Source organism: Bombyx mandarina, chromosome 09 (assembly GCF_030267445.1).
Source record: "Bombyx mandarina strain Sakado chromosome 09, ASM3026744v2".
Lineage (NCBI taxonomy): Eukaryota > Metazoa > Arthropoda > Insecta > Lepidoptera > Bombycidae > Bombyx > Bombyx mandarina.
Window position 1 is genome coordinate 14,193,586 of NC_143216.1, and position 111,307 is coordinate 14,304,892.

Genomic DNA, 111,307 nt, shown 5'->3' on the forward strand with positions numbered 1-111,307 from the left:
CAAGTGTCAACCATCCCGCAGTGCAATGAAGCAGCCTCACCCTGTGGAAACCGCCTGCATAATCACGGTATCCCTACGCCAGGTAAGTATGATTTAGCTTTTTTTTTTCCTACCTAAGCTGATAGCCTTGAGAGCTATTTCAGCGGAACCTTAAATAGTAGGTGAACTCACGGGCCTCAAACCTGACGACGTTGCTAACACGAACCCTAGCAAGAGCCGTGCTTCGCAGAATCTACCACCGGAATGGAAACGCGACCCACTGAGAAGATCCGGCGAGAAACTCAATGGGCTGTGTCTGAGGGTTAATTTACTCGACGAGCCCTTCGTCACAAGCGACGGGTTCAACGAGAACGGTGACCGGTGCTTGAGGTACCTAAAAGCACCGTTAGTGGATCGGGAGGATCCGAAATGACGTGTTTGGGGTGATGTCGACTGCTTTCCATTCTTTTGATTTAGCAAGAGAAATACGAGAACGTCTATCAACTGTGTGACATCTCATCACCGCGATACAGGAATTGTTGAATTTACGTGCAGGGACATTTGCTGATAACAAACGGATGGTTACAATCAATTCTGTCACCCCGTTTCGGCTAGATGTTGAGTTCTGGGACACCCTGTATATGACACAAACTTCTATAGACTATACATAAACCATAAACATTTTTTGTACTCCTCCTGTCCTACCTGAAGTCTCAGTAAATTCTTACCATTATAATAGCACATTACAAGATTTCTCCTCATGTCATCTGATTTTAATGGAATTAAATTATTTTATTTCATAAAATTTCATCCCTTTTGATTACCATTTACAGATGAAACAACTTCTTTTAGTCCGCTTCATTTCATTCTTCATAAAAAAAGTTAAATGTGTTACGTTAAAATTGCAGACTATTTATACTCGACGCCAGTAATAATGGTATCGAAAACGTCCTTACGCATCTAACAGATACATTGACAGAATGCTAGAGCATTAAGCCCCTTCAATTCTAATTAGCACTGGGAGCAGCTTAGCTGCTTAAGTGCTCTGTTAACCGGACTGGTCAAACTCGGCAGAGAGTTCGGCGTGCAACCCAACCGCCCCAGCCCGCTCAGTTTCTCGTCGTGTCTTCTCAGCGAGCCGCGATTTCAATCTGGTAGTAGATTCATTCGCGAAGTAGTTGTCTTTGATTTGTTAGGTCTCCTCCGGAGGCGCTCGGGCACCTGTTAGCAAATCCCATCATTCTTGGTTAAGTCTGTGGTCACCCACATGTCTTGGTAAAACTGGAAACGCCTCCGGGCCACCAGTAATACTTCCTTCCCAAAAAAGGCATCGCAAGAAGGCGATTGCCTTACGGAAAAAATATAGCTGACGAGAGTAGTAATCTGTGTGAGTGAGACAAGATACAATTGTAGTGGTAACTTTTTGGCGGGAACGCAAGGAGTGAAGTTGTGTGAATTGTTTTATTTTCTTTATTTAGTGTTTCTTTAGGTTTATATATGTAATAATGATATGAAATGAAATTAATGAAAATGAAATAAAGCCGCTGGAGGTAACTTCTCGGGATCCTCCAAAAAGTCCACTGAAATAATTTCAGTAAATGACCACCATTTTACTGAGATTATATTGCATCCCATATCATCTCGTCTCATTTCATTTAATTTCATCCCAGTTAATTAATGTCTCAAGTTAGTCATCTTGATTTCCTTTCACTCCATATTATCATTTTTCATATGTAAAATTAAGAATATAAATTAAAATAAGACATGACCTAAAGTTCTTAGTTACCAGGTCATAAAATCCCTTAAAAATAATCTATGTTAAACAGTCTGTTGTGGTCATAGATTATACACTTAATATGTTGTGGTCTGACCATAGATTATACACTTGGTCTGACACTCCCTAATTTTAATTTAATGAGAGATTTTTTACGTCCAACATAGATAGTTTGAATACAGTGTACACAGAAACATGTGTATTAGTTGACTTCTAGATAAAGTGACTCGCTACATTATTAGCAAGGTACGGCTCGCGCGGTTATTAACATAAAACATTATCTGGTCTTGTTAGATATCTTGACTTAGTAAATCATGATCTCACATCATTGATCATCTTCTCGAATGAATACAGCAACAATTTTTTATTCCCCTTTGAACGGAAATCCTAAGTTGTGTAATTCTAATAGATAGGAAATAACATTATTGTATTATCATTATCTTTCATAGTTGTGAATCCGCCTACTTTTTTATTGCAGAAATATGTCCACATTATCAAGATCCCTGAATATTAGTCAGCAAAAATTAGCTGAGAAGCTAATTATACTGAATGACAGAGGTATTGGTATTTTAACAAGAGTTTACAATATTAAGAAAGCCTGTGGAGATGCCAAATCGAAACCAGCATTTCTATCTGATAAAGCATTGGAGTCATCAATTAAGCACATAGTTAGGAGATTTCCCAACATTGACGTTAAAGGACTCCAAGCAATTACACCAATACGGAATGAAGTAATCAAATCATTGTCGCTATACTATTACACATTTGTAGATTTGTTAGATTTTAAAGACAATGTTTGTGAACTTCTTAACATCATAGATGCATGTCAGGTTACTTTAGACTTGACATTGAATTTTGAATTGACAAAAAACTATCTTGACTTGGTTTTAACATATGTTACACTAATGATATTGTTGTCTCGAGTTGAAGATAGAAAAGCAGTGTTAGGTTTATTTAATGCTGCATATGAATTGCTACAGAATCAAATTGAGAATAGTTTTCCTCGTTTGGGACAGTTGATTGTTGATTATGATGCTCCATTGAAGAAATTGTCTGAAGAATTTGTGCCACATCAAAAAGTACTAGCAAGTGCATTAAATTCTCTATGGCATGTGTATCCAGCTAGAAATCTTTCTGCTGAACATTGGAGATCAGAGCAAAAGCTAAGCTTAGTAAGTAATCCAGCTCAGCTACTGAAACCATCAGAAACAAACACAATGTCTTGTGAATATGTATCATTGGAGTCTTTGGAGAGGTGGGTCATATTTGGTTTTGCACTCTGTCATCAGATGCTCCAGCAGGACCATGCTAATAAAATGTGGGTCAATGCACTAGAGTCAGGATGGGTTGTGGCATTATTTAGAGATGAAGTGATTTACATTCACAGCTATATACAAGGTTTCTTTGACAGCATAAAAGGCTATGGCAAAAGAATATCTGAAGTAAAAGATTGTTACCATCATGCAGTACAGAAAGCAGGATACAAACACAGAGAGAGGAGAAAATTCTTAAGAACAGCTTTGAAAGAACTGGGTCTAATATTGACTGATCAACCAGGATTATTGGGCCCAAAAGCTCTTTTGATTTTCATTGGCCTCTGCTATGCAAGAGATGAAGTATTTTGGCTGTTGCGACATAATGATAACCCACCACAAAAAGTAAAGGGAAAATCTGCAGAAGATTTGGTAGACCGTCAACTTCCTGAACTTTTGTTCCACATGGAAGAATTAAGAGCATTGGTTCGTAAATATAGTCAAGTAATGCAGAGATACTATGTGCAATACCTTTCAGGCTTTGATGCTGTAGCATTGAACATGATGATTCAGAACTTGAAGGTATGTCCTGAAGACGAAAGTATAATATTATCATCTTTATGTACTACTGCAGCAAATTTGAGCGTCAAACAGGTTGAAGAGAATGAGCCATTTGATTTTCGATCATTCCGTTTAGATTGGTTCAGACTTCAAGCATATACATCTGTTGTCAAAACCCCCTTGAGTCTTGTTGATCAAAGGGAACTGGCTCAGTTTATAGACAAAATGGTATTCCATACTAAAATGGTAGATAACCTTGATGAAATAATGGTTGAAACATCTGATCTGTCAATATTTTGCTTTTACAACAAAATATTTGAAAATCAGTTCCATATGTGTCTTGAGTTCCCTGCACAAAATCGGTATATTATAGCATTCCCGCTTATTTGTAGTCATTTCCAAAATTGTACTCATGAACTATGCCCTGAAGAGAGGCATCACATTCTAGAGAGAAGTTTATCAGTAGTCAACATATTCTTGGATGAAATGGCAAAAGAAGCAAAAAACATTATCACCACTATATGTGATGAACAGTGTACTATGAGTGACAAATTACTACCCAAACATTGTGCACAAACTATAGCTCATTTAGCTAACAGAAAAAAGAAGGATAAAAATAAGAAAAACACAATTGAAATTGTTAAGCCTGGAGCAGAAAGTTACAGAAAAACCAGAGAAGAATTGACAACCATGGACAAACTTCACATGGCTTTGACAGAATTATGCTATGCTATAAATTATTGTTCCACTGTAAATGTTTGGGAGTACACTTTTGCACCACGAGAGTACTTGCACCAACATTTGGAAACTAGATTCTCTAAGGCCTTGGTTGGCATGGTAATGTTTAACCAAGACACAAGTGAAATTGCTAAGCCTTCTGAGTTGCTTGTTAGTGTTCGTGCATACATGAATGTGCTTCAAACTGTTGAAAATTACGTTCATATTGATATTACACGAGTTTTCAATAATTGTCTTTTACAACAAACTCAAAATATGGATAGTCATAAAGAAAAAACCATTGCATCATTGTATACACAGTGGTACTCTGAGATTTTACTGAGACGGGTCAGTGCTGGTAGTATTTGTTTTTCAATGAGTCAAAAAGCATTTGTTAGTTTGACAGCCGAAGGTGCTATACCCTTCAATGCTGAGGAATATTCTGATATTAATGAGTTAAGGGCATTAGCTGAATTAATTGGGCCCTATGGTATGAAACTGTTAAGTGAAACACTAATGTGGCAAATTGCAAGTCAAGTACAGGAATTGAAGAAACTGGTTGTACAAAATAAAGAGGTGTTGCAGATGCTCAGGACAAATTTTGATAAACCAGAAATTATGAGAGAGCAGTTCAAAAGATTGCAAAATGTGGATAATGTACTACAACGGATGACCATTATTGGAGTCATATTGAGTTTCAGACAAATAGCTCAAGAGTCATTACTAGATGTTTTAGAAAGGCGTATTCCGTTTTTGATAAGTTCCATAAAAGACTTCCAGCAACAGCTGCCGAGTGGTGATCCAATGCGTGTCATTTCAGAAATGTGTTCTGCTGCTGGCCTACCGTGCAAAGTGGATCCAACATTGGCATCAGCTTTACGTCAGCAAAAATCAGAAGTTGAGGAGGAAGAGCATTTAATTGTATGCTTGCTAATGGTGTTTGTTGCTGTATCTTTGCCTAGACTAGCTCGGAGTGAAGTATCTTTCTATCGACCTTCCCTGGAAGGTCATGCTAACAATATACACTGTATAGCTCCAGCTATCAACCACATATTCGGAGCTCTATTTACTATATGCGGCCAGGGCGATATCGAGGATCGAATGAAAGAATTCTTAGCTTTAGCGTCATCATCTTTGCTTCGTTTAGGGCAAGAAACTGATAAAGAAGCTACTAAGAATAGGGAATCAGTTTACCTTCTATTAGACTTGATAGTGCAGGAGTCACCCTTTCTTACAATGGATTTGTTGGAGTCATGTTTTCCATATGTATTGATACGTAATGCTTATCATGAAGTGTATAAACAAGAGCAGATGCTTCTGCATATGTAATTCCATTGTATTTAAAGACAAATTAAGTTTTAGCATTAAGTATTACTGTAATTAGGTTTAAAGATATACTATTAAAATTCAGGGTGTAAGGGATCAGTTTCTTAAGCAAAAAGGGCAAAAAACTAGTACCTTAATGGAAATTGAAAACAATAATTATCCACTAAAAACTTAATATAAAGTAAACATCCTGACAAAAGTGCTGGTCGATTTTGACAGATCTATATGTAAAGGTGAATGTCACAAGAAACACTGTTCCCTTCCATCAGTTTATTTGACTGAAATAGCAGTAAAGGAATAAATGTTTGGATTTTGCACCAGCCTTCGTTTTTGGGAAAGATTCCATACACCCTGTATAAATACAAGCACGTATGCACTTTGAGATTATTGATAAGTACTATTATCCGGTTTTGATTGTGCTTCAGCCTAATTATTTTCACGAAAATCACTTGACATTTAAGACTGGAAAATATTCCTTGTATTGAAAGCTAACATATTTAGAGAATATTTTATTTATTAGCCTTAGGAAGCTAGATATCGATCAGCGAATATTCCACTTATGTTATTAATTTAAGTACCGTTAACTTCTCATGTAAAATTTTCATAAATTTTTAATAATATGTTTATGTAGCGGTAGTTGCAATGTATTGAATAATTGTAAGAATATTCAGCAAGTCGATATGAGAGGAAAAAATAGTAATGAAGTATATTTGTAAATACATAACAAACTAAACACAAACAGGTCATAGGACTCTAGTAGACATGTCTTTTAAGTCTATGGACTGGTGTAAAATAAAATATCAATTCTTGTCTATTCCTTTAAGTACATAGCAAAATTTTCATGACAAAGTTTGTTTTATATGGTCAAGAACATGCTTTCTGCCGAATATTAAAAGTAAAATACATAATTATCCTTTTTGATCTCTTCAAGATACACAGAAACTTCCATGATTGCGTCGCATGGATAGGCATTAGTCTGTCTATATGTCGACTATTTTACATAAGTCTTGGGAAGCGATGTGGCTAGTCAGGAAATTCAGAAATGCAGGAATTTTGGTACATGATTGAGACTTGAATGAAATATTTTCTTCAGCTTTCCTGGTTTATTATATATTCTATGCAAGATTACTACTAGTAGGCCTAGGTAATCGACACTCTTGTTTAGTCCTTATAAATTCTAAGTTGATTTATTTTATTCCATAGCAACACAATGGCGATAAGCATTTATAGTATCAAAGAAATTGAACTTGTTGCTTGCAAAAAAAATTAGGAAGCTCGACTGTAGCCATTGTAGTAATTTTTTTAGTTTTAACTTTTAATAGATATATACCTACCTAATGTTTTTGTACTTTTTATCATAAAATTGTTTTATCTTATTTTTATTCATTGTAATTTACCAAAGTAAAAAAGGCAATTCTAATGTAATGTCAAATGAAATAGTTGAAGATTTAGTTATATAATTGAGCATTCTTTTAGACTTCCTTCAGAATATAAATTATTATCAGAGTAGTAGTACAAAAAGGAAATATGTAAACCCACTGAAACAGAAATTGTTGACGTTCGATTTTTGTAATATCGTTGATACTTTTGTACCTTATATTTCAATTTATTATTATACTATATAAAAATAAAATATACCGCATATACAAAATAGTTTTATTTCAAATAATTTGTCAAGTATTTTCTTGATCAATAAAGTGAGTTTTGTGCAATTGATCAAAAATTTTATTTACCCATATGTAGGTAATTAAAAACTTTATACTAATATATTTTAAAGATAATAATTACTATGTAACATCTTAATAAATGTGGTTTCAGATTATTTATGTATTCGTGTAAATTCATCTTGATGAATTATTCGATACCTAGGGTTTTCTTCAAATTATTTAAGGTTCTTCCAAGATTAAATTCACGCATTCTATAATCACAAATATTCAATAGTTTGCGAAACAAATTTAGCCTCTAGCTATAAATTGTTCTTAACTAAACATTAGGACTCTGTAGTCGGTTTGCAAATTATTTATTTAATAAATTTTACGCTTCTAAATGTATTCATTTTTATTTACAATACATTGATTTTTTTTTTAAATATCTACTAGTTTCAAATCTGATGGGTATTCTTTAAATGGAGATGACAATATGTATGTGTTTAGTAAGACTATTGTGTATGGTCTAGTTTCTGGCAAAACCTTAATATTACACAGTCCGCCAAAATCATGCGTCATATAGGTACATGTGTTGTGTTAATGAAGCTTTTTAATGTAAAAAAGTAACTCATGAATACATGTACTCATGAGTATATGTATTCATGAGTTACTTTTGAAATTGACATTGAAATTTACTTTGGAACATAGTGTAGTTAATAAAATATTTGAAAATTTCACAAGTTTAAAGAAAACAGCATATTTAATGTAAAATTTATTGTTTTTTTTTTCATGTTATATTGAAATCACGTTGTAACATTCATTTTGTTTAATTCAAAACAATTTATTCTATGTATACTACTAGATAAACTCTATACAATTATTGCTTCAGTCATTGTACACAATAACAGGGTTGGAACTGAATTCATATCCTAAAGTATTCAAACAAATAAAAATGAAATCCTACTTTTTCAGTTTCATTGTACATTGAGGATATTTCCTAAACAAATTTTTTTATGGCCCAAACAATGACTGTTCTATTACAGAGATCGATTTTAAATTTATATCGAACAATAAAACTTTTAAAGCAATTCAAGTTACTTAGTGTAAAACAAATCAATATTATTAAATAATAATTGTTTGCTGCATAAATTTTGTTTATTTCTAAAGTTAAAGAAATAAAGTGAAGGATAACACTAGCAAAACCGATAATTTTTTTATATCTAAATTTACTAACTACAAGATATTTCATAAAGTAAAGAACACCGATTTATCGACACAAAGAGATAAAATGTTTTAATTATTGTTTAGCATCACGAGTATTGCAATTCAAATCTTTCAAAACCCTTAAATATATGTATCTTAGTTGTAAACATTTTTTTTTTAAATTATCTGGCAATACCAACATTTTGAATCTTGAAAATTGTCTCCAGTTATAATATTAATTACAAAGAAAGAAACATTTTTAATGACAGATTTTGAATAAGAATGAAATTATCTATAAAATACAATTAACAGCCACTCTTAAGGCTTTCTTCATGAGTGTTTTGAAATATTTATGCAAGTAGTATACACAGATTTCATCGATTAAAAATATTCACATTGTTATTTAGATATCCTAGTGAAGTATTCTAGCTTATAACTAAGGAGAAATAATGCCATTGAGTATAGTACTACTTTATATACTGATGGAACTTTATCCACATATACGATTGGTCAGGTCATTTTACGACAGAAACGTTTCGCATTTTATCTTACAATACAAATATACAGTGTTATGTACAATTACAAGAACTTGCATATTTCGAGCTTCTAATAAAATGGCATTAATACGGTATACTTAAAGACAGTTTTCTTATAATTAAAAATGTATAGAAATTATATAAAATACATCATGCTCTTTGGCTTGCACGACGGAAAGTATTTCTATACAAGATCCATAAACACATTCTCGAACTATTAAAGAGATCAATTCAAATGTTATGAAAAAATAAATCGGCGGCTTTATTACAAAATATAGTCGAATGTGATATGCAAATTTATTATCGTAAAGGTAACACGAGTCGTGCACGTCTTTTTGAGCTTTGTAACGCATCGAGCGCGCACTTTCAAAAATAATAACGTTAAATGCTGGAAGTTCATCAGTCTAATCAATATTTGATCATTTGGCAATACTGTTTTTTAGTTTTACGGACCAGCCGGTGCTCAAAGTTGGAGCATCGTGCGATCCGCCAGTTGTCGTACGTGAGTTCCTTTTCATCGTATAAAAATAATTTCAAGTGTCCGTCCGTGTTTTGTGTGTCGCACGTCAGCAGCTAAGCTCAGCGGAACATGGATCGATATCTATAATCCGTATTGAGCAAACAATTTTCTCTTTATATAGATTAAGAAAGAAACGTTTGTCGCCGGAACGCAATCGAACTCGAATCGAAGAACCGTCATCTGTAATGCTATTCGAGGAAAATTCGAGAACGTTTTTTTTTTTAATTTTTTTTATTGCTTAGATGGGTGGACGAGCTCACAGCCCACCTGGTGTTAAGTGGTTACTGGAGCCCATAGACGTCTACAACGTAAATGCGCCACCCACCTTGAGATATAAGTTCGAAGGTCTCAAGTATAGTTACAACGGCTGCCCCACCCTTCAAACCGAAACGCATTACTGCTTCACGGCAGAAATAAGCAGGGTGGTGGTACCTACCCGCGTGGACTCTCAAGAGGTCCTACCACCAGTAAAAAATAAACATTAAACATATCGTACATTGACCGGCTGCTATTGCATAATGCGTACGGGTCATCACAACAATGAGACACGAGGTCAGTCTCATTCAGCTTTTCGAACAGCAAGGTTGTTCGCCGATATAGGCGGTCGCCCTACCCGTAGTTACGGAACATCGAAGAGAACAAAAATATTGCTTTACAAAGACGGTTTTGCTCGTGAGGAGGCCCGCTGCATCGGATGCGGTGTCGGCTCAGGTGCGGTACACGTAGCCGAGCACCAGCAGCTCGGGCCCGCAGTACTCGTACTGTCAGACCTTGTGCACGGGCCGCATCTCGTACGCCGCGGGGTACGCGTTGGCGTACGGCTCGCCCCGCCGCCCGCTGGGCCCCGCCGGCGCCGTCGCTGTACGTGACAATAACAACCATATTAATATGGTAGTCGAAATTCGACTATAATTAATCTATACTAATATATAAATCTACAGTGGTTTTTACGGATGTTTCGTTATAACTACTTAACCATGCATCCGATTAACTTGAAACTTGGTATCCATGTAGAAAATACATGTGCTTAATGGATAGGCTAATATTTATATGAGTGTTGGGCTCGCTAATAATAATGACAATAAATAATAAAAAAAATTAAATGCCCAGCGAAGCGGGCGAGTACGGCTAGTTGAAATTATAAGTTTGTACACTATTGTGATTGTATTGTCAAAGACTATTATACTTCTATAATCACAGATTTCGCCAAGACAACACTTTAGACAAATATAATTAAAGAAAAACAATATTTAATCTTTTTTTTAAGAGATTTTATGACCTGGTAACTGAGACCTTTAAGTCATGTCTTATTTTAATTTATATTATTCATATTTTTATGAAAAATGATATTATGGAGTGAAATGAAATGAAGATGATTAATTTGAGACACTAATCAACTGGGATGAAATTTAATGAAATGAATTGAGATGATATGGGATGAAATATAATCTCAGTAAAATGGTGGTCATTTACTAAAATTTTTTCAGTGGACTTTTTGGAGGATCCCGAGAAGTTACGTCCAGTGGCTTTGTTTCATTTTCCCACATTTGTGCACTTTCACAGATATTAAACAGTTAATAAACCACCATTATTACACATTTAAACCCGAAGAAACACTAAATAGATAAAATAAAACAAATCGCACAACTTCACTCTTCGCGTTCCCGCTAAAAAGTCCCAATATTTAAACTTTTTTTTTTAATGGATTTTATGACCTGGTAACTAAGACCTTTAAGTCATATCTTATTTTAATTTATATTCTTATTTTTATGAAAAATGATAAAATGGAAGTAAATGAAATGAAATGAAATTAATTTGGGACATTAATCAACTGGGATGAAATTAAATGAAATGGGATGATATGGGTGAAATATAATCGCAGTCAAATGGTGATCATTTACTGAGATTTTTTCAGTGGACTTTTTGGAGGAACCTGAGAAGTTACGTCCAGCAGCTTTGTTTCATTTTCCCACATTTGTGCACTTTCACAGATATTAATCAGTTAATAAACCACCATTATTACACATTTAAACCTGAAGAAACACGAAATAGACAAAATAAAACAAATTACACAACTTCACTCCTCGCGTTCCTGCCAAAAAGTCCAATATTTAATCTATTCTCAATTTGACCACAGACTATAAGCAATAAGAAAAGGTTGACAGTAAATAAATAGTATACATGCGTGTGTGTGTCAAATACATGGTAGTGTGTGTGTTTTTTTTATTGATTTAATGTACATATTTTATGCATAACTAGCGACCCGCCCTCGCTTCGCTTCGTAAACTGTAATCTATTATTGATTTCTCCACAATTTAATGGATGTTATTATACATATAAACCTTCCTCTTCAATCATTCTATCTATTAAAAAAAAAACCGCATCAAAATCCGTTGCGTAGTTTTAAAGATTTAAGCATACATAGGGACAGACAGACTTTGTTTTATACTATGTAGTGATAAAAAAAATTGCATTCTACACTCCTTCTCTATGTTCTCTATAAGTGTGGAACATTTCGTACTCGTCCGTAATATATAGATATGCTGAGAACTTGGGCTGTGAGCTTATGTGTCATAACAAGAGTGTGTACGTACGCAGGTCTCGATGCGCGTACGTGTGTGGCGGCGCGTAGCCCTTGTGCGTGCGGGCGCGGCGTTGCGGGTGCCGAGCCGGAGTCCCGCGTGGTCCGCGCATGCGCCGTAGCGTGTTCATGGGGCCGCGCAGCGTCTCCGAGAGCCGTCTGTAGGAACAACATACATTCACTCACAAATATTCTTGGACCCATAGCACTTATCGGCCTGTAGTAGAACAATAATGTTCGACGTGTGGAACAATGTACCTTATTATATAGATTAACCTGTACAGTGTGTGCAAAAACTATTATCTAAGCAATTATTGATTTTTAATAACTCGTAAAGTTGCACCATACATTACGGATAATCATGGCAAACAGTTGAAAATGTTTACTGAAATAGACTTACTAACTTAGCAAGCTCTAAAGACGTATTCACATTGTGTCTTAAACGGCAACGTGACGTAGGCAGCACCACGCTCCGATGGCACGGTCCAGAGTAAAATCTCACCTGGCTGGCGGCCGTTTCGGATTCGATGAGGGCGTATGCACGGCACAGCACTTGACGAATGCTCCCATGCACACGACGAGCGCCACGCCGGCCAGCAGCACCGCCCACCACATCTCCGTGACCCAGGCCTGCACCGACTGCAGCGTGGCGCGGTTCAGCAGGAGGTTCTTCAGCCGCACCAGCGGACCCTCAGCGTCCACGGCGCGGCACTTCAGGAACACGTCGCAGTAGCCCTGGATACATATTTTATGATGCTGTAGAGACGAGCCGATACGATTGAATGAATACCGCAGTAGTTATTGGTTACGGTGACATTTAATATTAAATTAGTATGAGACTTGGTGTCGACGTCTCACAGTGAGTGAGATGACCAGCGTCGCAGTGGTCTTGGATTCAAACAGCTGCATGGTCGTTCTCTTTGTTATTATAAGGAATTATTTTTAGTATTGTTACGTGCTGGGATTCGGGATAAATAAAAATGTTCCACCAAAGTACAACATAAGACTGTATTCAACACTTAGAACACTTTAAACACCCAACACACATTTTAAAACTCTCAATTCGTTTCTTCCGCTTCGCTTCAGGTGATCCGTTCGTTGTTTCGCTTCGAGTAGTTCCGATTACTGACGAACTGAGTGCCATCCCTGCAACGCTTTTATAGTCGATACCTCATCCCTAGAATTATCGAGAATATTCCACACATCTCTAGTATTGTGTTTCCGTTATCTGACGATAGATGGCGTTGCACTTCTAGAGCGTTCTAGGTGCTACTAGATCCTTCGATATTCGTTCGACTATTCGGCGATAGATAGCGTTACTCTTACCGGCGTAACAGTATGATGTTGTATGTTCTTTACCTGGAAGTTGTCGCAGGGCGAGCCGGGCAGGAGGCTGATCCCGCCGGTGGGCAGGCCGACCTCGCTGGCGAAGTCCGCGGTGCTGCGGCACGAGTCGGGGTCGGAGCCCTGCTGGCACGCGAGCTGGCACAGCGCGCGGCGGTTGGGCTGCGCCGTGACGCCGGCGCCGCGGGCCGCGCTGGCCGACAGGTAGCACACCGACATGTTCCACGCGCGACATATCGACTCGCTGCACTCGCCGTCCTTGCACAGTTGCGTGCCTGCACGGGGTCATACGTGCAATATTAAATGCGACATATTCATACTTTTTGCAATTTTCGGAGCACAGTTTTATAATGACGACAAAATTGAAAGGAAACAACTACAAAAATACGAAAAACGGTCACTTCTAATTAGCTTAAATCATACTTTCAGTGTGACTTCTTTATAGCTAATTCAAATATGATTATATGTACTTAAATTAGCAAAATAACGGTAAGAATAAAAACGGTGTCATTTCTTTTAAAATCTTATCTTTACTTTGTAAATGTTTGAGGTGTCAGTTTATATACACATAATACACATAATGACTACTTTAAATTACATTATAGAGTTACCAATGTTATAGAGGCGGCAGATAAATTTTAATTGTTTGAGCTCTTGATTGTTACATCGCTTTGTTGCGTACTAACCGTTGTTACATTTGGTGTGATTGGGCATGGCACTGGGCTCGGGGCAGTCGGCGGAGTCCCCGGAGCAGACGGCCGCGTGGCTGCACTCGGCCGCCTCGCGACACGTCTGGTTGCGCGCCGCCACCACGAACCGGCACGTCTGCGCGTTGCAGCACGGGCCCTGGGACGGACTGTGGACGAAGTTTTAAAACGAATTACACGAAGCTCAAGCGATAGCGTCTCTGGATTCGTCACTAAGCACGTCATTTCGGATTCTCCCGATCCAATAACGGAGCTTTTAGGTAACTCAAGCCTGGTCACCGTTCTAACCCACAAACACAGCCCACTGAGTTTCTCGCCGGATTTTCTGAGTGGGTCGCGTTTCCGATTTAGTTGTAGATTCGGCAAAGTACTGCTCTTGCTAAAGTTAGTGTTAGCAACGCCCCCAAATCTAAGCCCCGAACGCTCACCTACTCGTTGGGTTACGCTGGCATAGCCTCTCAAGGTGACCAGCTTAGAATTTTTAGCGGGAACGCGAGGAGTGAAGTTGTGTGATTCGTTTTATTTTGTCTATTTAGTGTTTCAGTAAATGACCACAATTTTACTGAGATTATATTTCATACCATATCATCTCATCTCACTTCATTTAATTTCATCACAATTGATAATGTCTCAAATTAATCATTTTCATTTCATTTCACTCCATATTATCATTGTTCATTTAAATAAGACATGACCTAAAGGTCTTAGTTACCAGGTCATAAAATCCCTTAAAAAAAGCTACCAGCTTAGGTAGAAAAAAAAAGCCTGGACCTCGGACTAATGCAATAATTTTATAGGTCTGTAAGCTTTACGTCCGTATCGAAACAAACGTCGGCTCCCTCCCTACCTGCACTCTGTGTCGGCGCGTCTGGTGCAGCCCTTGGCGGTGGCGTTCCTCTCGCGGTCGTAGGCGCCGACCTGGCGCGGGTAGCAGCACCGGTCCGTGCACTCAATGTCGTCGTAGCCTGAGGGGCGGTGAGGGGTTGGGGGGTGTCGTAAGCGAACATTTTACTATACATCCAACACGAGAACGAACAGGCATTTGTATTTTATATGAAAATTCAAATTGTTCAAGTGCTATACTTCTATAGTAGTCTCGACTGGTAGGTATAACTATTTCTGCCTGGGACTAGTTCGAATATGTGCATATACAATCGAAAATTCGATCTCAAGTTGACGTCATTTAAGTCGTTATGTCTACGGGCTCCGAAAAATCACAACACCAGACGCCCATCGTTGACCCATCTATGTATATGATAATCACTACATAGTATAAAACAAAGTCGCTTTCTCTGTCCCTATATCCCTATGTATGCTTAAATCTTTAAAACTACGCAAGCATTTTGATGTGGTTTTTTTTAATAGATAGAGTGATGAAGAGGAAGGTTTATGTTTTATTTTTTTTATTGCTAAGATGGGTGGACGAGCTCACAGCCCACCTGGTGTTGAGTGATTACTGGAGCCCATAGACATCTACAACGTAAATGCGCCACCCACCTTGAGATATAAGTTGTAAAAGGTTACGTAAAAGTTACAACGGCTGTCCCACCCTTCAAACTGAAACGCATTACTGCTTCACGGCAGAAATAGGCAGGGCGGTGGTACCTACCCACGCGGACTCACAACAGGTCCTACCACCAATAAATGTATAATAACATCCATTAAATATTGGATAAATCAATAATAAATTACAGGGTCCGAAACGAAACGAGGGCGGGTCGCTAATAGAAAAATAATTGTCCCTATACGTGACTTCGAAACGGTAATATAATTCAATTAGTCTACGTGTCTCACCGCAGTCGCACTCCTCGCCGTGCTCGACGATCTTGTTCCCGCAGAAGGCGCCGGCGCTGGCGGTGAGGCAGTTCCGCTTGCGCCCGTCCCTGACGGCGTCCAGCACGGCGCTGATGTTGCCGGTGCTGCACGACGAGAACCGGCTGTTGTTGGGCCGGTCGCCGGACGTCGCCGACGCGAACATTATGTAGTTGCCCTGCTGGCCCCCCGGCCGGCACTCCGAGGGGTAGTCGTGCTGACAACAAACACCGGCAGGGTAAGACGTGGTCCAGGCTAAAGACAATCAGCGCGGACGAACTCGTGATGATTACTACACCATGTAAAAGCGGTGGTAAGACCCACGGTGTTGAGTGGTTACTGGAGCCCATAGACATCTACAACGTAAATGCGCCACCCACCTTGAGATATAAGTTCTAAGATCTCAGTATAGTTACAGCGGCTGCTCTACCCTTCAGACCGAAACACATTACTGCTCCACGGCAGAAATACGTAAGGCGGTGGTACCTAAGGCGCGGGTGCGCGGACTCACAAGGGGTCCTACCACCAGTAAAAATCTTATACCTTTAAGCGAGCAATTCTTGTAGATATATATATTAATATATTATATAAAATCTGAATCTCGGAAACGGCTCCAACCATTTTCATAAAATTTAGTATACAGGGGATTTCGGGGGCGATAAATCGATCTAGCTACGATTTATTTTCAGAAAATGTTGTTTTATTCGTGTTTTCAATTATCAACTCTTTCCGACATCTACAGGCGAATAATAATACTATTTTTCTTAATTGAGGGCAACTAACCGCTTTAAAGACACAACAAGATGGCGTTATCAAAAAAAAAACCGAGTAAAGCTCGGTCATCGTTTAGTGTTAATGAGGCGCGCATACATACCGGCGAGCCGAAGTTGTGCCCGATCTCGTGCGCCAGCGTGAGCTGACTGACCTTGGGCGGCACCCTGCTGTTGTAGTTGACGAACGTGATGATGCCCGTGTTGAGCGAGCGCTTGGTGCTCTGGTACATGCCGCCGATGGTCTCCGTGTACGTCTTGTACTTCTCGCAGATGCCGCCCGACGCGCCGCTCGCGCTCGCCACCCACGCCAGACCTGCCACATACAATATATATCTTTCTGTTTTGTGTCCTATGCTGATAGCTTTGAGAGGCTATTTCAGCATCACCCTAACGTGTGTAGGTGAGCTCACGGGGCTCAAACCGGAGTGTTGCTAACACGGACCCTAGCAAGTGCAGTGCTTCGCAGAATCTACCACCGAATCGGAAACGCGACCCACTCAGAAGATCCGGTGAGAACTCAGTGGGCTGTGTCTATGGGTTAATTCGCTTATCGAGGCCTTCATCGCAAGAGACGGGTTCGACAAGGACGGTGACCGGTGCTTGTGGTGCCTAAAAACACCGTTAATGGATCGGAGGATCCGTAATGACGTGCTTTGGGCGACGTCGAATATATATCTATATATTAATACGTGAAGCAAAAACTTTTAACCCCTTTTTACGAAAATTGCGCGGACAGAGTAGTATGAAATTTCCCACAGTTATAGAGAATATAGAGGAGTACAGAATATAATTTTTTTAATTATGCATAAACAATATATTAAAACAATAAAAAAAACATTATACACACTACCATGTTTTTTTATTTATTTTTTTATTGCTCCTGTAGGCAGACGACCATACGGCCCACCTGATGGTGAGTGGTTACCGTCGCCCATGGACTTCAGCAATGCCAGGGGCAGAACCAAGCCGCTGCCTACCGTTGTGTATTTGACACACACACGTATGCATACTATTTGTTTATTGTCAAACTTTTCTTATTGATTATAGTCTGTGGTCAAATTGAAAAAAGATTAAAACATATTGTTTGTCTTTATTAATATTTGTCTAAAGTGTAGTCTTGGCGAAATCTGGGATTATATAATAGAAGTTTATTAATCTTTGACAATAGTATCATAATAGTGTACAAACTTATAATTTCAATTAATTATAGTCATATTTCGACTTACGGGGGACAACTAGTACAATATATATACGAGTATATGTAATGAAAAAACCTTTATTGACTAAAGCTCTAGTTTTTAAAGAGGATTTTTCTTCACAGTCATCGAGTCATTGAGTGAAATCTGTCATTCAGTTCATAAGAAAGTTCAGATTTGTATAACATAATATGTAATTATACTGCTTAAAATATTAATTTTAAAAAAGGTTAAGGACTCTAAATGTTTTTTTTTCTTATTCTATCACAGAAAACGCAACCAAGTCTTTTATTGTTTATTCATTGTGAAGTATTTATTACATATCATTAAGTGAATTATTGTGTCAGTTTTATAGATCGTGGATAACAACAATGCCAATAGCTCTAACTAGAGTTAGATACTGTAAAGACTTAGATAGAAAAAATACTATAGAAGGTTATAGATGGCCAGTATTTATTCATTGAAAATTTAATGAAACTTATTTGAATTATTAATTCTTACTTTACATATAAACATGTTATTTCATTTATCTGTTAAGAGATAAAATAAATGAAAACCGACAACACAGCATCCCCAATTAAAATATCATCTTCAACGTGTAATCTTGTATATTGCCATTATATAAAAACTGCGTCTTACCTAGGGTCCCCCCGGTGAAGTCTCTGTACGTGAACACGTAGGCCAGACAGAAGTCCTCGTGGTTGCCGAGCGAGTGGAGATTCAGGAAATTCGAAACGTCAACGTTCGTTAAACAGAACTGATTCATTTCGTTCGGATAACGATTGTTACACAGCGAGTTGTCGTCGATCTGTCGAGCACAAATATCAACCTTAAAGCAAACATCTAAAGTTCTTAATCGAAAATTCTTATTTAATTAACCCTTTGAACGCGAACCGTCGATAGAACGACTCTCTATTAATGCGTATAAAATGTGGAGCGTCGGAATACCGACGATTGCGCAGTTTGATTACGGGTATTAGGTATCAACCTGTACGGACGTGTCTTAGCGCGCGCATGTATAACGTTTCTAATAAGTTAATAATCCCTCTCTCTCTTCCCAGCTATTTATCCCACATGGTGGTGGGGTGGGCTGCCCCACCCTTCAAACCGAAACGCATTACTGCTTCACGGCGGAAATAAGCAGGGTGGTGGTACAAGTGATTCGAAGAGACTGTTTATTATTTTTACCTTTATCCTCTGAACTTCAAATTTGATGTCCCTGTGGTCGAATCTGCCGTCGAACTTGGCCCTGCCGTAGATGTAGTTGACGGCGGTCACGTGGTGCGATATGAGAGACAGGATCTCTTCGCGGGTCTTCGTGTCGACTTCGTTCTTTTTACTTGGCACATTATGCTGAAATTTCATTGAAACCAATCATTAAGTCGGGTCATATAGATAATGATCTTATATGACGTAAGGTGCTGATAGACGTCCGGCTGAAAATTTACGGAAGCCTAGTGAAGTGAGTAACTTAGGGTTGCCACATTTTTTTTTTGGCGTTGGTGAGTGGTCCCATCGGTTGAGCAATCGATGTCGCTTAACGAAAAATATATATGACTGAACTTTTCAAAATCCCAAAGAAACGAAAATATGCCAAATAAAGTATTTTCTTGTACTTTCTTGTTCAGATAAACTATAGAGTACAATTACCTGAAATAACGTACAATACTTTATTATACAGTACGGGTGGCAACCCTATGTGACAAATGTCCCACAATTTTTTATACTTATAACGAATAAAGAATGACCGAATAAGTGAATACGGACGTGTTACGTTGCCACACAATCAGGAATCATTTGAATAAAAAAGAACTTAACGACCATTCGCTTGATAATAAATAACCTTTAAACTATTATACAGTTAAGATCTATTTTATTGCTTAGTAGTTGACACTTTAGCTCTTTTGTATTAATTAGGACGAAAATATTTGTAGATGGTTTTAAACAAATACTTACGTCTGGAAATCCCTCACGAATATGCTTCCATATTAAGGGATCTGTTTGTATGAACAGCGAGCACGTGTTGCGGTTGTCGTAGGGCGCTGCTCGACGCGAACGCGCGTGCTCGCCCGTGTTCGCGGACCGCGAATATTTATTGTGAAAATGTGAATCCCAATGTCTATTAAAACACAAAAATACACAAATATTTATATATATAGGTATAATAGGAAATTAGCAAATCTTAATTTAAACGGAACACAATTCGACAGTTGAAAGACTATTTTTTTTTGTTTAAGCGACATTTCGCTTAATACGCAACATTTATCTTTATAATTAAAGGTGCGTTTTATTTGGTATTAGAATTAATAGTTCGATCTTTTTAATTAAGTTTACTCCATTCAAATAGATGAAGAAGTTTTTTTGTTATGATGTTTTTTCAAAATTTTAAACATTAAATATCTCCTTGTAAAGTTGCAAAAATGTTGCTTAAATCTAATAGCCTTTGACCGATCGAACTTATTTTGCTAAGTAGAAATAAGTTGTCACTTTAAGACATTTCCTTCGCTTTTCACATTTACTTCTCTTTATCACTACATAGTATAAAACAAAGTCGCTTTCTCTGTCCCTATATCCCTATGTACGCTTAAATCTTTAAAACTACGCAACGGATTTTGATGCGGTTTTTTTAATAGATACAGATTGAAGAGGAAGGTTTATATGTATAATAAGATCCATTAAATATTGGAGCAATACTGTTATTTTTGAGGTTTCTAATGTGATGTCGTAAATAATCAATAATAAAATTTCATGTTTCCAAAGCGAAGCGAGGGCGGGTCGCTAGTATGCTTATAAAACAAGAACAAAATCGTTAATAAATTCTTTTAAAGTTTTCATATCAGCTATCACTGGCACCACATCTCTAAGAGTAGCCATAAAAGCAATACATTTTTCTGTATATAAATTTCAAATTATATCGTTTCAATTAATCGCTAGTCGGAGGATCGTGGAACGAATTTAAAATTTTCTTTACTGATACCTTAAATAAACATATATTCATGACTCGATTCGGCTTAGACGAAAAAAAAATAAAAAAACACGCTGTTTATAAATGGTTCACATTGCAATAGCAGACAGCAATGTTAAGTGGCAGCATTACAAGGTTCTAGGTTAATGTGACCATCAGTCATTCAGTCTACCAAGACAATTTTTTTTTCTGGTGTTAAGTGGTTACTGGAACCCATAGACACATCTACGACGTAAATGCGCCACCCACCTTGAGATATAAGTTCTAAGGTCTCAGTATAGTTACAACGGCTGCCCACCCTTCAAACCGAAACGCATTACTGCTTTACGGCAGAAATAGGCGGGGTGTTGGTGCCTACCTGCGCGAACTCACAAGAGGTCCTACTACCAGTAAGTACGCAAAATTTGCGGCTTTAATTTTGTTAACACAAAAACAGTGAAGCTATAATTTTTTGTATAGATATAATATTTTTATACCTTGGCATATCATCTCTTAAGCTATTGGGATGAGGCGAGGGCGAGCCGGAGGTGTGAGTGTGTGGTGGAGTTGCGACAGTAGGTGTGGACTGTGAAGATGCCGGCGACGTGGGAGATTCATCGTCAACTCCAGAGTTCTGAATGCGTTCCATCCATTGGACCACTTCATCGGTTATACCGCATCCGCCGACGTGACCTAGAATATTTATGTCGATAAATAATATAAGCAAACTGACAAATATGGCAATTAAAAAATAATGTACATATCCAGTATTGAAACTAGATTATGTTTTTAGGGATCCGTGAACAATTACAAAAATACGGAACTCATGCAATTTTGTCATTTACTATATATTCTCCGGTTCGTAATTTCAATTCGTATGTAATAAACAGTTTGCTCGATTACTATTGGCATTCTATCGTACATACAAATCACATACTAAAGCCCCATTTTTAATGCTTCCCAGAGCAGATGGGCCCACGAGCCGCCTAGTTACCCTTAGCCGCATTCATGACATCAGCAAAGCCAGCCAGCAAAGAAAACCAGCCTGCTATCTACCGCTGATTTTCAAACCTCATTTCGTATGGACATGTCACAGGAGGAATTAATTCGTGTGGTGAATAGTAATCCAAAATAATCTTTCGAAACGTAATAAGATTGAAGGCAGTTGTTGTGGTTATAATAAATGAGCTCTGTTCCATTGGCCGGTAGATTAGTGGCTAAACCTTACAAATTATATTGTATATGGTAGTTTTGGATATGTGGAATATCTTCTATGCACGCTGCTTATGTTTAAACAGTAAAAATATTATTAAATGTATTAGTTTCTTCAAACGTGAACGCTCCAACCAACTACGGAACCCTTCGCGCTTATTTCTCCGAAACGGGCTTGCTGCTTTTTTCTTAATTCCCTTTAAGAAGCGTTGGCACTGTTTAGGATCGTTCGAAAGGCGTGTCGATGAGAGAAAATCTCTTCAAACAAGGAATTACTGTACGACCGTGTCATATTACAATAGCAAATAGACACGGCACCGTACGTACGTACGTGTCTCGACTACAACAAGACGAATTACCGAGATTTATAATCCGGATCAGTTCGTGGCGTTCGAGCGAAGAAATTAATTCCACGTATCGCTTCTGTTAAAACGTACAATAAAATGTATAATAATAATAATAATAACTGTATAATAATAATAATAATAATAATAATAATATCCAGCTGGGTTAAGGGCCTAATACAGAAAGCAGTTATCCTCGATACTGCACGCATTGTGAGGACGTTTCTCACTCTGGAGTCCTAACCACTGGTGGCTTGTGTCGTAGACACCGCCATCAGCGGCAATCTATTTTTATATAGTGTTTTTTAAAAATTGTATTTTTAATATCTTTTTAAAAAATATTATGTAATTAATAAGATTTTAAATAAATATAAATAAATAATAATAATAATAATAAACAAAACATTTATTATGAGCATCCCTTTTTCGAATAAATTATACAAGGTTTGAAAATAGTCTCTGAAGTGTAATCAGGATGATATTTTAAATTATTCATGATAAATTACAAGTTTGCGGCACGAGTTACTGACTGGGGGAGGTTCGAAAGAAAAACACAACACGATCCTATCCGTGAGCGTTTCAATGTAAATACACAAAGGCTGACGACACAAGCTCTTTGCTATACGGCTGTGATGTGATTTATCAAGCTAGTTCCGTTAGATATATAACTCGAATATACATTAATCTGTATTTGTTTGTTTTTATACGTCTTTCATTCCTGTAATCGAAATCGATGTAATACAGATTGAATTATTGAAGTGGGCGTGGTTTGATTACCCTTGTAAATACGGAGGCTAGTACGAAGTGCGTAAACGAAACCTTTGGTTTGTTTAATGAGAAATTCAATGCATCGTGCTATTAAATTTTACAACATAAATTACTATCCATTGCTTTTGTGAAAACCGCAGTCCCTATCGAATGCATCGTGCGACAATAATGTTCAAATACCACAAGTGTGTAAATAATATTTTAATAACGCAAATAAATAAAAAATATATATAAAATGAGTGCGAAGAGTTTCTCAATACCGTTGAATTTTTTATGTTTGTTACCCCAAAACTGCTTCATTAATCACACTGCATTAGGAAAATTATTATTTTTTGAAGAATCGATTCAGTAGTTAGGTTTTTAAATCAATATAACCGGATAAAATATATCGTTCTAGTTGAACGCGAGTTTGTACATTTTTTTTATCATATTGTCGACCTTTTTTCAAGCGCCATTTTTAATTCACGAATAAGCATATCGAAAATAAAAATATTCGTGAAATTTTGTTTTATGCTAGGCCAGGTCTTACTTAGACTACGCTTGTAGGCGTGTTCTCCATTCAAGAACCTTTATACTCTAATAGATCCACAGCGGAAGTATGCAACCAATGTTTCCGTGGCTCTGCATTATTCCCCATAGTTGGACATCTTTGCTGACCGAATGTACTGGTATGTAGCTATTACTGGGACACGAGTTTAAATTGTTTGTTGCATTGTTTAAAGAATTTTCACGTCCTTACGAATCCATCAGATCCAATAACCCTTGCATTATACACCTTCAACTCTTAACACTAGGAGCCGGCCTAGGGAACCCTGTAACCATTCTCATTGAACTCGGCAAAGATTCGTCGTGCAATCCAACCCATGCATTAGCAAGCTGAGTTTCTTGCCGGATCTTCTCCGCGGGTCGCGATTCCGATCCGGTAGTAGATTCATTCGCGAAGCAGCTGCTCTCGAGTTGTTAGGTCTCCTTCGGAGGCGCTCGGGCAGCTGTTAACTAATCCCACCACTCCTGGCTGAGCCTTTGCTCGCCCACCTGTCCTGGTGAAACTGAAAAGGCCTCAGGGCCACCAGTAATCCTTCAATTATAAAAAAAAAAACAAGAATTTTAAACAATAAATATTAATAAAAAAGTTTTAACAGTGCATTATCTCCAGAGGTTTGATGTTAAAAAAAAGGACTAAATTGGGTATTTCGTTTTAGTCCTAGGTATGTCGCATAAGCGCGTATTGGCATTTTGCATCCGGCGAGTTGAATTTTAACGAAGCACCGTGGTCGGGGAGGCTAGACGGTCTGATCACGGAAATTACCGCCCCCCGGGTGCACAGAGCTCAGTGCATTAATTCTTAGTACACATTTTTTTTCAACTCACATTATCTTTTCATCAATGCAGTTGCGATGCAAACAAATAAAAACCGTGAGTTGATAATAGCATCAAAAAAGGTAAAAGAAAAACAATAACTTACATTGATTAAAGCACTTACATAACTGTGTTTATAATTGCGATTGTTTACGAAACACGTGTGTTTTGATTAATGAACGGAAAATTAATTAAGGTCGCATTGATTGGAATCACTAACATTACCATCGTTATCGAGCACTAATTCTAATCTTAATAATTCTATATGACCGTTAAAGTACTCACATCAGAAATTACGTATTACGGAATTCAAGTAACCAGTAAACATAGTGACACGTGACCAGTCATGAACCACGGACCCAACTTTATGATGTAGGCATATTTTAAGTCGTCGTGGCCTAAAGGATAAGACGTCCGGTGCATTCGTGTTCAAGCGATGCACCGGTGTTCGAATCGGAGGCGGGTACCAATTTTTCTAATGAAATACGTACTCAAAAAATGTTCACGATTAGCTTCCACGGTGAAGGAATAACATCGTGTAATAAAATCAAACCCGCAAAATTATAATTTGCGTAATTACTGGTGGTAGGGCCTCTTGTGAGTCCGCGCGGGTGGGTACCACCACCCTGCCTATTTCTGCCGTGAAGCAGTAATGCGTTTCGGCTTGAAGGGTTGGGCAGCCGTTGTAACTATACTTGAGACCTTAGAACTTATATCTCAAGATGGGTGGCGCATTTACGTTGTAGATGTCTATGGGCTCCAGTAACCACTTAACACCAGGTGGGCTGTGAGCTCGTCCACACATCTAAGCAATAAAAAAAAGGCAGGCCGATTTCATTGCCTTTCCTCAGTCAGCTAGTTCGATTGTAGGGACTTCAAACCGACACGTGGGATCGGACGGAATTGAACCGAAATTAAACTTAACAACGCTACAATAGCGCTCGTTTATTGAAAGTCCCTTCAGGTAAACTTAGTTAAATGCGAAGGGATAGGGCCGGGAAAGTGAACGACAAGTTTTAACAAGGGCCCGTGAAGCATCGTTTTAATTACTGGCCCTACATCGCCCTTCCCACTCATAATGCTACTGAAAGCGTTACTTTAATATCGAAGTTGCTTCATCTATTTAAATATTGTTCGAGCGGAAAATGAATGAACAATTTCGATTTTTTTTAAATACATATATAAATAATAACTCGAGATTTAAACGCAATGGACCAATCTCGTCCTTAAATAACAGCGAATTTTTTTTGGAACTTTACAGATGTAAGTAAGGAAAGAATATCATAACAAAAACTCTTATTCAGCTATTTGAATGGAGTAAACTTACTGGTGGTAGGACCTCTTGTGAGTCCGCACGGGTAGGTACCACCACCCTGCTTATTTCTACCGTGAAGCAGTAATGCGTTTCGGTTTGAAGGGTGGGGCAGCCGCTGTAACTATACTGAGAACTTACAACTTATATCTCAAGGTGGGTGGCGCATTTACATTGTAGATGTCTATGGGCTCCAGTAACCACTTAACACCAGGTGGGCTGTGAGCTCGTCCAACCATCTAAGCAATAAAAAAAAGTTCAATTAAAACATCGAGCCGTTGATGTTGATACCGAATAAAACGCATCTTTTATTCCAAAGATAAAAGTCGCGTATTAAGCGAAATGTCGCTTGAATCAACCCTAGCCTTTCACCCCTCGATATAAACAGCACGTCTAAACTAAATTAATGTTACTAAAATTCGTTCAATGTGAAGTTTAATAAAAAAATATCATCATTATGTACAGACGAAAATGAATTGGTTCATTACGTTTCAATCTCGAATTCGTATCGAATTGAATAAATTACGGTGTATATAATGATAGAACATAATTCGAGAAATAAATTCGAGCTATTGATAATAACAGAAAAGAAAAAAAATTACGATACAGCACACAATTTTGTAATGCAAATGTTTTTTCTGCAATACGCGACACCCTTATCCGGAGGGGACAACATTCAAATATTACTTCGAGAGTAGGGGGGTGTATACGAATGAGCACTTGGCTGCAGACTGTTCGTTTTACAAAGGACGTATAGATGTAATCGGGGATGAGGTATCACAATGCAGACGCTCCACTAGGAAAGCAATGCGTAACAAGATCGTTTTGTTTACATGTATTTCGAACCAACTCATCGGATGTCTCAAGTGATCGATAAATCGTGTCTTTTTTCATCATCTTACACAAGATTGTGAAATTTCGGATGTCCTCGGAAGGACTGAAATGAGATTGTACACAACATCAGCTGTTTATGTAACAAGACGGGAAACTCGGGAATTGTAGATAATTATATTAAACGTGCCCCGCTTACAACCAAATATCCGATATTATTCGGTGTATATTCTTCACATCGTAAATAAAGTATTTAGAACTGAAATCATTCGATCCACTTTAGGAGATATTGCCAAGCTTACACAAACAAATCAATGCCTATAGAAGCATTTAATGTGATATAGTTTGTTTTTAGAACACCCCCTTTCTGTAGCTGACATGTAATCCTGTTTCCTTCTTTATGACAAAAAAAAGGCTTTTTATTTAGACGATTGTAGTCTTTCATATTTAAATAAAAGCTCCACGGGGAGCGGGTATCGAGGAGCACCCCCTCGGTGCTGCTGTTCAATAACTCGTAATGAAAAAAAAAGTAGCTACAAGCGCGACCCTTCCTGTTTATTCAATACCTACGCATTTATTTCCCGATCGAATGTAATTTTCACAAAGGAAAGAACACGTTGAAATGCTCCGCGCTATAGAGATTCCGTATAACACAATTGTAGTCAGTATGTAGTTTTCTTTTTATATTATTATATTATAGTAGTAACTATACTTGAGACCTTTTAGAACTTATGTCTTAAGGTGGGTGGCGCATTTACGCCGTAGATGTCTATGGGCTCCAGTAACCACTTAATATCAAGTGGGCTGTGAGCTCGTCCACCCATCTAAGCAATAAAAAAAAAAAGAAAATAAACGTCGTGTGAGATATTCCAAATTAACCATTTTAACGATCCAAAATATAATATCTTTTTTTTTTTTTTTTGGTCAGGAGGAAATCGCCGGACTTCCGCCCTCCACTGGGGATAGAGGGCAGAGCATGTCAGAGTCGAACTGACTAAAACCTCCTGTCGCTCAACAACCAACGTCCAAACCTCGCATGAGACAGAACTCATGAAGAGGAAAAGGGGGGAAAATGAAGCGTTTAGTGCGGAGCGTGGGTCGAGGATAACCGGCCTTCCATCACCCGGATGCTCTTGCGTAAAACGCGTGCAGAGCAGCTTGCACGTCATCTTCTTAGGCCCCCCTCGCCGGTCCCCAGACCGACATGTGAGGGGGGACCGGAAACACTTAGAGGGCCAGGGCTTGGGCGAGATCCGCCTCCCTGGCCCCCGCTCGACGGCGGTGGGCCTGTGCGTCTCTCAAGCGCCCCGCCGCCTCCTTCTGCGAGATGGTGCACTCGCAGAAGTCGAGCATCGCCTTCCACGACTCGTCGTCGCTGAGCATCGATGCCACAACACTCGGCAACGACAAGTCGTTTCCTATTTTTGCGACGAGGACACGGCGCCACCCCTCCCATGCGGGGCAGGCGACGAGCGTATGCTCTGCCGTGTCCAAGTCGCAATCACAATGGTGGCACTCTGCCGTCGGCTCGGCTCTGATCCGGTGCAGGAACTCAACCAACCATGCCCAGTGAACACCTGCGTGAGCTAGCCCGTCACTGATAGTCAGCGGCGAGCGCCTCCGCTTCCAGAACCCAAGGCGGCGTCCCAGCCAGTACACACGCCGCCTCAAAGGAGATGGTGCGATAACCACGGATGACCCTGACCGCGATGGTGCGTTGCGGCCGTTGCAGCAGCTTCGCCACCCCCGCGGCCAGGGACTGGCCCCACACAGGCGCCCCGTATAGGGCCACTGATCGCACCACCCCCGTATAGAGACGGCGCGTCACCTGGTCAGGCCCCCCGACGTTGGGCAGAAGCCGGCTTAACGCACCGGCCACCCCCAACATTCGAGGGAACAAGTGCTGAAAGTGAGCACGGAAGGTCCAACGACTGTCCAGAATGAGGCCGAGGTACTTCAACTGCACCCCGACCCCAATACGGACGCCTCCAACCACGATATGGGCATCGACAGGTGGCACTCTCCGGGGCCTGTGGAACCACATGGCCTCGAATTTACTGAGCGCCACGTCGAGGCCCAATCTCCTGATTTTGCCGACGACATGCGCCACCCCAGCGGTAGCAAGACGGGCAGACTCAGCAAAACTCCCCCCCCGGGCCACGACCAACGTGTCATCTGCGTAACAGATTACGCTTAGGCCCGGGAGGAGGGCACCCCTCAGTACCCAGTCATACCCGATATTCCACCCCTGTGAAACACCGCGCACGACCGGGAACCAGTGCACGATCCCACCGTGTCCGGTACACGTGACCGATCTGTCCTCCAAGTAGGAACCCACCAGCCGGCGAAGGTAAGGGGGCACTCCGTGTCGTTCTAGCGCCCCCCCTATCACGGACCAGGGCAGGGTGTTAAACGCATTGGCGATGTCGAGAGACACCGCCAAAGCCACCCCACCCCTGGAGACGGCCTCCTCCCAGAGGGCCCGCACGCGAAGGATCGCGTCTACCGTTGAGCGGCCCTCTTGGAAGCCATACTGCTCCGCCGACAGATCGGGTCCCACCCTGATCAGATGCTGGATGATGCGGGCCGCCAGAATGCGTTCCAGCAGCTTGCCCACCTCATCCAGCAACACTATGGGACGGTACCCGGCGGCAGTATCCGCCGGGCGCCCCTCTTTTCTTAACAGCACGAGTCTGCCCGTCCTCCACGATGAAGGAAACCAGTTGTAATATCTAGGATCTATCTATTCTAGTATCTATTCCAGGATCATTGAATGAGGATTTGAAACATACAAGAAAAACAATCCAGGTTGATATTTATTGATAAACTAAAGTAAAAAGTTTGTGAAGTTATGTCAAAGTGAAGGTAGGAAAATCTAAAAATCAAATTAGCCAACACCAAGCCCCTTGTTGTTGGCTGTTTCACCTTTAAATTTCAAAAGAAAAAAACATTGTAAAAAAAAGCACTGTATTTATTTAAGGTTCAGTAGCGGTGCATATTCAAATGAATCATCGTTCGTAGGAACATTGGAAATTGCATCTACAACAGGGTTGAATACGACAAAAATGCAAACTCGGCGGGCGGAGCGATGTTGTTGACGCTCAATTACCATACCGGTGCGGCCTACGGACGAATGAATATGTAACGCGAATTTCGGGCTGGCTCGGCGACAATGCGAATCGAATTGTATTTTAGGTCAACGTTCGTTAAATCTTATCTTATACCTTTAAACGAGCAATTTTTGTATATACTTAGTCTGGCCATAAATACTGTTACCATTAAAAATAAACAAAATACATATTACATTTGAATTTGGAATCTGTCATTTTTATATAATTGCTCATTGAGTTTTCTCATTTTGGCGCCAATACATTGTACAATATTTTGCGATATTAAAATGGAGTGGGGTGATAAAGAGAACCGAATCGCTGTGATTGCATTACACAAAGTAGGTATGGAGAAAAATGCAGTTTTTTAAACTCTCCATACGCTTGGTATTAGTAAAATGTTTGTGTACCGGGCTATTAATAGGTGCAATGAGACCTCCTCTGTTTGTGACAGAAAAAGATCTGGCCGTCCACGTAGTGTTCGTACGAAAAAGGTAGTCAAAGCAGTAAGGGAAATAATTCGAAGAAATCCTGTCCGAAAGCAAAAGATTTTATCTCGGGAGATGAAGATAGCACCTAGAACCATGTCAGGTATTTCAAAAGATAACTTAGGACTTGCAGCCTATAAGAGACGTACTGGTCATTTCTTAACTGATAATTTAAAAGATAATAGGGTGGTAAAATCGAAACAACTACTGAAGCGGTACGCAAAGGGAGGTCATAGAAATTTTTTGTTTACGGATGAGAAATTTTTTACAATTGAGCAACATTTTAACAAACAAAATAACCGTATTTATACTCAAAGCTTTAAGGAAGCTTCCCAATTAGTCGACAGAGTGCATTATCCGACTTCAGTGATGGTTTGGTGGGGTATTAGCTATGAAAGAGTGACTGAGCCATACTTTTGTGAAAAAAGTATCAAAACATTAGTGAAGCCCCTTAATAACACCATGTTTAATAATCAAGAACGGTCCTTCCAGCAAGACTCGGCGCCAGGTCATAAAGCTCTGTCTACGCAGTCTTGGTTGGAAACGAACGTTTCGGACTTCATCAGCGCTGAAGACTGGCCGTCGTCTAGTCCCGATCTTAATCCGCTGGATTATGATTTATGGTCAGTTTTAGAGAGTACGGCTTGCTCTAAACGCCATGATAATTTGGAGTCCCTAAAACAATCCGTACGATTGGCAGTGAAAATTTTTCACATGGAAAGAGTGCGTGCTTCTATTGATAACTGGCCTCAACGTTTAAAGGACGGTATTGCAGCCAATGGAGACCACTTCGAATAAGCTTTTTATACTTTAAATTGTTTTATATTTATGTATTAAACTAACACACTGTAAAAGTAATAAATGTTATTTGCAATAGATTTTTTTAAATTTTTAATTGTAACAGTATTTATGGCCAGACTAAGTATATATAATCTGAATCCCAGAAACGGCTCTAACGATTTTTATAAAATTTAGTATACACGGGATTTCGGGGGCGATAAATCGATCTAGTTACGATTTATTTTCAGAAAATGTTGTTTTAGTCGTGTTTTCAATAATCAACTTTATCGATAATCAACTTTATGACTCTTCCCGACATCTATTGGCGAATAATAATACTATTTATTATAATTGAGAGCAACTAACTTAAAGCCTTAAAGACACAATAACACTAAAGCTATTTCAGCAGATGGCGTGGTTAAGACACCCGAAAAGCACAATTTATAAAAAAAAACCGAGCAAGGCTCGGTCTTCGTATTAGACATTATTGAAGTGTACGAAGTTGGTTGCTAAACAAATATTCGATTCAAGAGGATCGAATGCAGATTACAAACTCCTAATCCGCTATAAATTAGTGTAAAGTTTTCGACGCACACACGGTGTTGCAATCAAGCGGTGACAAGCACACGGAGTGAACCGGATTAAAGTTTGTTAAACGAGATGTTGCATTTGCAATCCATTTGCTGCGCGACTGCCGGTGGTGAAACTTGTACACGGATCGAATTCCCTTTTGCAAGTTCCATTCGGGTCAGAACTACGTCTAATGTAAATTTTAATGGTTAATCTTGTAGCGTAGATAGTTTCGGATAACATGCGCCATTATTGGATTTATCGCAAATTGTTACAATGAGATTAATATGGATTTCACACGAATCGATATGAATTCAAAGCTGATTCATAATTTCATGTTACCAATCGAGTTCACTCCAAAATCAAGTCCTATATCCTTTTTTTATTAAAGAAGAAATATATATTTTTGAAGACTATCACATATAGTTAGCATCCACTCCTGAATTCTTAACTTTTAGACGACTTGATTACCACTCCTGAATCAGTCTTAATTGTACAGTCAGAGCGTATTCATTCATATTCGTTTTCAACCTTTATTTAACAACATATGATGAATTTCGTTCTATAATCTTAGTATATGAAACTGTTTTTAGCACTCCAAGGTATGCATATTTGTTCTATTGATTAAATTAATCAGAATAAATCATAAATTAAATAAGCGGGCTCCGACAACAAGATAGCATCAAGTAGACTAAGCTCGTCCACGTGTCTACGGAAATTCATTCTCATGTTGCTCTTAGTTTTGGCAATTTTTTTTTTGACTGGCCGCCTGCCTAATGTCAACCCCACTTGGGAATGCTTTTGTTGACCTTGGGCTTAGGTTGTGTTGGCTTTAGTGCGGCTATGATTCTTAGTCACCTTCTACGACACCCATGAGCTAAGTTTGGGTTGGGGGTATTCTTAGGCGCCCACCACGCAAAACGAACAAATAATGTTTATTTGAAAAGTAACAAAGCCACAGCCACGTGTCTATGGAAAACAATATTAAAATACTACATGGTTTATTTAGTTTGATTTAACGTTAATATCGTATAAATAACAATGAAATATATCCGATGTATTAAATTTTTCACTAAGAATATTAAAACTATACTTGCATATTCATACCAAAATATGTTTCATCTCGTCAGATGAAACAGTATACTCCTATTCTAACCTACCTGGCGTACACGTGCAATATTAATTTAATAGTATTTCCACTCACCGTGCCTTTTGTTAGCAAACGGATCAATGACGTCACTGTCTTTGTAAATAACGGAGTGGCCTCGTGTCTTCGTGTTGTTAGGTGGGAAGTATCTTCTTGCGTGTTCCACGTAGTAAGAGCCGTCTTTGGCGATTATCTTCCCCTCGAAGACACCTTCCGTCACCGATCCGAAAACAGCCGAGTCTGGGTCGCCTAAAAAAAAAACAAGGAAATAACATAATTTTAACTTGAGTAGTTACTGTAAGAATATTTTACATTTAAAGTTTGTTTAATTTAATTTCGTCAAAGTAATCAAGATTTGAAGATAATTTCCCTGATGTTGGGTTGCCGTTGCTTTTTCGGGCACCCTGTATAATATATGTATAAATTGAATATTATTATTATATTATATAATATGTACGACGTTGTATGTTATGTGTGTGCATCATAGATGATGTATACTGTGTGTGTGTTTATATATGTATATATATATTTCTTTTCCTCAAAAAGAATGCACTTTCAACAAGACTTTCTACACCACTTTTGGTTGTCTGGTAGATAATGCCTTAAGCATTAAGTCCACCCTTCCACCCTTGTGCATAAAGTTGAATCAATATGTAAATAAATAATTTATCTATGAATCCATTTCTTGATTGATGTCATATCTAGTAGTAAGTCAGAAAGCTTCCATGGTATGCAAGCAACAATTGTATCAAGCATCATCACAATGAGCAGAAGGGTTCAGGAACGAATGTAGTACAAACATATAATGAAATATATTTCTCTATAACAAAAACAACAAATAAAATATAAACTTTCAATCCTAATTAAGGTCTTAGGGATAAAATTCGGAAAACACCGATACACGCCTACACATTTATTTCTAATCCGAAGCAGGTATATGAAATTCTTTCCTTTGTACAACCAATTTTACCCCCTTAGGGTTGAAATAAGAGGTGAACCAAAAATCCTTAGTATCCACTAAGAAAGGATTATATTAAGCATCGAGCTTACAACATAAAAGAGATCAAATGCTAATATTTCAAGTTTCAAGCACCAGGGGATTAAGCTCTGCTTTGTCGAATCGGTCAGAATAAGTAGCCTATATTTAAAATATATTATATATTTACCTATATTGAAATGTGAAGATACCTGATGGAACTCGCTCTTGGATATCAGTTAAACATAAGCTCGTCTATTTTAGTGTTCATAAATACTCAATGCTGTTTCAAATGTACACGGGACAAAGTTTTTCTGCATTACAAACTGTAAGTGCGTTTGTTATATGAATAGATAAAACACATCCGCGATTTAAATCCGGAACCGACGGAGTTCGCCCGATACCACACTCAATTTATTATATTCATATCAATCAAATGACAACTATACTAATGTAGCTATGGAATAAAATAGTGTACCATTAGTATTGTATTAGCTTACTGGTGGTAGGAACTCTTGTGAGTCCGCACGGGTAGGTACCACCACCCTGCCTATTTCAGCCGTGAAGCAGTAATGCGTTTTGGTTTTAAGCGTGGGGCAGCCGTTGTAACTATACTTGAGACCTTAGAACTTATATCTCAAGGTGGGTGGCGCATTGACGTCCTAGATGTCTATGGGCTCCAGTAACTACCATGTAACCTCTAAGCAATAAAAACTTATGGCCACCGCCTGTTAATATGTACAACTGTAGGCTTCGAGAGATTCAAACCAACAAAAATAATGTTTCCACCCGTTCGAACGAAGGGACAGGTTGACTCCAAGTCGAGACGATCCAAAACCATCTTATCGAGAGTAAAAAGCTTGAGGGGCTCCTTCCCGTGTTCCGATTTGAAGAGTGAGAAAAACGTTATCCAGTACATTTTCAAACTTTGACCTCATGCCTCAAAGTTTACCTAGCGATGTCTATAGACAACGGTAAACACTTAAAACCAGGCCATTTTTTTCATTTTTACATTGCACGAGTGCGTAACTAGATTGATTTTTAACCAGTAAATTTTACTAGTGTTCGACCAATGATGATATTGACCACAATTACTGATGATTCCCGATCCTGCGGACAGAATGGAAAGCAGTCGGCGTCGCCCAAAACACGTCATCTCGGATCCTCCCGATCCACTAACGGTGCTTCTAGGTACTTCAAGCACCGGTCACCGTTCTCGTCGAACCCGTCGCTTGCGACGAAGGGCTCGACGAGTAAATTAACTCTCAGACACAACCTACTGAGTTTCTCACCGGATCTTCTCAGTGGGTCGCGATTCCGACCCGGTAGTAGATTCTGCGAAGCACGACTCCTGCTAGGGTTCGTGTTAGCATCGTCGTCAGGTTAGAGCCCCGTGAGCTCACCTACTAGTTACGGTTACGCTGGAATAGCCGCTCCAGGGTACCAGCTTAGGTAGGAAAAAAAAAAACTGATGATAACTCAAAATTTAGATAAACTTTGTTTTTTATTTTATTTAGTCTTTAACTTCCTATGTCCAATTTTTATTATTGACAACATTAAAGCTCGTCAACTGTTACCAAACAAAAAAGTAAAACGATCAACATACAGAGAAAACTGTAGTTAGCTGTTTTGTCTGTTTACGTGTAGATTTCCGTGAAGTTTGTTACCAAGTAAAACTTTTTATTATCATCATAGTTTCCAGAGATATCCTAATATCTTTTATTTTAACACAAGTTTCTTATAGGTATTTGGTATACGAAATACCGCAAACAAATTGTCGCATAAAGCCAATTCCGAAACTGCGAAAACAAACATATTTTCTTATATTCTCGGTTTTCACTGGAATCACGCTATTTACATTTCTGAGATGAACGCGCGGCCGGTTTGAACTGTAATTACATTTATTGGATTTCGATATTAACGACCCATATTCGTGACGTTGTAGGTACGATGATTACGTTATTCGAGGAATACTAACCGAAACGGACAATTTCAATTTGGGTTGATCGGGTTTTCGAAGCTGTTTGCGATGGATCCGACCGAGACTGCTTGGGTTATCCCTGTAACGGACTGGTAGGCAGAAGATTCATTATTCTTGTTTTTTTTTCTTTTACACAATTAAACAATAATAATTAAACTTATGCAATTGTCGTTTAGTATAGTCAATTTTTATGTTTTTTTATTTTATTTTTATTAACCAAAATACGCACCCACGCAGCGCAGTAAGATATTTTCAATGCCCTTCTTAAAGAAATCATTTGCATGGGAGCCAACAAACTCTTCAAAGGGATTTTGTAGGCAAGGGAGTTTACCTCGCGGTATTAAATTTTTCCATGCCAATAAGTTCAAACTTTGAGAAAAGTAGAAGTCTGTCGGTAGAAGGTCTGGTGAGTACGATGGATGACGTAACAACTCTTGTAGCTGGCTTAGAGACCATTTCTCGTGTCGTGTGCGGTGAGAGTTGTCATGTATGAGCAGCGGTGAAGAGCGATTAACCAAGGTTGGTCGGCGATTCGTGGGTTTGTCACACACACTTCATACATATCCGCAGTAATACTAGTACCATTCGTTTGGTAAGAGAAACTTGATGAATTATACCGGCAGTAGACCACCAGAGAGAGGCCAAAACTTTTTAAAGGGTAAGTTTTCGTATGGGGCGTTGCGTAAGTGCTGAACCGGGGTCTGACCAACACGATGAACGCTTACGATTGTTAAAAAGAACTCATTTTTCATGGCAAGTGACAATGCGGTTCTATGTACCTTTCTTTTGTGTCTATTAAGCGACGCTAGCAACGCCTTAACGCGTTACACTTATCAAGTTTATACGTTATCAAATTTGACGAAACGAACCAATATTGATTTGATGCTAACTCAGCGGTAGATTGAGTATTGTCAGTTTTTTTTTTTATTGCCTTTGTAGACAGACGAGCATACGGCCCACCTGATGGTGAGTGGTTACCGTTGCCCATGGACTTCAGCAATGCCCAGGGCAGAGCCAAGCCGCTGCCTACCGCTTAATACTCTCCACAAGCCTCGTTTGAAGAAGGACATGTCATAGCGCTCGGGAAACACCGTGGAGGGGAGCTCATTCCATAGCCGGATGGTACGTGGCAAAAAAGATCTCTGGAAACACACTGTGGATGACCGCAGTGGCTCCAGGTAGTATGGATGAACTCTACTCCGGTGGCGGGCGGTGCGATGGTAAAAACGAGACGTTGGTACCATCTCGAACAATTCCTCAGAGCACTCCCCATGGAACATGCGGTACAAAATACAGAGGGAACCGAAGTCCCTCCGCAGACCCAGAGGTTTCAAGGATCGTCTTTAAATAGTCGTTGTTGACTTTGATTAAGGACCAGAGAGTTCCTTATTTAAATAAAAATGTCCATACCGGAAGCTTTCAAACCATAACGATCGAACGATAATCGTGCGTTCTTTTGTAGTGTTCACTCCATATGCGTTAATAACGTTGTTAGCAGTTTGTGTGGAATTGTTGCCGCGACGGAACATGTGTTCTATAATTACACGTGCTTTTATCATAATAATATCCATATTTATGAAAGATACTAATGGAGTGAAAATAAAACACTAGTCAGTAAACAAATGACTGATTTTGAGAAAATAATTCATAATCTTTAAAAAAAAATACAATTTATTGCCAGGTTAAATTACGTTTCAAACAGCCATTTTTGTATAAGGGCAACTTCATACGTAAACCCCTATTTATTATATTTATGAGGAAGGAATAAATTTTGAATTAAGTAGAAACAAATACACACGGTATTATTAAAAAGAAAGCAAGTAGAATTGGTTTATTATGTAATAAAATAATCGAGTTAATTTTCCATTAAAATACTATAAGGATTATAAGCGTTATTACAACAATTTTTTTTTTCTGTTAACTCAAACGTTCACCGAGGAAATATACAATATTTACCTTAATATCGTAAAATGATAATGATCCTATTGTAATTATTGTCATTAATTTTTTTATGACAATTATTCATAATAAATTTTCATAGATACATGCATAAGTATGTACCTTAGTTAAATATATATAGCAGATAGTATTTGTGCCGTTTCAAATCAATTAATATTACGATTCATTAATTCCATCGTTTTTATCCCATAAATAATATTAACATTTTAATAGGTGAATTAACACCTCTAGAACATCAATACACACCACAGCCGTAATTTTAAAATCAACAATATTTTAATTACATGTTAAATTTACATATGAATATAATAATTACGACTCCTGACAGAAAAAAAAATGTTTGCCGTGATATTACATATTTACCGTCACAGTGGTGCAAAGCTTCACAAAAAAAATCTAGAGTAAAATCTTTTACAAAGCAGACATGAAAGACTAGATATTTATCAGCAACACAGAGAATACAGTAGTGTAGACTACTGTAGATCCTTCTCTTTAACTTTCCGATTCTGTGCCCGACACTACGTTGAATACAAACAAAGATAAATACGAATGCGAACAACGTGAAAAGAACTCTTTGTAACGTACAAAATCCTCCTGAATTTATTAGCAACAGAGAATATTTAATTTGGCTAAAACTTGCTTTAGCGTTAACAAAGCACAAACTAAGTCAATATGAATATTAACGATTTTGTAATAAAGAACTTTTTTAAATTAAAAGGGATGATCAGTTTTATAATAGTGGTATACGATTATAAAAGTATGGTTTTGGTTTGACATTCGTCATCGAAGCGAGATGTATTTTAATATGTAATATTTATGTTTTAACAGTATTTTTTATAATTTTTTTTATTGCTTAGATAGATGGACGAGTTCACATCCCACCTGGTGTTAAGTGGTTACTGGAGCCCATAGACATCTACAACGTAAATGCGCCACCCACCTCGAGATATAAGTTCTAAGGTCTCAGTATGTTATAACGGCTACACCACCCTTCGAACCGAAACGCATTACTGCTTCACGGCGGAAATAGGCGGGGTGGTGGTACCTACCCGTGCGGACTCCCAAGAGGTCCTACCACCAGTGATTACGCAAATTATAATTTTGCGGGTTTGATTTTTATTGCACGATGTTATTCCTTCTCCATGGAAGTCAATCGTGAACATTTGTTGAGTACGTATTTCATTAGAAAAATTGGTACCCTTTTTTTTTTCTTCCCTACCTATGCTGATAGCCTTGAGAGGCTATTTCAGCTTCGCCCTAACGTTTGTAGGTGAGCTCGCGGGGCTCAACCGGAGTGTTGCTAACACTGACCCTAGCAAGAGCAGTGCTTCGCAGAATCTACCACCGGATCGGAAACGCGACCCACTGAGAAGATCCGGCGAGAAACTCAGTGGGCTGTGTCTATGGGTTAGTTCGCTCGTCGAGCCCTTCGTCGCAAGCGACGGGTTCGACGAGGACGGTGACCGATGCTTGTGGTGCCTAAAAGCACCGTTAATGGATCAGGAGGATCCGTAATGACGTGCTTTGGGCGACGTCGACGGTTTACCATTCGGTCTACTGGGTCGGGTATGTAATTTCCAGCGGCTACGATGAGATGGTTCTCATGTCGTGCCGCCTTCTCAAAATGGCGCAGCGATGCCGACTGTAGATACTTACTAAATGAGTCGAGCTCCAGGTCATCGTGGAGATCCACGTTCCTAAGGAACCAAGGCGCTCCGACGGCTATCCTGCAGAAAATTGGTACCCACCTGCGGGATTCGAACACCGGTGCATCGCTACATACGAATGCATCGGACGTCTTAACCTTTAGGCCACGACGACTTCAAAAAATATCATCAAATTCGGTCGAATAGTTGTTGTGTAATGTTCCAGCGAATAAACATACTAACAAACAATATTTAACAATGGTGATTTGGGATCTGGTTGAAAAAATTCACACTTAACTATTATATTTCACAAATATCTAAAATTTATCAACACCGACATACACAATATATAATAATACTGAACATTAGTTATTTTATTCTCACTGAAACTGATGACTCACTGCTAGACCATTAAGTATATGTATAGATTAACAGTTAGCGTTGGTGGAACGATAACGTTCAACGTATGGATATTATGTTTCAAAATTCCTTGTATCTTGTAGTATAATATATTTATTATTATAATAAATGTGAATGGAGAATATTATGTTTTGAAAACATTTTATACATACATTATGCATTTATTCTTTACCTCATATCCAATTTAAAGGTGCGTAGGGTATTTTATTAGTTTAGGGGACATAATAACAAGGCAACAGAATTTAATTGTGTTAGCGTGTTGCGAATGCGTTATTAACTTATTACAGAAGTGAATAAATAACGTGGCTGGGTATTTTAAGTTATGATATGAGTCACATTGACCATTGGGGATAAAAATAAGATAAAGATTTTCATTCAATTTGTTGACCTAGTTACTTTATTATTATTCACACTGTAGTTAGGATAATCAGTATTTCCGAGAAAATTGAGACTTCCACCTCGAACCTTAAGTTGAGCGGAGACCTTCGTCTGTATGGGTTTTGAAGTAGTCGTGACCTAAAGAATAAGAGGCCCAGTGCATTCGTATCAAGTAATGGGGCCATGTCGATGCTCAAATCCCGCAGGCAGATATCAACTTTTCCAAGATAACAATAGCGGATGCTTATGAACGACTTTTACGGTAAAGATACACTCGTCTTTTCGTGCCCAGTCTGGTCACGCATTGGATTGCGAACTATTCCTTCCACTTTGCTAAAAATCACCAATTTAAAGGAATAATATCGCGTCAAAATCATACCAGCCCCAAAATTCTAAATTTGCGTAGTTAGTTACGGTAGGGCGTATTCAAAGCCTGCACAGCCACCGCTTTCCTACCTATTTCTGCCGCGCAGTAGTCGTCACGGTGCGGTTTGCCGGGTGGGATTAGTCGTTATACAACAACACAACTGAAACTTTGAGCTCATGTGTCAGGGTGGGTGGCGGCATTCATCTTGTGATGTCCTTTTAATAGTCACTCAATACCAGGGCCTCAGCTCGTTCTGATAACTACGTAATAGAAAGTTCTAAAAAACAGTAGAATGACAGTAGGCCAGGAATCGGTAACCTGGTACTTGCGAGCCACATGCGATTCTGACTCCTCGACTACGGGTATTCTGTGAAATGTTTAGTCCGGGCATGGAATATTACTTATTATCTTGTCTTGTAAGAAACAAAGAAATATTTTTGAAACACATGGATATGAAAATATATATTATGTTAAAAAATGGCTCTTTGAATAAATTTCAGTTGTGTGTTATCTATATTGTTTCTTTTGATTTCAAAAGTTGCGGCCGTTGCGGACCACTGCAGTAGATAATCATGTTATTTCATAAAATGTCCGGGTCTGGTCTTCCCCGAAACACACATTACATATTTACAACCTCCGTTATATATTGGAATATAGACGACCAATACAGGTTCCGTTCTTCTAGATTTATCAAGATTAAGACAATAACAATGAGGAATTGTTCGAGATGATACCAACGTCTCGTTTTTACCATCGCACCGCCCGCCACCGGAGTAGAGTTCATCCATACTACCTGGAGCCACTGCGGTCATCCACAGTGCGTTTCCAGAGATCTTTTTTGCCACGTACCATCCGGCTATGGAATGAGCTCCCCTCCACGGTGTTTCCCGAGCGCTATGACATGTCCTTCTTCAAACGAGGCTTGTGGATAGTATTAAGCGGTAGGCAGCGGCTTGGCTCTGCCCTTGGCATTGCTGAAGTCCATGGGCGACGGTAACCACTCACCATCAGGTGGGCCGTATGCTCGTCTGCCTACAAAGGCAATAAAAAAAAAAAAAAAGTAAACAACCAAAACAGTTACCATTTATGAAAACAAAAATGGTATAATCATATGTGGTATATTCTAAACGAGTATATTAATAGCTGAGCTAGCTCAACCAAATAACTACGACATATTACGTAGATTTCAGTTCAAGCGTTTCGTTACTGTTGCGGCTGGGAGCCAGGTGTGCCTATCAAATTGATTACACGCTCAATCGAGATGCGAGCATACACGTGGATACTATAATTAAACTGGACATGCTGTTTCAATTCAAAACCGTGTTTTGCTAACACACATTGAAATGGACTTGTTAGACATTTCTAGTCTTCAAAGTTCATGTGTAAATGTACTTTTAAAATGTTCAAATAAATTTTACAGGTCTCCCTATAATTGAACTCAATGATCGGGATAATAGAACCGTTTTTACGGGTGATAGGACCTCATGTGAGTCCGCACAGGTAGGTACCACCACCCCGCCTATTTTTGCTGTGAAGCAGTAATGCGTTCCGGCTTGAAGGGTGGGGCAGCCGTTGTAACTATACTGAGACCTTAGAACTTATATCTCAAGGTGAGTGGCGTATTTGCGTTGTAAATGTCTATGGGCTCCAGTAACCACTTAATACCAGGTGGGCTGTGAGCTCGTCCACCCTTCTAAGCAATAAAAAAAATAAAAAAAAATCCGTTGAATTTTGTTATTTTAATGATATGTAATTATAAAAAAATATTAACTTAACTAGTACAAACTTGTATTATACGCGATCGATTCATTAGATTGCCTTAATCTTATAACAGCTGTTTAAGGAGCCAGGTGTAACGACCGAACGATTATACATTCAATTAATCCAAGTATGGTATGTACACTGATAATGTCGTAGCTGTGTAAATAATATTTCAAACAGCACTAAAAGTATCCATTGAAATTCTCGTCAAAAATGTTTTACATCGTATAGCTCACCCTTTACAATTTCTAATGCTATGATGACAATAGCATTTATTACCGTGGACACCTTTGTAAAGATCGTTAGTGCAGCGAATTGTGAGCGTAAGGATACGAGACGATTTAGATACCTTGGACATGAGACTGACTGCACTTGGACTGAAAGTAATGATCGTTAACGGTTTTATTCTATCAGTTTTTTGGGAACTGTTATCAAGCATTTTCTTCGATCATCATTAAGGCGACAAGTCACCGACTTAAAAACTTTTTTACTTAATTGACAATGGATTAAATGGTTTTTATAAGTTATCTATGGTAAGTAAAAAAAGTTTTAACCTGTGCTATTTTTTATGAAAACAGTAAGTATGTTAAATGTGAAATGTAATAGCGTCAATAACATAATATTGATAATTAATTAAGGATAGCAGATTCGTCTCCATATATTTATGTATATATTCATAGGTAAATGTTGGAAATTAAAATTACCTACAAAAAACCGTTTTTTTATACAGAAGTAACAAATCTATAGATTTAGAGGCAATAAATAAATAAAATAAATAAATAAAATAAATAAATATTTACTAACGATCACGCCACGTTAACTGGTCCTGTGATAAGTTCGTAAAGAACTTGTGTTACAGGTACCAGATAACGGAAATAAATGTAAGATTTTTATTATACACATACATATATTTAATATACATCCATAACCCTGGAAAAGACATTTATATTTATCATACAAATATCTTCCCTTAGCGGGATTCGAACCCGCGACCTTATGTAGTGACCATGTCACTTACCACTACACCAGACGGCCGTTTGACGGCAATGACGAAGAGATGATGTCACAGCACCAAATTTAGTGAATTAAGGAAAAATGTTTTGCACAAACGGCGCCCACGTCCGTTATGCTGCTTTGAAAATGAGTAATTTCTGATAGGGCTAATTAACAGGAATTCAATGTATTAAATTTATATTTTGGGTATGATTTAGTTATTTTTTCTGTTAACCGGGCTTCTTAGTATGCTGGCGAATTACATAGTTTGTATCCATAATGAAATAAACCTCAATAAAATTTAAATGAAACAGTTTTATTTTACTGTTTCATTACGAGACCTTTTTCTATTAAATAATAAAAAAAAACAATGAGAAACTCGCTGTCCCGACATTATCCCATCCTAATTAGCAAAAAACATCACAAAACAAAGTCATATACGTATCGTACATTTTCGGAGAGTTTAAAATGATTTAAGCCATGTAAATTACGAAGGTTCGGTCGGTAAACAGTGAAGAGACGCGCTATATTTTCCGCGAGTACCGCAAACCCTCTCTCGGAATGTTTTCAGGAAATTTTAACAGCGTTTCGTCGAAATACTCTCGTAGTCTTTTCACGGAATCAACGGGGCCGCCTGGATTTTTTTTCGAGAATGATTACATTATTTCGGTTTGCCTGAAAAATCATTTCAAATTCGACTTGCATTTTAATGTTTGAAACAAAACAAACAACGATTGCGGTGTAGAACGTTTCTAATTATTTAAATGATTTTTGACTAATTACATAGTTAGTAGGACATTTATTTTACGTTAATATAAGAAAAATGTTTCGTTCTATTTCAAGTTATTTTAATATAGGGAGATATGTATTTATCTGTGTTCGATTTTCATCCTATGTTTTTTAAAATGTAAATTTCTAATAAATAATTTGCTATTAAGTGAACCTTTTGCAACTTAAAATCCCTAATAAATTGTAAGTCTATGACAGAAATAATTGAGAACTCTGGTTTTGTTTCAAAAAGCGTTTATAAAGGGAATTCCGTTTTTGAATTCCGACCGCATATTTAAATGTTTAAGTTACGAAAAGGGCGGATATTTATTTTTAGAAGAAACGAGTACTTCGTTGGAATATTTTTTTTTAGGTAAGCAGCCTACGTCACTTTCTGACTGATGTTCTGTGGTTATCTGAGACGATAAACAGCACGAAATAATCGTCATTTTTAGACATGAAGTCAAAGTTTGAACTAATAGTATCTATGGCCCTTATGACGGAGAATGCTCACCATCGTTCATGTCATGCATGCAACAGATCGGCGTACTAAAGATATAATATACTAGCGACCCGCCCTCGCTTCGCTTCGGAAACATTAAAACACACATGAAACAAAAAAAATAAATAAAAAAAAGTAGCCTATGTTCATCAGGGACAATGTCGGCTTCTAATGGAAAAAGAATTTTTCAAATCGGTCCAGTAGTTTTGGAGCCTATTCGAAACAAACAAACAAACAAATCTTTCCTATTTATAATATTAGTAGGTATAGATGTGAACTATATCTGCAACGTGTGTTTCAACGAACGAGAACATTTTTTTATATTTTTTTATTGCTTATATTAGTGGACGAGGTCACAGCCCACCTGGTGCTAAGTGGTTACTGGAGCCCATAGACTTCTACAATGTGAATGCGGCACCCACCTTGAGATATAAGTTCTAAGGTCTCAGTATAGTTACAACGGCTGCCCCACCCTTCAAACCGAAACGCATTACTGCTTCACGGCAGAAATATGCGGGGTGGTGGTACCTATCCGTGCGGACTCATAAGAGGTCCTATCACAAGTTACATACTGTAGAAACAGGCAGAGCGGTGTATACAAAACAAGTATCGGTTTTAATACGCCCTATGACAAATATATACGATAATATTGTATGTTAGAATGATATTAATCGCATTCGTAGGGTTGCCATGCAAAATGCAGGTCGCAACACGACAGTTAAGTGCATCGGAGACCGCAGTAAGTAGGGCGACGAACTACGATCGATGCTACAACGCCCTCCGCACAACTTTATCCATTTACACTGATCCAAACATTCACGATGCTCATAACAACTAGAACCCGAAGACCGGGCTCACCGCGTTTGCACACATCACTATCCCTAGTTGTTTACTAAATGAAATGTTCTGGAACACGCTTTTCTGGTTGGAATTAAATCTAACAACGACTTTTAGTGAACCGTTAGAGACGTGTCTGTAATATATACAGCGATTTTGTTCTACCCCTAGCATTGACGTCATCCCTGTGCAGCGGTAGCTACTTACGATAAGGCGGGTCTTATACTTATGCAAATTTAGTAATTAAAAAAAAAACACTCAAGTGGCTGTTGAACTTGATTAATTGAGTTATTTGAAAATGTTTTTTTAATTACCTAATGTAATTTTTGGCTGGTTATCTATTTACATTTTCTGCGGAAGGTAAGTAATACCGTAGCGGATTCCGGTTCATGAATCTCTACGCTCGTAAGTATTAAAATTTAAGTGGGCGCCGAAAGCTCCCAATTAGACGGGACTTTGACAACCTCCCGCTAGTGATTGCTAAAAGAAATTAACTTTAGTGTTCTCGACGAATTATTAAAGACGTGTGTCGAACTGGGAACATCGAACTAGTGAGTGGCCAGAGCAGTGGGAGGTTAATGTTCGCGTTCGGCTTTTGTTTGATTAAGGAGCAACACAATCGCGGTCGACACACTCCGTACAGGGACTTATTAAATTTACCCTCGGGGCGAGGGCAAACAATGGCGTCTATCTTGCGCGTATAGATAACGTCCGTGTTCTCCGTTCCCAGCACACAATGGACAAAAGTCGGTCCCGAGTTACGGCTGTCAACTCCCCGTACGCCATCTACAAACTTTGTCACTGCTTTTCATAAGTCCGAAGCGTTCAAATTTATTAAATCCTTTACTTTTACGATAAAAACTTTCACGGTCAGTTTTGTTCTGGACATAAACAAAATTATCTAAAATTAAATAGAATAATTATTAATTAATTAAATTATGAAATTAGTTTCCAAACGATTCTTTTACACCTGATGGTTGTCTGGAAGATGTCGCTCTTAGCGATAAGACCGCCAATTGTACATTTTTTTGTATTTAATGTTTCTTATTGTTTCTTTTCTTGGTGTACAATAAAGAATACTCTCTCCATCTCTCTCTAAATACTAATTAAATAATAATTAATTAATAATTATATAGAATAAAATATAATAATTATTTCAAACACAACTCACCGGCAAGTTTTCCGCTGTAAATGTGCGATGAGTCAACTTCGTGTGTTTGTCCTTGTGAGCCTTCCACCTAAAAGCAAATTAAATCATTTTTAAAACGGAACAGAGTTATCTATTATAGACATGGTTCACCTTGTTTTTTACATAAGTAAAACGCAAAAACGCCGGAACACTATACGCAGCCCACTTTGAGGCATGAATCATGATTCGATCTCGAGTCGAATTCTAGAAATAGGTATTTTCATAACAAGCTTGTACCGCTTATTTACACACCGTTTTTAGACGTAATTGTACCCAGTTTTTTTATTAAACGAACCAGGTACCTGTGTGAAGTATATTCATGAAAATTAAAATGGACATTAACTATTATGATTATTAATGTAGTTTCATTCATATTAAGCTAATTGTTATTATCAGGTACACAAAAAATGGACGATATTAAATTTATATTATTTAAACTTTCGAAATTCAGAACCCCAAATTGTAATAAATTCTTAAATGTTGTACTAGATATGTTTGGGATAATTTTTATGATAAGTTTTCATTATAGCATTGATTCCGTACAGACTAAAAAAAAAGAAATAACGCATGAAAAGTAAACAAAACATAACGAGCGACCTTTCAATGTCGAGATTTATTGTAACAGCTTGCTAGCTTATAAACTAATTGATTCATCCAATAAGACGTTACAACCTGTGATAGCAATGCTTTTGTAAAGAAACAATTAATGAACTACTCTTTATATTATTGTTTTCAATTTAAGCATTACATCAAATTAAAGGTATATGGTATGGTATATAAATCCATGGGTATAATATTCGTCAGTATATTTAATGTCTTGTCTGCCTACGTTGCTAATAGAAAGATGACTAATAAAACATTTCATATAATGTACTTACACTGTGTTGTCAACAGAAAATTGAAAGCTATTTGCTCAGACTTCAATTCCATACATAGATAGATAACTATTAATTGAACACAGGTCATTGGTCACACACAGGTCTAAAACATTGTAGAATTCCCCAGAGTCTGCGATTTGCATAATGTGAACACTAGGAACAAACATAGGCTTGCGTTGCCGGCGGCTCGAATTAAGAAAATAAGCAACTCTTTCAGGGGGCTGGGTGTACGTACAGCTTTTCAACAAGATCCCACAAAACGTTCAACTACTACCTGTTCATAGATTTAAGAAAACTGTCAAGGAACGTTTGTGCAACAAGGCATATTATAAAGTTAAGGATTTTTTACTAGAGGGCACCACGTGGGAATGAGGCGTTCGCTCCTGGCCTTTTCATTTTTCATTATTATTATTATTTATTTGAATTGTATTTTTTTGACTTGTTTTTTTGTATACTGTAAATATGTTTTCTTGTTTAAAAAAAAAAGAAAATAGTTGAGAAAATACAAAAAAAAAAAAAAGCCCCCTGAGTTTGTTTCGCCGGTTCTTCTCAGGACTGTGGCTTTTTTTGGAACCGGTGGTAGAGTTAACATTTTCTTTTACATTTTGACATTCAACAAGTGTGTTTTTGATGACATCCAAGTTGAAATAAATGATTTTGAATTTGAATTTGAATTTGAATTTGTCATATAACACCAGTTAATAATAATAAGCAGTAAAGCTTAAAATGACAACAAGAAAGTACAATTATTGGTTTTTTTTTATTGCTTAGATGGGTGGACGAGCTCACAGTCCACCTGGTGTTAAGTGGTTACTGGAGCCCATAGACATCTACGACGTAAATGCGCCACCAACCTTGAGTAATAAGTTCTAAGGTCTCAAGTATAGTTGCAACGGCTGCCCCACCCTTCAAACCGAAACGCATTACTGCTTCACGGCAGAAACAGGCGGGGTGGTGGTACCCGTGTGGACTCACAAGAGGTCCTACCACCAGTATCTTCTCTCTCTTCCAAAAAGACGGTGATTTTCAATACAAATAATTGATTTTAAATTAAGGGAGCGTGCTACTTTACCTTAAAGTCATCACTGAAAGCGGACAAGTCTCGTCGCAAGCGCAACTTGAATTTCCTGTCGTGCGCTTTGAAGTCGAGTCGCAGTTCTCGTTGAGAATCCGTGGAGCGTCGAGCTCGCAAGTGTTGATGATGCAAATCATCTGGATCGTAGTCTAGCGTTTCGAAGTGCTCGATGTATTCGTTAAGACGAACGCGAGATGCTGCAATTAAACAAAATAGTTTAGTTCCTAAATCGAGCCCGGTCACTTATAGATAGGCTACTACCAGAATCTCTTATCATGCTGCTTTTTTAGTGGTTGTAGGGCGTCTTGTGAATTCGCGCGGGTAGGTACCACCGCCCCGCCTATTTCTGCCTTGAAGCAGTAATGTGTTTCGGTTTGTAGGGCGGGGCAGCCGTTGTACTGTTAAAAGTGAGACCTTACAACTCATGTCTCAAGGTGGGTGGCGGCATTTACATTGTAGATGTCTATGGGCTCCGGTAACCACTTAAGATCAAGCGGGCCGTGAGCTTGTTCACTCATCCAAGCAATAATGCCTTATCGGTAGTAATACATTTTTTTTAGGATTGATTGATTACTGGTGCCCCTTGGGCCTTTCCAGTTTTACTAGGACAGGTGAGCGAGCAAAGGCTCAGCCATGAGGGGTGGGATTCGCAAATGAATCTACTACCGAAACGGAATTGCGACCCGCTGAGAAGATCCGGTGAGAAACTCAGCGGGCTGATGCAGGGGTTAGGTTGCACGTCGAAGCCTTTGCCGACTTCGACTAGTACGGTTACTGGGGTCCCTAACTAAGCCCTAGTGTTAGAGCTCAATGCGTCTAGTGCAACAGTTATTGAATCTGATGGAGCGATTATACGTATTCAACTAATAAGACTATTCGGTGTATGTCTGATTTTGTTACTAGAAAATGTTTTTTTCAACAGTTTAGTTTATAGCCACCATATATGCGTTGGGATTTGCGGCGTGTAGGCAAATCATCTCAATCGTTCTATTTACTACTTCTTGCAGTTATGTGGTGTTGGTAAGAGCTTAGTAAGTAATATTGTTCATCATTTAAGCCGTGTCGACTATGAGTCATACCCGATGCGATTCCAATTATATAATCCTGTTGTACCGCTTGTGAGATAGCGCTATGTCTAATCATCGCTTTCCATTGACTGACGACTTTTGTTGTAAAATATACCACACAACGCTATAATGTGAGATTTTTATTTATTTATTGCATAGATGGGTGGACAAGCTCACAGCCCACATGGTGTTAAGTGGTTATTGGAGCCTATAGACATCTAAAACGTAAATGCGCCACCCATCTTGAGGTATAAGTTCTAAGGTCTCAAGTATAGTATAGTATGGTATAATTTGTTTTTAATTTAAAACAGGCGACGCGACGTGGACTGTCTCTGTTATAGTTGTTCCTATTTTTATTTTGTTCATCTATTGTTTTTATATAAAGAACCATTTAATTTCAAGAAACAATAGTATTAAAGTCATTGTTATTCATTTATACATTAAGTATTTACCATTACACATGCAAATATGGAAAGGCACCGTATGGTTATGAGATTATTTGTTTACAAAGCAATAAAGATAATTTAATTAAAAAAATAAACTATACTCATTTTTGTGAAGCTGACCGGCATTAGATGTGGGATGTGAACAGCTCTTATAAAAAGAAAACTGTCCGGATTCAAGAAGTTTCAATGTACCTAATGACTGATTAATAACGACCAATTTTCTTTACCATCTGAATCGGTCAGCAAATTTATTATTACCCGCACACTGGAACGGCTTGCAGCCTGGATGTTTGAGTGGAATATTTACACGCTCACGTTTATTTGTTCAGACTTACAGAGCCGCGGTTTCTGCTTTAGCCGCCGTGTCACTGGGTCAGTGGGACAGGAGCACCCCTCAAATGTTCTGGATGCAATCATAAAATTGGTATAATAGGAAAACGAGTACTACATGAATTTCGGCTCAAGTACGGTTCTCGGTGTTTAAAAATATTGTTTAGTTAATTTTAGTAATCACCAAACAAAAAATATGATAGTTAATTACATTAACATTATTTAAATTAATTATTCTTGTATTAATGAAACTTCCTATGTTTATTTCAGCAGTTTCAATGAAAAAATTAACAATCTTAATGAATACAAATAACTAAACAAATAAATTCTGAAACCAAAACTTGAAATCCTACAGAAAATACTAGGCGATTACTCACAACCTGAGTTAATTCATTTAAAAAGATGTTAATCAAATGGTAAGGAGATAGAGAAATCTAATTAGTTGGCGGCAAACAGAAAGTGCTTTCGTTAACAGCACAAAACAAGATGGAGCGAAGGAATACCCAAGGGAAGGGACCAATTACTTAGCGACCGGTTACGTCGGTCGGTACACGCTTTCCAAACAAACATAAGTACATGATAGGTACAGAAGTGGATCCATTTGATACCGATTAACTTCAAGTATTTCGTCTAGCATCAGTGAATGTAGAAGTTTACATTCGTACATTACGTATTTAACCATTTTCAATTGACATCTCACATATTAAGTAGTACAAAAGATTCAGAGTAGAACAATCAATCCGGTTAGTGCATACACCGATACAGATTAAATATTAGGCTTGCTTAATTAAACAACAAGTATAAACAATGTTGGAAACCGGCTGCCGTTACAGACTAATTGATGAGCTGTGTACAGAATTGGATTCCTATAGATTCCAATGATAGCAAATAAACATCGTGCTGTTTGTTGTTTAAATATTACTGGATTATGAAAAATAAAAACGTTAATGGTGTTGTGTGATGTTAGACGTGTTTATTTAAAAACTACTCAATCATAAAGTATCTTAACTCAAGATTTTAGTACGAAATGTTTAAGGTTCCAGCTTAACTTAGTTACCATTTATTCATTACGAGGCATGTTCCACGCAAATTTCAATTGATGCTTCAGTGAAAATTTGAACCGATAATTATTGAAGTCGATTCCTCATTTAGCTTTGGCCCGTTTTCGAAAGCCTGTTTTCATACAAAGTGTGAAAGCTACATAATATTTGTGCACACGTCATTAACACAAAAGTTTGTAAAACAGTAGAGAGGTTTAGTTTCAGCGGATGAAAGACGTACTTCAGAGCTCTCTACAAGAGACGTTTCTCTGTTAAGCTAATTGCCTTAGTTGGACAATAAAAAATATTCGCGAATGAACTGAACATTGATTCATAAGAGATTGCAGCCTTAACAAAAGAAACAATATACCATAAAGACGTTTGATTGTATTGAACAAAATATGGTTCATTTTAAAGCAGTTTTAACAAAATTAAGACGTTAATAATAGTGATAGTAGATAGTCAATAATCGAAATTGGACCGTAAGTAATACCTAAGAATTACGATTGATTATAAACTTAAAAAAAGCGACTATTTACAAAATTCTTAACTATGTAATACTTAAGTTCGTCAATAGATACTAATCAACAAAATAATGAAAATTGTTGAACAAACATAGTTAAAGAAATTAATGAATGGTTTTGTCTTTGCCTGAGACTTTTGGCGGGAACGCGAGGTATTAAGTATTTTAATTTAGTGTTTTAAGCGTGTGGTGTGATGGGTTATTAACGTCATTATTATTATTATTTAGCGTCAGTGAAAATGCACAAGTGTGGGAAAATGAATTAAGACCGTTTGAAATTGATTCAAAAGTTCTTCAAAAAAGTCCACTGAACTCTGGAGTAAATTCCCACCATTTTACTGAGAGGTCATTTCATTACATCTTATTCATAAGTTATCATCATTACGATACGACCTTATCTCACCTCATTTAATTTCATAAAAAAAATCATTTCATTCTATTCAATTTCACCTTATACAGTACCCATATATCTTCAATATTTTAGGCTGTATGGGAGAATTTGAAAAAAAAAGATATCTATCTATTACTATATTGTTGTTATTATTATTACTATACTAAACTATTTAAATGTAGATTTTTGTAAAATATCCTTTACAATACGGTCGCTAGACTTTAAATAAAATGCAGCATAATATTAAACACTATCTTCATAATTAATCAAGGCCGACTTTCGAGGCAAGTAATTAGTATACTTTTTTATTGCACATAAGAGTGAACGAGCTCACGGCCCACCTGGTGTTACCGGAACCCACAGATGTCACAATGTGAACATGAATTCGTAGTTTCAACTGCACAGTATGTATAACGGCTGTCCCGCCCTTCAATCCGGTACGCATGACTGCTTCATGACAGAAATAGGCAGGTACCGATGAGGGCGTACAATACGACCTATCACCAACAAACACATTTTTTACGGGCTATTCGGAAATTTATTTTTTGTAGGTTTTGGTTTTTTATTAGATGTTATTCCTTCGGCGGGGAACTCATTCGTGAATATTTGTCAAGTGTGTAAGAAATAAATATGTACATATGACTTTCGTACAAATGTCTCGATACTTCAGGAACTCGGCATCAAGCAGCGTCTATTTGGTATAGTACAGTCTCGAATGGTGAATTTCTTCGGACACGTTTCGCGACGAGATGGCCGTTCCATAGAACGCCTCGTTGTACAGGGAAGCGTTGATGGTACAAGACCGCGCGGGAGGCCACCAATGCGGTGAACCGACCAAATTAAAACTGCAGTGGGAGGTCCCCTAAATGAGTGCAGTAGAATGGCCTCGAGCAGGGAGAGATGGCGCGACATCGTGAGACGCATCAAGTCTGCCCCTTCCAACACTACATGACGATCACGACCACTCTGTTAAGAGTGACACGACTGAGAAGAAGAAGAAAAAATGCCTGCGGGAATTTAATACTGGCATTGTCGCATTGCTGGATACGAGTAAGTACATATAACGTCTTATCTGATCTGTCTATCTAATGATTTTTCCCTCAATATCATGATAATTTCAATTAAAATGAACGCACTTTACAACATGTACATTAAAATTATCAATATTTTTTTTCTATAAGTATAATTTATAGTAGCGGTTTTCGATAAACCGAGCTCCAAACTCACTCAACTAGTAATCTATAAACACGACCGATACAAACAAATCGACAAAACATGTTTTTTATACATTGTAACATAGGTGTAGTGTTCACGTCACGTAACGTATTCTACTGACCCAATTACAACTGCACTGTTATAAAATACAAGCACATTCCAAAGCTTGAAAATTTTAAGTCTGAGTTTTTAAGACCGAAGGGATGTGTGTGCACAATTATGAGATGCTTTCATTTCTTGGGTCACGTCTTTATCAAGAGATTTTTTTGGTTTGTCAAAGTCAATTAAGTTGAAAACACAGCACAATCACTCAAACCTCCGTTACAGTTGAGAAGTGGAAACTTGTTTAACTAATCGTGGGTTTTTTCGATTTAACAGTTGTATTAGTTTTCTCATACGAGAAAATCGAGCTTCCTAACAGCTACAAAGTGCTTTGTCTCTTTACTCTAAATAACATTGTATTTAATTGTATTGTTAATTATTATGCCTTTATCGAATTATTAATGGACGTATGCCGAAATAATTCTGTAGATCTTTTTTTTATATTCATTTTATTTTGATTTATTATTTTTAGTTTTAACTACTTACCTTTTTTCTTTATATAAGTGGATAATTCTCTATCAAAAGTACTTATACGTATGGAAGGAGACAATTTAATTATTCAACATTTGCAGTGAACTATCCGGCGCGCAGACATTTGTTTATGTTTGCAGAGTGCCCAACGACGCGCCGCCCGCCTAAGCGGACGGTAGCAATACCGAGGGGTCAACGACCCATCTTTCCAACTGACAGTGGATGTTCATGTTATAAAGCAAAAGTCATGTACAGCATTCTGTTAGTTTCCAATTAGATTTTCGATGTAGCTTAGTTCAGGAAAGCACAATTACTTCATATTGTTGTTGGCTAATACGACCCAAATTTAGTACTTTATCACCCAGATTGTCGCAATTCGAACACACAATGGCCAATAACTGCTAGGTATCAATCAAATTTGGTTGACACAAAAATTGGACGAGCCGCGATTGATGAAAATTGTCAATTCAAAATGAAATATACTTCAACGAAATTAAATTGATTTTTAAATGGTTTATTTTGAAGTTCATATATTTTATATACACATACTTGTTGAATGTCCATGTCAATAAACGATCAAGTGTTGAATAATAAATAATTAATCAAATTAGGGTGATTAAGTTACGATTTATTATAAACGTAACAGGGAAACATCACCCATCACCGGTTTACATGTCTTATTCATGAAACGATACTGATTACTGGATTGACGAGTTCATTACCTTGATGAAGCTGTCAATGATTACACTGAACTGAATGTAAACAACTAAGAGCGTCGATATTTTGAAAAGCCATTCCAGTTTTTCCATACATTTTAACATTTTGTGTGTAATATTTTTAAAATTATAAACGTGTAGTTTATTACACGTTCACTTAATGTTATTGCAATTTTAAGTTTAATAACAGTTATAGTAATAAAATAAAATGAGTCTTTGAAAGAAAATTCGAGTAAATAGAACAAAAGGGTAGTTTCGTCAAGAAGTTACTAAATGTCTTCGCTACGACTTGGCAAGAAAACAGTTAAAAAATAATTAAAATTTAACAAAAAAACAAAATCATCAGTATGAGTTTTATTTGTGTTTTATTTGTGCTATAAATAAAGCTCACTGTTGTCGAGTTTAGACGGTCATGAGTCATCATTTAGTTTTGTCCCGTCAGTGATCATTCAGCTACATTCAGCTCATGTAATCTGAGTGACGTTATCCGACAGCCGACTGCGCCTCAGTAACGTCTGACCAAGCAGACACGTTGCATAGACGTAATAAAACCAGTGAAATGAAGCTTAAGACATATTTTTTTAATGGTATCGAAGAGCAGACAAACTCGCGTTTTATTTTTTGAAGGTTTCCATATAGCCATTATAACCCAACATTATAGTAGAGGCCGCATTTCGTATTTTATGTAGTTTCTAGAGCGTTCATGCGTTACGTTTAGCCTATTTTACAAATCGATGCCTCCAATGAACACTACTATAACTCAAAATTTTGAAATTTTCGTTTTTCACGCAAATCGCTTCACTATTTTAAAAGTATTACAAATTCATTATTAATGGGGTTCGAAGCATGAGTAAATCAGCTAGTTACACAAGAAAAAACCATAAAATCTTTATTATTGCAGATATATTTATCAACTTTTTTCGTTTAAACTCTCCTGTAAACCTACGAATTTGGAGTTAGTGTAGTGTTGATTGGAGGCATCGAAATCGAAACCGATGTATTACCGGTATAGTAACTAGATTTTAATATTATTTCGTGTATTCGAGAAGTCTCTCCCATAATTCTGAGTATTTTCCCTCCATTTTGATAGGTTTTATTATTAGTACTATTGCCATACCATCCTACTCTTGTTTGTAAGATACTCTTTCCTAAGAATTGAAGCTTCATCAAAACCACGAACTTTAAATTCTGCGTATTCCACACGTTATTCCTTTTTATATTACGTCTATGGAATGTTATGACTCTGTTTTACAACCGGCTCACTGCCACGACTTTACAATTAGTCGCCATTCGAGACCGTTAATAGCCCTAGATTGTTGGGCTTTTACATGCCGTGTGTATTATTAATCAATATATCCGTGATAGTTCGCTCGGACGTTTGAATTATTATGATAAAGACGCTAATCTATCATTACGTTTAAAATAAATTAACCAAGTATTTTATCATGTATTAAACCACATTACGGATGAAAGGAATGGGGTCGAATTGGGACCGGTTTGAAATAAATACGAAGTATTAAGCACCGGAGTATAATATGTAGTTCTAAATAAGTTTATAGAGTAACAGGTTACGTTTGCCAGTTCGCTTTTAAATATACATAACAAACTTATTACTACATATTTTCGATGTTAACTATTATAAAACTATTTAATTTATAGTAAAATAGTAATATATTTTCGAGTCACGATAACAACCGCATTCCTGGTTAGCTCTGTGCGCTTTTATCAATATTTAACATTACCAATCTTATGTTATTATCGACATAAATAACGCCTACGCTGGTATATAATTTTAGTGAGTTTAGATGTTGATCACAAGGATGTTGTACTGTAGCGCTTGCCAGACTTTAGAGGTTATTGAACTCGTGCCCAATAAAGTTGTATGATAAATATTATTGATTATTTTACATGATAAGCTAGCTGTCTACTGTTTCATTCATAAATTGTTTTTCTTTCTGAAAACGTTTGACCTGTATCGTTTTTACTTAAATTTAATTACCTATTTTTAAGTTAAGCTCGCTTTATTTTAATTTGGGCTACAAGAAAATATATTTTATCCTGAATTGATATTACAATTTATAAGGTTTCATAATGGATCGAAGATATCGACTGCAGACTGTGGGTCTGCCGCGTCATGCTCAACGAAGCGTGACCGACCTCCAAGGTTGAAGCACAATTTAGAACCTCACCTCACAGTTAAGCAGTTCTGCGTAACCGATTTTTTTTTTGTGGCTAATAACAGGCAAGAGCCTCGACCTAAACGGAATTACTTAGTCATTTCATTACATAGTGTAGTTTCGTGCAGAGCTGTTGAATATCTCGATCTATTGAATATTTTTATTGTCAGCTACAGACGATTACCTGACTGCATCAATTGAATTTATGCGTTCTACTACCAAATTCGAACTGTAGAGTGCTGTATAATGAGGACTACCCTCAAAATCGAAAAGTCCGACTGCAGTATGAGTTTACGACAGAATTGACGAGAACAGTAATATCTATAACTATACTTGAGACCTTAGAACTTATATCTCAAGGTGGGTGGCGCATTTACGTCGTAAATGTCTATGGGCTCCAGTAACCACTTAACACCAGGTGGGCTGTGAGCTCGTCCACTCATCTAGGAATAAAAAAATAAAAAAAAAACGAGGCGATGTTAACCATCTTTTAATCTGAGACTGGCATTTACTCATTCACATTTAACAGATTTATAATTTATAATATATTATTTATAATTTTTGTACGTGTAGATTATCTGTTCGTAACTTTTTATTGTTTTTGTGTGCATACAAGCTAAGTCTCAGACTCAACATCTCTTGTGGACATTATGCCAAGGGCACAGGGAACGCTTGGAAACTTATTCGAAATTATAATACGTGCAATATTTCATAAAAATCTTTCAATGTGATGATTACTAGTAAATATGTAATCATTAATTACTATATAATAGTGTTATTAAAGGTACATCACTGTATAATTAATATACTTGACAGTATATATTTTTTATTACACCTTATATTCGCCTACACTATTCATCTAGTCAAAGCAAAATATTATATACTAGCGACCCGCCCTCGCTTCGCTTCGGAAACATTAAAACACACACGAAACCAAAAAAATAAAATAAATTTTTTTTTAAAAAAAGTAGCCTATGTTCATCAGGGACAATGTCAGCTTCTAATGGAAAAAGAATTTTTCAAATCGGTCCAGTAGTTTCGGAGCCTATTCGAAACAAACAAACAAACAAATCTTTCCTCTTTATAATATTAGTATAGAGTATAGATATAGATATAGAAAAAGAAACGAACAAACCTAAATTCATCTACATAAGTAGCTTAAGCCTTCAGTGTAATATAAACAGAATGTAATTAAACGTATTATAATCATGCAAGCTCTTAATTTTGGTTCTGTTAACACCAACGGTATATGTTTTATCTTTGAAGAAAATATTTAATGAAGGAAAATTATTTATTCTATGAAGGTTTTCATTACCTTGGAATGCCGACGAGCACACAGCTCCCTTGATTCTGAGTAGCCACCGTAGGATAACTATGCCGTACCATACAGCTGATGACTCGTATATGTTTTAAAGGTGAAAAAAAAATCATATGACATAAGTATGGTGTAACCGCGAGCACACCTAGTAAGTACTAACACGTACTCGAAAATATTAGCTATTCACGCCAGTCACATGATTTTGCATGTCAGCAATACATAATTTAAAATAATTTGCTTTCGTATGGTTCTAGTGGAAAGTTATTGATTATTGATAATTGTTAATTTCATTCATCGATTGAAGAGCCTATTGTGAGTCCGTACTGGTAGACACCACCACCATCATACCTATTTGTACTGCGAAGTAATCACGTTGTGGTGTCTATGATCTCCGATAAGCGCTTTACTGCATTTTTTTAGTATGTCGCCTATTGAAGAAATTAGACCTGACTATCGATTAATTTCAAAGTAAATTATGTTTTGGTCCATAATAAAGTATACTTTTTTCCTACCTAATCTTTGGAAGCCTAAGTGACTGGTGAGCTCACGAACTAAACTTGTAAGTTTGCTAACATTGACGTTAGCAAGAGCAGAGCTTCGCAGAATCTATCACCGGATCGGAATCCGGATCCACTGAGAAGATCCGGCGAGAAACTCAGTGGATTATGACCATGGGTAAAGTATGCTCTACCCTACTCCGAGTAACGTAAATAAGATAGTCAATTACATTAAATGCTCGATTGAATTATGTAATATTATGTACTAGAGGTCCCGCAGTAGTCGAAATTCGACTATAATTAATTGGAATTGTAAGTTTGTACACTATTATGATTGTATTTTATACTTCTACTAGCTGACCCGGCAGACTTCGTAGTGTCTCAATCGATAAATAAAAGACCGAAACTTTTATATAGAATAAACTTAAAACAAACAAAAGGAATCCGTCCGACGGAGGACACGTCAAAGGGAAAACAAAATTGTTATTTTTATTTAATTCCGAGAATTTTCATATTTTTATACCTTTTAAACCTTCTCTGGACTTCCACAAATAATTCAAGACCAAAATTAACCAAATCGGTCAAGCCGTTTTCATGTTATGTCGTGACAACGGAAAACGGGTTTCATTTTTATATATATAGATAATCACAAATTTCACCAAACGTCAAGAACAAAAGTTTGACAATAAATAGTATGCATGCGTGTGTGCATCAAATACATGGTATGTAGTGTGTGTAATGTTTTCTTTATTGATTTACTGTATCTTTTATGCATTATTTAAAAAAAAAATTAGCTTTATGCACTTCTTCTCTGTATTCTCTAAAAGTGTGGAAAATTTCATACTCCTCCGTCCGCGCAATTTTCGTAAAAAGGGATACAAAGTTTTTGCTTCACGTATTAATATATAGATACCATACACTTTTACGAAATAATAAGTCGCCGGACAGATTTTTCAACCATCAGATTGAAGTTAAATATCGGTCAATAATTTGAACTTGACTGAAATTAAAAATGAATTGCTTGAATTTTAGTATTCATATAAATGCCATTGTTGTTCATTTGGTGACTTTGCCTTTGTCTTCTAAGTGAAAAATGAGCCCGAATTAATGCCAGGCTAATTTAAAATAAATGGAAACTGAAGGTAGTTTTTTTTTAATCAGCATAAAATGGATCGTTATTAATTATACTTTTTTTAATTGCCCTATAATATTAAAACTACATTGTGTTATCTTGACGCATAAAAATTAATGTTTAAAAAGGTAACAAGGAGATTGGTTTAATGTCATAGGTAAAATCAAGATTGTTTACGATTTTGGAATCTGCTATATAAACAAAAATTATCAGGTTAAATATTTGCTTCAGTCAAAGTAAATTCACATAAGCTTGTTGTAAATCTATAATGGAATTATTTTTATCAGACAATGGCACTGTTCTCGCTATGATACCAACATAGTTATTCTTTATTCGAAACAAAATACTATATTCTAGGGTTTTTTATGATACACCCCGTGGCAAAGCTTTCCTTGCATTTATTTCGTGATGAAAAACCATTACATAACGAATTCAGAATTCTGAAACTGACATTAGTACTTCTATTTTATTCGTGTTTAAGAGTGTACAGAGAGCAAACGCTCATGAGAATCTAAAGCGTATTGTAACGCCAGCTTCTAATTGTACTGGTATTAGGAGAGTTAATTACAAGGACATTGGGGTCAGCGAGTTTATTACAAGGTAAGACAAATTGAATAGACCTAAAGCCGTAACGACTGCTTTATTTGCATTCAGAACAAACATGCATTTTTTTATCAGATGTTCAAAAACGTGCAGTACGAGAAACAATTAAAAAAAATAGAAAAAATATATTCGCTGCACTATTTAAATTCAAAATGATCATTTCAGAAACCTTCAAGGCATTCTCTTGGTTGGACCTACGTATATTTGTAAAGGACGTTCTATTTTACGTTTGCTAACAAAGCAGCTGGCGATGACAAAAAAGTTAGTTGTACGTTAAATAGACAGATAATTCTAATTGCTGTATTATATCTAACTTCTAATTCCACTAAAAAAACCGTTGACGTCTTTGTTTCGTAAAACCCTGAAAACGACATTATAATTTTGTGTACACAGTTTCGGAGCAATCTATTAAAAACACAGCATAGCAAACACGTGTGTATGCAGGCTGGTTTTTATTGCTTTACTAAGCCGATTCAGTCAAAGAGAACAAGTCACAGAAATCCTACCTATCACTATATTTTTACGAGCTTGTTACAATCGTAACTCAACTGCAGAGATCGTTAGCTAGTTCCTGCAAATAATGATACAACTGTATTTCAATTCAGAGGATATATTTTTAGCGTCCGCATAGCACAAAAAACCCTAACTCGCCTCTTCTGTTAATGCTAATAATGGGAGTATTTATTATAAACAGTAATCTGTTACATACTTTCTTTGCCAATCATGTTGCGCTGTACAATTACATTCAATATTATTTTGATGTAACTGTTTATTATAAAAATAGGCTCTTATCGTTGATCTTTAAATATCCATAAAATCTATACAATTTGTATACTTACACCATTTCTACTAAATTAATTTTATCGATTTCATATCTAAAAAAAAACAAATGTACCATCGAATGGAGGCTTAAAACACTGGCCCGGACCAATTAATACATATTAATAATGGTAAAAATAAAATGTGTTTCTCATTTTCATAAATTGACAGGAGTCGGAAATGTATCGTGCGAATGTATAGTAGTAGCTTAATACCTACATGTAACAATTAACTAGCAACTGGTAGTTCGAAGCGACGCCGCCGCGACGGACGCGAGCGCGGACAATGTTTTAAGTGACACACACATACGTCACGTTCGTGGCCTCGGTTCAACGAACCAACTCGTCACAACTCGCTCGTTGTCCCGATGCGTCACCTCGCTGAACTCACCGTCTCGGACCGATCTCGTGGTTTGCCGTTCGACCCATTTTGAATGATTTTGATATTATGTTCTAAAATAGACGCGTTGCCTTGAGTGCATTTTCACGCTAACAAATTCATGTATTTTATAAAGAGTAGTGTTCATTTTACAGAGAATACTTGAATTTTGTATCCGAATTTGGTGTTTTCCGTAGGTACCTATGTACTGTTATTAAATCATTTCCGTTACTCATGTTCAAGATATTGGTATTTCATATGATGTGTTCTACAGATTAGAAAGGGAAATAAAATGTTTTTCGCACATAACTTCAAGTCTGACCATGACAAACAAATCACGGATATCCATAATTGTAAATAACAAGTTTGCTTACAAGACAAGGAATTAATTGTGCATTGGGTCTTAGACATTATCGGAAATTATCAATGTACTTATGCGTTTGTTAGATTTTTTTTTTCAAATTTTTTTTATTGCCCTTGTAGGCAGACGAATATGCTGCCCACCTGATGGAGAGTGGTTACCCTCGCCCATGGACTTCAGCAATGCCAGGGGCAGAGCCAAGCCGCTGCCTAACGCTTAATACTCTCCACAAGCCTCGTTTGACGAAGGACTTGTCATAGCGCTCGGGAAACACCGTGGAGGGAAGCTCATTCCAAAGCCGGATGTTACATGGCAAACAAGATCTCTGGAAACGCTGTGTGGATGACCGCGGTGGCTCCAGGTCTTATGGATGAACTCTAAATGTATCACCACAGTTAGTTTTGTGAGAATCGAAATGATTTGCTGATTTCGAATGTCTAGGTCCACCATCCATCATCACCATCAATCACACAACCTGCTGTGCACTCCGAAGATGAAACCTACCTACCGCACAGATATTAGATTTTTGTGTTTACCTCTCGAAAACATTTCGCTTTTCGTTCCGCATCACGTTACTGAGAAATCAGAAAGCTTGGCAAAATAATAATTTAAACACAAAATAACGAATAGTCATGACCGGTAACTTAACTACAGCTGATGTTTCATCTAATGTTTGTTTTTGTCTTTTGGAATATATGTATGTATGTACATTTCGCGACTTTATTGTACTATCTGTCACAAGTATACAAATATATGGAAAGAAATAAGGACTCGCAATCTGATAAAGGGTTAATCACTATAAGAGAACAAGCGAAGATAGTGGGTAAAGTAAGCAGAACTGGCAACGAGCGAGGATTTTTTGGCCGTGAAGAAATCGTATTAGCGATAATGTATTTATAAAATGCGAACTTAGCATTATGACGAAGCTGTTTCTTTATTGTAGGATTCATCACATTTATAATTCGTATATTTAGTATATTAAAAAGAAAGGCTTTAATAACTTATGAATAGAATATAAATGTATGTTTTTAGAACTGCCAATAAAGCCGTCAACACGTTACGATTTTTACTTAATGTTACATGAGTCGTTAAAATAAACATTTACAAAGAAACGCTATCCGGAATAAATTTAGCACCTTCTATATTATTATTATCTGCGTGTCTTCATAAGATTGTTCCTGAGGGTACGCAGATAGGCGTACATAAATGAACGCTATTTCCTCCCGCAATGACGAGGCCGTTAGCTTTTTTCACACGATTACAGGCGGCTCTCGCTCCGACAACGTGGGCATTGCGTAACTAGGACACGACAGGGATAAATCAAATTTACCTGAATGCAACGCCTACCAGGTCGTAAACAACGGTATTACACAGGAACTATATTATACTAGATGTAACCGGGTTGACACTTAAGTTCAATTCGTTACTAAAAACTTATTAAGCAGTTGCTATAAAACTATTCCTTAATAAGTGTTTAATCGAAATTTAAAACAAAATTAGATCATTCTCTTACAAGCCTGCCAAAAAAAAGTCTCGTTGGAAGCGATCTTACCGTTTCGAAGATTAGTTCGATCAAATTTTAAGATAAAGCATGGAAATGCATGTTTTGGTTTTATTCAACGGGAAATTTGTGATATGAATGACATTTAATGCCAACTCATAGGGGCATTTCAATTTTATTTATTTGTATCAGCTAATAAGTGCAGTGGTCGCTATAAGATATTAAGAATCCGTTCTTCTTTTCCTGTAATCACTGGCTCACTTCTCAGCATTGTCATTAACAAGACTAAGTTTTTTCCTTGATGATTTGTCGCTAACATTTAATTACATTATGCATTCATACGCACACATTTACGTTGGAGTTATACAATCGACCAGTAAATCCACAGTGGTTTCCTTTCAACTGTTGTATCATCCATTCTACATGCAATACGATTGTCGATAATGCATGAAATCAGGTTTTTATTTTTATTTATTGCTTAGATGGGTGGACGAGCTTACAGTCCACCTGATGTTAAGTGATTACTGGAGCCCATAGACATCTACAACGTAAATGCGCCAACCACCTCGAGATATAAGTTCTAAGGTCTCAGTATAGTCACAACGGCTGCCCCACCCTTCGAACCGAAACGCATTACTGCTTCACGGCAGCAATAGGCGGGGTGGTGGTACCTACCCGTACGGACTCACAAGAGGTCCTACCACCAGGTTTCAGATTTGTATTACTATTTCTAACAGTTGTTGTTTTCGTATTGTGCAATTGAACTTACAAAATAAACATGAAACGTATACAAAGATGCAGATTTTAATACGTTCCTAATAGATCTGATAATCCATGAAGAGACGCGTACATGATTTATGATAATAGTCTCATAAAATCGAGATACAGGACCGGCTTCCCGGAGTATTAATTCTATTTCGCCATCCGAATTCGCTTCTTGATCACTGATTTGTTCAGAAACCTGTCTATTTGTGTCGCAAAAGAAAATTATGCGTTCCACTTTCAAGGGTAGCGAAGCCGTTGTTCTAATGCAATTATAACTTCGACCTCACGCCGGGCATGCTCTGGGGCATTTACATCGTTACGTCTATAGGTTCCTGCTCAGAAGGGCCTATATCCTTTTGAAAAAAATATCAATTAACTTGATAAATGCAATAAAATTTTGGTTCCTGCTCAGAAGGGCCCTGAACACGTCTATTCTTTTGAACAAAAAAAAAATGTTGCTAAATGCAATTAAATATTTGTTTTTATACGTTACTAGTAAAATAGGATAATGTTTTGCTGTGCCTGCAGCTAATTTTATGAAAAACATCGATTCCATTAAACTACTCACTTCTTCAGCTATTGTAACATTAATGGTATCACAATCGGTTTAGGAGCGAACTATCTTTTACGTTACGTATTTTTAAATGAATTATGGAAGATATAGAAAACCTGAATAGGATTGCGGCGCTTAAATATTATATGTATTGAATGTATTGGCACTTGCACTCAGGGTTGCCATCTTCTTGAAACATAATAGTCAAACTATCGGCCGTTCATCATTAACGATTTCGTAAGAATCTAATTTAGATGATCCGACTTTTTTTTTCCTTACCTATGCTGATAGCCTAGCGAGGCTATTTCAGCTTCTCCTTGACGTGTAGGTGAGCTCACGGGGCTTTTTTTTTTTATTGTCCTTGTAGGCAGACGAGCATACGGCCCACCTGATGGTGAGTGGTTACCGTCGCCCATGGACTTCAGCAATGCCAGGGGCAGAGCCAAGCCGCTGCCTACCGCTTAATACTCTCCACAAGCCTCGTTTGAAGAAGGACATGTCATAGCGCTCAAACCGTAGTGTTGCTAACCCTGGCCCTAGCAAGAGTAGTGCCTTGCAGAATCTACCACCGGATCGGAAACGCGACCCATTGAGAAGATCCGGCGAGAAATTCAGTGGGCTGTGTCTATGGGTGATCCGACTGAAGGCATTTCAGGTTTACATACAGTGTCTGTGTGACGGGTGGGGGGTGATGGTGAACGCAGTGCTTCAGGTCTGAGCGGGACAACGTGCCAGAGGAGCCGTGTTATTATAATATGACTCCCGTAGCGTGATCCTGAGCAAATTAAAATTTAACAATCGTGCCGAGTCATCAAAAATCGGTCGGATCGCTATCAACGCGGAGCAATACATAATCGTGACTCATCTGATGGCCGAACAATCTTATTCTTCTACGAAATGGTAAAATTGTGACCTATAGGAGTCTCAGTATAACCATTTTCAAGGCTTCTTGGGTTTCTTTCTTAATTAATGTTGGTAATTTTGATATTCTCAACATAAATCAAGGTAAATACATAATTAGTGTCATTTGATTTTTTTTATTGTTTAATTTTTTGTGATTTCCAAACATCTTGGAAATATATTTTAATTAAAGAATCTTTATGGATCTTTTTTTGTTGATTATTTTCCAATTTTTACTTTACACTATAATATATGTACCTAGGTTATGGTGTCTTAAGTACAGTGTTTCATTCTAAGTTCAATATAATAACAAACAAACTCATATACAAAAATCAAACTTTATTTTTTACATGTATCAAATTATCATTAATAAAACCCGCAAAATTATAATTTGCGTAATTACTGGTGGTAGGACCTCTTGTGAGTCCGCACGGATATCACCACCCTGCCTATTTCTGCCGTGAAGCACTAATGCGTCCCGGTTTGAAGAGTGGGGCAGCCGTTGTAAGTAGTAACCTTAGAACTTATATCTCAAGGTGGGTGACGCATTTACGCTGTAGATATCTATGGGCTTCAGTAACCACTTAACACCAGGCGGGCTGTGAGCTCATCCACCCAACTGAGCAATAATTGAAATTAAAAATTCAATCTGAACTACTAAAATGGTATTACAGCTCATAATTTCGATTACATAGCTCTAGGAATGAATCATTACCCTTGAATGTGCAAGATATCGTATTGTACAAAATTGCGCAATTTATCCAATTTAAAACAAAAGTTTTTGATAGATGAATGAACATCAATTCCAGTGTACATTCATTGTTGCTAGACAATCAATAAGGCCACCAAATATTGTTAAGCGAATCTAGGTAACTACGAGCACAGATTTATGATAGATATTACAATCGGAACTGATTTCAGGCTTAACATGAAGAGCATTTTAGCAAGTCCTTGTATGAGAAAGTTTAGTTTTGTATATTATAATGACTGAATTCTTAGTAATTTAAAATGTATGATCTAAATCCATGAATGGTACACTCACATCAGGTAGGTTCGCCTACCAAGATCACACAATAGTTTTAACAACAGTTAAAAAACTCTTATGAAGGTGCAAAATTTTAAATTAATGTTATATTCTAACTAACTTTGAAATAAAAAATTGCTTGTCGTATTTGATGGGAAAATTTACAACCCAATCCCAAGTTTGCAGGGGTAATTGACAATTGAATTGAATTTAGTTGAAAGTAAATCACAGTAGTTATATATGTATTATCTGTAGTATTTTTCCCTAAACCTTATAATAGAGGCTTTAAAATTGATTTTCATACTTCTTCTTTCAAACGTGATAAGCTTTCTACCCACAATTCACTCATTTCAGGGATTTTATCCATTCTATTTTAAAGGTATAAGGTAAGTGTTTTTGAGAGTGTTTTGAACACAAGGCAATACTTTGAAAGACCTTAAACACTTTATAGAATTCTAAATTATTTTTTGTCTTTGTCTCTTTTTACTCACATCTCAGCTAATATCAAAGAACGAAAATACCAGAAAATATGGTTTCATAAATCAAATTCCTGTAAAGTAATATATGTAATAATTTCTTTTTTACTAATTTGTTAACATACTATTAGAGTCTAATAAAATATAAATTAATTAAAAATATAGAAAGAAGAAAGTATTTTAGTAAAAGTTAGTTGATTGTCAAGGTTTTGAAGCAATAGGCTTCAGTGTTCTCAAATCAGTATTATTGAAAACACTATGCAATGGAATGTGCTTGTTTTTTATGGGACAATTGAATATGGAACTTTTTTTGAAACAAAAAGAAATTAATAACATAGGTTTAAATAAATGTATTGTAGAAATGAATTCAACTAGATACATTGTAATAAGTATACTTGTGGCTTTTCAAAATCAGAAACTTAAATGTATATAGTCATAGTTTTATTTTATTTATATATTTTTCTAGCTTTCATTTTCTCCTCAAATAAGGTAATAATATTCTAGTAGTAGTTCATCAGTTTAATACTAAAATTATGGTAAAATTCAGAGTTGGCATTCTTTTTTTGAGAGATTTATTTGATGAGAATGATAATATTATGTGATTTTTCTGAGAAGGATTTTGAGGCATAAAATAAGATAATATTGAGTCTAAATTAAAAATCTTGGTTTTTTATTTTATATTAGTTGTAATTTTAATTACAAATGATAAATAGGAACAGATTACTACTAATGAGTTTTAGGTATGAAATTTTGTAGGTATTGAGTTGGCAATGGCCTGTTGTGGTAAATGGTCTGTACAGGAATGTAAAAAAGAATGTACTTACCACTTTCAATGTATGGTAAAGCAAGTAGAAGAAATGTAATGTATCCAATTTCACTAAACATTGTAACTTTTGAACACTTTTTGATTCGCTAACTCATTGCACATAAAATACAGCTGATTTTCAAAACCACACACAAAACCTTTGTCTGTTTTCGAGATGAACGCATGCGCGTATGAACAATATTTTTTATTTACATTACATTAAAACTTATAAACACCACTATTGTCCGTTTACTGTAACCATCGAAATCATTACACCATTGTTGAGGGGAGACAACTTCACGAAACAATAAATATCAACACAAAACGTATACTATTTGCATTTAACAGAAACAATTCAACTATTCTATATTATGTATTTAGCTAACGGATAACAATTCCACTTTTTTTTTAAAACTTAAATTTATTACATATTTATCTATTTCTGTCATTAAAATTAAAACAAATTAAAATAAATATTCGACTCCCCCGATGCCTGACATATTGGAAAATAGGCACAGAATCGCACAGATAAAATATTTGTTGAAAACAGTTTTGATTAAGATCATAGACTATTACAATTTTCACGAGAACTCTTTACTTTGACGAAGTGCCCCACAAATTAAGAATAAAAAACATTCTGAGACCTTCCTCTTGAAGTTCTTTAAGAGTGTTGCGCAATGCATGTTTATGTATTTTTTGAATACTAGAACCTTCAAAGACATGGCTTGCGGTGGGTCGCACGGGTTGCGGTGTTGTGATACTACAATAAAGAACAAAACATCCATTTATCGAACAACTGGCAATACAATCTGCGAAAGTCATTACTAGACTATGTTAATTACACGCCGAGTCGAATTCCACGTTAATGGGGTTGGCAACTGTCAAAGTGGCGCTTGTGTGCATTGTTCCCATAACATTCAATATTTGTATTGGAATTTTTGATTAAAAATTATTTTAAGCACAATGACGCGTTGTTTTGTGCCAATATGCTCAGAAATTGGAGTACATCAATTCCGAAGGTCAAGAAAATTGGAAGACTGTGGTTAAAGGCCATTTGACGGGAAAAAAGTACTCCCACAAAAAGTTCGAGGTTATGTCGTAAACACTTTGTAGAATCTGACTATGAAAACATTAGTAAATACACAGGTATGTTTCTTTCTGTCAAATATTTATAATGCATGACTAGGTGTAGCACACATCTTTGTTCTCTTATTAAAAAAATCCAATAATAATTAGTTAGGCACACTATTCGTTGCTAACATATTTTGCAAGTAGATTTATGTTCTAAGGAACCTTTTAACAAACACAAAATCAGACTGGAGGAAACGCATTCCTCATGAGCTGTTGTTCATTATCAGCTGTTACTATTGAAAGTTCTATCTAAATCGCTGCATCCATTGTAATAACAAATATTTTGAACCATGGTCAGGTGTCCTTGTGATAGTATATTTAAATGTTTTTCTTTGTGTTGTAGGTGTCAAACATTAACATAAATATCTGAAGAAAGGTGCTGTACCATCTATATTTTCATGGAATATGAAACCAGTTTCTGAAGAAACAAAAAATAGAGAACAAAGGTTACAAACTCGTACCCTTTGAAGAACACAGCAATGTGCATTTTGATTCAAATGTCTCTCAAGAAATTCTAATAGAAAATAATAACTCTAGTATAGATGAAACAATTACAAGGCATCATATTACTATTGGAACTCAAACATCCAATATATTAAGATTGTTCTCTACAGAGCTATTACTTGCAGACGATGAGACAGTGCAATACTACACCGGGTTGGAAACAGCATCTAAGTTTTCATTAGTTTTAATCACACTTATGCCAATGTCATTGATATAAGGTATCGCTGGAGTAGAGTGGTCGGCATATCAATAGAAGATCAATTTTGAATGTTACTAATTAAGCTTATTATATATTTCATATGTGTAATGTTATGTAATTTTAGAGAAGGAATTGTCAATAAAAATAATTTAAAATATTCCTGATTATTTATTTCGACAAGTGTGTATAGTTATAATACAGATATTTTTCATACAATGCTTCTTTGAAAATATTTTCATAAAAGATATCACATTTATTTATCATATTATTTATAAAATTATTGTCTTTTTCAACATAAATCACTTTGATGTCCTTGTAGGTGTAAATAACCAAGTTGCAGTATGTTTTGCCTGAGCAGTATAACTGCCCTTGGATTTGATAATAATATGTGCAGGTTTTTTTTAGAGACAATATCCCGTTACATTGTTCTAAGTAAGGCACCGTTGTTATATTTATTTCATGTTTTCTGCTAGCGTATGGACATTTCACTTCAATTATAGTTTCTTCGCCCGAAACACCATCAGGAGATGCAGCAAGATATGGGCGCTCTTGGCTAATGAAAATGCCACATGGCTCCACTAGCAAATCATATATATTAGCATATTTTGCTAGAGCTATTTTTTAATTTTGTTTCAAAATTAAAATTTTGGTCATATGGCTCTAATCTGAAAAAAATAAAATAATACATTAGTTGGTAGGTAATGTGTGTAATGTGAGCAATTCTTTTTGCACATGCTACAAGGAATAAAGTTCTTAAGGTACACAATTTAATATTATTATAATAATATCTACCGGAAACAGTTTGAGAGAAGTTTTCTAAGTTAAAATAAAACATCAACATTGTACCTTTCGACAAAATCCACTTTTTTTCCTCGTAAAGATGCACCACGTTTTCTCAACTCCTCCTTTAATTCTTTAACTATCCAGTTGGAATACATGTTGTAAAACTGTTTAGCACTACTTAGAAAGTAATAAGAACCGTATCAAAGTCACAAAATGCCGAAATATCACGAACGCAAAACACACAAAATGGCGGCTCTCTGTGACAAGGGAACAAGCTACGCTGGCGACATCTGAGAAAAGCTTTAACCGGCCAACCCCATTAGGTAGGTACGTTACTGGTGATGATGGTTGAACTGTTTATAGTCTGTACTAAAATCGACTAGGACGTCCCTAAAGGACTTTTTGGCGGGAACGCGAAGAGTGAAGTTGTGTGATTTGTTTTATTTTGTCTATTTAGTGTTTCTTCGGGTTTAAATGTGTAATAATGGTGGTTTATTAATCGTATAATATCTGTGAAAGTGCATAAATGTGGGAAAATGAAACAAAGCCGCTGGACGTAACTTCTCGGAATCCTCAAAAAAGTACACTGAAAAAATCTTAGTAAATAACCACCATTTTACTGAGATTATATATCATTCCATATCATTTCATCTCATTTCATTTAATTTCATCCCAGTTGATTAATGTCTCAAATTAATCATCTTCATTTCATTTCGTTTTACTCCATAATATCATAAATAATCATATATAAAATATAATCTTATAAATAAGAATATAAATTAAAATAAGACATGACCTAAAGGTCTTAGTTACCTGGTCATAAAATTCCTTAAAAAAAAGATGTCCCTAAGGATAATTCCATGGATAATTATTATTGCATTGCACTTATAAAGCACTTATATTATTATTGCACTTATATTACACATAATGTAATATTAGTGTATGGAGGGTAGAGGTAAGGAGAACCGTCTTATATGGTAGAAGCTTGAAAAAGTGTTTCACTTTCAGCACTAAATAACGGTTCAAAAATCCCCCAGAATGGCGCTAGCATAGGCACAGGGTATGATATGAATTGAGCAGTTGTTAACTGATTGAAGTATGCGGAGTTAGGAAATTTAATATATTTATTAATATATTATTTTTAATATATTTATATATAATTAAAGTAGTTAGTGACAGTGTAATATACAAGACCTCGCATGTTTACGTAGTCCAAACTAATTTCGCCAATATAACCTAAAAATTTTACTGTGGTAAAACGTGTAGACATCGATTGCATTTTCTTATCATCATTAAATAAAATAGTTTTTGTGATTTTGTAGTAATTTGTAGTGCTTACAGTTCTTTCGTCCTTTTTTATTTCTCTATCTTATTTTAATAACTTTTAGCGCCTTACTTTAAATTTACCCGGTTGCTACTGTAGCGCCACCTTTATTTAGCAGATTTTAACGGACACTTTTTCATACAGAGATGGTTCTCTTTACCCTACCCTCCATAAATTAATGGCACATCGTTTAAAACAATTATGTTTTAAAAAAAGATTGTAAAGGAGTTTCGCATAGTTTCTTCATATTACAGAAATTTTATTTTTTACACCTCGTTAATTTATAGCTGTTCATTGAATTTATTATTAAAAAACTAATTATTATTTTAAAAAAATCAGAGACTGTAATGAGATCGAAAATAAGGCAATGTTACAAAAATGTTCTACAGAAACATATAGGCCCTAGGACTCGGAGTTTCGTAATTAGGACTATACTTTTCACCTTCTGATTCCTCCGTTCGCAATCGTTTGGTAGCTTTTTTTCTAACTTTCTGGTTGAGTTTTTTTTCAATATTTGATTGAATATTTCCAGAATCAGAGCTTATTGCATCAGGGCTGGGTGGTTTGTAATCACTTCCATCATTTGACGAAAATGATCACAAAATGTAATAGATTCTGACTAGGTGATGGTGGCGATATTGACGATGATGTTGGTGTTGTACATAGGTACTAAAAAAGGCAGTGAATCTGTCACTATCAAGCATAGATAATACACATAATATGCTACCAAGTCTTCTAAATGAACGAGATCTGGGTTGTTTTCAATATGAACTGACCCCAAGATAAAACTTTTTTTTGCCAGTTTTGTGCTTTTCACTGAAATGTAGTTCCATAGGAATTAAGGACGGATAAAATATAGGAAAATCAAGATAAAGGACTTCCAACGAGTTCATTGTAAATTTGATTCATGAACTGAAAATCAGCATGCCCGAAAACTTGAAGCTCATGAAAAATAATAAAAGAATTAGTGTGGTTCATCCACTATCTCATAATAAAGATCCATTCGCTGACCTCATGTTTTAAGAAAAAGCAAGATGTTGCGAATGTTGACGAGCAGTGGGGTCAGTAATTACGAAAATTAGAATTGTGCGGGTTTGATTTTTATTACTCGATGTTATTCCTTCACCGTTGCAGTCAATCGTGAACATTTGTTAAGTATATATTTCATTAGAAAAATTGGTACCCGCTTGCGGGATTCGTATACTGGTGCATCGCTAGATACTAGATACGAATGCACCGGATGTCTTATCCTTTAGGCCACGACGACGACATTCTGTGAAGTTTCATAGTATTCGGTCATGGGTGGCACGGACCGCACGGTATACACGATCACCAACCGCTTTCTTAACGTAAAGTTAGCTCAGACTTGTATCAACCCGGTCGGCGGTGTATCGCGTTCCGACCCGGCAGGCTGGTTCTGGCCCAGCGGGGGTATCCCGGAACACCAGTGGCATCGCCCGGGCGGCCTGGTAGGGCCGCCGTACTGCGGAGACCGACGTCGTTGTGCTCCCAACACTTTGCTGATCGTGAAGTCCACCATACCCCGCGCACCCCCTAGGCGCGGGGACCTCGTAGGAGGTTCGATCCCCGACCCGAAAAAAAAAACTTGTATGGAGTTCGAGCATTTGCCTACGTTTGCCGCTAGGGGCGCTGTCCAAATTGAATTTTTATTTATTTATTGCTTACATGGGTGGACGAGCTCACAGCCCACCTGGTGTTAAGTGGTTACTGGAGCCCATAGACATCCACAACGTAAATGCGCCACCCACCTTGAGATATAAGTTCTATGGTCTCAGTATAGTTACAACGGCTGCCCCACCCTTCAAACCGAAACGCATTACTGCTTCACGGTAGAAATAGGCAGGGCGGTGGTACCCACCCGCGCGGACTCACAAGAGGTCCTACCACCAATAAAAACATACAAATTCTAGTAATTTTTACGCTATCGAGAGCGTTAAAGAACTCGCACTAAGCACACTGATCTGACCATCTGGCTCGTGTTCTGCCCACGGCGCGCTTGCCGTTTTATTATTTAATTAAAAAATATGACTTAAATTTTCGATAATCACTTTATTATAAAATTTGGCTTTGATTAAGGATCTTTTACAACATTAGATGTTAATTTGATTTTGAGCTTAAATTATTAATTACACTTAGGTTACAGGAACGTCTTATATACGTGTATAGTATTTTCTTCAGTTTTCACGAGTCGAAGGCATAATTAAAACTACTTTTACGAAGTAATCTCGCGTTTATATATATATATATATATATGTATATATATTATGTTATAGTATTTATTACCGTTACGTGGTTTTAACACTTTTTAGATTGTCAGGAGCAAATACACCTTTTTCAGTTATGATGCCTGCTATTAGAGATGCCGGTGTTACGTCAAATGAAGGGTTCCAGCAATTTATGCCTGTAAATTAATAGATGAACTCTAAGATGTATAAAGTTACTAAATTGAAAAAAAACTGATAAGACTGGAAATAGTTTAAACTCTAATTTATTGTATCTGTGGTGTAGAAATAAAATAATCAATATAAAGCCTGTTTATTGAGGTACAGATTAATTTTATACTTATGGAAACCATTAATGTGTACAATTGAGACTTCACATTCCCTTACTCACATGTTGCTTATATTTATTATATATATATATATATATATATATATATGTATATATATTTGCTTATATTACAACAGCAGATAGGCCGGGAGCTTATTATATATATTGCCAAGAAATGTATGTTAACATCCCAACATAATTAAGACATGGGAAATTTTGTGACATCAACATTCCTTTTGTTTTGCTGTTGATAATGGAACCATGAAACCAACAATATTTTAAAGAATAAAAAAAAATACATTACCTGGTGCAGCTATTCTATGTTCTCCGATATGAGTCATTTCCCTATCGGGCCGTTCTTCAATTTTAATTTTTTCTCCATATGGTAAAGACATGTCTATGGATGTAAGCGGAGCCGCTATGTAGAAGGGTACATCATGATATTTTGCTACAATAGCTATTTGATACGTTCCAATTTTATTTGCTGTATCCCCATTAGCGGCAACCTGTTTTCAGAGATAAAATTATGAACTTAAACTAGGGTATATTTTCAGTTTCGATTAGAGTTCAGATCAATATTGATTCTGTTGAAACATCGGAGTATTAAGGTAATACTTACAGATTTGTATTCAGCAGTATCAAGGTAGTTATAATCACTATGATATAAGTATAAATATTTTGGTTCTATTACTGACTAGAAGTGGAAGTTTCTATTATTTAATCTGATTATCTAACAATCGATCAATATTCACTTAAACTAATAATTGAATTGTTGTTTTTACCAGTAGGTATTTATGTATATAATAAATAATAAATATGAATATTTACTAATCTTCAGTCAATAATTGAAATTTGACCATCATCCCTAATGCTACATTTATTTATTGTATGCTTAGTGCATTGAAAAATAAGTCCACATGCTTACAAATACATGTTCACTTACCCTGTCAGCACCAACAATGACTGCATTTATTTTCCTGGTGTGCATAAGAGCAGAGACCATACTATCTACAATTAATGTAGAAGGGATTTTCTCGTGGACTAGTTCATACGCAGTCAGTCTTGCTCCTTGATTATATGGCCTTGTCTCAGTGCAGAAGACATGCTCTGTGAATTTTTATGACATTAGTTATTGTAGGATTTACTCGTGTAGGACGTCTTGAGTCCGCATGAGAGGTACCACCACCCTGCCTATTTCTATATATGAAGTAGTAATGCGTTTCGGTTTGAAGGGTGGGGCAGCCGTTGTAACTATACTGAGACCTTAGAACTCATATCTCAAAGTGGGTGGCGTCATTTACACTGTAGATATCTATGGGCTCAGGTAACCATTTAACAACGGGTGGGCCGTGAGCTCATCCACCCATCTAAAAAATAAATTAAAAAAGTGCATAAAATACCTACAAAAAATATTTACCTAATCTTTTAGTGGCATGTAATGATCTGATAACTCCTAAAGCAGTGCCATATCCGGCTGTAGCTAAGGATCCCGTATTACAGTGTGTAAGCACTCTGACTGGACTATCACCATCTATATTTTTTAATATAGCTTCACATCCAAAACTTCCTATTGCTTTGTTATCATGTATATCTTTAGTGAGCATATCCTCTATGCTGCCTATAAACCTGAAATATACAGCCTTAGAAAAAAATTATAATTCTAAATGAACCAGTTTTAATGTGTACAATAGCATTATGAAAATATATCTCCTAATATATCTTCTGCCATGACAGCAAACATTGCTACTCTAAAAAATATTGGAGATAAGATAAAAAAGGCATATAATATATGACTATCTCATCCTTTTCTGCCTTGAAAAATAACTCTAGGCTTTTTTGATTCATTCGTAAAGAGATATATGTTATATTGAGATTTGGGTCTTTGGTCTCAAGGTGATCTCTGGATTTTATGATATGTTTACGATCCATAGTACAAGGAACACATACAAACTGGAGACCGGAACTGTGTTCACCTATTTTTGAATTAACAAAGAAAAGATATAGTTAGCAAAGGCATAATGTAAACAACCAATTCCAAAGTATAAAAGACCATGTCTTCTAAACAGCAGTAATCTTAATTTAGAACTAATTATTAACAATAAAAACAAAATATCAAAAAAATCAAAGATAACATTACAAAACAAACCTTTCTTTAAAAATTTCAGCTGATATACTGTCGTCAGCACAAAGTGTATTTGCCAAATTTATCAGCTCATCAGCTGCCAATTTTATATTTACAGCTGTTGGCCTGGCAGACACCAGATAGTTAAGTTTACCTTCGATCTGTAAATAGCAACATTATTCAATTTTAGAAACATACTAATGTACTCTACACATCTGAAGAAAATATTTAATATGAGTAATGATAGTTTTTGTGTTGTTTTTCTGTGTCTGTTGTAATAAAATCACCATCAGTCTTATTTGCCTAAAAGATGGATAGCTTACCTAGTGTGAAGCAGTTATCATAGACTGTAGATACAGACAATGAGAACCAAAAAATGAAAACCAGACATTACATACATTGATGACATTTACACTGGATTGGATTGTATATTGATGTGTGTAAGATTGAAGTCTCTTTTATATTGATACAAGTGCTGCCCTTCAAACTGTGAACATTGGTTCATAGCAGAAAGGAGCAGAGATATCAAAAAGCGATGCTGGCTTAGAACTGGAAATCATTTAATAATGGTGATAGTCCACCAGTACAATCTGCAATAAATTGTCGAGCATCATATTGATGCTTCTCCAGTGCAAAGAGATAATTACGACAGTGAATACATATGAAACAAAGTGAGTTATTTTCATTGTGATCCTGCTTTAATTTTTAGACAGTGTTGAAATTGTGTAACTGTGACTTAATTGATTTTCTAAAGATATGGAATGTTAGGTTAGTTCACAAAGCTATTTCATTTATAAAATGTTATCAGTACGATGAAGTCAAACATTCTGACCTCTTGCCTCATGTTTTTTTTTGAAGATTCATTGTCAGGTGATAATTCAACGGCTAGTGATAAGCAACCCACTATGGCTATAGCTGGTGCTCCACGGACCTGAAATATATTTTTATATGATATTATTCTGAGCATTACTCATTGTATTTTTTCATTAGGATCTTATCATTGTTACAAAGTACAATTGTTATTAACATGGCATAAAGTGGTTGATTGAGATTGAATCTATAATAGTATATAGAATCGATAGTAGAACAGTATATCGAATACAATTTAAAGGCAATGATAATATTTGTGGATCTAAAGCATTTTTAGATGCACAAATATTATCATTGCCCTAATTGGTTACTGAAGCCCATATACAACACCCACCTTGAGACAGTAATTTTTGACTTATAAATTATATCATGCAGCTATAGTAGTGTATATAGTGTAATGAACGCTGTTAAATATATTTAATATTAATGTCTGTAGTAATAATAATAATAATAACTTTTACTGTTGTTCTTGTTAATTGAATGGCCATTTAACTCACCTGCATTTTATTTATTACTTTCCAACCATCCTCAACACCTCGCACTTTGATATATCTCGTTTGTAAAGGCAATAATAATTGATCTAAGATCTCTAGACTACCTCTAGTATATTTTATGGATTCTAAACTCATTTTATAATCTAGTCAAAATATTTAATTTTTAATACTAAACCATTGGAAGAAATTTATAGACATATTTAAGTTATTGTATTGTAGTTTTAATTTGAGTATGCATTTAATTATGCATAATGATTACTTGTTCTAATTAATGAAAAATGTTAGAAAATTACTACGCACACGCACATTGCTTTGCTTACGTTTATCACTTTATGATTAATGATTTTTTAAGGGATTTTATGACCTGGTAACTAAGACCTTTAGGGCACGTTTTATTTAATTTAAATTCTTATTTTTATGAAAAATGATAATGAGTGAAATGAAATGAGATCAAATGAAATGAAGATGATTAATCTGAGACATTAATCAACTGGGATGAAATATAATGTCAGTAAAATGGTGGTCATTTACTGAGACTTTGTTAGTGAACTTTTTGGATAATTTCGAGAAGCAGTCCAGCGGCTTTGTTTTATTTTCCCACAGTTGTGCACTTTATAGTATATATCATACTAAACAGTTAATAAACCAACGTTATTACACATTAAAACCTGAAGAAACACTAAATAGACAAAACAAATCACACAACTTCACTCCTCGCGTTCCCGCCAAAAAGTCCAGTTTTTTTACTAGATTTTATGACCTGGTAGCTAAGACCTTTAAGGTCAAGTCTATTTTAATTCTAAAGAAATATTTTTTATATGAAAAATAATATGAAATGAAATGAAGTGAAATGAGATGATATGGGATGAAATATAATATCTTTTGTAAAATCCCGAGAAGCTACGTCCACCGGTTTTTTTTCATTTTCCCACATTTGTGCACTATCACAGATACTCAACTTCGCCCCTCGCGTTCTCGCCAAAAAGCCCCCCCAAAAGTCAGTATAATATATGATTATTGTAAAACATAGAACACACAGTCACTTAATGAGAATGTTTAGTATAAAATCTATACTCTAACATGTGTGATACAGTGAAATGTAAGGCCTAATCCGCACTACGGTTAAACTGTAGCGGTAACCGCTAGAGCTTAGGAAATAGGAAAACGAATACAAGCAGCCGCACTTGTTAATTTTTTCACTTCTACATGTTTTTGCTTCTTTTCAAGTAATTTTAATAAATTTGAAATAGCTGACTTTAAATCTTACTTCGACGGTAATCCGTGCGATTACTGATATTACTTCAATTTTGTTTAGTGCTTTCATGATTAATCATGAAACTGTTGTAAATAAAGTCGCGTACATTTTTTTTCCTATCCATCCACTGGTCGCCTAAGGGGCCATTCCAGCTCCACTCGGGCGGGTAAGTGAGCTCGCGGCTCAACCTGAAAGAATTTGCTAACACTAGCTACTAGCTATCAACAGCAATGCTTCGCAGAATTTGCCACCAGATTGGAATCCCGAACCCCTTTTAAGATCCCACCAGAATCTCCGTGAGTTGTGTCTATGGGTTAGTCACCTTTTCCCGAATAACTAAGCATTCAAGCAAGCATTACAGCTGCAGATCACTGTGTGGCAATTATCTGTTCAATTATCACTAATTTTCTAACTACCTGTGCCACCGACATATGTAATTGTGCGGTTTGATGATGATACAAAAGCCATAATTTTTTTTTTTGATGAATACTACTGTAGTATTTATGGTGCTGGCCTTTATATCTCCGTTTTAGAAAAATAGATCTTATCGTAGGTGTGTAGTTTCTTGTTGGTCGCTTGTTTTAAATATAATTTGTGTCAGGATAAAAAATATTTAAATCTGATCTGATTAAATGTATCTTAAATTGAATGAGTGCTTGGAAAGAAAAACGCATGCTATCAACTTCTACAGACCTACATAATCTTATTTATTAGTCAAAACTTGACGTCTATGATTACGGACAGTTCTTTTATAAGTCTATTACTAATCTCCGCGCATTTTTAATGAAATGCACCGTGAGAGTACCTGCAAAAAATGTAATGTCTCTTGGGATATTTAAAAACACTATTATTAGGAAGTTATGTAAAAAAATCATAACGCGATATTGAACTGGCAGAATAGTTTAATTAGTACAAATCGCCTTAATAAAAAATGCTTTAAAGTAATCGAACATTTCAAGGAAATAGCTGTTCATGTCGCTTCTGGTAGCTTCTAGAGCCTAGGATAGTCTGTATTAGTCTATAGTTTATGAACTTGGATAATTTCCATAGACACTTTCATTTCTGTTTCCGCCCGGCATTGACGAGAGACGCCTTGTCATTGTGGTGGTTTTGTAAATTGCTTACTTTGCTAATACCGGCAAAATGTCTCTACCACGAGTGTTCTTCGACGTCACTGTTGACGATGCCCCACTGGGAAAAATTGTTATTGAGGTATGTGCTGTATATCTCATAATTTAGTTTTGATCTTTAATTCGGATGTCCCGGCCGGCGTGACGTTCGCAGACCACGCTACGCGAGACGCCCTTGTAAATTTGATCTGGAAGTTGGTTTCAAAGGCGTAAATTATTAGGAGTTTTTTTACAATTTTAAATCTAGAAAATCATTCTTTCTTAATCAATAACCCATAGTCAGATACTATAAATAGATATATGATCAATGTCCTAATTCTCGCATGGAAGATTTTAAGTGTAGGTATTCGTTAAGCGAATGAAGGTCACGCGTCTGCAGGTTTTGAAGTAGGTACGATGCACTTCAAATTGCAATTAATGCATTTCTTACATTATCTAATTTATGAAGCTGTTAAAGGACATGATGCGAAGAACATTTTCCTGTTATGAAGCGGCACGCCCCTGTCCTACATACCTTCGAAACTTAAACCAAATGTGCCCACTACAAATAGTTTTTGCAGTAAATTTCACATCAAATCTTAACATTTTTGTATTGTTTTGTAATCAGCTGAGAAGTGACGTCACTCCCAAGACGTGTGAAAACTTCCGTGCCCTGTGCACTGGCGAGAAAGGCTTCGGTTACAAGGGCTCCATTTTCCATCGTGTCATCCCCAATTTCATGCTGCAAGGAGGGGACTTCACCAACCATAACGGCACTGGGGGAAAGTCCATCTACGGCAATAAGTTTGAAGACGAGAATTTCACCCTTAAGCACACTGGACCTGGAGTCCTCTCCATGGCTAATGCCGGTGCTGATACTAATGGTTCCCAGTTCTTCATCACCACTGTCAAGACCTCCTGGCTGGATGGCAGACATGTTGTCTTTGGGAATGTTGTTGAAGGCATGGAAGTTGTCAAGCAGATTGAGACCTTTGGCAGCCAGTCTGGGAAGACCTCTAAGAGAATCGTTATCAAAGACTGTGGTCAGATTGCCTAATTTAAATCATTAACTTTAAAACAAACTGCAATATTTTAAGTTAAACACTAAGTCCTCCTGATAGATAAAAATACCTTCCCAGTAAAGAATAATTTAAATGAAATATGGGTCATTCCAATTATTTAATAAAATATTGCTATTGATGTAGCGAACTGGTTATTGCATTTATTTCCATGCATTATTAGTATGTTCATTGTTGCATTTTTGCTATTACATTTTTATTTCTACTAGTTCGCTAGCTGTCTGTTTAGACCTAAATAATTCACATTATCGTAGACCTTTATTTATATCAACTTACTATGCTTCAATTTGGTACATAAATAAATAATATTTACTGGACTTTGGTTTTTATTTACAATTTTCCTAGGAGTTTATTTTTCCTATTGCTTTGATGGGTGATGAGACTTTACAGGCCTGTCTAGTTAGTGTTTAATGGATTTCTACTACTACCTACTACAACCTAAATCTATATGGAGTGTCTGTTCGTAATATTGAAATAGCCTGTGTTTACTACATGCATATGAATATTTATACGGTAAATACACCAAAATAACATTTTTTACAATTTTTGTCTGTCTGTTTGTTCCGGCTAATCTCTGGAACGGCTGGACCGATTTTGACGAGACGTTCACTGATAGGTAGCTGATGGTATATATAACTTAGGCTTTTTTAAGACTAGCTTCGCCTCGTGGCGTCACCCGCGGTACGACAATAACCGCGGGTAACATCGCGGGACTCCGCTATCAATAATAAAATTTAATGTTTCCGAAGCGAAGCGAGGGTGGGTCGCTAGTTGAAATATAAAATTTAACTTAATTGTATTATTAGGGGTTAAAGTATGAAATTGCTGATTGTACTGAAAAATTGAAATTCATTTCTTCACCCGCGGTACGACAATAACCGCGGGTAAAATCGCGAGACTGCTATCTATACATATAAATAAAATTGGAGTGTCTGTTTGTAATATTGAAATAACCGCTTTTGCTACATGCATATGAATATATATACGGCACATACACCAAAATAACATTTTTTACAATTTTTGTCTGTCTGTTTGTTCCGGCTAATCTCTGGAACGGCTGGACCGATTTTGACGAGACGTTCACTGATAGGTAGCTGATGGTATATATAACTTAGGCTTTTTTAAGACTAGCTTCACCTCGTGGCGTCACCCGCGGTACGACAATAACCGCGGGTAGCATCGCGGGACTCCGCTATCAATAATAAAATTTAATGTTTCCGAAGCGAAGCGAGGGTGGGTCGCTAGTTGAAATATAAAATTTAACTTAATTGTATTATTAGGGGTTAAAGTATGAAATTGCTGATTGTACTGAAAAATTGAAATTCATTTTATTTTTCATTTCACATATTTATATAATAAAAATATCTATCACTAATATCTATACATTGCTGCCATCTAATAGAAAGGTCATTTATGCCTTTGCGATAGAACTCTGCTGATTTAGATTCTACAAACTGTGAAAGCATTTTGTACTGCCTACTGGGAAGAAAACTTTTTGTCACGTAGAAAATTGTCCAAATCACGACAAAAATAGTAGTCCGTTGGAGCAAGGGTTCATTCCCGATCCTGCGGACAGGATGGAAAGCAGTCGACGTCGCCCAAAACACGTCATCTCGGATCCTCCCGATCCACAAAAAAAATGGAGCAAGGTCTCGCGATTAAAGATGGTGACGAATGGTTTATAATTGCAGTTCCTGTAGAGTTAAAACTTTCTCGTGCTGTATGAGGTCTCGCGTTATCATGGAGCAATAATGGTGAAGATCGATTCATAAGCCGGGGCTGTTTGACTGCAAGTTTTGCTATCATTGTTCGAAGTTCGGCACAGAAAACATCTGCCGTTATTGCTTCTGGTGGTAGGACCTCTTGTGAGTCCGCACGGGTAGGTACCACCGCCCTGCCTATTTCTGCCGTGAAGCAGTAAAGCGTTTCGGTTTGAAGGGCGGGGCAGCCGTTGTAACTTTACTTGAGACCTTAGAACTTATATCTCGAGTTGGGTGGCGCATTTACGTCGTAGATGTCTATGGGCTCCAGTAACCACTTAACACCAGGTAGGCTGTGAGCTCGTCCATCCATCTAAGCAATATAAAAAAAAAAAAACATTGGAGAAAGCTATAGTGAATAACACCATGCTGAGACCACTAAACAGTTACCATTATCTTTTTATTGGTAAGCTTTGCTTTAGGACACTTGCGGTGTTTGACCTGGGGTCAGCCATTACATTTTTCGCTTACGGCTAATTTTTCGTCACATGTCACAATTCGATTCAATATTTCTTCCATTTCTGTATCGATTCAACAAGGCAACAAAAAGCTTCAACACGCGTTTCTTTCGGCAGATCATTCAAATCATGAGGCACCCATTTTTTATTTTTTTTTATTTTAATGATTTGACGCAAATCAGTCAATATTGTTGGTAAGGTAACGTTAGAGTCAGACCATGCCGCTAATTCCCGGGTAGTTTGGCTCGGATTGGTTTCCACCATCTCTTTCAATTAATTTTTATTCACATGTATGGGCGGTCTTCCACGTGGTTAGTTCTTCCAATCAAAATCGCACGATGCGTTCATTAACAGTCCCCTCTCCAAACGCAACATTGATATTGCGAGCTGTTTCCGTAGCGTTAGCCCCGCGTCGAAACTCGTATCATTCCCGATCCTGCGGACAGAATGGAAAGCAGTCGACGTCGCCCAAAACACGTCATCTCGGATCCTCCCGATCCACTAACGGTGCTTTTAGGTAATTCAAGCACCGGTCACCGTTCTCGTCGAACCCGTCGCTTGCGACGAAGGGCTCGACGAGTAAACTAACTCTCAGACACAGCCCACTGAGTTTCTCGCCGGATCTTCTCAGTGGGTCGCGTTTCCGATCCGGTGGTAGATTCTGCGAAGCACGGCTCTTGCTAGGGTTCGTGTTAGCAACATCGTCAGGTTGAGCCCCGTGAGCTCACCTACTAAAGTTAGGGTTACGCTGACATAGCCTCTCAAGGCTATCAGCTTAGGTAGGAAAAAAAAAAAAAAAAAAAGAAACTCGTAGGTATTAAAAAATCGCTCGAATTTTCAAAGTATCCATCTTTCGGCCTGTCTCTTCGGCCTCTCTCTCTCTTTAATTCTCTTTAACGGCCGTCTGGTGTAGTGCTAAGTGACATGGTCACTACACAAGGGGGTCGCGGGTTCAAATCCCGCCAAGGGAAGATATTTGTATGATAAATATAAATGTCTTTTCCAGGGTTATGGATATATTAAATATATGTATGTGTATAATAAAAAATCTTACATTTATTTCCGTTATCTGGTACTTGTAACAAGTTCTTTACGAACTTATCACGGGACCAGTTAACGTGGCGTGATTGTTAGTAAATATTTATTTATTATTTATGATTTATTATTCTAGTCTAAGCTGAATAAAAAAACAACTGAAAGTCGATAATCGAATATTGCACATTTTTTAAAAGAAGAACTTCAAATGTACCATTTGAAAAAAGTTTGACTCAAAAATCTCAAACCATGAAGGTTCTATGTCAATTCGAAGTACCTATTACAATAAAACGGCAATTTTATACTTTAACCCCTATTATTATACAATGGCCATCTGACGATGTAGCATGCGATATAGCATAATATTAATACGTTGAACGGCATGCTATAATATTAATATGTTGACCGGCGGCCCATTCGGGCCAAGTCAAAATCAGGGAATCCGTTATTTATGCGTTCCGGTTTGAAGGGTAGGGCAGCCGTTGTGACTATACTTCATTCCCGATCCTGCGGACAGAATGGAAAGCAGTCGACGTCGCCCAAAACACGTCATCTCGGATCCTCCCGATCCACTAACGGTGCTTCTAGGTACTTCAAGCACCGGTCACCGTTCTCGTCGAACCCGTCGCTTGCGACGAAGGGCTCGACGAGTAAATTAACTCTCAGACACAGCCCACTGAGTTTCTCGCCGGATCTTCTCAGTGGGTCGCGTTTCCGATCCGGTGGTAGATTCTGCGAAGCACGGCTCTTGCTAGGGTTCGTGTTAGCAACGTCATCAGGTTTGAGCCCCGTGAGCTCACCTACTAGCCACGGTTACGCTGAAATAGCCTCTCAAGGTTATCAGATTAAGTAAGAAAAAAAAAAAAAAAAAAAAAATAATAATAATAATTGACTATACTGATACCTTAGAACTCATATCTCAAGGTGAGTGGCGCATTTACGTTGTAGATGTCTATGGGCTCCGGTAACCACATAACACCAGGTGGGCTGTGAGCTTGCCCACCCATCTAAGCAATAAATAAAAAAAAAAATATCGACTTGAGATTTTCATTCTAAAATTTATAAAATACGATAATTTGCACGGAAGATAGAAATTAGCGACTTTGACCGTCTAGTTTTTAAAATATTTTAAAAGGCTATAGTCTTAATATAAACTACAACCTTCTATTGGATTTGATAACCAAGGCGTTCGGTACGGTTAAAGGGCCACGTGTCTCACTTCCATACGCCCGGTCATCGTTCTAGTCGAACCCGTCGCTTGCGACGAAGGGCTCGATGAGTAAATTAACCCTCAGACACAGCCCACTGTGTTTCTCGCCGGATCTTCTCAGTGGGTCGCGTTTCCGATCCGGTGGTAGATACTGCGAAGCACGGCTCTTGCTAGGGTTCGTGTTAGCAACGTCGTCAGGTTTGAGCCCGGTGAGCTCACCTACTAGTTAAGGTTCCGCTGATATAGCCTCTCAAGGCTCTCAGCTTAGGTAGGTAAAAAAAATCCATACGCGTTTTGGTTGATAGATGCAATCAGTGGCTTGTAGTAAGTACTTATTTTGGAACCCTCACGTGGCTCACGAGTGACCCTCATAGCCCGAACGGTTCAGTAAGATAAGGATCCTGGTGAGAACCGGGGCCTGAATGAAAATACTAGATTTTTCATGCGGCGTTGTCCAGATGTGAAGTGCTTTATAAAACTACACATTCGGCCTTACACTGATTCCATCTCTTTGCTGGAGCTCTCAAGTACCAGCTAGTTTTATTTGACTCTATACAGAAAATAGGCCGTTCGGATTATCGGAAATCTCGTTCTCACGAATCGTTTGGGACTTCTGGGTCTACGGAGAGACTTCAGCTGCCTGGGTCTTGTACCATATGCTCCACGAGGATTGCCCTAAGAAATTGTTTCGAAATGAACCCGTCATTCCTTTCCTTTTTACTATTTTTTTTATTTTTTTTTATTGCCTGTATGTGTTGACGAGCTCACAGCCCACCTGGTGTTAAGTGGTTACTGGAACCCATAGACATCTATAACGTAAATGCGCCACACACCTTGAGATATAAGTTCTAAGGTCTCAGTATAGTTACAACGGCTGCCCCTTTTTTTTTTTTTTTTTCCTACCTAAGCTGATAGCCCTAGCGGCTATGTCAGCGTAACCCTAACTTTAGTAGGTGAGCTCACGGGGCTCAAACCTGACGATGTTGCTAACACGAACCCTAGCAAGAGCCGTGCTTCGCAGAATCTACCACCGGATAGGAAACGCGACCCACTGAGAAGATCCGGTGAGAAACTCAGTGGGCTGTGTCTGAGAGTTAATTTACTCGTCGAGCCCTTCGACGCAAGCGACGGGTTCGACGAGAACGGTGACCGGTGCTTGAAGTACCTAAAAGCACCGTTAGTGGATCGGGAGGATCCGAGATGACGTGTTTTGGGCGACGTCGACTGCTTTCCATTCTGTCCGCAGGATCGGGAATGTAGTTACCGGCGGCCACGATGAGAGGGTTCTCGTGTCGTGCCGCTTTATCGAAGTGGCGCATGGACGCCGACTGAAGATACTTACTGATGGACTCTAAGTCCAGGTCGTCATGGAGGTCGACGTTCCTGACGAACCACGGGGCTCCGACGGCTATCCTGCAAAAACGGGATTGAATGATTTGGAATGATTTTAAGTGTATGCGGGCCGCGTGAGCGAACACTACACTTGCATAGGTCATGACGGGGCGTATGCAAGTTTTGTAGAGTGTCACCTTATTTCTAAGGGACATTTTACTTCGCCTACATATCATCGGGTAGAACGGCTGCCCCACCCTTCAAACCGAAACGCATTACTGCTTCACGGCAGAAATAGGCGGGGCGGTGGTACCTACCCGTGCGGACTCACAAGATGTCCTACCATCAGTAAATATCACATCTCTTGCCACCGAAGAAAAGATCATCCATACAAACATTCCACCTTTACTTCTCAATATGTTTGAACCTAGCAATACAAGGAAACAATACAATAAATCAAAACATTTAATCAGATTTCATTAATCGATACATAAGTTTACTCTTAACTAATTAAGATCTACATACAATAACAATCAAGAGCTACCTAAATAATTTATTAAATTTAACATGTAAGGTGACAACGACTTTTAAAATTTATATAAATTACTAAATAATTCAACAAGAATTTCTACCATTTTATGGTTGAAGCCATGTAGTAAATATTTTTTGCCTGGAGAATGGCAGAAGGACTACTTAAGGTTTGCTGATGATGACATTTGTGGCCAGGCTGAATGGTATCACTTCGTGTTGGCTCAAAAAACCTGCACAAATATAACACACTACGTAGAAATAACTCGGTAATAGCATATCCATATATAATGTAGCAGTGTGCACGTTGTACTGTGAGAGAGTAGCGGTGTGGCCAGCTCCGTCGCCGAGCCGGTTAGTGAAAAACCATCTAATGTTAATAACAATATATTTATGTAAATATATAAATTCTTGTAAAATGTGAAATATAGAATAGTAGCATACGAATACGGTTGTAAGTTTTAATTTTAATTCGCAATCTAAATTTTTTAAAATATAATTATGGTACATTTTTAAGCAATTGTTTCACTAACTTCACTAATTAAATCAAGTTTCTAAAAAAATATAACTAATCGTTCTTTGTTGGTAAGCCTCATGGAATAATAAGTATATATATAGTTTTTAAGGTAGGTGACTTTAGTACCTACGTAGACGTACTTATGTGTTTAGGCGTTTTAATGGACACAAAATACATATGTTGTAAATTGATATCACCTACTAAAATTTAAATCACATTAAAATTGTTGAACTATATAATTAACTATATCTTGAAAATTATGTTTAAGAGAAGTTTAAAGTTAGAATTAAACAAAGCAAAAACAAAAAAAACATCCTTCAATATCGTAATCATAATGCTATGGAGAGTAGAATAAGAACAGTAACGATATTCTTGAAGAAAATAGCTTTTCCAGCTCCGGATCCGTAGTTACATAAGGAGGTTGAGCAGCACGAGGTGCAGGCGTAAAGTTTCGTCCTTTCGCCGATGACGATGCAACCGGGCTCGCAGTGCTTTGTACAGTTGCGCTCCAACGCCCACATCTTCAAAGCGGTCGTCGAGTTTTCCGTCGATGTAGTGTACGAGAATCGCTTTACCTGAATTTTACACACACGCATTTTTAATAACATGTAAATGTGTGTAAGTTGTGACCTTGTAAATTAATTTATTTGTATTTTGTTTTATAAAAATAACAGCTACGGATTTGTATATTAACTATAAGAGAGTAGAGTGTAGTAATTGTGTAAAGAGGTTATGAAAAAATCAGCATAAAAACGTGATCTCAAATCGATGAGTATTTTTATTCTGTATCCAAAACATATGATATAACACACACGGACCACATTTTATCACATTCAAAACTAACCATTCTATGCACTGTTTTTATTAGATATATTTATTTTTAAAATTTAATTGTGGTAATGTTTTGATGTTTCTGGTGTCTTATTTAATACAATTAATTTTAATTGTTGATATGTTATTGACATGAAGTTATTTAGCACACACTTAATGAAATGTAATAAAAATATCTCACCATACACATTCGTCGATCATTGTGGCATTTATGAATCAAATCCGAATTATTGTGTCTTAAATCAGCACATTTGTCTTCCGGTACTTCGGCAAGACATTTGTAGCACCACAATTCATTGTTAGGTCTCGCCGCGGCCGAGGTGACATGTACGCTGTCTCGGAGGAGGTCGCAATAGCCCTCTGAAAACAGGGAAAGAATCGTTAGGAATAAATTGAATAGGTAGTTTACTTTATACCTCAAAAACAAAAGAATTGACAACCATGCATATATGTATATAGTGTTAGCATCCAACATTCTCACGAGTATCTAGCGTTTAGACGTAGATACAAAAATATTTTGATAATTTTATCACCAATGGTAAATGTGCGTTCCGTATATTATTAGTGAAGGTTAAAGGAGTTTTAGGCTTACCTAGGGCAGATAATAGTAATAAGAGCAGCACAAGAGAGCTCATGACGGCTACAATGCTAATGCGCATGTCACAGCTTCCGTTTATCGATCTTGTCTGGACCACAGTTTACCTGTTGCTGACTAGAAGCCCGCCAATAACCCGTACGCGGCCTTCGGCTTTCAAAGAATCAATTTGATCGAGAAAACAAAGTCAACTTTTCAAATAAATCTGAAAATCAAAATTAACCGTTGCCAATATTAAACAAGACTAGAAAATTATATTACTACTAATAGTATTCATAAGTCAGCTATTTACTTACTTTTGCGTACTTGTATGTAGTACATAGCAGATTATGAACGTGATCTAAATTATAAGTTACAAAAATAGTAGAACTTTCTACATTTGGAGGAAGACTTAATACATATTATATTTATGTATATTAATGACACATCAAACAAGTTATTAGGAAGGATTGGAATTTTTTTAATAATATTATTGCATCAGATGACTTCCAGGTTTCATTCCCCTGTCGAAATAATTCCAAGAATGGACGCGAACATCAATGAGGATGAGGAAAAGGATGTAAGGAAATGTGTATTGTGTATCCGAAATGTGAAATCCGAAAATTATGTTTGGGAAAAAAAGATATGTTTTTGGTTTTTAAGTACTTACAAATTAAGCGTTCCAACAAAAAGGCTTCAAGTTAGGATTTCCTGTATTATAGATATATATTTTTATTTCTTACACGGGTAATGTTGATAAAGTTACTGATACCCATAGACAACACAACGCGAAAGCCGCCGCCCGTCTTGAGACAAGAGGTCGATATCGCAATTGCATTGCATAACGACTGTCCCATCCTTCAAATCGGATCGCACGACTGCTTCGCGGGAGAAGTAGGATGGTGATAGCCTACCCGCGCGGGCTTACTTTGTGCCCTACCGTCAATAATTAAATATAAATAAAAAGAGGGCGCTGAAATACAAATTCTAAACAATCGCGGTGTAAAGCTCTAATGCCAAATATATTTAATACTGACTTGTTATTGCATTGTTTGGGATGAACATGCAGTTCATTTGCAGTTAACTAAATTACGGTTTTTCCGGCAGCACGAGAGGTCGTCACCCTCGATAGAGAGAGGACATTTTTTTTTTTTTTTTTATGATTGAAGGATTACTGGTGGCCCGGAGGCCTTTCCAGTTTCGCCAGGACAGGTGGGCGAGCAAAGGCTCAGCCAGGAGGGGTGGGATTTGCTAACAGCTACCCGAGCGCCTCCGAAGGAGACCTGTCAGCTCAAGAGCAGCTGCTTCGCGAATGAATCTACTATCGGATCGGAATCGCGACCCGCTGAGAAGATCCGGCGAGAAACTCAGCGAGCTGATTCATGGGTTAGGTTGCACGGCGAACTCTTTGTCGAGTTCGACGAGTACGGTTACCGGGGTCCCTAAGCCTGCTCCTAGTGTTAGAGCTGAAGGCGTCTAATGCGAAGGTTATTGGATCTGATGGATCTGTAAGGACGTGTCTAGGGCGTCGACGGTGACTGGCTCCTGCGTGATCAGGATTCGGGGAGTAGTCAGCGGCGGCAACGATAAGGCGATTATTATGACGCATAGCCTTATCGAAGTACCGTTCCGACGCTGACTTCATGTATTTCTGGATAGATTCGAGGCCCAGATCGTCGTGTAGGTCAACGTTCCTCACGAACCACGGAGCTCCGACGGCTAACCTGCAAAAGCGGGATTGTAGAGATTGGAGGGTGTCTATGTGTGTGCGGGCCGCGTGAGCGAACACCACACTCGCGTAAGTCATGACGGGCCTTATGCAAGTTTTGTAAAGTGTCACCTTGTTCCGAAGGGACATTTTACTCCGCTTACAGATCATGGGGTACAGTCTACCGAGAATAAACGCGGCACGGTCACGGACTGATTTTATATGCGGGCGGAATGTCATCGATGCATCCAGGGTAACGCCCAGGTACTTACTTGACCTTCCTGGCCCAGGGTATGGTTGTCTAAAGAGAGTAATCGGGGGTGTGGAGATTTGGTTCCCACATTAAGTCAGTACCCGACGGAGCCACGTTCCTACTCGGGCGCGTCTACCCCATGATCTGCAAGCAAAGTAAATTGTCTTTTCATAACAAGGCGACACTTTACTAAACTTGCATACGTTCCGTCATGACCTATGCAAGTGTAGTATTCGCTCAAGCGGCCCGTACACACATTAACTCTCTCCAAGTCATCCAATTCCGTTCTGCAAGATAGCCGTCGGAGCACCGTGGTATGAGAAGAATGTAGATCTTCACGAGACCTAAATCTAGTACCGATACGTGAGTATTTTAGAGAAGCGTCAGAACGCTACTTCGAAAAAGCACAGATACATAACCTACTGAGTTTTTCGCGGATCTTCTCAGTGGATCACGATTCCGATACGGTGGTAGATTCTGAGAAGCACTGCTCTTGCTAGGGCTAGTGTTAGCAAATTCTTTCAGGTTGGGCCCGTGTGCTCACCTACCGGTCCGAGTCTAGCCGGAATATTCTCTTAGGTCATCAGCAATTAGGTAGGAAAAAAAGAGAGGTAAGAGTAAGTCTCATTAATATTGTATTAGCTTTACTACCTGTTACTAGCGCATAAGATGAGACATTTATAAGACATTAAAAGTACGAAATTCATATGAAAGTCGGCAAATCTACCTATATCATCACATTAAATCCGTAATAAATTTCAAAGTGCATTTAATCGGTGAGTTGTATATACTTTAAGGTACGACAGTATTTTACTTACCTGCACGTTTTTCCTCTAATGCAATACAATAGAATTGAATAGAATTGAATTTCAATAAAATTATCGCCGTTTTAACTCAATTAATCGCAAATAAAACTCCCTCGTTCGGAATCGAGACTTTGATTTAAAATAAATTATTTAAATAATTTAAGCCACTTTTTGTTTGAGAACATTGACATTACCTACACTTTCAGGGATATGTAGCTTGAGAGTTGATAGCGGAAATTGTATATAGCACAAGCGTAAAGGATCGTATTTACAAAAGCCTTGAGGATAAATAGGTCATTTATTTAAATTACACGCGCTGAAAACGCTCTCTGTACAGATGTAGTGTAAAATGTTTTCAGTTAGTAGGCAAGGGCCGGTACAGTGTACAGTTTTACCTGGATGCTGGGCGGGCTCGAAGGTTCCGCCAGGATAGGAGAGGTTTGAGTCACTCTGGTAGTTGCCGTGCGAATGAATTATAAGAATTATAGGAATATAATTTATAAGCGGCCCGCTCCAGCTCCGCTCGGGTCTTTAACCAAAATTTCAACGATATTTGACGTTGTTTTTTTTTTTTTTTAATAAAAGAACACTTATTGCGTTATATAACTATAATAGTTAGACATATGCTGTCGCTACACTTTTTTCTGTTTCATAGCTATATGGATAGACGAGCTCACAGCCCACCAGGTGTTAAGTGGATACTGGAGCCCATAGACATTTACAACGTAAATGCGCCACCCACCTCGAGATATAAGTTCTTAGGTCTCAGTATAGTTACAACGGCTACCCCATCCTTCAAACCGAAACGCATTGCTGCTTCACGGCAGAAATAGGCGGGGTGGTGGTACCTACCCGTGCGGACTCACAAGAGGCCCTAACACCAGTAAAACTTTTTGTAAATAATGTGTTCTACAAAGTCGTAGTACATTATTTTATTCTATCATGAATAGTTTTCGCAGGGCACGCGATGTAAAGAATATTTTAGGTAATTTTTTTACACCTTGGGTTACATTATTAGAGTTTTAGTAAGTATCCCTAATTTTTTACAAAAAAGATTAGCGATGGGGAAGAAGCCTATGTCACTCGGGAATAGTGTAGCTTCTAAGCAGTGAAATAATTTTTCAAATCGGTTCAGTAATTCCGGAGTCTATTCAATACAAACAAACAAACAAATCTTTCCTCTTTATAATATTGGTATAGAAGTATAGATTGAAGTTGTTTAAAAATAATCGCTAGAGTTGATGAAGTTTACGTTCGAATGTAAGTGTTACCTAAATAACAAAAAACGCTTTTGTCCAAAACGTTACGTTAACATGTTATTCGGAATGATTCTCCCTTTTAAATTGAAATCAATTGCAAAAAAAAGTTAAAAATACTTATGAAATATAGTTGTATTTACTACTCTTTAATGCTTATCTTGTCTTACTGCAAGTTTTTCAGCTAAGTACGTCGTTACGCAGAGAAGAAGACATTTTCCGTGAATACACAATTTTCAGGAAACATCTGAGCTCCACAGATATCTTCTTTGACACGCTACACCGTAGCTTCAGCAATTAGGACCAGATATTTAATGAAACATTGTTGAAGTGCTTCCAGTTTGTCAATTAGGCAGTTACTGTTAGTAATTTGTATTGCGGTATCTAAATCAGCAGACGAGCCTGCGACGAAAATGATGTGCAGTGGACATCAGATCCCGGATAGGTACATCTCTACGAAAATGTTAGTATGTATGTACATGTGATATTTTTTGTTGCTCTATCCATTTGCCTATACAACCCTTATAAACATTGCGATCAAATATTGATTGAAGCAGCAAGATTCTTAGAGCAAGCCATACTCTTTTAAAGAGATTATAAACATTAATCAAGGGAAATCAAGATCGGGACTATACAAAAACCAGGATTAAGTTCGGATGAAGCCTTTCTTTACCAGTACTTTTATTCCAGCCAACTTTATGTGAATCGTGCTTTATGATCCGGCGCTGTCTTGCTGACAGGCCCATCCTTAGTTATGGAGTGTAGTGTTGTTAAGAGGCTTAGCCGGCTTCTCATGATATATTCGAGGCGATGTTTTATAGTTCCCTTTTTATTTTTATTGCTTAGATGGTTGGACGAGCTCACAGCCCACCTGGTGTTAAGTGATTACTAAAACCCACAGACATCTACAACGTACATGCCGCCACCCATCTTGAGATATGAGTTATAAGATCTTAGTAATAGTTACAACGGCTGCCTCACCCTTCAAACCGAAACGCATTATTGCTTCACGGCAGAAATAGACGGGGTGGTGGTACCTACCCATGCAGACTCACAAGAGGTTCTTACCACCATAACATGCCATAGTCAGTCACTCCTTGTTAGTTAATATCTCAATAAATGACTAAGTTTATATACTGCCAACCTTGTACCCTAATGATTAATTGTGAAGCTTCTGTGAATTATATAGGTACAGCTACGGTCATTCTGCCTATTAAAATATTGGTAATAAGAAAAACCGGTTCTAACTTATTGAATAATCATTTGTTTTCATGGCACCTCTAGCGCTATTCTCAAGGCTCCATTAGGCAAAGGCAACGGCAAAGCATTAACACATCATCAATGTCAGTAGATAAATGGACTTATTAGTATATTATAAATATTGACCAGGTTGTCTGTTACAATTAACATACTTTTGCGATTCTGTTGACTGTATTAAAATAACAGAAAATTTCTGCTTTTAATTTTGTTTCTCTGATAGTAATACAATATTTGCAATTAAGTTTATTAATGTTCTTTTTGGCCAATTGTTATTTCAGTGATGGCTTATATTTTATTGAAGGTAATTCATAACGGTTTCAAAAATGTTGATTCATTTTAGAGATCAAAAGTAAGTCAAACAACAAACCCAGGCGGATGGAACAGTCAATGTGTCAGGAGTAAAAAATAATTAATGGCTCTTGTCGTCTTCCATACCAATTCTGTGGAAAAGTCCCCAACAAATCGAAGTACTTGTTGCGTTGATTGAAGAGTTCATTTATAATTATTTCTGAAGATCATTAAGCTTCCTCCCCTTATGCAAATAGCGAAATTGAGTATTTATTTGTGCGATAATTTTAAGTGAGTCAAATAACATAACTTGAGAGCCCACGCATCTCCGATATTTTCTGTGCTGGGCTATTGAACGACAAGATTCGAATATTAGACACCTTTATAACACAAAGAATCTTTTTTTACTATAGGTATGTAAAATACGTTAGATTTTTTTCTCCTTTTTCCCGTTCGTGAAATAACCACGTATTTCAGCCTTGGCACTATCGATTCATGTGAAGTAACACCCCTTGTTAAGAATTCAAAGGCATTGAAAATGATGATTGACGAAACACATTTGTAGTTTTAATGATGGGTCGGTCTAGTAACATATTATGTAGCAATTTCAATTATTATTTCATCGTTATATGTTCTGTTCACAGTAATAACCGTTCAAACAGCTCTGCGGCAAATGTAAAATAGCGTTTAACCAAATTAAGCCTTTATTATTATGCGTAAAGTTAAATCCGTTAATCTGAAGTAATTATTCTCGACGGCGGCGGCCTCGTTCTCTTCAAACCGAACGTAACGCAGAAGTTATCCCCTTTGAATTGTGCTGCGGACGATATTTTCTCAAGTTATACACGTTTCGTCTATCGAAAATAACTTATTTGAAGGCTTATTCCGCGCAATAATTTTGTGAGCTCGGAGAGCCCGGTATCGTCTCGGGCCGGCGCATCAACTATCCTGTAACAAGATTTGGTCCCTCACAATCGTGTCATTACCTACGCTCCAGGGAATCCAATTCACTATATTGTCTGCACTGTCTCTTTATACTTGCTTATTCGCTTTGAGCGGTCGGCTCTTTATATTTACAGTACAGCTGTATGCTGGTCCGCGTTGTGTGGTTTTGTCTTGAATTGAAAAGTTAAATAGTCATCCGCTATAATTGTTGCCGTTATTATTAATTTCCAAGCTGATTTGACTGAATTTTGTCAATTCTTGTTTGAAGGATATGTGATGGCGTCGCAAAAGCCTCGTGTAGAACGGTTCGTTCCTAATAGAGCATTGTGATGGAGGATTTCAAGAAAATAGGCATTTGAATTTGTCGTTTTTGTATATAAGGATCTATAAAATTCTTTCATGTCTTTAATTTAAATATTCTTAAAACCAGCTTGGTGATAATGAAACAAATATAGATAAATTTGTAAAATAAGTTTTACTTAGCTTGTAAAACAGGTAGGTACTTTATTTACATATCAAAAATAAGTACTGATATGACAAAAACATAGTCATTGATTTGTAGTTTAAATCTTTCGGTCAAGTCATAGTCTATACATACTAGTTCTGTACATAGTAGTCGTATAACCATTGAAAGCTGGCACAAAGGAACAAAATTGTGGTAGGACCTCTTGTGAGTCCGCGCGGGTAGGTACCACCACCCTGCCTATTTCTGCCGTGAAGCAGTAATGCGTTTCGGTTTGAAGGGTGGGGCAGCCGTTGCAACTATACTTGAGACCTTAGAACTTATAATTCAAGGTGGGTGGCGCATTTACGTTGTAGATGTGTATGGGCTCCAGTAACCACTTAACACCAGGTGGGCTACGAGTTGGTCCACCCATCTAAACAATAAAAAAAATTATGATAAATACGGCTTTACAATACCTTTATGCTCTTAAAATCTTAGGTATATGATTTATCATAAATGCACGATCTTGTACTTAATTGAGAAAAGTCAATCATCAAAGTCTTGTTTATTCCCTTACTACGATATGAAGCGTATCGATCTACATAGTTATTCCACTTAGATGAGAGCCTAATGAGTAATAAATGAAATCTCAGAGAGCAAATTTCATTAGAGGCTATTGTTTGGGAAAAGGATCGGGGTCCCAGATTTGCTGGCCAGACACGAGTCACAGGAATAAACATTCGGTGCTGTTAGCGAGCGTGTAAATAGCACCATAATAATGTAATAGCAGCCTGTGTGATTGTGTGCTTCACTTTGTTTGCCGCTTTTTTTTTTTTTCCTACCTAAGCTGATAGCCTTGAGAGGCTATTTCAGCGTAACCGTGGCTAGTAGGTGAGCTCACGGGGCTCAAACCTGATGACGTTGCTAACACGAACCCTAGCAAGAGCCGTGCTTCGCAGAATCTACCACCGGATCGGAAACGCGACCCACTGAGAAGATCCGGCGAGAAACTCAGTGGGCTGTGTCTGAGAGTTAATTTACTCGTCGAGCCCTTCGTCGCAAGCGACGGGTTCGACGAGAACGGTGACCGGTGCTTGAAGTACCTAAAAGCACCGTTAGTGGATCGGGAGGATCCGAGATGACGTGTGTTTGCCGCTAGAGTAGTTGTTCCATACAAAATGAAGTTAACTTTGACGCGATCGAGAAGTTAAAATACTCGCACTAAGCACACTGAACTCCAATAGTGATTATTTTGGCGTTAAAACTAACGTCCAACAAAATCCAAGCGATTTTATGCTTCTCATTGTCAAACCTTCTTAATATTATCGATTGGTGAATGAAAAGACGACATCTTTTGGGCAAAAATTGAAACTCGTCGCTACACGCAATTTTTAGTATCACCCTTTTCAATGCGTAGATTTGTAAATGAGTTGCTATCTCTGTATGTCGTGTGTGTTTTCTAAATTTATGAATCTAATTTGTTATTGTAATTAAAAATAGTTATAGTTAGGTTTCCGTATGAATTATATTTTTTAGTTAATCAGTTTATTTCTGAACATTTCAGAATAATCCGAATAGTGATTGCGAATATAATATCATAGAGCAGTTAAACTCTTGGTGTGTCCGTAAACGAAAACTATCTTTACTAGAACAATGTAATATGAGGGATTTTTGGTATGTCCCCGAGCAATGTATTCGAGTCGATTTAAAAAAAACTCTTATTTTATGTACTATGTATCCACTATACTATTCCTTTTTGAAAATTTCACACCAAAGTGCGTAAAAATGAACGTGATTGAACCAAATAAAGGTTATTTTAAGTGGTCTCAATTATGATGTGACGAAGTTGGTGATCCGGATTAAATTTTTATAGTTTAAAATAAAGTGAAATGCGCAGTATAATAATTTAATATATAATTGTAAATCGCGATTTTTCGTTAAATAATTCATAGTGTATTTTCCATAGAAATTTCCATAGAATTAAGATTTCTAGGCGTTTCTTTCCTTACGAAAGATGTACAGAAAGAATACAAATTCCAACCAAATACGATTGAAGGATCTTGTAAATGTGAAAGGTGCCTTCTTCCCTATGTATCGTAGAGCGAAACTTTTTTCTTTTCTAACCTTTCTCAGAGACGTATTGTGAATAAGTTAGCAGTTTGTAAGAAAGCAGAAAGCTTTTGTTTTCATTGGCATACATTATGTAAATAGCTAGTTAAAGAGCGGCCCTTCTGATATTAAATGATATGATAGAAGATAGAAAATCTAGGGCAGTTTTGACGTAAGCTTTGAAGCGTGGTCTTAAGCGCTCGTTGTAATGGTGATCGTGCGGGGCTTACTGGCAGGCAGTTATACATTATTATATTCCTTAATATTTTTTATAAATAAGTTCAGCACGTGTCCGATTTTCATTATTAAGGAATAGCGTCTTAAAGCAATAAAGAGAATCTCAGAGGTAAATGTCACACGGCCACCTGGCCCCAAACTAGGATTCCTTTTACTCTGACAGCCGTAGACTGAAATACATACTTATGCCCATATGCATATGTAGACATTAAACAGCCAGGCAAAGAGTAAATAAGCCTGTTTGTCACATTAATGTTTACCAGACGTCGACATCGAACAGATGACCCTCGAGCTATTGTGTCATTGAATCATTCTACGAATTATAATCAAAATTTACAGATTTGTTACAAGTAACAAGTGAACATCCTTACCAAAACCCCATTTAACGAGTGCATGCGCCAAGCCTCAGTTCCTGAACTATGGAGAACAGCTGTCAATAAAATAATAAATAAGAACTAGAGGTCCCGCAGTAGTCGAATTTCGACTATAATTAATCGGAACTGTAAGTTTGTACACTATTATGATTGTATTTTGTACTTCTATAATCACAAATTTCGCCAAGGCTACTCTATAAAAAATATTAATAAAGACAAAAAATATTTAATCTATTCTCAATTTGACCACAGACGTCAAGAACAAAAGTTTGACAATAAATAGTATGCATGCGTGTGTGCGTCAAATACATGGTATGTAGTGTGTGTAATGTTTTCTTTATTGATTTAATGTATCTTTTATGCATTATTTAAAAAAAATATTAGCTTTGTGCACTTCTTCTCTATATTATCTATAAGTGTGGAAAATGTCATACTCTCCATCCGCGCAATTTTCGTAAAAAGGGATACAAAATTTTTGCTTCACGTATTATAAACAAGGACTCCACATGATCACGACTGCTCTGCTAAGAGTATTCGACTATGATGATGAACAAGTAACAAGCAAGGGAAGCTACTGTTATCCTGTTTGTTTCAGTCTCAAAGCGATCATGCGTTTATGCAATCATAGTTTCTACGCGAAATAACTGAGATTTCGGTAATTGTATCTCGAGGTGGCGGTTCGTTGTGATGTCCAGAAGCACCGGTAATCACTTAACAATAACTGGGCTGCTCATCTAGGGTAATATATATCTATACTCTATACTAATATTAGGTATAAAGAGGAAAGATTTGTTTGTTTGTTTGTTTCGAATAGGCTCCGAAACTACTGGACCGATTTGAAAAATTCTTTTTCCATTAGAAGCCGACATTGTCCCTGATGAACATAGGCTACTTTTTTTATTTTTTTTTATTTATTTTTTTTGGTTTCATGTGTGTTTTAATGTTTCCGAAGCGAAGCGAGGGCGGGTCGCTAGTAATATATATAAATGAATTGCTGTTCGTTAGTCTCGTCAAAACTCTAGAACGGTTGGACCGATTTGGCTAATTTTGGTCTTAAATTATTTGTGGAAGTCCAGAGAAGGTTTAAAAGGTATATAAATATGAAAATGCTCGGAATTAAATAAAATTAACAATGTTGTTTTTCCTTTGATGTGTCCCCCGTCGGACGGATTCCTTTTCTTTGTTTTAAGTTTATTTTTAATACAAAAGTTTAGGTTTTTTATTTCTGGATTAAGTCACTACGAAGTCTGCCGGGTCAGCTAGTTTTAGATATAAAAACAAAAATATCCACGATATTTTTTTTTTACAGGGACAAATCACGCATGGTCATCCTAACCCAATTTAGGAATTGAAATCCTCGTGTTATGGGTACCAGAAATTGATAAATATATTTATATATGTTTAAATATACACATATATAGATAATAACCATCGATCTATTTATTACCACTCGTAATAGATCGATGATAATAACATTCAATTCAATACAATACAGTTAAAATTCAATTCAATACTGAAAAGGTAACCAATTCAAAAATCAAATTGAACACACAAAGCCCGTTCGCACTAAAGCTCTCTTCGATTTTCAATCACTGTTCACAGTTTATTCATGACATTTGTGGAACACTCAAAATCCACAACGTGAATGGTGAACCAAGAGTTTCGAATTTCGGTGGATATGTATCTTATATCTTTAAACGAGCAATCCATTTAATCTGAATCTCGGAAACGGCTCCAACGATTTTCATAAAATTTAGTACACCGGGGATTTTGGGGGCAATAAATCGATCTAGTTACGATTTATTTTCAGAAAATGTTGTTTTATTCGTGTTTTCAATAATCAAATTAAAAATAAACTTTTTTTTTATTGAAAGAAAACAACATATACTATAATATCAATATGTAATTCGTATTGAAATATAAATTCTAAAAAACACAATCTATCAAAAAAAAACCCGACATCCTCTAGTGCTATGTTGTATTATATCACCCGGTATTGAAACATGTAGGATTTAATTGCATCGGTAGGTATACATACTTCAAAATCGGAACCCTTGATTTTTCTGAAAAATCGTGAACGAAACAGAAGCTTCGGGCAGGGCTGTATCATATTAATCTCCCTGTAAAAATTACTCAATTTTCTTCTCTGAAAAAACAACTCACTTTTATGTAACGCTTGCTTTTACGAAGCATGTAATACGTACGTGTTTATGTTTTGAAATTATTTACCATTACTAACATTAGTCTTTCATTACATCTAGACTCCAGCTAGACTTTATGGCACGCACGTAAATTTTGTGTCGTAATTACGTAACTCCAAATTATTATGTCAGTGGAGTAACATGTTGCAATGTTCACTTTATTTTGTAGCGAATGTTTATTTCTTTGAATATTTACGAATAAATCTATCGATCGATCTTCACGTTTATTGCAGCCTTACACACGTAGACTTTCTTGTTTACTAATTATTTACTAAAGCATTTATTTGCTTTAGTTAACGAATGCATATGAAATAACTAGTAGTAAGTGCGTATTATGCTAGTATTTATGCGTGTTCGAACCATGTCAGGGAAGATTAAGAATGATACATTAATTCATAAAGTTCTTTCAATGGCCAATGTCGTTGATCAGTAGACAAACGGTCCTAATGTTCTCAATTAGTGTGTAGTTTATGTAAGATTGTCCAAAAATTAATGTTAACTAAAAACTAAAAACTTTTGGGTTATAGTCGGATTTCTAATAAATTATTTTCTGCTATTAGACCACAGATAAAATACTACAGAGAAAACTTTAATTATTCATTAGATTGTTAAGAAAATATATAAATGAATATTTCAAAAACTAGAGGTGTTATGATCCTAACTCATTTTTTTTCGCTTAATTAATCGCTGGTAACCTAAAGGGCTATTCCAGTCACCGACGGACAAGGTCAGACGAGAATCCCAGTAGGCTGTGTCAGCCATCGAGATTTGTCTATAGTGTTGTTTCTATTATTGTCAATTTCTGATAGATTAAATTTCCAGGAAATATCTTTCCTGAAATTTGAAACAAAAAATATTTTTGAAACAAAAAATATTATTTCGGGTCTAGAATTAATATAATGTAAAAAACGCGAGATTAAACCGTACAAGTAGTTTTATTTTTATTGCTCGAGCAGGCAGACGAGCATACGGCCCACTTGATGGTAAGTGGTTATACTCGCAAAATTATTACTGGTGGTAGGACCTCTTGTGAGTCCGCGCGGGTGGGTACCACCGCCCTGCCTATTTCTGCCGTGAAACAGTAATGCGTTTCGGTTTGAAGGGTGGGGCAGCCGTTGTAACGATACTTGAGACCTTGTATAACTTATATCTCAAGGTGGGTGGCGCATTTACGTTGTGGATGCCTATGGGGTCCAGTAACCACTTAACACCACGGGGGCTGTGAGCTCATCCACCCATCTAAGCAATAAAAAAAACCTGAAGAAAATACTGTACGTAATAGGTACTGTTACATCAAAACATTTCGAGTTTATCAAGGTGAATTTGATATTTGTAAAAAAAAATTATATGCGTAGACGGGTGGACGAATTCGCGGCTAATCTGGTGTTAAGTGGTTACCGGAGCCCATAGATATCAACAACGTAAGCGTTGTCACTCACCTTGAGATATCGGTTCTCAGGTCTCAGTTTCAACAGTACAACGGCTGCCCAATCCTATGAACCAAAGCGCATTACTGCTTCAGGCGGAAATAGGCAGGGTGGCGTACCTATACTTGCGGACTCACAGGACTTCCTACGACCAGTCAACACATACAAAGTTTTTTATTATGGGTTTTCGAATTATTAACCGTTTTATTAAATATTTGAAAGAAACGGGTTACGGCCCAATATACGTATTATATGTATATGTATTTAGGCAATTTCACAATTTAATTCTGAATTTAATCAAAACGCGTCCCGTCGTGCGAACGCCACGGGTCTTCCGTTCTAATTAATACATTAAAGCACGTAATATTTAGCTTTGATGTACATATGTACATAATAATATGTATGTATCGATGTATACTGTAACTCATTTTCATATTGATTTTTGTGCAGCAATATCGCGTTGACGTTGTTAGATAGATGTAAGCCCACATTTGTGCCTATTTCTGCCGTGAAGTTCTGCGTTTCGGTTTGAAGGGTGGGGCAGCCGTTGTAACTATACTTGAGACCTTAAAACTTATATCTCAGGGTGGGTGGCGCATTTACGTTGTAAATGTCTCTGGGCTCCAGTAACCACTTAACACCAGGTGGGCTGTGAGCTCGTCCACCCATCTAAGCAATAAAAAAAAATTGTATTGAGTTTTCTATGGGTTCCGATAATAAATGCTTAACAGCAGGTGAACGGTGAATTTGACGGCCCATTTACGCCCAGAGCACGTTGTAAAAATTAAACTTTGCGTCAAACGTTAACGTTGTATGAGTTTGTACATTCAAGTTTACCAACTTTTGCATATTTCATTAACCCACCCCAGCCGCAAGTCAGAAATGAGCTACGCCGTAATTTAATTAGCATTGTTCAAACAATAAAAGGCAGGCTTGTATTCAGTCAGAAAAATAAATAGAAGATACAATTTACTTATTAACAGATTATGTTTTTAGGGAAAGGTAGGTACGTGCGTTCCGGGTTTTGATATTTTTTTTTATTATCCCTGGAGTTTCAGTGAAAGCATTTATTGTTTCAAGTATACGTTTTGGATAGTCTCAATATTTAAAGTTAATTTGCTACTCATAAACTGTTCGTAATTGTCGTAGCATACGAAAAATTAGATTTTTGAAATATTTTATTTACTATTTTGATTATCTATATATTAATACGTGAAGCAAAAACTTTGTAGCCCTTTTTAAGAAAAATGCGCGGACGGAGCAATATGAAATTTTCCACACTTATAGAGAATATAGAGAAGAAGTGCACAATGATAATATTTTTTTAAAATAATGCACAAAAGATACATTAAATCAACAAAGAAAACATTACACACACTACATACCATGTATTTGACGCACACACGCATGCATAGTATTTATTGTCAAACTTTTGTCCTTCACGTCTGTTGTCAAATTGAGAATAGAATATGGTTTGTCCTTGTTAATATTTTTTATAGTGTAGTCTTGCCGAAATTTCTGATTATAGAAGTATAAAATACAATCATAATAGTGTACAAACTTACAATTCCAGTTAATTATAGTCGAATTTCGACTACTGCGGGACCTCTAGTGTATGTAAATTCATGAACCTACCCAATGAAATTCTGTACGCTTTGCGTCTGCTTGTGTTTTATTAAAATGACAAGTGATTTCAATATATTATTGTGTATTTGAAATTTCTATCGTGTTAATTACCCTCATATAGATGTTAGCGGTTCCCAGGTAAATTGATTTTCACCGTGAACTTAATGAGATGAGAAACAAGACTGCACTGCACAGCTAATGTAGGTCGCATCGGAGCTTTGACGTCATAATATTAATTGAATCGCATACGGTCGAGTGGTACTGTAATCTAGTTACAGGCCATTACGGACCTTTCTCACGAGAGGTTGACGCTGTGAAAACCACTGAAAGGCTTTTTCTCATATGCCATCAAGGACTTGATATTGAATAACTTCATAACACACTGGTGGTAGGACCTCTTGTGAGTCCGCGCGGATAGGTACCACCACCCTCAAGGGCGGATCCAGCTTTGGTGCCAGGAGGGGGTCACATAGTCATAGTCAAGTCAAGAACTTATAATTTAATTTTGATAACAATAGATACAAGTAAAAAGTACGTATTTTATTAATGTACGTAAGTACTGTACTTAAAAATATTTATTTTTTATTGTACACTTGAAAAACATAACACATAATAACTTGTACATATTTAAAAGCTTTTATTTTTAAAAGCATTAAAATCAATGTGGTCACGACGATACACTTGATTTCATTGTGTGAATTTATCTAAGATTTTATTAGGTTGGGTCAGTAACCTTATGCTCTTCAATCTCTCTCGTCCAAAAATATATACATAAGTAGGTACATAAGTCACGCAGGACTCTTTCAGTAAGTAGGTACCTACATATCTACCTATGAGGTACTTTATGAGCATTAATAACAAAACCATCTAAGCAATAAATAAAAAACGTACACACACACGAACTAACATTTGATTAAAAGTGTTTGTTTTTTGCGTGGATGGGTGAAATATATCGCGGCCCACCGAATGTTAAGTGGCTGTCGGAGTCAATGGAGATTACAACGATAATGCCGTTGCCTAGATACAAATATGAGGTCAGTGTTAATTTTCTCCCAAATAATAAAATTTCTTTTATGCGCCTTAAAGTATAACTACAAATAGGATTTAATTTAGTAAATAATAAACTAGTCGCTCGAAGGTATATTGAATTATTATTAGTATTTTTTTCGTAAATAAGACTATTTTAATTCTCTTTTGACAGAGCGGTCAGTTCTACTGATTTCAGAACTAATTAGTGTATAATCTCCGCTGTGACAATCGTTAAAAGTATGAAGTATAGCGATTTCTTGACATCACTCGCGTCTTACTTATCGTTGATGTTACTAACTGTTAACTGTCTATAAACGTCGGATAAACGATGTTTAAGCGGACAATAAATAGATCACGAAGAAATAAACACGTCATATTCATTTTTTTTTTTTTTTATCGCTTGGTTGGGTGGACGAGCTTACAGCCCATCTGGTGTTAAGTGGTTACTAGAGCCCATAGACATCTACAACGTAAACGCGCCACCCACCTTGAGATATCAGTTCTAAGGTCTTAGTATAGTTACAGCGGCTGCTCCACCTTTCAAACAGAAACGCATTACTGCTTCATGGCAGAAATAGGCAGGGTGGTGGTACCTACCCGTGCTGACTCACAAGGGGTATTACCACCAGTAATTACGCAAATAATAATTTTGCGGGCTTCATTTTTATTATACGATGTTATTCCTTCATCATGGAAGTCAATCGTGAACATTGGCCAAGTACTTATTTCATTAGAAAAACTAGTACCCGCCTGCGGGATTCGAACACTGTTGCATCGCAAGATACGAATGCACCGGGCGTCTTATCCTTTAGGTCACAACTTCATTTTGGAAGTTTAATTACTTTCAATTGACATAAGAACAATATCATGACATTGATGTCACCTCAATTCCTTTACTCTGTAATGGTTTAGAAAATAACAAATAATAATAAAACAAGCTAATAGATATAAAAGCTATCGTAAACATTTTTATTTGTAACACAACAGGTTTCATTCCATTACATTATAAGATGTCGTGTCTGAAATGTTGATTTTTTTATGATTTTGGCGCGATAGTAAAATTTTTGAGGTTAAATATTAAAAATGACGAGTAACGGCTCAGAGTCGTCCACGACCAAGAAGGATTGTTAAGTATGCGAATCGTCGAAAATAATATTAAGAGTGTTAATTATGCCTACGACTCGCGGAAACCGAAGAAAATTTTAAAATAAAAATGAGTTTCTATAAAGCTAACAAATAGGTAAATTGACAGTTTATCATGATCTTGAAAAAGTAGATAGAAAGACAACTGTTCCCGTACGAAACTTTCGTAGACTATGGTTTTGGCGGTTGTATGATTACGTAAAATTGTAAGATCAGATATTAAAAACTCTTTCATTTAAAACTTTAATGACTATAATAACTATGACAATACAATTTTACTTGTTCAGTAGCAACTTAGTTTACATAGGATCAATCAATTGCAGCGAGAAATTCGAATCTGTGTGCTTTTGGTAAGTAATTTGATGTCATTTGGGCGGCGACATATCGTGTACAATCCCATTGTTTTTTATTTACGTAATTGTTGGTGGCCTAAGGGGCTATTTTAACTCCGCACGGACCGGGAGGCTCAACCTGAGGGAATTGCTAACACTAGTCCTATTCCATGGGATGATTCACTACTGAATCTGGGAAGAGACAGTTTTCTTTTTTTAAATCGTATCGGAATCTATTAAATACCTATAGTATCCAATTTGTTATATATTTTCTATTCTTTATTTATTACGCAAAGCAAGGCGCCTTAAATAAAATCGATAATTCCACTTCATAACTTAAATAAGGTATGTGCTGTGATGTATATAGTAACCAGTTACCATTTGAGACGAGAGATCGTCGGTCCATCTATAAAAACAATGGTTTGTATATTTCCACGGTAATAATGTCGAAGCCGAAACAGAAGTGCACGTCAGAAACGAGGCTTGATTCGATATATACTCACCAATTTAACGGAAAAAGTGGTAAGTCGGTTGAATACGATTACATGTACGATTATCTGCATCAATAGAGGCTATGCCATTAAAATGGTTTTTAAAGTGACTTAAAGCGAACAAAGGAAGGCTTACGATTCGACATTTTGCTTTGTCGTCGGCTTAATATTCAGGACTTGCAAAAAATAGAGCAAGAATGTTTTGATTCGTTAAAAGACGTAGGTAGGTCTTTGTGAGTTTTCTTCGTCTCAGCATTTCTAGGATTCATAATAATATAAAGCATGTTTTTATTTTTATTTTACATCATTTTCAGAAATAACTTTATTGTATTTGTAACAGCTGTTCTTTGTGGGAGTACATTAACTATCTAACTAACGCAGGCGAGATGTGAAAGTTAGTTTTACATTTCAACTTCTAAATCCTGTTGATGTCCACGTCCCAAACTATCCTCACACACTTAACCCATAAATTTAACTGACAACAAACACTTTAAGCCACAAATTTTATAGTTTGTAAAACTCTTGTCTTTTACCTGCGGGGACCCTTTCTGAAAATAGGGAGAATATGTTATGGGTCCGCTGTACCTTTTTAGCAAGATAAGGTCAAGGTTGACTAAGTTATGAGGTGTTTTGAATAACAAAGTAAAAATAGAGAAAAGGTTTATGTTCTGGTTTTAGCTACTGATGTTATATTACCTATTAAATTGAAGATCTTTCACTGTCATAGTTATGGGGTCTGTTGAAACAATGCTTTTCTATAAAGTCTTTTATTTTTTATAAAAGTTCTTCACATGTAATTTTTTTCATCCTTCTTTTTTGGTAATGTCATCTGCCATTACACCTTTTCTTTTTCCACTTTCTTCAAATAAGTTGAGATATTTCTACTTAGATGTGGTAGTGGCCTTTCTCGTCGCCAAAACATATTACAGAATTCGTAATTATTCATATTTTTCAAAGATATGTTGTTTCTAGTGACTGTTAAAGTCACTTGGCTGTGAGCCATCGGACGATGCAGATCGGGTGAGTCTTGACTAAGGACATCCCGGCTTCCGGCTGAAGTACGTACTCACCGGGCACTGTTACCTACATGTGGTGCGACTAGACGGTTTCTTTAAATAATTAAAGTCACCAAGAAACACCTAAAATAACATTCGTGAAATGAAATCGTTTGGAAATGAGCTGAATCGATTTTCGCAGAAACAATAATATATAGCGTTTCTGACTTATTGTAACAATTATGTTGTTATCTGTCAAATTGTGGTAGTTTTTATCTGTGGTTTCAGTGATATAACCAAAATTACATGTTGTTATGTCAACGTAACATTCGTTTTATTTCATTCGTTGTAATATTTTTCAGCAACGTAGTAGCAACGTATTTGAGTCCGTACGGGTAAGTGCCGCCGTCCTGTCTACCGTCGGATCCTCGGGGAATCCGCTCTGCTCGGTTGTAGGTTGGAGCGATGAATTTGCTGAATTTTAATTTATGTGCTTGTGTGGCTTCTACTTCTTTGGTCTTCCATGGGCGATAGCATCGACCCCCCTTTTTAATACGCTGTTATTAGCTTCAGACGTATGTATTTTAGTATGTAACGGAATCTTTGAACATGATTTTGACCCCCTTCAAAACCTCGGATTAACTCGAAATTTGGCATACTTATTAAGGACCGATGACAATACAATATTAAAAAAAGTAAAAAAAATTAAATTCAACTAAAAAATGAAAAATAAATAATAGTTTAATAAAAACTAAAAAAATACGCTTTTATAGAAAATCAAACTAAGAAATAGAGAATATATTTTTTTAAATTTGATTTAAAAATAGTGTAAGAAAAAAGGAATTATTTATTTTATTTTATTAATTATTGTAAAAAAGCATGGGGTGCTTTTTAGGATATTATCAAAATAACCCTTCTACTCATATCTGTTCATAAAATATTTATAACTACTGATACCATGCACCCTACGCTTTTATTTACAGTAAAATCATTTTTTCTTGCACTATTTTTAATTAAAATTTATTATCTATTTTTTAGTTGAATTTTCTATAAAAGCGTATTTTTTTAGGTTTTTTTTTAAACTATTATTTATTTGTCCCTTAGACTAACTCATATTTAACTTACTACTAAGTGGCGGTATCGCGCCTGTCCAGCGCTTCAATCTCTCTGTTTTTATCGCGAAGCAGCCACACCTTGAAAGGCGGGGGACAACCGCTTTGCAATACTTCAAACTTCAAATTCAAATTGGTTGGTAGTATTCAAATTGTGAGTGATACTTATGGGCTAAGGGACCCATTTAACACCACGTGAGCTGTGAAGCCGTTCACTTCACTGTGAAAAAATTTGACCCTTTGATCTATCTTGATCTATGAGTGCTTCGCCCTTGGTCTTTGAGAAAAGTCTGAGTTTGCTTTAGGCTAGTAAAAACGACTGAAAGTAAACTATTAGTATACTACTACCAGTACTCCGATAATTTCTACGCATTATAACTATGTATATTATTTACGGTACATTTACCGTCTAGGATAAGTTACTTATGTATTTGTGTAATATTCTAATAACTTGATAACTTTAATAACACCAGTGGATTCAAATTTCATAATTAGTACGGGGGTATAGGAGGGAAATTCCGGAGAAAGTAATGAAGGAATTTTGTGGAGAGTTTCACGAGTTTTTCAGTCGGTTCTTTGTTTTTTTTTTTGTAACAGTTTTAATTAAATTGACTCTGACCGGTTGTGACCTCGCTTATTAAGCTTCTTCGTTAATGTAGATGATTATTAAAAAATAATTTAATATTTAGTAAGTAATGTTTATACATTACTACCGACCCGTCCTCGCTTCGCTTCGGAAACTGTAATTTATTATTGATTTCTCCACTATTTAATGGATGCTATTATACAAATAAACCTTCCTCTTCAATCACTCTATCTATTAAAAAATCCCACATCAAAATCCGTTGCGTAGTTTTAAAGATTTAAGCGTACATAGGGATATAGGGATAGAGAAAGCATCTTTGTTTTATACTATGTAGTGATAAATTTTAATATCTAAAATGTATAATGTTCGTGTGACGTACGTTTTTTTTTTTTTTTTTTATGATTGAATGATTACTGGTGGCCCGGAGGCCTTTCCAGTTTCACCAGGACAGGTGGGCGAGAAAAGGCTCAGCCAGGAGGGGTGGGATTTGCTACCAGCTACCCGAGCGTCTCCGAAGGAGACCCAACAGCTCAAGAGTAGCTGCTTCGCGAATGAATCTACTACCGGATCGGAATCGCGACCCGCTGAGAAGATCCGGCGAGAAACTCAGCGAGCTGATTCATGGGTTAGGTTGCACGGCGAACTCTTTGTCGAGTTCGACGAGTACTGTTACCGAGGTCCCTAAGCCTGCTCCTAGTGTTAGAGCTGAAGGCGTCTAATGCAAAGGTTATTGGATCTGATGGATCCGTAAGGACGTGTCTAGGGCGTCGACGGTGACTGGCTTCTGCGTGATCAGGATTCGGGGAGTAGTCAGCGGCGGCAACGATAAGGCGATTATCATGACGCATAGCCTTATCGAGGTACCGTT

The 111,307-nt window shown here is 37.0% G+C and overlaps 5 protein-coding genes and 1 long non-coding RNA gene across 6 annotated transcripts; 3 read left to right on the forward strand and 3 right to left on the reverse strand.

Moving 5' to 3' along the window:
• Positions 1-1,867: 1,867 nt before the first annotated feature.
• Positions 1,868-7,261, forward strand: Hem (Nck associated protein 1 Hem). The gene is made up of 2 exons (XM_028170086.2): positions 1,868-1,999; positions 2,232-7,261. The coding sequence occupies exon 2, from the start codon at positions 2,236-2,238 to the stop codon at positions 5,611-5,613; it is 3,378 nt and encodes a 1,125-aa protein (XP_028025887.1). The 5' UTR covers positions 1,868-1,999; positions 2,232-2,235; the 3' UTR covers positions 5,614-7,261.
• Positions 7,262-8,015: 754 nt separating this feature from the next.
• On the reverse strand, positions 8,016-68,652 carry kuz (zinc-dependent metalloprotease kuz). The gene is made up of 16 exons (XM_028170055.2): positions 68,150-68,652; positions 48,518-48,717; positions 46,550-46,616; positions 32,848-33,039; positions 21,370-21,565; positions 19,885-20,047; positions 19,117-19,281; positions 18,568-18,736; positions 16,834-17,045; positions 15,942-16,176; positions 14,995-15,112; positions 14,127-14,296; positions 13,456-13,715; positions 12,599-12,831; positions 12,110-12,255; positions 8,016-10,374 (listed from the first exon to the last, which is right to left on the reverse strand). The coding sequence occupies exons 1-16, from the start codon at positions 68,208-68,210 to the stop codon at positions 10,280-10,282; spliced, it is 2,682 nt and encodes an 893-aa protein (XP_028025856.2). The 5' UTR covers positions 68,211-68,652; the 3' UTR covers positions 8,016-10,279.
• A 319-nt stretch (positions 68,653-68,971) lies between these two features.
• Positions 68,972-70,121, forward strand: LOC149502378 (uncharacterized). Its single transcript, XR_016323610.1, has 2 exons — positions 68,972-69,276; positions 69,605-70,121. It is a non-coding gene; the product is annotated as an uncharacterized LOC149502378 (long non-coding RNA).
• Positions 70,122-74,121: 4,000 nt separating this feature from the next.
• Positions 74,122-78,472, reverse strand: LOC114239817 (methylthioribose-1-phosphate isomerase). The gene is made up of 7 exons (XM_028170217.2): positions 78,132-78,472; positions 77,597-77,695; positions 76,789-76,925; positions 76,060-76,268; positions 75,586-75,749; positions 74,947-75,148; positions 74,122-74,493 (listed from the first exon to the last, which is right to left on the reverse strand). The coding sequence occupies exons 1-7, from the start codon at positions 78,261-78,263 to the stop codon at positions 74,378-74,380; spliced, it is 1,059 nt and encodes a 352-aa protein (XP_028026018.2). The 5' UTR covers positions 78,264-78,472; the 3' UTR covers positions 74,122-74,377.
• A 1,962-nt stretch (positions 78,473-80,434) lies between these two features.
• Cypa (cyclophilin A) lies at positions 80,435-81,888 on the forward strand. The gene is made up of 2 exons (XM_028170177.2): positions 80,435-80,595; positions 81,121-81,888. Exons 1-2 carry the CDS (start codon positions 80,527-80,529, stop codon positions 81,547-81,549), a joined length of 498 nt encoding a protein of 165 aa, XP_028025978.1. The 5' UTR covers positions 80,435-80,526; the 3' UTR covers positions 81,550-81,888.
• A 6,499-nt stretch (positions 81,889-88,387) lies between these two features.
• Positions 88,388-90,709, reverse strand: LOC114252325 (uncharacterized). Its single transcript, XM_089729949.1, has 4 exons — positions 90,487-90,709; positions 89,835-90,042; positions 89,424-89,602; positions 88,388-88,986 (listed from the first exon to the last, which is right to left on the reverse strand). The coding sequence occupies exons 2-4, from the start codon at positions 89,899-89,901 to the stop codon at positions 88,741-88,743; spliced, it is 492 nt and encodes a 163-aa protein (XP_089586075.1). The 5' UTR covers positions 89,902-90,042; positions 90,487-90,709; the 3' UTR covers positions 88,388-88,740.
• Positions 90,710-111,307: the final 20,598 nt, after the last annotated feature.

Bases quoted from the DNA above. Each gene is read 5' to 3' on its own strand.
- Hem (XM_028170086.2), top strand. From the start codon at position 2,236: ATGTCCACATTATCAAGATCCCTGAATATTAGTCAGCAAAAATTAGCT.
- kuz (XM_028170055.2), bottom strand. From the start codon at position 68,210: ATGTTTAGTGAAATTGGATACATTACATTTCTTCTACTTGCTTTACCA. The intron at 21,566-32,847 runs GTGAGTGGAAAT...TAAATATTCTAG, and splicing joins GTTTGCTAACAAAAGGCACG to GTCACGTCGGCGGATGCGGT. The intron at 20,048-21,369 runs GTATAAAAATAT...GTGTTTTAATAG, and splicing joins TTAAGAGATGATATGCCAAG to ACATTGGGATTCACATTTTC.
- LOC114239817 (XM_028170217.2), bottom strand. From the start codon at position 78,263: ATGAGTTTAGAATCCATAAAATATACTAGAGGTAGTCTAGAGATCTTA. The intron at 77,696-78,131 runs GTGAGTTAAATG...AATATATTTCAG, and splicing joins AAGTAATAAATAAAATGCAG to GTCCGTGGAGCACCAGCTAT. The intron at 74,494-74,946 runs GTAATGTATTTT...ATTAATTTACAG, and splicing joins ACATAGAATAGCTGCACCAG to GCATAAATTGCTGGAACCCT.
- Cypa (XM_028170177.2), top strand. From the start codon at position 80,527: ATGTCTCTACCACGAGTGTTCTTCGACGTCACTGTTGACGATGCCCCA. The intron at 80,596-81,120 runs GTATGTGCTGTA...TTTTGTAATCAG, and splicing joins TGGGAAAAATTGTTATTGAG to CTGAGAAGTGACGTCACTCC.
- LOC114252325 (XM_089729949.1), bottom strand. From the start codon at position 89,901: ATGCGCATTAGCATTGTAGCCGTCATGAGCTCTCTTGTGCTGCTCTTA. The intron at 89,603-89,834 runs GTAAGCCTAAAA...CCCTGTTTTCAG, and splicing joins ATTACTATTATCTGCCCTAG to AGGGCTATTGCGACCTCCTC. The intron at 88,987-89,423 runs GTGAGATATTTT...TGTAAAATTCAG, and splicing joins ATGATCGACGAATGTGTATG to GTAAAGCGATTCTCGTACAC.